Source organism: Thermobia domestica, chromosome 1 (assembly GCF_964235325.1).
Source record: "Thermobia domestica chromosome 1, izTheDome1.hap1.1, whole genome shotgun sequence".
Classification (NCBI taxonomy): Eukaryota; Metazoa; Arthropoda; class Insecta; order Zygentoma; family Lepismatidae; genus Thermobia; species Thermobia domestica.
The window spans coordinates 67,213,671-67,357,849 of record NC_137454.1 but is presented as its reverse complement, the minus strand read 5'-3'; the positions used below and the strand labels follow the sequence as shown (position 1 = coordinate 67,357,849).

The following is a 144,179-nucleotide window of genomic DNA, read 5'->3' as shown; positions in this document are numbered from 1 at the left end:
GGAACGAAGCCCCCAACGAGGCCTGGGTGCAAAATTCCAGGAAACGACCTATATTCAACTTTGTCACTGCGTACATGGGGATCACAAGTCTAATAACCTAATACTTGTTAACACACTCATCCCAGCTCAATTCAAAAGCAGCATTGCATCTAGAAAGCGGTTTTCCTCAAACATTTTCATGCGATATTTTTCCCAAAAGTGCAAATATGTGCAGGTTTTCTCTTTGCATACAGTAAAAACAATGTTTCCGCTACGACATATTAAAAAAATCATAGACATATTATGCCATATTTTCTACTGAAATGACATTCTATCGTTTGTCCATAGTTTATGTGCTTTCAGTGCCACAGCATTTTCCAAATATTTTATTAAGTAGGGGATTATCGTACGGATATGATAATGATATTAGCATCATTCCAAATATGATTATTGACTACACATGACATCAACATTCTAAATATACAAAACGATACATACATGTCGGTCGTGTCACCATGTTTACCAGCCACTGAATATTTACACGCAATGTAGGAATAGTCGCATTCCAAGTCAATTTCCTATCTTCTGTCACTAAGCAGCGCCTCTCTGACTTCGGGGGATAACCAAATTTATACGTCCCTTGAGTTCATTGTAAGCTGCTATCACTTCTTTTCCTGCACACTATCTTATGTGTACACTATAAAGGTTTCATTAGAACAAATTAAATCAAGTCAATCTTTTACTTCATTTTTCGAGTTTTTGCTAAGAATTGCCTTGTTTGGTCTTATTGTGCGACGGTGAAAATGAAGGTATGAAAGTGAGAAGAGTGAAGAGACACATTCAAATTGCTGTTTGCGCGGGAATATTAAAAATAAAGGTAAACGAGAGGAACAATAACATTTTCGAACTTCAAGCAGTTGTAGAATAGGGGCTTATTCCAACAAGTTCGACTTTTTCAGACACTAATCACTACCAATGATTTATTTTTAAATTCCATTGACATATCAAATGCTTCCAATTTGGAAGAATTTATTGGGGTCATTTTTCATCAACTTTTTGTATCGCCAGCATATTATTTTGTGCATACGTGTCTAGTTGTGTGATGTTTCTATCTATCTACATACATACAAAACATAAGTACACATACTATATATGTACGTGTTAGTGTATTTTAATGTATTAATTAATAATAAGTACCTTAAATTCGGAACTTTGATTCATTAAGAAATTAAGTAATTACTATAATTTCAGACATATGTAGTAGCCAAATTATATTTTGAATTTTAAGTACAAACATTGAACATATTCTTCACCTCCATCGATCAATATTTAGAAATTCACAAAGAAGGCTCCTTCTGAATTTCCATTACATTTCACAAAATATTTCTTACCGTAAAAAGATCGAAATTAAAATGCTATTGATGTGGTCACATACAGAATAAAATTTAAAATTTTACAATTATTACTGGAAATTAATACTGTCGCCCATTTCGAACAATTTAAAAGCGCATAGTTTTTAACGTATTGATATTTCATTTCTTATCAACAGTATGGAACGTTGTAAATAACAGTAACTTTCCATAACAGTTCTCCTAGTGAATCTGTATACAACCAAAGGTAGTTCTGTCTAGTTTAAGAAAAAGTCCAAAATAAGACTTGAAAACGGTTCCTATTTGAAAAAGGATACATAATGATCGTTTTTGGTTGTTGCAATGGTCTTTCCAAGAAGATTAATAAAAATTCAGTGTAGCATAACAACAAAAGCTGATTATATATATATATATATATATATATATATATATATATATATATATATATATATATATATTATTGGTAAGGTGAGTGTAGGGGGCGCCGAATTCTACTTCGCCCCGGGCGCCGAAATCTCTAGCTACGGCTCTGTTGTTCTTATTTACTGCTCTTTTGATATGAAATTTGCCACATACATGTCTTTGCCAATTATACACATACTAACATTATAAGAAAAAACAGGCAAATTCGTTATCAAATTATATTCCTACAACAACATATTTAAAGACATGCGACAATAATTTTGGACATGAGTGTACATACATAACACAAGCAATACATACTCTTGTAACACATTCACTGACACCATTATTGTCTAAAAACGGAATTTTGTTCCTCTGATTTTTTATTTATTTACTTATTTATGTTTCTTCTCTTACTTCTCTTAAATTTATCAAAGTGGACTTAATGGGATTTAGCGTAACATGCCTAAATATAAGATAATAATGTGAACCATAATCTTGTCAAATATATGCATATGAAGAAAAGAGTAAAAGAACATTAATACATTTATTAGAATCATTAACATTGAAAATGCGCGCTATTTTGATCAAGGCACACGGCTATAGTCGCAGAAACATATTCTCCGGACATGCCGCATTTATTTTACTGGTCATGTTCCTGATTTCAACTGAAATGGTGTCCTTGAACTCTTGTAATGTACAGAGTTTGTTTATGTACGTGCACTCTGTCCTTCAGCAAAGCTTACACAAAGAAATTCGAGTTTCTTAAGTCGAGGAATCTTTGAGACCACAACTATTTAAAAATTACACGGTTGAGCCTATGCTACTAAAATTCTTGTATTATGCTGTCAGTTGTAGACCACTCGACTTTGTAAGGCCCATGAATCAGTAGCAAATTCATCAGGCCTGTTCTGTAAGAAACATTCTGTATGTGCCTAATACTAATTCTATGATACATTTTTGGCATATTTTATTGTTCAATTGAAATATACACTCGCTATTGGTAGAGCGCTCATCTTTGGTGCATAGGGTCCCTGGTTCGATTTCCGGCTAAGTAAAATTGTGTTGGACAATATTGTGTCCGTGGTTTATCTCTTGTTACTCCCGTTTCATCCTACATTCTCTTTCCCCAATTTCTTCCTTCATCGTTTACTTCCTTAAACATCCGTTTCCCTTACCCAGGCACGTAGCCAAACGGGAGTCCGGGGGGTCCGGATCCCCCTCCTTCGAGACCAGAAATGAAAAAAAAATAAGGAAGGATGAACAAAAAGAAACGAGAAAAAGAATTAGCGTCAAAAATAGAAAAAGCTACAGCAAACTTTTGGTTTTTCTTTCTTATGAGAAGTTTTGTATTACTTGCAATACAAAATGGTGAATGAGCAGGATATGCTGGAGAAGTCAGGGAATTTGAAATTTGTAGAAAATTTACGGAATTCTCAGTATTTCTACTACTAGTCAGGGAAATTTCAAGCTTTCGAAAGCATAGTGTCGTTCTGTAAAAGTGTGGACATTTTTAATTATAATTTTCCGTCATTACTTCTCTGCAGTATCAAACATGTTATTTCAGAAACAGTTTTCCACTGTTCCTTTAACCTGTCATTTGGAACAGACAGTAGTTAAGGGAATAATGAAAACAAAAAAAGTTGTGTGGAAAGTAAGTTCTGTTAACATTTGATTCAACCGAGAAAGGAACGCAGATATTGTAAAATATTTTACAAGAAATTATTGAATATGTACTTTTTTATAATAGTGGATATGTACTTTTATTTTTAATCATAGTTGAGGTCATAATGAAAGGAAAACTGCTATATTTGAATGAACAGAGGAAGGAACGTAAATATTATAAAATCTTTTTTTCAATACTTTTTTTTTATTCTTTTACACGAGATCTCTTCATAGTTTGTTATTAAAATACTTACTAACATACGCTATCCTCATTTTATTGTCCTAACAAACCAATATATGTTGCCAGTAAAGTAGTTTAGACTGATCGAGCTCCTGGAGCTTCAGTATTTCATGTCACCCACCCCCACCCACCCACATTTCAAAATCTTGGCTAAACGAACCAATTTATGTTCCAGTAAAATAGTTAGAATGATCGAGCTCTGGTATGATATCCACAGTATTTCATGTCATGGACATGAAATCCTGGCTACGTGCCTGCCTTACCCTAAAAGGTGTAATGATGGAACGTTAAAATGAAAGGTTTCAGTTCATTTTCATTAAAATCGTTCTGTGACAGTTCATAAGTTTATTGTTATTGTGTATTTATTATTATTATTATTATTATTATTATTATTATTATTATTATTATTATTATTATTATTATTATTATTATTATTATTATTATTATTAGTAGTAGTAGTAGTAGTAGTAGTAGTAGTAGTAGTAGTAGTAGTAGTAGAAATTGGATCGATCTGGGACATAAGTGAACAACTCACGAGCCCCTGGAAATTGAGCATCGTGAACCGTCAACCCACGGTCTTTTACGACCTCCAATTTAGGGGTGTATTTGTTCCCTTTTATGACCACTTTTTAATGGGTGTATTCGTTCTCTTTTATGATCACATTTTAAGGGGTGAACTCGTTCCCTTTTATGAGCACTTTTTCAACCCTTATTTTAACATAGCAGATAACACATAAGATTACGAACACATAGAAGAGCAGATAACACATAAGAGTACGTAACATAACAAGGGTGTATTCGTTCTCTTTTATGAGCATATATTTCAACCCCTATTTTAACATAACAGAAATTACACTGAGACTACGAACACATAGAAGAGCACATAAGACTACGAACACATAGAAGAGCAGAAGATTACGTAACATAGCAAGGGTGTATTTGTTCTCTTTTATGATCACTTTTTCAACCCCTATTGGAACATAGCAGATAATACATAAGACTACGTAACATAGCAGGGGTGAACTCGTTCCCTTATATGAGCACTTTTTTCCACCCCTATTGGAACATAGCAGATAATACATACGAGTACGTAACATAGCAGGGTGAACTCGTTCCCTTTTATGACCTCCATTTTAGGGGTGAACTCGTTCTCTTTTATGAGCATATTTTTCAACCCCTATTTTAACATAACAGAAATGACATAAGAATACGTAACATAGCGCATCAGACAGAGACTACGAAACATAGCAGGGGTGTACTCATTCCAACCCCTATTTTAACATAACAGAAACAGCAGACAATGAGCAAAGATTACAATCGAACACCCACGGTCTACAGATAGTCATTTTAGAGGGTGTATTAATTCATTCTCTTTGATGACCATTTTTTCCACCCCTAATTGAAATTACATAGCAGAGCAGATAATATATAAGATTCTTTTTTTATGAGCACTTTTAGGGGTGTATTCGTTTTCTTTTATGATCACTTTTTCAACCCCTATTTTAATGTAACATAGCAGTTGGCCTATTTGAACTCGTTCCCTTTTTCAACTTCTATTTGAACTTAGCAGAGAATACATAAGGTTGTATTCGTTCCACCCCTATTTCAACATAGCGCATCAGACAGAGACTACGAAACATAGCAGGGGTGTACTCATTCCAACCCTTATTTTAACATAACAGAAATAGCAGACAATGAGCAAAGATTACAATCGAACACCCACGGTCTACAGATAGTCATTTTAGAGGGTGTATTAATTCATTCTCTTTGATGACCATTTTTCCCATCCCTAATTGAAATTACATAGCAGAGCAGATAATATATAAGATTCTTTTTTATGAGCACTTTTAGGGGTGTATTCGTTTTCTTTTATGATCACTTTTTCAACCCCTATTTTAACATAGCAGAAATTACAAACACACAGCAGATACATAAGACTCGTTCCACCCCTATTTGAACATAGCACAGCTAATAAAAGAGTATGGCTCATTTTTCAACCCTAATTTTATCATAACAGAAATCACACAGAGACTACAAAACATAGCGAAGATTAAACATAGTCCATTTTAGGGGGTGTACTCGTTCTCTTTTATCAGTACATTTTAGAGGGTGAACTCGTTCCCTTTTATGATCACTTTTTCAACCCCTATTTTAACATAGCAGATAATACATAAGATTACGTACTTTTTCCACCCCTTATTTTACCATAGCAGAGAATACATGGAGACTACGAACACATAGTAGAGCAGATAATCTTTAAGAGGTGGACTCGTATGATCACTTCCATCCCTATTTTTACCATGGCAAATAATACATAAAGCAGGGGTGTACTCGTTCCAACCCCTATTTTAACACAGACAATGAGCACATTATAGCAAAGATTACTGAACCGTCCACCCACGGTCTACAGATAGTCATTTTAAGGGGTGTATTCATTCTCTTTGATGATCACTTTTTCTACCCTTATTTGAACATAGCAAATTCATTCCACCCCTAATTGAACATAGTCCATTTTTAAGGGTGTATTTATTCTCTTTTATGAGTATCGTTTCCAACCCCTATTCGAACACAGCAACAAACTAGAGAATAATGGGGATGTACTTGTTCCCTTTTCTAACCCCTATTTCCCACAGAGCCTACGGACATAGGAGATTACATAGCAAAGAATTCTTTTTACCTGAGTCTTATAGTTTATGTGGGATACGCCCTCTCTATGACAATTTTAACCGATTTGGATGAAACTCGGTATATGGGAGTTTTCGGACATGCTGATTACGAATATCATATTTATTTCCACCTGGGTCTTATAGTTTATGCGGGATACGCCCTTTGTATGACACTTAAAACCCAAGCACTCGTAAACAAAGCAACATATTGAGGTGGTGTTTCCACATTTAGTAATTGGTCATCAGGTACTACAAGTTCCAATAATAATGACCATCGAGGTCAAAGGTTAAAATACTTAAAACCTAATAACTCGAAAATGGATCCACATACTGAAGTGCTGTTTCCACATTTAGCAATAGGTCGTCAGGTACTACATGTCCCAAAATTAGTGGTCATCGAGGTCAAAGGTTAATATACTTAAAACCTAATAACTCGAAAACGGAACCACATATTGAGATGTTTCCATATTTAGTAATTGGTTATCAACTACTACAATATTTTTACCTGGGTCTTATAGTTTATGTGGGATACGCCCTTTGTATGACACTTAAAACCCAAGCACTCGTAAATGAAGCAACATATTGAGGTGGTGTTTCCACATTTAGCAATAGGTCATCAGGTACTACAAGTTCCAAAATAATGACCATCGAGGTCAAAGGTCAAAATAGTTAAAACCTAATAGTTTGTAAACGGAGCCACATATTGAGATGGTGTTTCCAAATTTAGTAATTGATCATCAACTACTACAAGTTTCAAAATAATGACCATCGAGGTCAAAGGTCAAAATACTTAAAACCTAATAACTCGAAAACGGAGCCACATATTGAGATGGTGTTTCCAAATTTAGTAATTGGTCATCAACTACTACAAGTTCCAAAATAATGACCTTCCAGGTCAAAGGCCAAATATTTAAACGCAAATAACTCTTAAACAGAGTAACGTATTGAGGTGCTGTTTCCAAATCTAGTAATACGTCATCAACTATTACATGTTCCAAAAGTACTGACTATCGAGGTCAAAGATCAAATATTTAAGCTTTAATAACTTTAAACAAATCCTGTGGGACCTATTCAGTTTTGTACCAAGCAGAGAGAAGTGAAGAATGAATAAATATGATTGGTTTACTTCGAGAAAGAAAGCAAAGATATGCCATTTTAACTATTTAAACAAACGAAAGGACCTATTCAATTTTGTACCAACGAGAAATGCCATTTTGTACTACTCAAATATACAAAAAAAACCGAAAAAATTATTTGAACTAACTCAGACTTTTATACCATTTTGTACTACTCCAATAAACGAAGGAATACCAGAAAAAAAAGAAGTAAAGAATGAATGAAATTTAGCTGGATTATTTTCTTTTGTACTAACTGGAAAAGAGAAGAAGAGCTACTTTAACTAGCTCATTATGTACTGTTTAAACAAACGAAAATTGAGCATTATGTAACTTTTGAACTTACTGAAATGTTCTATTTTTGTATCAATCAGAAAAACCCGAATAAGGATCATTTTAACAAGTTCATAATTCCTGTAACGAAAGAATAATTTCGATGTTCTACTTTTTATACCAACGAGAAAAAAATGAACTAGCTGAATATACGAAATAATAAATTTAAGTGACCTATTCAATTTTGTACCAATAAGAAATGGCATTTTAACTGGCTCAGAAAAAGACGAAGAAGGACTATTTTATATAATTTTACTACTCAAATAAACAATGGAGTATTTAGTTTTGTACCACCGAGAAAAAAAGAAATTGCACCATTTTGGAGTATTCAAATAAACAAAGGACTTATAATTTGTGTCAACTCTAAAATCAATTAAACGAAGTAATGCATTTGAGTGAGCTATTTAATTTGAAAAACCGAAGTTGAGTATTTTATACCATTTTGTATTATTTCAACAAACAAAGGAATAAGCAAAAAAGGATCATTTTATATCATTTTAAACTAGTCTAATAAACGAAGGCATAAATATGAGTGAGCTATTTAATTTTGTAGCTGAGTATTTTCACGAAAGAACAAAATCGTACTAATCAGAAAAAGCGAAGACCCATGAGAATTTTTATACCTTTTTGTACTATTTAAACAAACGATGGGATAAATTTGAGTCACCTGTTTTTGTACTAGCCAGAAAAATCGAAGAGGTCCAATTTAGCTAACTCAGAATTTATATACCTTTATACTAGCCCAATGAACGAAAGAACAAATTTGGGTGTTCTACTTTTTGATACCAAACAAAGAAGAACAATTTTAACTTGCTGAGTATTTTATACCATTTTGTACTACTCAAATAAACGAAAGAATAAAATTGTACCAACCAGAAAAAGCGAAAAAAGACCTTTTTAACTAGCGCAGAATTTCTGTACCGTTTTGAGCTATTCAAATGGACTAACAAGAAAGAAAGCAAAGATATGCCATATTAACTAGCTGTGAATTATGTCATGTTGTATTATTTAAACAAAACGAAGGGCTAAATTTGAGAAAGCGAACATGGATCATTTTACTCAAATTTGGGTGGAGTATTTATCTTTGTGTGAACCAAAAAAAATGAAGAAGGTCCATTTTAACTAGTTCAATATTTCTGTACAAACACAAGACTATATAACATAGCAGGGGTGTACTCATTCCAACCCTTTAACATAACAGAACATCTTTTAACATAACAGAAATAGCTGACAATGAGCAAAGATAGTCATTTTAAAGGGTGTATTCATTCATTCCCTTTTATGAGCACTTTTTTCAACCCTTATTTTAACATAGTAGATAACACATAAAACTACGTAACATAGCAGGGGTGCACTCGCTCTCTTTTATGAGCACTTTTTAGGGGTGTACTCGTTCTCTTTTATAATTACTTTTTCAACCCCTATTTGAACATTTTAACAAAGCAGAAATTTATGAACACATTCTCCACCCCTATTTTAACGTAGCACTGATTTCGTTCCCAACCCCTAATTTAATATAGCAGAAATGACATAAGCATGTCCCTAAACTACTAACCATCGTGAACAAAGGTCAAACTCAAAAACGAAACAACATATCGAGGTGCTGTTTCCACATTTAGTAATTGGTCATCAAATACTACAAGTTCCAAAATAATAAGCATTGAGGTCAAAGGTCAAAGTACTTATAACCTAATAACTCGAAAATGGATCCACATATTGAGGTGCTGTTTCCACATATAGTAATTGGTCATCAACTACTACAAGTTTCAAAAATAGTGGCCATCGAGGTCAAAGGTCAAAATACTTAAAACCTAATAACTCGAAAACGGGGCCAAATATCGAAGTGGTGTTTCCACATTTAGCAAGAGGTCATCAACTAGTACAAGTTCCAAAATAATGACCATCGAGGTCAAAGGTCAAAATACTTAAAACCTAATAACTCGAAAATGGATCCACATATTGAGGTGTTGTTTCCACATTTAGTAATTGGTCATCAAATACTACAAGTTCCAAAATAATGATCATCGAGGTCAAGGGTCAAAGTACTTAAAACCTAATAACTCGAAAATGAATCCACATATTGAGGTGCTGTTTCCACATATAGTAATTGGTAATCAACTACTACAAGTTTCAAAAATAGTGGCCATCGAAGTCAAAGGTCAAAATACTTAAAACCTAATAACTCGAAAATGGATCCACATATTGAGGTGTTGTTTCCACATTTAATAATTGGTCATCAACTACTACAAGTTTCGAAACAATGATCTTCAAGGTCAAAGGTCAAAATACTTAAAACCTAATAACTCTTAAACGGAGCAACGTATTGAAGTGCTATTTCCAAATCTAGCAATAGATCAACTACTACAAGTTCCAAAAAATAATGGTCATCGAGGTCAAAGGTCAATCTCGTAAATGAAACCACATATTGAGATAACGTTTCTTGATTTAGTAAATTTGTGTGATCTATTCAATTTTGTACAAAGCAGAAAAAAAGTGAAGAAGGAATAAATTTGAGTGGCTTATTTACTTTTGTATTAATGAGAAAGAAATCAAAGGAACAATTTTAACTAGCGCAGAATTTCTGTACCTTTTTGGGCTTTTCAAATGGACTAATAAGAAAGAAAGTAAAGATATGTCATATTAACTAACTGAGAATTATATGTCATCTTGTATTATTTAAGCAAAACGAAGGGCTAAATTTGAGAAAGCGAACATGGACCATTTTACTCAAATTTGGATGGAGTATTTATCTTTGTATGAATCAAAAAAAATGAAGAAGGTTCAATATTTCTATACAATTTTGTACTACTCAAATAAACGAAATTTTATTTTTGTACCGATCACAAGAAAATCAAAGAAGGGTCATTTTATACCTTTTTGTGCTATTCAAATAATAGAGGGAACAACTTTCAGTGGTCTATTTTATTTTTGTACCAATCAGAAGAAAAGCAAAGATATGCCATTTTAACTATTTAAACAAACGAAAGATGAATTTGAATGACCTATTCAATTTTATACCAACGAGAAATGCCATTTTGTACTACTCAAATAAACAAAAAACCGAAGAAGGTTCATTTTAACTAACTCAGACTTTTATACCATTTTGTACTACTCCAATAAACGAAGGAATAGAATATTTAGAAAAAGAAGTGAAGATTAGGTGGATTATTTTCTTTTGTACAAACTGGAAAAGAGAAGAAGAGCCACTTTAACTAGCTTAGAATTTATGTAACTTTTGAATTACTGAAATGTTATATTTTTGTATCAATCAGAAAAACCTGAAGAAGGATCATTTTAATAAGTTTATAATTTCGATGTTCTACTTTTTATACCAACGAGGAAAAAATGAACTAGCTGAATATACGAAATAATAAATTTAAGTGACCTATTCAATTTTGTGCCAATGAGAAATGGCATTTTAACTGGCTCAGAATCAGATACCTTTTGTACTATTTAAACAAACGAGAAATGACAATTTTAACTAGCTTAGAATTTATGTAACAAAAGAACAAATTTGAATGTTCTGTTTTTGTATCAAACCAGAAAAAAACTAAGAAGGACCATTTTAACAAGTTCATAATTTCTGTACTTTTTCGTGCTATTCAAGTGAAGGAAAGAAATAACTTGTGTTCTCAAAAATGAAAGTTCAATTTAACTAGCTGAGTATTTTATATCATCTTGTAGTATTTAAATACACGAAGAAATAAATTTGAGTGACCTATTCAATTTTGTACCAACAAGAAGTGCCATATTTAACTGGCTCAGAATCTTATACCTTTTGTACTATTTAAACAAACGAAGGGATAAATTTGAGTGGTCTATTTTCTTCTGTACTAACCTTTAAAAAGGCGAAGAAGGGCTATTTTAACTAGCTGAGTTTTTTATCTCATTTTGTACTACTGAAATAAACCGTGGAGTATTTAGTTTTGATAAAATAAGGGTTGGAAAATATGCTCATAACAGAGAATGAGTCCACCCCTAAAATGGACTATGTTTAAATAGAGATGGACTTCGCGATGTTTCATAGTCTCTCTGTGATTTCTGTTATGGTAAAATAAGGGTTGAAAAATGAGCCATGTGCTATGTATTCTCCATGGCCAAGTATGCTGTTATGATTTGTCGTCATTCATCAGTTTTCTTTAGAACGCTAATTGCTATGTAGTCTGTTCTATACAATTAAGTTATAATTGAATTATTACGCAACTCTGGTTTGTTAAATCTCACGTTCAAATATTTTATGAGCATTTCTTAGTGACGGGAGAGTCAATTTAAATTGTTCTCTGGATGACACAAAAAAATATACAAAATGTAACACCACAAAGGTATAAAATTCTAATCTTTTCTTCTGATTGTTACAAAAATGAAATAGACCACCCAAATTTATTAGAGTAATACAAAATAGTATAATGGACCTTCGTGGTTGGTATAAAACTAAAAGGGGCTTTTTCTGCTTGCTATAAAAGTGAATAGGTCACACAAATGTATTCCTTTGTTTGTTTAAATAGTACAACATGGTCAAGAAATTGGGTAGACCAAAAACACAAAAAGGACCATATTTCCATATTTAGTAATTGGTTATCAACTGCTACAAGTTCCAAAATAATGATCATCGAGGTCAAAGGTCAAAATATTTAAGCCTTAATAATTGCTAAATTTGAAAACACCATCTCAATATGTGGCTCCGTTTTCGAGTTATTAGGTTTTAAGTATTTTGACCTTTGACGTCGATGATCATTATTTTGGAACTTGTAGCAGTTGATGACCAATTACTAAATATGGAAACACCATATCAATATGTGGCGCCGTTTACGAGTGATTAGGTTTTAAGTATTTTAACCTTCTTCCATAATTTGTCTGGGTATGATGCGCATTTATTTGTAAATTGCAATTCAATTTTGTAGCAAGAAGAAAAAGGAAAGAACTAACATTTTGTACTAATCAAATAAATGAAGGAATAAATTTGGGTAGAATATTTAGTTTTGTACCAAGCAAAATAAGAAAAAAGCAGTGAAGAACGAATAAAATTTGGATGGACTATTTTCTTATGTACCAACAAAAAAGAGAAACCAAAGGAGGAATAAATTTCGGTGACCTATTCAGTTTTGTACTACTAAAATAAACGAAGGAATAAAATTGAATGTTCTACAGAAGAAAACGGAGAAGGGCCATTTTATTTAATTTTGTAGTACTCAAATATACAAAGGTATAAATCTGTGTAACCCATTCAGTTTTTGTACTAAGCAGAAAATTTGTTGGCTTTTTTTTTTTAACGAGAAATACATTTTTCTTTGAGTTCAAATAGGGGTGGTCTTATGTAATTTCTGCTATGTTCAAATAGGTGTTGGAAACGAGTTCACCCCTGCTATGTTTCGTAGTCTCTGTCTGATGCGCTATGTTCAAATAGGGGTTGAATCTGTTATATATTACGTAGTCTGATGTTCTGCTATGGTAAAATAGGGGTTGGAAAACGAGTCCACCCCTAAAATGGAGGTTGTTATGTGTTACGTAGTCTTATGCTCTGCTATGTGTTGATAGTCTCATGTTCAAATAGGGGTTGGAAACGAGTTCACCCCTGCTATGTTTCGTAGTCTCTGTCTGATGCGCTATGTTCAATTAAGGGTTGAAGTCTGATGTTCTGCTATGTTAAAATAGGGGTTGGAAAACGAGTCCACCCCTAAAATGGAGGTGGTTGTGTGTTACGTAGTCTTATGCTCTGCTATGTGTTCATAGTCTCAGTGTAATTTCTGCTATGTTAAAATAGGGGATGGAAAATAAGCCATGCTCTTTTATTAGCTGTGCTATGTATATCTGTGTGTTCATAGTTTGCTATGTTGGAAAATATGCTCATAAAAGGAAACGAGTCTTATGTGTTACCTGCTCTGCTGTGTGATGTTCGTAGGGGTTGAAAAATATGCTCATAAAAGGGAACGAGTTCACCCCTTAAAAAGTGGTCGTAAAAGAGAACGAATACACCCCTTAAAAAGTGCTCATAAAAGGGAACAAATTCACCCCTAAAATGGAGGTCGTAAAAGACCGTGGGTTCACGGTGTACTGTGCTCAATTTCCCAGGGGCTCGTGAGTTGGCTAATGCTATTCCAGATCGATCCATTTTCTATTATTATTATTATTATTATTATTATTATTATTATTAATAATAATAATAATAATAATAATAATAATAATAATAATAACGACCTCTAGTATGCTGTAAAAACGACCGTGGCCCCGCGTAGCGTAATCGCTAACGCTCTCATCTTTGGTGCGAGCGGTCTCGGGTTCAATTCCCGGTGGGGACACTCGATCGAAAAAGTGTAAAAGGTTCTTCAGGCCAGCCATCCTCAGTGAGGTTTTCCTGATTCACACCAGGCAAATACCGGGATGATACCTAACATACTGTTCCCATGCCCTTTCCTTCCTTCCCTAATCCTTTCTTCCTTCCATTTCCTCGGACAGTGTGATAACTGAGGGACGTCTTTCCTCATACGTGACGGGCTAACTTGGCCATAGATACCCAAACCCCAGAAATGTAATTCCTAGTAAAACCGATCACACACTAGAAGTTTGAATTTTGTCCGGTAGATGGAAACCACTGGAAGATGTGTGCTTCCATCTATTGACCCGATTATAACTTCTACTACCTTTGTTTCAATAGTAAAAAAATGAGATATGAAAAATACCGTTAAAGTCACCGTCACCGGTGAAGATGTTAATGAATTGACTCCCTTAATGAACTCTGCTGAGATTATCGCCCTGGCTATCTATTACAGTAGAACAGAATTCGGAAGTTTACTTTCGTTGAAGAATTATGCTGAGTAACGAACGGACGGACGTCCTAACAAAAGGACATCATAAATAATAATAATTTGTCAGTGGCTACGTGAGTAGGAACCGTTCATCTTGTTGATAGCCACCAAAACCTTACAGAAATATCTGATAATTTTGAAAGTGGATTTCCGTTCACGAATTCCACAATCAGTACCTAATAAATAGGGCCCGGAATTTGAGGAAAAATCCTTTTTTACGAGTGCCCGAAGAAAAGGCTTAACATAATACTGTATATGTTCATTTTGGGTCATTGTAGGCCAGGAAATGGTGGATTATATTTGTCTTTTTTTTTTCCTTTTTCGGTGTTTTTTTTGTTTGTTTATTGTTTTTAAAGTTTTTTAATAGGTCTTAACGTCTTTTTTGGCCCTTTATCTTTCGACAATATATTTACTGGTCATAAACTCTAAACATCACCACCTCTTAAAGTAAGCCCTAGGACGCCCTCGTCAGGGGGAAGGAACAAGAAAATTACAGTTTTGTACTTTTTTTTTTTTTTTTTTTTGAACAGTTGCTATGTTTAGAGCTGAAGGGCGGGAACTTCGCGCAGACCGTAACGGCTGTTTGGAGTAGAGTGGCGTATTTAGAAGGACTATTGAGCTGAAGACCTCCGCGAATTATTTTTTAAATCATTTTCTTTCATAGTTTCATCTTCATGGGTGGCATGATTATTATATTGTACGTACAACATAAATTTTTTAGCTTTCTAAAAGAATCTTTTCCTCTCATTTCTCGAAGACTACACATGAAAATTTTCAATCATGTAAATCAGTTTGTTGAATTCGGTAGGATCTATCGATCGGTATAAATATATCCTCTTTAGAAACATTTTTCTTTTCGTTAAACACTGTTAACATTGTACAATTATTCTGTCAATGTGAGTTTGAAAGTTTTATTAAGAGAAGAAAAAGGCTGAAGGGAATTGCAACTGACGATGTTCTCAATACAATACAACCTAATACGTAATACAAGATAGTGTGGTAACAATAAAAATCAGTTATTTCTTTTTTATTCTTATTATTACTTCTAAATTTCATATTAGGAATAAAATATTTAACGTGCGTACCAAATTATGATGATGATGTACTTAATTTACTAATGTACATTGTTTTTCTTCAAATTTTGAAACAAATGGTAAAATTACAAACGAAATTCTGTTTTATTTTTTTTTCGCGACTTGGTAAAAAATAGTATTATGAAAATATGCAACCGGCCATTGATATTTGAAACACGGGTTGCATAACACAATATACGATCAGATGTTCTGGGGAATACGCGACAAAACGTACTAGCGACAAAACGTACCACCGACAAAACATACCACTTACCCTGAGGGATGCTTGTGAAGGGTTTTCTAAAAACACTTTAAATAATGACAAGCGACAAAACGTACCACTTGACTGCAGGGCTACTTGCGAAGAGTCTTCCAAACAGCCATCAAATAATGACAGGCGACAAAATGTACCACTTGATAGGACAGCATATAAGTATATATATATATCGACCAAAATAAGGTTAAAAGTTGAACAGATTGGTGGTGAGAAAAGTACCGATGCAAGACCAAGACTAAGACTAAGGCTAAGACTAAGACCATGCCTGCAAGATTCTCGCAACACCAAGACCATACCTGCAAGATTCTCACCAGACCAGCAAGAATCTTGCATATGCAATATTTGAATATTTGCTGATTTCCATCACACTTTATCCAGGCTTTGGACCAGGGATGGATAGGTATTATTAGAGGGGCGCGGGCGCTTTCTCCCACAAGGGCCACCAGCATCTCCATGTCACAAATCAAGTTGCACAGTTTTCTTTCTACAGTAAGTCAATAGTATTAACAATTGACAATTAAAACCTGATATTCTTTCATCAGTATATTATTCTGAATTGTTCAAAATATTATATGAAGTTCAAGGAGAACGTATACTATATTACAAAACTAGCAGATGTTTTAGTATACTAGCTTTTGATGCTACTGTATCTATCGCTTTTGCATTCGAAATATTTTTTAATAAATCTTTTTCAATAGACATCAACATAAATGTTTTCAAATGTTCCTGAGACATGGTACTCGTTAGCCTATTTTTAATGTATTTCAGTTTATTTCAGTTTTGAAAAAATTCTTTTACATGTTACTTGAGTTACGGGCAAAGTCAATAAAAAATTGTATGCTGGAAACCTGGGTAAGTATTAATGCAAAATTTACAATTCTGCAAATTTAAAAAGCAGCACATTGGACAATTTTGCAACACGTTTTGTATTCGCTTTCCTTGTAAACAAATGTATTTTCTTCTAATTCTGAATCACTTGCACCATCAGAACAGTCATTTTTTCTCGGTTGTGTTCGTCATCAAAACTGACTTTCAAGGATATCCACGTCCTTCAAAAGTCCAAGAGAATACACTTATAGTATCCTTGGTGACTTCTTTACTGAAGTTTTTCAGAAAATATGTAAGTTTATCGAAAGGCACGTCTGGAAGTTCTGTTACTTGGTTGAAGTGTCTAGGGTCCAAATAATCCATAAAGTACATTGCTTCTTGAATCTTGAAGAAATACTCGAAACTACCATGTCCAATATTGTGTTGAATTCTTCGATGCAGTACTTGGTCATTGGATAGAAGCAGCTTCATCTTCATATTCACAGGAAAATCTGAATATGAGGAAAATCTTTGTCCATCTCTGAAGGCGAATTGTCGACAGGTCAATAGAAAAAAAAGAAGAAGAAATCACGTTTTAAGTCTTCATATTTGTTATTGGCCCATTCTGCAAAGCTTAATGCTGCATTCTTAACGGATTCAAAATCATCTCTCTACTCTTTCACTTGGAACAGAGTAGTCTACACCACCCGATAGGACTACACTGCAACCACCCGATAGGACTACACTGCAACCACCCTCTATTTGGAGATAGTTTGACAGAGAGGTCGTCACTTGAAATATCTTAAGGAACATTTGTGCTGTCCGAGTTGTTTTGAACTTGAGAAGATCTTTTATATATCCTTTCGCTTTACACCTAGCTTTTGGTTCTATATTTTCTGTAGAAGCAATTTTCTTAATTATTATGGTCAACTCTATATACAAAGCACTTTCTGGGTTCGAAAAATGACCAGCCTTTGTTAACATTTGATCTTCCAAATGTCCATTCGCTGATAAGACTCACGCATAAATATCGCACAGTCATTCAGCAGAACAATGACACAGAATCAATGTAATTTTTTGTCAGATCACATATGACATGATTGAGTATATGAGCGTAACACCACACGTGTAACTGAGTTTCTTAGTGGTTAAGCGGTTAGCGTATGCGCCTTTGTCGTGGGAGACCTGGGTTCGATTCCTGGCGGGAGCTCATGTACTTCGGATTTCCCGTAAATCAGTATGTCCCGTCTCATATAGCCTCGCTGCTAAAAGGGCCGTTAAACTCAAAATTAACTGAATCATACGTGTAACTGATCATAGGTGAATTGAAAAAATCCGAATATTGTCCTTGCATGTTACTTGAGCTATCGGTTGAATTTCCAATACACTTCTTAATATCAAGGTTCAACTTCTGCAGAATTTCCAGCAGTAAACCGCAAGGACACTGGCCTGTGGTAGATATGCATTTTACAATGACAACAATACTTTGTTTAACAACCATTTTAACAACATACCGTAAAACAACAGAGCACCGGCCTGAAATTACTATATCTTGAGTAGTGTCTTCAAAATGTTGAGCTTGAGAGACTTCTTTTGAAATATCTTCTCTGATAAGTGTGTTGGTAGCATTCAAAACTAAATTCACCGTGTTTAGTAAAAGTTATGTGACCACTATCCTGCTTACTTCCTCTTATATGACTCTTCTCGGTGACCTTATCTAAATTACTTTTAAGCGGAAGATCAAATTTGCTTAAGAAAGGAATAATATGCAAAAAGTTTCCATGATCTATAGCTGTGTGCTTCAGTTTATAGGCTGCTACATTTCCTCTGTAAATGAGCCCTCTTTTACCAATGAGTTTCTGCACTTTGACAACTCGATACATTACCTGTCTGTTCTTCTCAACATTATACCCGTTGTTTTACCTGTTCATGAGGAAGTAGTTTCTTAACATGATGTTCTCTTTTGTTAGATATGTAAGCATCCACATTGGTCTAATGTATTTTGGAAGACTCGTGTTCTCTTACTCGCTGATAAACGTGTTTAATGTTACGTTTGTCACGTACAGAACCTTTAAGAGAAGTTTGTTCGATCTGGAGAATAATCTGTGAACACGCTGTAAAAAAAAAAAAAAAAAAATAATAAAAATAAATACTTGAAGTGGTACGTTTTGTCGCAGATTAAATATCCGAAATGTTTTAATTAGTCCAAGACAGGTTGTAATGTATATAAGTGGTACGTTTTGTCGCGGATTAAATATCAGAAATACTTTAATTAATCCATGATTGGTTGTCATTTATGACAGGTCGTCAGAAGTGGTACGTTTTGTCGTGAAAATTCAAGTGGTACGTTTTGTCGCTGGTACGTTTTGTCGGGACACCGTTCTGGGAAGGTAGGTTTTGGCTTACTACTTTCAATGATGCTCTCATTCACTAGTATCCCTGGCTCGCACTCAATCGAGTTCTGGCTGGCCATCTTCAATGAAGCTCGCACTCATTGCGTCTTGCGTTCAATAATCTCATTACGCTCGCACTCACTAAGAGCTTAGACTCGTTAGCCTTATTGGAGCTCGTACTCGCCTCCGGTACTGGCTCATTATTCACTTACAGGGCTTGCTGAGTTCGAAGTCGATTCAACCCCGAGAGTAGGCCCTCAAGTTCTGATCACTTCCGGATTAATTTGTTCTCCTTCCCCAATCCTTTCTTCCTTCTCTTTCCTCGGATAGTGCGATTGCCGAGGGACGTCATCCCTCAAACGTGACGGGCCAACATGGCCCATGATGCCTAAAGCTCAGAAATCTAATTTCTAATCCAAATCCCTATTCACATTCTTCGACAGAATTCAAGAGTTTGCACTGAATGTTGATACGAATTCGCTATTTTCACTCGACATTTGATTTCTTCTTGGACATGATTTTGGTCTGTTAATCTTAATCCTACATATTTGAAAGTATTCCTAATATTTTAACGTATCAAAAATTTGCAGTATTATTCTATGTTTGCGACGAATTTCCATATACAGCAGACTATCTGTTAACCGACCACCACCTGGTCGGATAACGAAGAAGTTAGTTAAAACGAAAATCACTACAGTATTTCGTAACTTCTAAGTTGTGCAACACCTCTATAATGGGTAAAAAAAAAAAAAAAAAAAAAAAAAAAAAAAAAAAAAGACTTACAGTATTATAGCTCAATAAATTTAAGTTAGCTAAGCTTCGATTAGCGTTGGACTGAAACTTTCACGGACCCACGGCTACCGTCTGTCATCTGGGAACCCCAGAAGATAGTGTACAGCATCTTCTCATTGGATGCCACCTGACGAAATTTTTAAAAGAGTTTTGAATCTGTGTTTCCACTGCATCGACTGCCATTTTGTTTCTGAGTTGAATAATGGAATCTGTGATTCATCTATTGTCAGCACAATTCCCCCCAAAATTGCGTCCCTCTCTTCTGAAGAGTGTAAAGTTTGCAACATTTGATCGAATCCTTGCATACTTGGCTTCTGAAATGCCCATATCCTTTTATTTTTCTTTCTTTCTTCAGTGAAGCAGGCAACGACGTAACTACGCTAGTTGTTACCTCCCCCTGACCAACCAAGCCAAAACGCTCCCCGAATATTTGCCCAATTTTGCGCCCTCCCAATCCGGCGCCCGGGACACAAGCCGTGTTTGTCCCCCTAGTTACGTTACTGGAAACAGGTCTTCAATTTCTATTCAAATGTGCTATGTTTCTCATGAAAAGTCTTTCTTACTATTACTACAGTTGGTTTACGAATTCTGTTCTTTGCAGTTTGCTGTACTGGTGAAGTTTGACCTTACGATAGTCACATAATCTTGAACTTGTTCAAAGAATATACAACATTCAATAACACCCCTTTTCTATAATAAGCTTTATTTAATTTCGCTTCTTCCACTTGGGTATCGTCATATTAATTTCCTGTGAAGTTTTTCTTTCTTTCTTTCTTTCTTTCTTTCTTTCTTTTCTTTCTTTTTTTCTTTCTTTTTTTTTTTTTTTGAAACATAAATTCTTGATCCTCATCTTTTCAGTGATCGTAGTTTGAAGGAAATTTCCCTAATCTAGGGACGTTTCGCAGCTAAATTTAGCAAAAACGGACATATATAAATTGCAAATGAATTGAAGGTTTGCATGAAAGAATGATAAAATACACAGACTGAGGTTTTTAAATCGCTAAAATAAATCAGTAAGATGAGTATACTACAGAAAAATAAAAAATAACATATTTCTATTGCAAGGTGCAGCAATTCCTTAGTTTCTTGCTGCTAAATAATAATAATAAAAAAAGATATAATTTTGGTAATACTGTTTTGCAAAGTTTACATTAGCTAACACCTGAAGTAGCATTATGAAAAAGTGCTGCAAGGTCACCAACATTTTTCCACAAATGAGAGATGTACAGAGAGTTATCCCGAAAAACAATCATGATGTACAATAATACAGACGATCAGTGGAGAGCACTAACTTACGCAGTGCTTCCTAAAGATCTACGATCTAAGGAAGTGGCAGGCCCGTATCCAGGGGGGTTAGGGGGCCGAATCCCCCCTAAAACTTTCACAGTAGGCTTGCAAATGAACTACAATATGGTTGGATCGCCCCCCCTCACTTCAGCCGGGCCCTTACATTTTAGTGCTGGCTACCGGCCTGGCAAGTGGACGAATTTTTTATTTTTTTTTATCAAAAATGCTAAAGACTCCCATGGAAATCACGAATTTTTAGGATTGGAAAAGGTTATACCTAGGTATTAAATATGTTAGCTTTTGTCACATACTAGTGCTGATTGTGAGCGTGTATTTTCAAAAATGAACTTCATAAAAACACCATTAAGAAACAAATTGCAGTCAAGTACAACAAGTGATATAATGCTCGCTGCCCAGTGTGCACAGAACTGTGTCCAATTTTAACCCAATTAATTAATGATCGAGACAATGAAATAGTCAAACATACTGTATATGGCGAGACAAATTAGGGTAAAAAGATGATAAGGATAATGACACCAATTTGGAGTTCGAAACTGAAGATTACTATATTTATTATATGTTATTGCTATTATTTATAGTATTGTTTGTTTGTACAATTATTACGTTCATAACGAATATACGATAATTTTTTGTAATATACGATAATTTTAAAGACAAAATCGATAATTTTGTTCTCAGATGTTGGAAACAGTGGTGTGGTCAAAGCAGCAAAATCGCACCCATTGTTTGCAGGTGTATTTGTATTGTACGTATTTTTTTGTAAAGAGAAAAGTGAAGAAAAAAAAAAGAAAAATTAGAAGCAAAAACAAAAACAAATTTTCTTTATTATAGCTCACATAATTACTATCTTAGAAATGGTACACTAAACAAACTATACGTCATTCAACGAACCTTCTGATCCTGATGTAAACATTGCAGAATTGTATTACTCCGCCAGTCATCGGATGATTGGCTATCGGTCAGCGCTTCTTTCGACAAGCACGTGCTTGTACTACTGTCGATGTTCTACTTATTCCCCGCATGTGGCCATATTGTTAACTGTGATTCGCGCTAAAGTTGGGTCAAAACCACTTTCAGTGCATGCGTATTCTCTTTTATTGCATTAATTCAGTTTAGTTCTTAGATAAAGTGTTGTTTCTGTTGTCTAATTCTAAGGAATTCTGGTAATGAGCCTTATAAGCAAGGACCATTTTCTTCTGTCGCATGGGTGTTCTAGGGCTCTCTAACCAATAAAATCAAAGAACCACCACGTGTATTTGTTTACATGAGGTACTGAACGTTCCTTGAATAAACTTTAGGGAAGATTTGATAATAAAAGGGAAAAAAATGTGGCATTAGCATCTTTTCAGCTTCAATAACTCAACTAAAATATTTTCCACTTTATCTCCTTCTCCATACCCGAAGTTTCCCATTCGCATTTTTTTTTTAATTGCCTATCTGTTTTTGAACTATGTAATTTATTTCATAGAAGTTTTTAGACTTCCTTTTTAAAACAGTATTTTAATTCCAGAATTATGACTATTATTATTCAGATAAAATTTTGAGAAAAATGAAAAGAGGATGCTCCCCCTTAGGCTCACGGAGGAAGTTTGACTGGAGTACAATGTTTCGATTACAAACCCGAGTAGTAGTTTGAAATTTTCCGAAGTAATAGGTTCCATGTTTTTAGTATCGTGATTCACGTTCTTACTTATTGTAATTTTTTCCCCCATTTTTTAACTTGCAGGTACTCCATTTATCGGTATTATTAAATCTTTTTAATATGAGTTTCATTAACAAATATATTTTTGTATTTATGGTTCTCTTGGATGGGGTGGGGATACGGCAAATTCCTTTCCCCTGCTTATTAACTACATATATGTAGATTGTTATTACGCTTATTTCACTTCATTCTCAGTCAACATCGTGGGGGCACTGGAAAAATCTAAATTGTTGAACTGTTGTCCAATTCAGTAGTGATTTCAGAATATTTTAACTAGGTGGAGGACTAACTTTCAAAATGTTCATGTTCAAAATGTTCACTTTCAAACTTTCAAAAATACCGAGCGAAGTAGCTCAAGTGGTAGAGTGTTGGCTTCGCATTCGGGAGGTCGTGGGTTCGAATCCCGCTGCCGACCATCCTGACTGAGGTTTATCCAGGGTTTCCCTCAGTTCTACCAGGCAAATGCCGGGATGGTACCTACTAAACAGGCCCCGGCCGATACCTTCCCAAATCCTTTCCATTTGCTGTATCTGGTGATTGTTAAATAAAAAAAATGTAGGGGTTGAAAAAAGAACTGTAAATATACCGTTAACATGCATTGAGCATCAACGGAGATGTTTTCTCCCCCTGGATAAGCCCCTGAAATTATCATTGGTACAACTTTTCATAGTGAGGGAGCTTAACACAAACAAGTGCAACAATTCTGCATGTTTGGCTACCTGCATGGAACTTAGTTTGTTCGTTGCTAGGCTTGCCAGATTTAAAAAATGAAAATCTGGGATGCTACTAAATTTACGAGAATCTTTCAAATACTTAAAATGAAAGGAAGTGCTATATACTAATTTACTTTGTTCCATTAGATATTGTTGTTCAAGTAGTACGCAATCAGATTTTTAGTCATTTCAGTATACCTTCTCCTCCGTAGTTAAGTAAATGTAAACAGATGATTTACCCCCTCCCCGATGGTAAACAATTTTTTAAAATTTCTCAGGATCTGTTATATTTCGTGGCTTTCAGAGTCTATTTTAGCTCATTTAAGATATGATGTTTCTTTTCACACGTTTTGTCTGTTCCAGTTGTATATTATATATATATATATATATTAAGAAGGAAATGTATTGGCAATATATTCTGGCGGCGTTTGTTATCTTCAAAGAACTTCTTTCGTTGAATTTTACTTTATTTCTGTTATTTTTAACAAACTAATAACTTAATAACTCGCATGTATATTTACGTCAGCATGACCTTTTTTTTTTTCGACTTTTGAATTGCCATACTCAGAAGTTAAAAGAATAACTATATACATAATCTTGTGAAAAAAGCAAACTATAATATTTCCTTCCTTTATTCTTCCCTGAAATCCGGGACATTTAAGCGTCCCGAGCAATATTTTTGGGACGCAGATCTCGATTCCGTGACGGTCCCAAATTTTCCCGGACGAATGGCAACTCTATTATTGCCCAAGACATAGTAAATTTTAAAATGCTGGGATTTGATATGTTTGGATTAATTTTAATGTTTTCGAATTTATTGATTTGAAAAAGAAATAATTAATAACAGGTTAAATGAATATCAAAAGGTTTAATTTGGAATAACATCGCAAAAAATGTTATTTTGTATCAATGAAATGAAACTTCTTTCCATTTTCGTGCCTGCTTTATAAATCTGCTTTCTCGTATGAGCAAGGTACTAGCTGTTCTGAATTGAACGTTTCTATTGATAAGATGAAATGCTTTCTCCAAAGTTCACACAACCATTTCCTGCCTACCTGGTCAACAGAGTTATCATCTGAAACCGGAAGGTGGAGTAGCTGTTCTTTCTTATTAACAACCTGGAGGAACTTACTAAACGATTTCGGTACTTGTGTAGTTAACAATTTCAATATTGTAAGTAGGGGCGGATCCAGGGGGGGGGGGGCGATCGCACCGATCGGCCCCCAGAAGAGGAAACTTTCTTATTTTATATATATAAATAAAACCCATCCAAAAGTTTGAAGCCCTTAAAAGTAGTAGTATGACAACCCACTGCCCCCCCAGAAGTCGGTCCTGGATCCGCCCCTGATTGTGAGGCATTCAGATGAGGATGGTGCATTTCGTATTTTCTTCCCCTTATTGAAACTGTTCTTTAAACGGTCAAGCTTATGCTTGTTATACTTGGGTCAACATAATTTATGATACTGTGCACCAGGACCACTTAATGTCTCTGCAAGTCCGCATCCATCATCAATCCATGATAAATCAATTGATGTGAGCAAACAAACCACTTCTTGTACTTCTTAAAAGACAGAGCCCAGTGTTTTGAAGATGCAGTTAACATATACCTATAATGTCTCCGTAGCTGGGAGAGACGTTTCTGATGAAGTATCATTAATCAGTTGTAATTCTCCTAATTAAGATATGAAATAGTGTAAGATCTATCTATCTATCTAAATTGAAAAAGGAAGAGGACAGGATAGAGAGTAGAAGAAAGAAATAATTATCATCAAAAGGAAATATTTAAAATTTTTCTCAACACTTATTTCGAAATCAACATAGTAGAAAACATTAAATTTGATCCCAAATCATCAACATCCAAATGTTTTTATTTTAGCTGTCACCTTGGGCGCTATTTTGACCTACGTCATTCCAGTTGGTATCTGGAAACCGAACAACCATTCATTTGGAATATGTTCAAAAATGGAAATGAAATGAAACATTTAGTTTAACATCCAACGTTAAATGTCCTTTAGGTTAAATGAGATTGCTGATTATTGGAAGTGAATTGTGGAATAATCGATTGAAATAGAAAATGAGAGGAAACGGAAGAACCCAGAGAAAACTTACTGACATCAACCAGGCACGTAGCCAGGATTTCGTAATAGGGGGGTCCGTGACGAAATACTGAGGTTATCACACCAGGGACTGGATCATTCTAAACTATTTTACTGTTAAAATATTTTGGTTCCTTTAGCCAGGATTTCGTAACTGGGGGGAGGGAGTGACATGAAATATTGTGGTTACCAACAAGAAGCTCGATCAATCTAAACTATTTTACTGGCAACGTACCCATACTGGTTTGTTAGGACAATAAAATGAGGATATGTTAGCAGGTATTTTAGTAACAAACTATGAAGAAATCTCAGGTAAAAGAATATAAAAAAAGTATTGCAAAAGATATAGTCTTCCGTGGTCATTCGAACTCGGTTCTTCTTGTCTTTTCTTCTTCTTTTTCTTATCTTCGTTTAATGCCGTCAAGGAAAGATCCTTGGTCAAGGATAGCAACGAGATCTCTTTCGACAGTATGGATTAGTGCCGCGAAAAGCGAAATTAAAAATTTCTTTAACAAATGTAACTGGAATCTATGTTGCCAGGCTCATACGTATTATTAGTGATTATTGGTATTTCTTAAGCTCTACCTGAAAGTCTATCTGATCGTACCGGTTTATCGATCGTCATTTGTAATTCATACGATTAGCATGGAGCCAGATGGAATTCGGAATGCTCCATTACAATAATATCCATTTTTAACTTGACTCCCACCTTCTTTACCCCACACAAAGCTGCTCACAAGAAAGAGTAACCAAACGCTTGCTGTAGCTTTATATTTTAAACGCTAATTCTTCTCTTTTCGTTTCTTTTGGCTTCATCTTCCCTTAATTTTTTCATTTCTGGTCTCGAAGGGGGGGGGGGTCCGGATCAACCCCTTGGCTACGTGCCTGCATGATCCCAGCATAAACTAACATGTGCCGAAATGTAATAAGAGTGTTCTCACATCAGTGACAATCACCTTGGTCCCGATATCGCATACTAGAGGGGGCAAGGAGTAGGTGCTTCCCGGTGGTATCCGGTCTTTCTGATTGCCCCTCCCAGATGTGTATTTCAAGATAGACCAAGCAACGGCGCCGATTTTCCAAACTTTATGTGGCTGCATATTAACGGCGGGGCTTGTAAGCTAATATTTTTTCAGGGAAATCTCAATATTTGATTGATTTATTTTTAGTTAACATCTTTTATGAACACTGTCATAAGAGCTGTGCTGTGATAAAGTAAAATGTACCGGTTCTATTTAAGGATAAGTTGGGGTTACCCTAGCTCAGTTGGTAACACGATCTAACACGATTGACTTAAACGCAAGAGAAACGGGTTTAAACCAGGGTCCAAAGTCTCAATATTTGATTGATTTATTTTTAGTTAACATCTTTTATGAACACTGTCATAAGAGCTGTGCTGTGATAAAGTAAAATGTACCGGTTCTATTTAAGGATAAGTTGGGGTTACCCTAGCTCAGTTGGTAACACGATCTAACACGACTGACTTAAACGCAAGAGAAACGGGTTTAAACCAGGGTCCAAACTAAAAATCTTGTGGGTGCCGGAGCACCCACAAGATTATTTGTGTGGGTGCCGGAGCACCCACGTAGTCGGCGCTCATGAGACCAAGTAATTAATATAAAAATGTTATTTTCAATATATACAAAAATAACTGCTCTTCAAACATTTCTCTCCTCTTCCAAGAAATTATAGCTGGCATCAATCCAACGAATAACAACAATAATTGGTGGATTCGCTTGGTAGATGATAAAATCCAATCAGGGGCGAATCCAGGACTGACTGGGGGGCGGTGGGTTGTAATACTGCTAATTAGAGCTACTTTTGATGTGAGCTCCAAACTCTGAGATGGGTTTTATTTATATATAAAATAAGAAAGTTTTCTCTTCTGAGGAAGGGGGGGGGGATAATCGCCCCCTGGATCCAATAGTGATTTTTTGTTTCTGTAATAGCATGTCCTCAGGTATTTTAAGCAATAGTATTTTAATTGTGTTTAAAACATCATTATTATTATTATTATTATTATTATTATTATTATTATTATTATTATTATTATTATTATTATTATTATTATTATTATTATTATTATTATTATTATTATTTAAATATCCTCCCAATACAAATGTTAAAAAATAAAGTAATAGGACATCTTTTAATTTTTAATTTTACTTCTTTTTTTAAAAAAAGAAGAAAATCTGACCCCTATGCCTACTCACTTACGTATACATTGCTCAAATTTGTTCAAAGTACGTATTTCGTATCCATATAGACGGTAACTTGTTCTTTCGAAATTGAAATTTGTAATGCGTGCTCTTTCTTGTGTTCCAGCGAAATTTATGTCAATTAAGCAGAATCAATGATGTTGCCAGTGGGAGTATCGTGCCAGGGAGACCCACGATAACCAAGCTGCTCATCTGGCGTGTTGTCACGAATTTTCCCCTTAGTATATGGTTTGCTTGTACCTGGTTCATGGTAGCACCGATTAAGTAGATTTTATTGAACGAGATGTGAAGCGATGCAAGGCACCGAAATTTCTCACCACTTTACTGCTTCCCAAGTCTCAGATAGAAACAGAAGTTGAAACTACGTGTAGCCTGTAACTGTGGTGCTGAGTATTCTGTGACTATCGTGTAAATAAATCGTCACTTGCACAGCGTTTATTTGAACACATTATTCTTTTGAAAATGGCAGATACCAAGCAGGAACTAAAGAATGCAGACGATCAACAGAATTATCCAGTAGGTAACAATACTGATCCCAAGAATATACAGGAATTAACCCAATACGTAAGTAGTAGTAGTATTTTGCGCATACTGGTTCCAAGTATATAGACTGTGTTCACTATTATGACGTTATGTAGAATCATAGCATGACACTTATGAGACGATAATGTGCCTGTTAGTTTTTACTCTGGAGTTGATAAAGATAGTGTAAACCAGTATGGATGAGTGAACATCAAAATGTAACAAGACTTTTATTTTCGTATTAGAAATGAAAAAGAACAAACGGTTAGTTTCCGGTGCTGGTTAAAAATTACGTGCAGGTATACTTTCGGCACGGCATTACTTCTGTATCACCTGACCACACCAAGATTAAAAAAAAAAAAAGACTATTATTTAGTTTCTCCCTCAACATACTAGGTTGTGACTGTGGCTCACTTGGTAGTGATACTGTTCGAAATACAGTGTGGACTTATCAAACTAAATGCATAAAACACAAACCAGTTTGTACTAGGTGGCCACTAAAAAGCACGAATGCTATCTAACCGAGTCAGAGCAGGAGCGTCCCGGTGGGTATACCCATAAACAAGGATAGGGGAAAAACACTTTAATGTCATAAAATGCATGGCTTATGTGTTGCCTAGCTTTGGGGAAGATACTAAATGCCATCCGAAAAAGTACCAAAATGTACTAAATTAATTTAGATTAGATTATGTTTGGTTGGATTTTCCTCTTCTTTTCTGTAGTTTCCATTCGTTTCTACATTTACGACAAACTAGTGCCTTTCACACAATTTCAACAGATGACACTCCTTAATTTTGTACAACTTCATGAAACTCAAACGGAATATGTTACAGTCTTATCACTTATGCATCATTTCCACACTGCCTTTCCGATAAATCATAAGTGTACTTCGCCAGATAGTCCGCCTCCACATATAGTACTGCTTACAACATAAGAAACAACTAACAACGGGTATTTTCTTAACTTCAGCTATTCCCCTGGCCTGACTTTTACTCACTTTTCCTTACAAACCAAAATAAATTCTCCATTTCATCTCGTAAATTTTCTAAAATTAGTGTGGAGATACAACAGTTACCCTTCGGCACCCACTCGAAATAATTGTTGAAAAATTATAATTCTTTCACTAATTTCCTTATTGTCTCCTAAATGATTTGCACTGGGTGACATGAAAATATTACTTGGCATAGGTAAAATTCAATGGGGCCATCAAATTGTTGAAAATATACGATTCTTTTACGATTTACGTATAAATACGGCGTCCGGATGTATGGCACAAAACTACAGTGCTAAAAACCAGGGTTGGCAAGAACCATGGTTTTATTGAAAAACACAAAAAAACAGTTTTTTTTATTTAAACTTTTTTTTTTTTTTTTTTTTTTTAAGATTTGCTGTATGTATTTATATCATATATGGACAGAAATAAGTTTGTTTCGCCTTGGTGTTATTTTGCAACAACCGGGTTATGCTGAAAGGGATTACATAAGCTTAAAACGGAATTCAATCCGTTTCTCGGCTTATATCCGAAAGAAATTGTCCTCCATTTGAACTCGAAACCGGGACTAATTGGCCACAAATGCAATACGTCTGCCAACTCACTCATGAAGGATTCTGATAAAAATACATTGTACTTATCTTTATATACTTGTTAATATAGTTGTCTAATTGTCAAGAGTCATTACAAAAGGACAAAAAGATAAACTATTGCACAAGTGAAACCATTATACAGAATTACATATGGACAGTTTAAAAATATTGCAGAATACAGAAGAACTAATTCAGTCCAAGTTAGTTCACTGTGACTTTTATTAGTCCAAGTTAAAGAAATAATACGAATTATTTGAGTTCACTTTGGCTCTGACCTATTTATATATAAATAGATACCAAAGATACTTCTGATTTCAATAAATGCCTCTCGTCGTGTTTTTATGACCCCCACCCCCAAAACGGCATTTCAGTGTATTTTATCAATAGTAAACTAAACATTATTAAAACAAAACAATATTTAGAATTTTTCTTTGATTGCAGTTGCACAACAATAATAACAAGCTATAAGAAAAAATCACAAAAGGAACATTCATAAATTTATATATATATAAAGTTGTTTTTGTAGTATAATCTCTTTGAGTAATGAATGGAGAATTTAGGTCTGAATATAATACAAATATTATACGGGATTGAAACGTGATAACCCACAAATGTGTGTTCATCAAGATTTTACGAACTTTTTTTTTTTTTTTTTTTTTTTTAAACAGCTGATTGAAACCACCTTGGTTTGAACCAGCCAACCCTGCTACAAACAGACGCGTAAGCGAGGGTTGTGAAAACAAGTAGGTTTTGCCAATGATACAAGATTCAATAGCACTTGTCATGGTTTCATATTAGTTGCGCTTCACATGTATAGCGGCATTTATTCCGTGGTCGTCCGCCTAAATTTCGATACGAAAATTTAAGTCATCAATTTTAAGGACCGCTTTAAAAGGTTATAACACAGTAGGGTAGGGTAGAGTACTGTAAGGTAGGGATAAGTAGGGTCGGGTTAGGGATATTTATACCCCTTTTGTTAAAATTAATAAGAGTGTAATTTCTCGTCTCTGCGTAAGAATACCAAATACATCGTCTATGTACACCTTCTACCATGTTCACAATACAAATGATCGTCAATTTCCAACAGTCAAGCATGTGGTAACCTTGCGGGAAGTAGTTCCCTCCGCTTGCCAAATAGTTCTGTTTTTTAATCGCTTATATAAAAATTAAATATAACTTCCGCTTTCTTTTCATATTATCAAGCATACAAATGAGCAAATTATCCATTTCTTCCCGCAGAATTTTCAAAATTTTGCTAAAAACACGCGACCAACTGAGAACTTAACCGAATACAGCTTTTATGCACTGTGGAGAAGTATCTAATAGCCGTCTTTCATATGTATGTGCTCACTTATTTTATCCGTCGTAAAGTACTTGTAATTATTTTACGCTAGTAACTCTGCACTTGTAAACATAAAATACAGGTGTATTACTTTGTATTTAATTCTATCACCTGCAGAAATTTGTTCTTTAGAAATAAGTCTTTTCATGAAAAATACTGAATTTTACCTGTAAATCTTGAAAAAATGTGTGCGAAAAGTAAACAAGCATCAAAAATGGTTGACAGAAATTTGGAAATGTTTGTGAAATTTATTTATTTACAAAGACAGATGGGTATCAATCAAAGCAGTTATCTCGTTACATGGTAGTCGTGGTAATTCTATAATTATACAGCAATTACAATGTAAATAAGAGAACTTCAGTCATGAAGTCAGACAAGGGAAACTGACTACCCGGTGATTTTTATTTTGTATCTGAGCTAATCTACTACTGTACTCATTTTCTATTAGTATAAGGGTAAACTTTACAGCACCTACTCCACTTAGTATCCTTACGAGTCAAGAAAATTGACAGTATTTTCAACCAGACTTTCTTCCGGAGCATTTTGTACGAGAGGACAAATCAAAGACCTTTGTGCCGTGAAGTAGGTCCAGCATTTTAAGCCTTAGTTACCTTAGGATAGGTTCTGTTCGGTTCGGTTAGGGGTCAGTATTCCTGGACCTACTCTGTGGCACTTAACTCTAAAATCAAAACGGAAAGGAGCTGCACTGGGACACTGTTTTGGTATGTTGGTAATAGCAATTTAATTTTTCTTAGTTTTGGGATGGAGTTGGAGAAAGAAGCACTATGAGACGGACTGATTTTCCGCCTCAGTTAATTATATATTATTGTTCTCTGTACGGAAGAATGCATAAATATTTCAGTAACTTTTACACCGAAATTTCCGAAGCTTGTAAATTCCATTGCAAATATTGCGATTTGCGTTATTCAGAATGTGCGAAAGCACCCGGCACGAGACTAGCTTGCGTTAGTCAGAACTTGCGAAAGCGCACCCGGCGCGAGGCTAGCTGATCAAGGAGGACGTAACAATATGAGTATTTGTTGAGATATTACTAGCGAAAATATGCATAATTAGTGATAAATAGATTTAACGTGAAGAAGCAGCAAATGGAGTAAAAGGAATTACAAGCCATACTGAGTTTATTGTGTGCTGAAGGAACGGAGTTACTTATATAATTACAACAATATCGTAAAATATAGAAAGCCGTGTAACATCGACATGTAGACACACGTGTTTAGAAATTGCTGAAGTGATGTATCAGTGGGAGTTCGTGGCTTGTTTTACATTTTCCATCTCTTCTGCTTCATATGCAGGTAAAGTTTAGTTACTAAGTATATTCATATATATCCAAGATGTTTTGGAAGAAACTCATTTTATCTGCATGACCAGTGGGACGAACTGCATGGAAACACATTTCTAATTATATTTGAGATACTGTGATTTTCATAGAAGTATAAACAAGGAAATTCATCATCTAATATTCAGAAAGTGATAGTTTATAGTGCATATCATCATGTGGAACCTCTTGAACCAAAAGCCAGCTCTCAGGGGCTTGTGATTAAAAATTGTAAGGTCCGGGTACTGCTGATTTTTTTTTTCATATTAATCCAACGACTTCTTATTGGTGTATTGAGATAATCTATTGCATGAATCACTGTAATTTAACAAGGGATCTATTTACATGTGAGCAGTCTCGTGGCAAAATATTACAATGAGTGCTTAATTATAAACGTGTTTTCCCGCAGTGAGCTCCCACAACTTCGATAATCTTCATTCCTAATAGCTTAAACGTCTGTCCTCAACCATTAAAAATTTAACAACCAAAAGTATTTGGAAGAAATTTATGTATGTTTCTTGGTTGTGTATTGTAAGAATTTCTATATGTTTATTGCTACTTATTGCTATTATTAGTATCTAATACAGTGTATAATTTGCTTCGAAATATTCACGCTTTTATGCTAACAACGTTCTTTTGATTTGATGTTTATCGTCACTATTCCATAAACAAAGTGGGTTATGTTATTGGAGATGATATCGAAGAGTAGTTTTTATCAGATAATTTGTCAGGTTCATTCTACGTATTTCAGTGCATTTTAATCAGAATTGGCTTCAAAAAAAAGAACATACATCTCGATACTCTCTGGTCAAAAATAGGAAAGTAAGCGTTTACCATCAGTTTGGCTAAACTACCTACTCAGATTTGAGAAGTTATTACGAAATATTTCTATCACACCTGATAATTTGTTAAAGTGCACCATCAGAATACAGTGGAGTCCGTCAAGGTTATGGGCATAAATAGATGTTAATACAGTGGAGTTCCGTCTACACAGGTTACATTTCAGATGTATGAGAGGTGAGTGACGGTTGCTGAGTAAATTGCACGTACCACCAGTGAATATTTGGGTGACGGTTGCTGAATAAATCGCACGTCCCGCTGTCAGAGTAATACTGACTTGTTTTGTATTTTAAAAGTGTAATCCCGTTCGTAGTGGTTCGGAACTAATTTTTGATAGTATTACTATTTATTGTAAGTCACGACGGCTGCGCTGATACATTAATAGTAAAGCAAAGAAGTAAATGTTATCACTCTTACTGCTAATTGTGTAATTAGAGCAAATTTGTATGTGTATTGTTTCACGCTCTTATCAGAGAAACAAAGGTGTGTAAGGAAAATCATTAATATGTCCAAATTTGATAATTGAATGATGTAAAGCAGTATACTTGGCCAGTGTTATTATGTACGTCATCCTTGTCTTGTGTCCCTGAGAGTGGGTTAGTGCGTCGTCTTTCTGAAGTTGGCTAGAGCTGCATATTATTCCCCAGGTGTCAAATTTAGTCATTCATCACCTTGGATATAACAGACTTATCAGGTACAATTACGTGGAAGAAGATTAAAGGAAACTCGAAGTCTGGAAACTGAGTTGATGTTCATGGACTGTTTTTTTCTTTAATGGTTAAAAATTGACTTTTTCTTCGTTTTATTTTCCTGTTTCTCCAGACATAACCCTGTCTTATCGAAGATTTGTGAATAATAAACATATTCCAATTGATATATATATATGTTTCCAAAAATACCGATAGAATAGATAGACTGCCAACAGACTATCGAGGAATTATGTAGTAAGGTAAGATTGATTACATTTCTTATGATATTGTTTATTATAAGTTAGTAATTTCATTTGGTTGCACCAGAATGCAAGAGCCTTAAAAGGTTATCCAAGTCAAACAATTTGTAGAACGTAAGACAGTAAGTTACAACTATTTTCAACCATGAGAATAAATCGTAGTTACTAGGAAATTCCACGATTAAAGAAAGTCTTCCTTTATGCGCATACCCACATTTGTGAACATGGCTGCTCCCTACGGACGCACCTCGGAGCTATATCCCCCTACTTTATTTTACCCTGTGGCAGGTTAGGTGCAATACTAGCTTGTAGTGTCTAGGATAGAGTTTTGGATTCCTTGACATTATGATGGATAAGCTGCTTGTACAGATCAAAGAAAGTTTTGAACAAGACTTCAGATTTACACGTGTAAAAGAACATTGTTCAAAACAATTGAGCAACGTGAAAGCGGAATTCCGTACTGATTTAGTTGAGATTAGTGTGAGAATAACTACAGTATTGACCTTTCCGAGCTTTCTAAAACACTTAGATTTAATAACCATTTAGATTGGATTGGATTTGGAAGGACCTTGGATTTAATGACATGCCATTTAATTTTGTAGTCGGCAAATTTTCATTAAGTACTTTGCCCCTTGTACATCGAATGTAGGTTAGGTTAGGTTAACGTTAAGAAGAGTAGTGCTGCTTAGGTATAATCCGCTGTACTCCGTTTTTATTATTTTTATTATTATTATGGTCTTCATGTGGTATACGGATAGCAGAATGGCACACAAGGGAAATTTCTCGAACTGTGTCCAGAAATTATGGATCAGTACCACGAGGTAGTGAGTGCCATATGATGTTTATGCTATGGCATCGAAGACTTATTTTTAAAGAAGGTAATGTGTGAAAACAGGGAACCAAGAGAAGAACGTGATAGCAGTGACAATTTTTCTACCAACTGGACATACTGCCCATATCTGCATCAAACTTTCTTCACAAACCTAGCTGGTATTCCTGTGTAGTAAAGGAAGGGTGCAAGTTTACAACAGGATGTTATAAAAATGATAATTTTACGGTTAAAATGAGTGAGTGGTTATGAAAGAGGACTGTGTAGGATATGAATTTCCACTGGGGGAACATTTCTCCATGATCTAGGAAACCAGTATTTTGTGTTTACAAGTGTCAAAAACCATTACAAGTGCCATTCTACGGTTGAAAAGAATGAGTGCATATGAAGGACTGTGTAACACATTAATTTCTACCGGCGGAGTGTTTCTGCACAGTGTAGGGGACGTGTATTTTATGTTGACAAGTACGTTGTCTTTATGCAATAGAAAGTATTTTCTCAGTATCTGTTAATGCGCATATACGCTCTGTCGCTGACTAGCGTACTACATATGGATACACCCACACGCAGTCTCTGCTGCTGTGCTTCTGCCCTCACTCAGTGAGATAGAATTCTCGCTTTCGCTGACCATCTAGCACATTGGTGTTTTCTGCAAAGTCGTTTTTCTGGTATTATTTAAACACAAACAAACAATTTGCTGAGTAAAACAATATATTCACATAAAAAACTACATACGTGTTACAGTTTCACCAACTAACACTTTGGCTTCATCAGACACTATGAGATACATGAGAAATGTGCAATCTTGTTTGTATATAAGACTGCACATTTCTCATGTATCTCATAGTGTCTGATGAAACCAAAGTGTTAGTTGGAGAAACTGTAACACGTATGTAGCTTTTTATGTGAATATATTGTTTTGCTCAGCAAATAGTTTGTTTGTGTTTAAGTATATACAAAGCAAAGCTTCTACTTATGGAAAATATGGCATTATGTTTGGACACGCAATTATCCTTGTAATTTGGGGAAGTCGTCCTAAAACGAATCTGCTCCCATGAATGCAATTCCTGCCCTGAGAAACAGTTTCTAAGGCCCTACGAGTGAATTTCGTAGTGAAATCTTTATATAAAAGAAGAAATACTGACTGGCTGATGAACGCCCAGGCCAAACCGCTTAAATTAGAAACTTGAAATTTTGACAGCGTTTATGAATTGTAACTTAAAATGCCACTAAGAAAAGATTTTTGGAATTTCGGCGGGAAAGGAAGTGATAATTAATATATACTAGCAGACACAGTTAGATACTTTTTTTCCTGGAAATTGCAAAGTCCTCAAAACTCTCACTTCTGTTCTTGGAGACATTTGTTAGAGATTTATGATGCCTGTTATCTGAAAACCAACGTTGTCACATTCCTCTGTTGTCCCTTTCTTTTATCTTCCATTCATTGCTTTTTTCAAAAATGCTGAATTTTGTTCAGTTTATGAAAGGTTACGGAAGTACGGCAACATTGAAGAGAATGACAGCGCACGTGCTGCTTAAGATGAGCCCTGAGTTGTGTGGGGGAAATGGGTAGTGGTTGGGGCAAGAGATCTCTAAGTTTGTCTCCAACAGTAGTAAAGTATCCATATCTCGAAATTTTAGAGACCTGCAATTTGATATATGGATTTCCCATTTAAAATAATTAGATATGTGTTTCACTGCTGTTAAGGAAAGTAACAATAGTGGGGGTGAAATTGTTAAAATAAGATAGTCGTATCTCGAAATGCTTTAAGGTTAGACGCGGTGGCTCAGTGGTAGAGCGTTGACCTCTGGTGCATGAGGTTCCTGGTTCGATCCCAGATTGTGCGAAGTGAACTTTGTAATGGACAAACACCATGTGCTTGGGTTTGTTTCCTCGGAGTTCTCCCACTTTCTTCATTACACCATTTTCTTCATTTCCCATCATCGTCTCCTTTAGCTTAGCCGGCATAACTGTGAGACGTAAAACTTAAAGATTTGATTTCATGTGTTATTTAGGCTTTTCGTTTAATAATGAAAGACGTGTTTCATCGTTTTTTCCATATTTCCCCTACAAGGGAAGAATTAAGTCAGTAGAAAAAAGCAAAGGGTTGTGGAATGCAATTGTTGAAATAAGATGGTCATATCTCGAAATCCTTTAACCCTTTCGAGACAGGGCCATTTTTGGCGTTTTTATAGACTTCAAGTTAATGAATTATAACTCAAAGACTATTTATTTTAAAGATGTGACTGTATATTCACATTGCACTGTGCACTTGATTTCGTGAGTCAGACATTATTACATTTATCTTAAAATGTGTACAATACTGTACATATTTTATTTTCTATAATAAATTATTAAAATGTGTGGTACAAAACATAAGAAAGAAATGTTTATTAAGTACTGACCTGTACCAAGAGGTCAGAAGAAATGAATAAGTGCTGTTTTTGGAATAAAAATTGTATTTTTAATGATAAGGGTGATTCAGGAAGTATTTAATGAATGCTTTTTTTTGTTGTTGTTTGTTTGTTTTGTTATTTGATGTGCCCATTAGGCCGGATAGTTGATACTCTATTGTATTAATATAAAGTTATTTCAGATTTCATAAAAATAGGCATTTATAGGCACTAGCTATACATTGAAGTAGGAAGAATAGGCCAAATAAAATTTACTGTAGGCATTCTGTGACACCCTAAAACAAATTTTTGTCCTTTATAATATATCTAACATAAAGGAACGATACGATTGGGCGGCAAAAGAAGAACAGTATTATTTCCAATAAGGATATGGAATCTGTGACAGTATAACAGAGTTTTCAGTGACCAGTTAAGAACGAACACCGAAGCAGCTCATCGTGGTCTGCTTTGCGCCCAAACGGCCGCGCCTAAACCTCTGCCCCCAAACGTTCTGATCCGTGTTCGACTGGCGTAAGTTGAATTGCGTTCGTACGTATAGGTACGAATTTATAAACATAAATTTCGGAAAATTTCAAATTTTATACCCGAAAATAGGGATATTTTAGTTTCCCTAGTTCGCAACACGTAATGGTTAACGTACTAACATAATGAGCCGGTGATTCAGGTTCGATTTCCAGCCCAGTCGCGCATTTTCTTTCTACCAAATTCAATGTAGTTTTTCCTGTAGCAAAAGTTTGGTGTTTAAAAAAGTCAGTGTTGTTGTTGGTTTTTACTTGCAATTGATAATAAGAGTGAAGAAAGTGTTATAATCACAAGGAAAGAAAGAAAGAAAAACGTAGAGGCCCTATCATTCAACTTCACATCGTACACCTTTCAACAAGAGGTAGGAAGGGATGCCATATTCTTCTCCCGTGAAAAAAAAAAGAAAAGAAAAGAAAAGAAAAGCATTTTATTAGTAACCAAAGATCCAAAATTACTGCTTTCTCAAGAACCATGCTAAAAATTTTCTTCATATTTCATAGATAAATGTTATAATAATAGATATACAGTACATCAGGATTCAATTAAGAAAATGAGAGCGAGGAATTTAGTATAATGTTTGTAAGTGTCTGATGTGTAATATTTGTTAATGTAAAGTGTAATGTTTGTTAGTGTCTGATGAAGACAACGTTAAGTTGTCGAAACCGTTACACTATAATTTAGTTTTTAATAAACAAGCGTATATACTCTGGTCAGAAGTGTTTATTATTTCTTTCGTGAGTTCCAGAGTCGTGATGGCTAGAGTTGAATGTTTGTAACCTTGGCATCTTTGTAATGAATGTCCCTTACAATTTAAACAAAACTACAGGGTGTGAGAGTAGTTCATAAATTAGTAGATTGCGATACTAGCGCCAAACTATTTGATGGATGGTTTTAACTGCGTAGTCATTGATTCCATAGTAAATGCTATTGATAGCAGCTGCATAGGCTGATGGAAAGTTTTTTTTTTAATTAGATATAAACAAACTTCTTTTTGTTAGAGATCGCATTTTTAAGCAAATTTATAATAAATAATATTTTGCGTACCATAGTATTGCATAATTTTTATTTTTCTTGACAATGTTTGAGCTCATTAAGCTTTATCTGTCATTGGGTCAGTTTCCAAGTGTAGAATTCAACGGGAAGCTTACATCTTCTGTAGGTGAAAAGTATTCCCCAAGATATCCTTAAATTTGCTGTGCATCTGAGGAAAATCACTTAATTATATCAACAAGTGAGTTTCATTTTACAGTATAAAACTACACTAGACTTCCAAACTATGGGAATTCAATACTCGAAGTTAGTACTTCTATAACTACTGGTCGCAGTAGATTAATGAGATCAAAGATAGAACCTATTCCTCGGACGCTGAATCCATATAAAAAAACATTATTCACTGTGCCTTGCTGTTTATGTTCTATGGCGATTAATTTAAACCAAATTTCGGATTGAATAGAGGATTAAGGAATGAGACAGAACCTACTCCTGGGAAGCTGAATCGATTGCAAAAGAAACTGCATTTCGATATCTCGGGCCGTTTTTACTGTACGAAAATTTGTAGTGAAACTGGAGCCACACCCGGTTTTATAGAGTATTGTGGGTTGTATGTACTCTTGAGACCCTGCATCGATTGCAGAAAACCGCTTGCCGCTATGTTACAATTTTTGTTCTATGACGATAAATGTTGAAACAGGAAGTCGTTAATTTGAACCTTTTCCGGTTTGAATAGAGGGTTAACGGAGAAGGCGGAATTTATTCTTGGGAAGCTGAATCTATTACACACACACACACACACACACACACACACAAAAAAAAAGCATTTCAATATCTCTTTGCTCTATGGAAATGAGTATTGAAACAGGAAGTAGTAGTAAATTTCAGTCACTTGTTGAAACATTGAATCGATTGCAGAAAATCACTTGCCGCTATATATTACAATTTCTGTTCTGTGACGAGAAGTATTGAAACAGGAAATCGTTAATTTGAACAGAGAGTAACCAACGATGGAATCTATTCTTGGGACGCTGAATCGACTGCAAAAAAATCGCATCTCAATATGTCTTACCGTTTTTGCTCTGATAGCTGTTGACAGACTATCGGACGGACAAAGCGGATTAAAAATCTATAAGACTCCCTACAGTTATGCATAGTTTGGAAGTCTAAAAATATTTAAAATATTAAGTGAAAAGTATGTAGCTCGCTGTAAACATCAAAAGTTAGTCACCGCCTGTTCAATTTTACACCTGAAAACTGATTAAATGAAAGTTGAAGTCTTGTCCACTGAAATATCGTGACGGAAAAAAAAAAAAAAAAAAAAAACGTGATACATAAGATGAACAAACTATTCCTTATTACAAAACGTTTTCTTCACAATAACTCAGGATGGTATGACGATTAACAGCTAAAATGAAAGTTGTGCATTAATGATTAAAGGTTTACCTGAAAGCTCTTCCCGCTTATCTAGTGGCTACCACGCGCACTTTCTGTGGTCCCGGTGAGAACATTAAAATTCGAACGCATTACGGTAGTTCGGATTCCACCTGAAGGTGTAGATTGACATCTCATATGGCCTCGGAACTGAAAAGGGACACTAAACTTCAACAGACAAAACAAAACTTTTGAAGACTTATAAGCTATGATTAATTTCAAAGCTGTTCTTGTAGTTGCACCATATATTATAAGATGTAGCTTAACTACATTTAGAAGACGCCTGTTTCATGACAATTACGATGCGACCAAAAGAGTAACCAAGATGTCGAAATTAATAATCACTTACAAGTAATTCTTAAGGCATTTCATGTTGGGTCTTTAATCACTAGTGTAAATGTGCCTATTGCAAACTATAAGTTATGTGTGCTGATTATTTATATGAAGATACTATGTGCGTTTTTATTTCTTCTTTTTTTCCAGGTACAAAGCTTACTTCAGCAGATGCAAGACAAGTTCCAGACAATGTCAGATCAGATCATAACAAGAAATATCCTTTTTTTATACAAGTCGTACTACTCGATAGAGAGTATTGCGTCAGAATGATACTATTCTTTTAGTACTTAATGTTTGGTTAGTCGAAGGTTATTTTATTAACAATTAGCATCCAGTAAACTGTAAAAACAAAATACAAAAACAGTAGGACTAAAAAATATAGGCATTCAAATACATATCCATATAGTCGTCGTACGCATTCGAACCTTTGTCACGAGACACGTTTTTCAGTATCGTTACCTCAAAGATAGTTCTCGCCAATGTGATAAATCAGTCTCTACTATGGGTACACAGTACTGAAATGCACATCAACTAAACGCAGTTGATTGCCCACTTCGCAGTAATTAAAGTTTCTGAAAAACCCTTGTTCCCGAAAGTTTATTGTAAATTCAGGGAGATTTTACTCAAAATAATAATGCCAGAAATTCCAAGAGTGAAAAATGTTCGAGTGGACAGCGAATGAAAGTCAGGATCTCCGGCTTATCATGCTGTTGCATTCACAAGCATGCTGCTGGCTAAATAAATATTTTCTCTTTAGGTCTGTGTTCAGCTATTGTCTATATTATAGAACACATGTGACGGTTGAACCAGAGTCACGGAAGGAATTAATCCACTCTTTGTCACACCAAGTCCTCTGTAGGTGCAAGTATTTTTGCTTTCTTTCTTTTTTTGAAATTAACGACGATTTTAACGTTTAATTTTACAGATTTCTTCTAATCTTTTTAAATGTCTCTCACTCTGTGGAAATTAAATTTTGTATTATGTGTTTTTAATATTTGAAAATGATGAAACTTAATTTAAATTTAAGTAATAATGACCTTATAAAACAAGGAACATTAAGTAGACTCAAAGAAGAAAACAGTAAAATCAAACCATTAAAGTTCCCATTCTCTTTAAGAAACTGACAAAAATAATTTTATATACAAATCAGTGCCCTGAAAACGAAGGTACAACTAGTCTTATAATTTTCCAAAGTGAAAATGTTCGACTGGACCGAGAACCGAATCCGGATCTCCGAGGTGTTTTTCTAATTAGAAAGCACACTTACCGCACTGCGTGGTAAATCAAAAACCTGAGTTTGATTCCCGTTTCAATCGAACATTTTTCACTTCTGAAATTTCATTAAATTCGCATCTGTGACAGAAAGTAAATTTTTCCTGTATTTTCTATATAATGTGGTGAGAGTTCCATTAAACTTTACCACAGTAGGGTTTATATACGCCCTCATTTTATACTGGTTTGTCCCTTATTACGAGATTGTATCCTGGCGTCCCGACAAAATTCTTCAGGACGCAGAATTGCCCCATAATTTGTGTTTAACATTTCCATTCTTAAATTTAATGGGTGTAATTGCCAAGAAATTGATAGCTCTCGTCATAAACATGTCATATCAATTGGCTTGGCAATACTGTTACGTTGCGGGAATAATGCCACTGGCAAACGCGGTATTAACTAAGCACTGCTTACTTGATATGACACTGATCTGCTATGAAGCGAAATTAATTGTACTATTTTGTATGCCTTCAAAATGCTGAAGAAAAAATGTGTTCTGACAGAAAAGCTAAGAACTGAATACCCTCTTATTATACCGTGTAATGGAAAATCGTATTTTTTCCTCGTATTTCCCCCGCCCCCTAAAATATATGAACTATATCCAACAGTGCTGTTATTGGTCGATAGAAAGTTCAGTGGATTCAAGCACTGAAGGAGCACTAAAAGATAGGTCGCGTATATGTGTTAAAGAAAACAATGTTAGCATAGATATAAGAAGTTTAGGATGCTTCGAAACGAATTTGAGAAAACTATTCCAATTGAGCTTATTAAGAGTATGAGGGAAAGAAGAAGAAAGACTTGGTTTCGAATCTGTAATGAAATATACGATAATGAGAAGTAACCAAGATATTTCTTGAGAGAGAACAATGATAACATTAATTGAAATTTAACTGAAAATTTGTACTCAGATTACAGAACCTTGATTTCATATCGCAGGCAACAAAGTAATGGATCAAACGCTAAACAGAAGGTAGTATGGACGAACAAATAAGGAAATTGAGGGGGAACAATTTGGATTTAGGATGGGTACAGGTGAAAGGATTGTCCCACGATTATGTCCTTTATGCTAAAGAAACAGAATGAGTAATGGCATATGAGAGGTATTATTTATTTAATAAGAGTAACCGGTGAAAGATGTATAGATAACGGCGACTGTTTGTAGTTCTTATTAATCTGTGAACTAGAGAATAATGATAATACTGACGAAAGTTGAGTTGGGATGAAAGAATCGAAGATATAAGCAACTTATATTTGAACCAGTAAGTATAGGGTTGCCAAATTTAATAAACGAAAGACCAGGACACTAATCTCAGGCTATATATAAGGTCAGGGTTCCTACTCATTTGGTCAGAATCAATTAATTACCTATTTTCCCCAGGTCACTAATCACAGTTTTCCAGTTCATTCTATACACATTTAACACAAATGAAGCACTACAAGGGATGTATAAAGAATGTGAAAAGGTAACATAGGGAGAGCTGCCTGGTGTCCTTTACTCCGAACTCCAATTTGGTTTTGTTTAACAGGTCCTAAATATTATATAAATTACGACATATTTATGATTGAAGAGATACTTTTCTTTCTAAGTCAGAAACACAATTCTAAAAGAAATACAAATTTAGCAAGGAAAGAAGTACATTTACGGTAAATACAGAAAGATAAACAAAAAATAAATCTCTTTAACCGCTTAACTTAATATCACGAATTATCTCGGGATTTTTATTTTGCCTATAAATTATGATAACGAGAACATTTGTGCAGAGCAAAAAAGACTGACTGTAAATTTAAACAACAAATTCTTACGTTGCTTGCATTCGGCTAAGTACATAGGTGTCCGCTAGATGTTGCCAACTTTCATTTCAGCAGTTTTAGCTAGTAATTTTCGGTTCAGGCAATTAATTATTCACATAATGACCTTAGTAAAATAATACATGCACATTGTATCAAAAATTAGCTTTACTGCTTTTTTTTTCTTCGAAATAATGGTATTTGCTTGCATATTACAAATTTTTGCAATATAAATTGAATGAAATGTTTAATTATACTGCTCTTGTTTTTCACGCTTTGTAGAGAACATTAATAGTAGCCTATATTCCATTGGGTATTACAGCCTTCTATACAGAAATAAATATTTAAACACTGTTGGGCTTTTGTATAATATTCTAGTATAATTTGGTAATACTTATTGTAGAACGTACATTTTCGGGATTTTAATAATTTTTTTGTGGGAAGTTTCATCCTCAATTTTCATGAGCCTAAATTTCAATAACTTGAACAAACTGTATACAACATGTTGTAAATATTCGTTTTATTTTTATTTACACTAATGTCTTCAAAACGTAACACCAACAATAAAATACCTATTTTTATATCTTGAACGAGTATACTCGTGGTTTTAAAATTGTCAGTTTTCAAATGCCTATTTTGAGCCTCAATTTTGTGTAATTTTAATAGTATCTATTTTCACTCACTTTTACATTCAATGTAGAACAAAAGTAACAAATAAAAAAATAAATTTGGAACGTTTTTTGCGAAAAAAAAATTATAAGTTAAGCGGTTAAAGTCTTAAGGTTCTCCAAAAGTCCGACAGATAAAAAACCCAGTATCAAAATTAAACAAGAGATATACCTTTAGGTGTTTAAACTGCCACTTCTTGTGCTAGACTGTTGTAAGTTGTTACGAAATTTAACCTGAAAATTACTGAAGATCTGATTTCACTCTACACCTAAAATTGTTCGTAAGATGACGGCAGACAGGACGAAATAGACAATTTAAATTTGGTTAACATGCAGCGACTGAGAGCAGTACCACCATTGTTGATTAAAATTTCAACAATAAAGCAGTTCTGCGCTGGCGATTGAAGTATAAAATGACTAGTACAAGCCCACCATCGAAAAAAAAAAGTTTTCCATTGAAAGTGATATTCAAGAAATTACTGCCATAACATATGCCCTCTTTGAATATTTTTAAATCTTTTTTTTTTTCTCTCTCTCTCCTCTGAAAGCTAAACAACCCATAGGACGAAAGAACGGATGCGATTTTCAAACTCCTTGTTTGTTTAGTAAAATTAATTAGCTACATAAATCTTCCGAAAACGTTCCGTTTTTTAGGTGAGACATACTAGTTCTTCCAGGTTGATTTTTTTCAATCTGAAGTAGGAAAACCGGGACAAACAGGCGTCCCGAAAGCCTTTTTTTCGGGACAGTTAATTCTTTCACTACAAACCGGGACGTCTGGCTGACCTAGTTAATGAGTGAGAAAAAAAAATAACATGGAAACGCAATTAGGAGTAAACTTGACAGTCATGTTGCCTCTTACCAACTGGGGAAGGAATTTTAAACGGCGAGTCTCCATATGATTAATGGAGTAACTATCCAATATGGCGTGTTTAGTCTACGACCCATTCTACATTAGTTAGACTAACACCCATGTTCTTTTTACGTTAAACTTGCTAAAGTGATAGATCAATAGCAACTAGAAACTATATTAACCCTCCTCGCGTCCACAATTCATTTAAGTCCAGTTCCGCAGGTGTTATGTTAATAGAAGTGCGAAAGCATAAATTTTACTCTTTACATGGTAAAGCTTATCCTATGTTAGTTTTATTATTACTGCCCCCAGCAGTAATTCGCTGTTCGTTTCTTTATACTTAACCGAAACATAGTAAGCATAACAAATCCTGTTTTTGTACTGCATGGTATTACTGGTAATTTGTATAAGGATGTCGTTAGTTTTTTTTTTTTTTTAAAAAAAGAAAGAAAACAAAACTTTTAATACATAAACACACCATATGATAATTAAAAACATGTATAGAGATACGAAATTAATACTACCCGTGCATAATACGCGTACTGCCCACCCCCATTGATATGTTGACAAAAAGCACTATACACACCAAAATATGTTAAATAGTAAATCATGTGTAGTTATTGTTTTTGCTTTCCTTAACAAACTTACTAGATGAAATGGGCAACAGAATAGACGATTTGGAGAAAAATATCGCCGATTTGATGACTCAAGCTGGTGTGGAAGGCCCCGACAAGTAAAAGAAAGAAACAACTGCTTTCATATTTCGAAGATCACACCTCACAGTCTCGTACGGAGCTACAGGAGTTGTGCTGGTGAATTTTTTATTGTATGTGAACTTTGTTCCAGTAGAAGGCACAGTTCTTGCATCTTTACCAGCAGACCACGTGAATAGGACGACTATTTTTGTACCAGTTTTTATGTTAATCAGAAATGATGTGTTCAGCCGACGAAAGACATTGGCATTGAAAGAAACGAAAATATCAACCTCAATTGTTTTTAGTCCTGTATTGAATGGAATCAGACTATACATTTACACAGGCATATAATCTTATTTAAGTATGTTAACAAAAGCAGTTGGTAATTTGTATATTATTCCATTGTATATAATAGTGTGATTTGGTTCCTTTAGATGTTACATTGTATGGTATAGCTAGTAATATTCTATTGTTTAATTTTTATGTGAAATTTGATATTCGACAATCTTGTAATTAATACCAATATTATTATTGCGTTGATACTTGTAATTGCACAAAGTTTACTGTGAATGTTGTAATAAAAACATGATTACTTTCTACTGTTCCAATCAAGCTTTTTCATTTTTCTAGTTTTTCTTTCTAAAAAAACATTTTTAATCTATACTTATGTCACGAAAGGGTAAGTACATTACTTTATGCTGTGATTTAGACCGTAACTCGTTTACATCAAGTAACTTATTCCACTGAACTAAGTTCTCTTTAATAGCGTGGTACATAGGTATGCTTGATGGTATAAAGATATGCTTGCTATATGGTGTGATCAACTGAAACCCGTTTCAGACAGTATCTGCAAAAGTGGTAATGTATTTAAGTACCTTTTATACATAAAGTACAGGCATCATGAGTGCGTCAAAAAAAGTCACCTTAAGCATTCAAACGTTTGTCCCATTCTGTGACCAATCTACGAATGTCGTCCGTGTAAAATGTGGAAGGTTGGCGGCCGTTACCTCGTTATCTAAATGAAACTTCCGACCTTTCAACTCGTTTAAAAGAACAAAGATATGAAAGCGAAAGGTTAGGGCTGTACGAAAATTTTCCAATTGAATCTTCAGAACAAGTTCTAAACATCATGTGCAACATGGGAACGGGCATTCTTTTGCAACATAATTACCCCAGAAGTCAATAAATCAGGTGTTGCGTGTTTAGTGGATGTGCGAAGATGAGTCACAGTCGCACAGTAGCGTTCGGTATTGATGGTTTCTCCTCGTTCTTTGAAGTCAAGCATTATTAGTCTATGACACTCGAAGAAGAGTGTTACTATGACTTTCCTACCATTTGGAGCGTGGATATGAGATGTTTCCATTGCATATATGAAGGTTTTGAATTTTGTTCAAAATGGTAGCACCAGTATTCATCCATAGCAACAATGCGCAACAAGATATCTCTCCAATGGTAGCGGTACTAATGTTCAAGGGAACATATCATACGCTCCAATTTTTGTCTCCGTCAACATCTGGAATCCACTGCGCGCTCATGTTGTGGCCCACCACATCTTTCATAATCTTATGAGCAGTATCATAACTCAAGTTGAATTGCTTCGCTATGGATCGAATTCCCAAGCGTACATTCGCACGCCTTTGTACAACTGTCTTCAGTGGCAATCACATGGACTTGACCAGGACGGAAATAATCACTTGTTCCTGTACGTTATTCAAACATTGTTGACTAATCGACCACCGTTTCCCATATGCAAAACGTCCTTTACAACAGAAGGTTGATCTTATTTGGATGGGTTATAGATGAGGAACAATCTTATAACAGCTAGTCTTGCAACGACAAAAAGCATGGAACCATTACTGTACATGAACAAGGACATATGCCATAATATACCACTAAAACTACATATTTCTTTCATAATACCATATTGAACGATGACCAGGTTTCAGATAATCAACTTTCATGTATACTATACAGGGTTTTCATAAAGTCTGGACGGATTTAATTTGCTTATAATTTTCATAAAAATGCTTATAATGAAATCAAATAAAGTGCAAACGGTAGCGGAAGGATTAAATTTTTAGTTGGCAACACTGTTAGATAAGCGGCAACTCTGAACACGTTGAGAGAGGGAGAGGGAGGGCAAGGGTCAGTTTCTTACCGGGAAGGTTAACCGACACAACTGTCGCGTTTGGAGCACGGAAAACCCAAAGGAATTTGAGACACATGAGAGAGATAGCCCTAAAGTGAACGTTTAGTGCGCTGTGTCCTATGATCATCTGATTGCATCGTTCTTTTTTGAAGAGGAGACCGTGAATGTGTGGGAAGATGGCTCGATACGCGAATGTGTGGACGTAAATGGCGCCCAATTGGAGGTGTGGCGGTGAATGAACTGAGCTGGTGCAGATTACAGGTAAAAATTTAATTCTTCCGCTACCGTTTGCACTTGATTTGATTTCAATATGAGCATTTTTATGTAAATTATAAGCGAATTAAATCCGTCCATACTTTATGAAAACCCTGTATATGAAAAAGTTATTGAAAGCGATTTATCAAACAACAGATTAGATTATTGAAATACCAAAGAAAGGCTATAACATCAGCCTACTCGTTGTTTTCCCTGCAATATTAGCATTTAAAACATTTCTTATTCTTATCGTGGAATTGAATCTCAGAGATGTAATTTACACTGTTAGAAGACGATTTTTGTAACTACAATAAGCTCATCTCTTAGAAAACACTTGCGTTCTGCTTTTGTCCGATATTTTTTCCTTATGTGACTATCGCGTCCTCTTACAAGGTAAGAAATGAATCTAGCTTTTAGAAGTCTGTAATTGTTTTTGTATTTACTGGCAAAAAATATAGAATTTGTCGGTTTCACTACGTATTTAAGGTATTAAAATTCCTTTATAGAAGGCAATCAAAAATGTTCTTGACGTTCGTGATCGTCAGAAACAGATAGATATACAGAACATGATACTCAACGCTGGTCTCGATGTAATCTCCATCATAACCCTTTGCCAACGTTCCAGCGCAATGCCTTTAAGATAAAACTCGGAAGAACGCAAAGAAATCCGTGAGTGCGTGTCGCAGATGACTCATTGTTGAAAGATTTCCCACGGAGGTGTTTATCTAGGGAATAGAATAGGTGGAAATTTGCTGGTGCTAGGTCCAGTGAGTATGTGGATAGGACAGTTTCTCAGCCAAATCGCTCAATGGCATTCTTGGTTGTCTTTATCACGTCCGGTCTCGCATTGTCGTGAAGGTACAGCATACCCCTGTGATTAACGAACGCTGGCTCCTGCTGCGAGTACAAATCCGCAGTGATGTCGTGGCCTGATGGTAGAAGCTCGTAATATACTAGTTGGCGACTAGTCCACCAGGCACAAAAGATGATCTTGTGTGAGTGCAGATTTAGTCTTGCGCTATGAGGCATAGAGTCGATTGGAAGTGTCATACTGGATCTATTTATCATCACTCGACCATATATGGGTGCGTTGCGGTACCAAGTTGCTGTCACTCGCTGTTCCTTGGTTGCCGACAATGTATAGGGTACTCAGTTGGTAACCTTGTACACCTTCACTATGCGGTGCAGCTGAAATATGTTCTTTTGGAAACGTGGAAGTGTTCTGCAAGTTTTCGAACTTTTGACTGCTGTCCTCCTCTATGGCTGCCTGTGAGGCCTCATTCAGTATCTGTGGTCATACATTGCAGGGTTCATTACAAAGTCTCAGCTCTCCCGACATAACTTCTTGGACCAATATCTGACCGTGCGTTCATTCACGGTCCTTTCCAAATGCTTGACGTGTTCGACGATTTAATGCAGTTGCTAATAGGGCCATCTTAAAGTCATACAGTAAACAATGGCGAACGAGCTGCTTCGATACCTCCATTTTTCTTCGACACTGGATGCTGTGATTGCCTTGTGTGTGGAACGTGCTTGTATTGGAGCAGGTCGATAATCACACTAACCTATCGCTTTTCCTTCGCGTAAGCCACTTATTCCCTTTCTGTGAGCACTTCAAACAGGACGTCAAAAATGGCAGGAACTTCTTTGGTTACCTTGTAGATATTACCTTTCTTTTGAATATTTGAAAATCTCATACATGGCAATGCAGATTTTTTTTATTTATTATTATTATTTTTAAAAAAAATAATTTTCGAGTTATAGAATTGTAACGTATAGTATTTATCGACACCAAATTGATAGACTATGAAATCGTAATTTTTGATAATTTAATCTTTCCCGTACATTTTGTTTTTGTTTTAAACTGTCATATCTGAAAGATACATGATGTAAATTTTATGCATAAATAGATCAAAAAGTTTCCTGGTTACCCAACTCCTTCCTTTTGTGTAACGGATGTGCCTTAGCTTATTTGATCTCAGTATTCGTCTTCAATTAAAAAAATCAATTCCCCCCTCCCCCACAAAAAAAAAAAAAAAAAAAAAAGGAACCCCATCTTCAAAATTTAGCGGCATTCGTTCAGTTGCGATACATTTTGTTTAGAACATAGTTATTGACGCTTTACTCTGTCGAACAAAAACTTTTAAAATGTATTTTAAGGATACGAAATATTTCATATTCGCGCCACTATGAGAAAACCAAAAATGAAACGAACTGAATATAAAATCTGACGCGTTAACATTTTTCTAAAATAAAAGCTTTCCCTTTCCCTAACGTGTCAATAAAGGCATTGCTATGTGTTATTTTTAATATGCTTATACAGGGATATGATTGAAATATACATATTCATTATGAGGCATTATAGTCAGTGGATGGGTTCAGTGATTTTGTCACTTCCACTCTTCCCGAATACAAGGATCTAAAACACATTTTCGATTCCAAACAATATATTGCTAATGTATTGTTTCATTTTATTTTCATATAAATTAGTTTCCCTTCTTTGCGTATTTTTGATCTATTTGCTCCTTAAAGACTCCTTTTTCAGAAACTTAAAACAAAAATTGCAATCATATTTTTCATTATAATATATCAATGCAAAGTATAACCATTGCAAGTTCCACATGCAGCTCATGACTTTGGATCCAAGTGGAAAAAATGAATAACAAATACTGGTAGAAATATATCATACTTAACGTGTCCATTTGCATAAAACTTATTACAAAAGTCACTGCTCAGACCAAGAATTTGGAAAATAATAACTATTTAACTTGTTTTATCATTAGTTCCGTGGATACAACTCCAGGCAGGACCTAAAAGTGCATATACTTCCATTAATAAATGTACGTACTTTCAACAATTACTTAAGAAATAGCTCCCAAGCCTTTTTGGAAGTAAATACTCACCAGTTAGAAACGAAACGTAAAACCCGCATGAAATTTATACTGATACTATTTACTTTAGTATGGGAAAGATGAAAACTACAAACTGGAGTTGTTTTAATACACCTTTATTGCATAAATACAGGTATTTACAACTTTATTTTGTTCAGAGGATGCAATATTATCATAACTATATACATCAATATACAGTAGTACATTCAGTTTGTAAATTATATTTTAACAGTCTCTTTACAGAGACGTGCAAGGTATCTAGAAAATGTTACTTTTTTTCTTTCTTTTTCTTTTCTTTTTCTTTTTTTGCAAATACTGTACATCTGTATAAACGTACATCTTTTTCTGTTGATATGTTTTACAGTGAAATACTAAGGCAATCAATCATTCTTTAAAATACCTGAATTTGATTGTCACGTTGTGGTCTCACCTGTTTGTTTAACATTAAGGACTTCAGCTTATGCGAAAAAAATTTGTTTCCATTTCTTTCTAACTGGATGACTCCTCTTCGTAATCCTCTACGTTTATACTTTCTTCAGAATCTTCTATGCCTTTCTTTAGAGAATCCTACAAAAATACATTTATCATCATCCACTCAGTACGTACAAAGGAATTTTCAATCTTACTACAATGTTTATCTAATATCCTATGAACCCAGTTTCTGAGCGACAGGAGTCTTTTGTCACTTAACGACAGAAGGATTTACACTGATTTTGAAAGTCAAGGAGATTAAAATGAGTCAATGAAAGTCAGGAAAATGCTGCAAAATATACCGAGAGTTTGCTGTAATTCACAGAATCGTTCGGATTCTTTTTTTTAGTTGCCCACAGAATATAGAAAAAAGGATGATAAATATCTGTAGAAATAATGAAGTTTAAGTGGCGAAAGGTGTTAATACTTCAAGGTTTGATAGAACAAATTAAATTCAAAATTAAATGCTACAGTATAATATTAAAAGTAAGGTTTGTTGATTGTAGGTAATCACAGAGATAGACCAAATTATGATATATGTATATTTATTTATGTTTATACAGTGGCCCTGCGTAGCGTAGTCGCTAACGCTTTTGCCGGGTTCGATTCTCGGCGGGAACATGGTCGAAAAACGTTAAAAGCATTTTCTGGCCAGTCATCTTGAGAGATTTTCCTCATTCACACCAGGTAAATGCCGGAATGGTATCTCACATAATGGTTCCAGTTCCTTCCTTTCTTCTCCATTCATTTCTTCCTCTTCAGTTTCCTGGATAGTGTGATCGAGGGACGTTATTCTTCATATGTGACGGAGTAACATGGACATAGATGCCGAAAGCCCAGAAATCTAATCCTAATTTATGTTTATGAGTGTATTCAGAATGGCGAGGTATTAAAGATATCTTTAGTTTGATACTAGTGTTTTTGTTGTATTCCAAACAGGAAGTTTGACTCACAATGAGTATTTACCGTTAGAAAATAAAATTCAAAAATAAAAATGAAAGCGTTGGACGACTACGGGAATGATGGAAGCTGATTAATATTCCCTTCCGCCCTAAGCTTAGCCATTTTCACGGATAAGGAAAAGTTTACTTAGTCATGGGAAGTTCGGGAAATCAATACCAGAATTTCAGTATGAAACCTGAACACAAATCTAACTAGTACTTCGGGACTGTATGCATCATTCAACCTCCTTTCCTTCGTTTAACCTTAGCTTGGATTCGTGAGTTCTCTTATAGCTATGTACTTAGCGTATGTGCCTTTATTGTGGAAAACCCGGTTTGGCTTTCCTCAGGAGTTCATGTGGTTTAGATATCACGTTAAGTTATAGGGCTACGTCTTATATAGCCTTGCTGCTTAAAGGAGTGCCAAACTCAAAACTAACCAATCGTGAGCAATGTGTTATGATGCTTTAGGAAAAAGAAAGGAAAAAAAAAGCGGTAGCAGTGTGTCACAGTGTACACCACGTAAAGGAGTTTGTTTTGTTTTTTGGTAAAGCAAACTCTTTAATATGCTAATATACGAGGGATGACCGAAAAAAAGGGAACAAAGCATGAAACTTCTGTTATTCACTAACTTAACGAAAATTTATTTGTAGATGTCTGTCTTGGTCTGTCATGCAGGTTTAAGACTTCGGATTCTGATCATGTATACCCCAGAAGCGAACATTAAAAATGATGACTCGTCTGGAAAACTGGTGAAGAGTAGACGTGAGGTCAGTGGTCCAGTTCCTGAGAGCCAAAAACACTACACTTGCTTACATTCATAGGCAGATTTTAGAGGTGTATGGGGAAGAGTAAATTTCAAAGCAACATAGAGGGAAATTGTGTCGTGCCTTCAAAGAAAGACGGACTAATATTGTTAATGACAACCCTGGACACAGCTGTAGACCCAGTACTTCAACCACTGACGTTACGCTTGGAACGACTAAAGCACCCCTTCTACAGCCCCGACCTAGTCCCAGTGACTTTGACCTTTTCCCTGTTCTAAAGCAAAAAATGGCTCGCCACCATTATCTGGCATGTAATTAGGTCAAAACCGTTGTTTATAGTGGCTACGAGAACTTGACGCGGATTTCTCTGTAAATGGTATAGAAAACTTTATATGCCGTTGTAATAAGCGGTTGAACAAAAACGAATTACATGGAGGACTATTGTTGAGTGCCCTCTATCATCAGGTGTGTTGATCTTCCAGCTATGGCTCACCCCATAGTTATATAAGCCATAATAAGCTTTGTAACATTGTTTTCCGATCATCCCTCGTAACATTTTACCTCAAACTAAATGAAGTAAGTTACTTTAAGATGAATGAATTTGAAAAAAGTCAAGTCAAGTAGAAAGACACTTAGTTTCCTTTTAGCGTTCTATTCCACGGTAAGATTAGTATTTTACAACTTAAGCATTAGACTAACCCACTAATCTCAAAAGCACACTACGGGTAGGCGGTCAAGCAAGGATTATATAATTACTCTTTCAAGAGCACATGAAGAACCGATTTTTGATTAACCATATCTTGAGACCAACTAGATGGATCACCACCATCATCGAACTCGACCCCTAACGTTTTATACTTTACGTCCTGGTCAAAATTGATGGTGATTCACCAAGTAGTTCTTTAGATTTTGTCTCACACGGACAATCAGAGTAAATATATAAAGTGAACCAAAATTCGTTAATAAAATTAAGTTGACCATGTTTCAAAAAGTGAGCGAGAAACAAGCACGTTCAATTCAGGTAAAGTCCACTATCTCGCACTTTTTAAATTTTTTTATAGCTTCATTTGCTTCCTTGGAGCTCAAATATTGCAACCATTGGCTCTCTGAACCAAATTAATTTCATATATGGATGATCTGTAATAGTGACAACATTATCATTATTAGAATGCTATCACAAGAGTACATAAGTTCCTCGGACAAAAAATTAGTCACCCCTTGGTACTTACATTAATACCGTGTAGCGCCGCCCCTGGCCTGGATGCGGTCGGGAAGGGAGCCCACAAGGGAATGCAAGGCCGTCACATTCAGTTGAACTCACTCACGGAGGATAATATCACGCAATTCCACCAAACGTCGGGGATGCTGATGTCGACGTCTCACTCGCTGTTCCAACTGGTCTCACAGATGCTTAATTGGGTTGAGGTCCGGCGATTTTGCGGGCCATTCGAGGTGTGGTAGGGTACCTGAGTGTTCCTCACACCAGTCACATACGGGTTCAGCTCTGTGAACCCTGCTATTGTCGTCTTGAAAAATAGGTCTCTATAACAAAGTCATCGCAAAGAAAGTGACTGAAGGGCAACACCTGCTCGTCCAGGATGTTAAAATAAACGTGCTTGTTCATGTTCGTGAATACCTCAATGAGTGGGCCCACCCCATAGTACGAAAAACATCTCCAGAACATGACAGACCCACCCCCAGCCTGCACCTGACCTTCCACACACTGCAAGTGAAATGCTTCATGTGGCCGTCGGTGGACACGACGCCGGACGTCATTCGAATACGGGCAAAACCGTGATTCGTCAGACCATATGACACGGTGCCAGTCTGCTACGTCCATGTTTGATGATTATTGGCCCACTGCAAACGAGCAACTTTATGTGTATTTGTGAGCAGTGGCCTTTTGCGAGGTACCCGACTCCACATGTTCATTGCATGCAGTTCCTGTCGCAATGTTCTCTCGCTGAAGGTTGGACTGGGCCTGCATTCATGGACTGCAGTAATTCCTGGCGGGTTTGGAAGCGATTTCGATTCACAAGCCTGGAAAGCCGTCTTCGGGCCCGATCTGTGAGGATCTTTTTCTGACCACAGTTCTGGCGTCATGTTTCATGCCCATGTGTGTGTTACACCACTGCTTGTAGATACGTTGAACAGTCCGCAGCGAAACACCAATAACTCGGGTAACTTCCATCACTGTGTGGTCATGGGCACGGCCAAACACGATTGCCCCTTCTTGCCACTCCGTCACGTTCGCGCTCTTCTCCATCTTGCCGCACACACACCGCTTCGATCGGTTCTGTGTCACTCCACAGTAATGCCCTCTGATCACCTCGAGGCAGGGTATGCACGTTTGGCCATGTGATTCGACAAATACGCCATCTGTACCTGTTTGCCGACGCAGCCTTGCTCTCGCGCGGGGGTGACTAATTTTTTGTCCGGGGTGCTTACATCCCTGCTTGGTGGTCTAAAGGTTAGCGCGCGTGCTTGTGGTGCACACGGTCCCAGATTCGATTCCCAATGGAAGAGCATCAAACGTATTAGTGGTTCAGATTCTACTTGGAACTGTAGCATACAAAAACATATTAAATATAACAATCAAATATAAGAGTAAACTTTTATTATGCACGCTACAAAACTTATTGCATTGCGAGTCTTAGAATATAATATTGGGCTTCAATATGTCTGAAGATAAATGCCGGCCCATAACTGGGAGGAGGGGAGGGGGGAACACGGGATGCTTCCTACTTATACATTCTGTGAACCTACTTATCTCCCTAAATGTAGTCATCAAGTTCTAAGAGAAGGGAAGAATATGAACAGCAAACAACGTTTCTGTTTTGAAGCTGAATGTCATTCTTTATGATACTTTTTTTTTTTTTTTTTTTTCATAATGGCTCTGAATGAAACAGGAAGCTACTCTCATAGTGTATTAATTCAGAAATGATCAATAAAGCTTTGGACAGGTTGGTTGGTTGATTAACAACTCTTTTCAGAATCAAAGATTGGGACGTGGATCTACAGCTTAACATGAGATCCGAAACACACGAATTCCCACCGGAAATCTAACTGATCCTCTTGTGTCACAGGCACGTATGTTAACCATATAGCCAAAGAAAGTTCTTAAATTGCTTCGACCAAATACGATAGTAATCTCAAAAGCAAGGTCCCCCTATTTTCAATAATGTGTACATCACTTTAAAGCTTGTACATTTAACTTTTTCTACATAATCACCATCTGTCGCCATTTTTGTCGGCGCTGTGGTAATTTTTATATCCTTATACCATCTCGCCGCCATGCGTTTGAAGAAGCGATGGATCTCATCTTTTACCCCGTCGTTGTTTCTGAAGTGTGTTTAACCCAAGTGTATTTTCAACTTAGGAAACACGGTGGGATTCACTTGGGTGTCAAGTCTAGGCTATAAGTGGGTGGGTGATGTCCTATTCAAACTATTCCAGGTCTTATGCCTCTTTCTTCGCCGTGAATTTCAGTACTACCTGTTGCAAACTTCCTATATCACTTGCGGATGTTTTTGACATCCATGCACGACTCGTCACACACTTTCGTCAATTGACGATGAATTTCAATCGCTTTCACGCTTTTTGCGTTGAGAAACCGAATAACTGTGCGAACTTCGATTACAGGGAAGTGCTCTCCTCAGTAGATCAAAGCCGCAGCAATCTAAGGGTAATTCCACAAGGATGTTCTGAAACGAAAAGTGTCATGATCCTAGCAGCTGCTTCCATTCGCTGGCAGCAAATATATAAGTTTAAAGGTATGTGATAAAGACAGTGTCTTGGTACACGCAGACCTGGTTTAGGGCACTTTCATACATACAAGGCAGGTTTTTTTATATATAAATAAGTGATAAGCATTTATTGCTGATGGTGCTTAGATAACTGTCAACTTGCTGCTATAACTTATTCCTCACCCTCATTAAACCCTCTTAGGAAATCATCTTTGCAATGTGACAGATAAATTCAAGGCAATGTTTTCCATCGTTCGCAGTGTCCGTAATTGCATCTTAGTTCGACAGATATATTTATACTTCAACAGATGAATTTCCAGTTGCTACTTAACTCATACAGCTAGTTATATTATTATTCTACGAGAAGAACCTCAGTTAGGTTATGTTCCTGGCTTTTCAGCTTTTCAAACACTTTCCAAAAACTTAATTATATGTCACGCAGCGTGCAGTTCTCAATTCCCTGAAATTAAACTAATTCCCTGAAACTATCAAACGTGCAAAGAAAGCCTGGGGGAGTAGTTGTCTTGAAAAGCTATTAGAAGCAACTTTTTGACATAGGTGAAAAGATTGATAAGCTAATTGCAGGAAGATGGCGATTTTTGTACTTATCTTCTTAATAGAAGACAATTCTGTTATGCATCCATTATTTTTGCAGTGTATTAATTTGTGAAACGTGATATACCCTTTCCAAAACCGGTTTACTTTTGGAGCTGTCATAACTAACTAACTAAACTAACTCACTCTATGGCCTATGGGACTAGGAGGTTCAATGCCGCGTTCACAAAAACTGTCCACCAGCTTGTATCCTTAGCCAACTGGATCCAGTTTCTACTTTGTATTCCAATCTCTGCGAGATCCACTTTAATATTGTTCTCCCATCTGCGCCTAGGTCTTCCTAATGGTCGTTTTCCGATTGGACTTTCAGTTACGACTTTGAAAGCGTTTCTACTTCCTTCCACCCTGGCTACATGACCTGCCCACCTGAGCCTCCTAGACTTGATGACCCTAACAATGCTTGATAATTTGGAGCTGCCATACTTACAAATTTCACTAATGCAAACAGTGGAAAGGCCAACTGCCTTGACAATTCTGTGAGAAGAATTGAATTTAATCACACGTTTTTAAATGATATAGTAGCCTATAAAATGAAAAGGGAACATAATTTCTTTATGCGATCAAAAGGAGGTATTCAGGAAAGGGAGCAGAGTGTTTCGTTTTGTTATTATGCACGAAGAAAGAAGAATAACACTTTAAAATATAAAGAAAATAAATACATTACCACAGATTCACTTTTAAGTCTTCGTGGTGAAGGGGTGTCTGGAATTCCAGGAGACAAAGGAGTTTCAGAGGTACTTTGAAAGAAATTCGCAAGTGATGCTAAAGAAGTGCTACCCCTGAACGATGTTCGCTTCACAGTTTCCAATCGTGCTATTGATTCAGGAACTTTCAGGATATTGCGAAAATCCTGAAAAAAAAAAAAAAAAAATAATAATAATAATACAATAATAAAAATAAATAAATAAAGGAAACAAATAAGCATACTGACAGGATCTGTAACAAGATTACCATCTGCATGCACTGTATATTTTACTAATACTACAATAATACTTGTCATTTACAGGGTAAGGAATGAAAATCTTAACCGTCTTCGAGTTGTAACAGACTATTTTATTATTACGTTTCTTCTGAGATTCTGAACAACGGTCGGTGCAAAAAGGATGAGCAAAATATCCCAACATATGTTACATGATTTTATTTATTGATTAATTTTACATCCTACGATTTGCTCTCTAGGCTAAAGGAGACAATAACATGTCATGCTGATGAAATGATTGATGAGTGTAAAACACAATATCCGTGTCCTGAACGAGATTCGATCCAGATGTTATTGCAACTTTAATAACTTAGGCCACTCGATCAAGCTATTGTGCTGCCAAAATGTCGAGCCGTGGCAAAATTGCGAACTAAAGCTCACACCCTCACACACTCTCGTGCTGAGCCAATAAGGGTTCAGCTGTTGCTAAGCGAGAGAAAGCGAGTGGAATTCCTTCAGCCGATAGCAGCACTTGCAACGGAGAATAGGGAACAAGTCAACGTGGTATATGTATAGTCGGCGTGTTATATGAACTGGATTTTAGGGCGTATTGTATGATCGTGATGTGAACCTCTGAAAGTTAAACATGTCAAATATAGTACTAGACTGCAGCAAATGGACGATTGCCGGATATTCTTTACAAGGAATGAAACATGTTCTTGTCTTTCAGATTACCATGTAAAAGTCCCAAAGAAAATCACTTATTAAAAGTCTACTACAGAAAGTTAGTGTCACCATATGCGTTTATATATAAAGTCAGATGGACAATAGATTATTAATGCACTACGTGAAAGTGCTTACGTACAATGTCAGTAATTATTGTATCCAGCATAATTAGTTGATGTAATTCAATGAGTTTGCACTTCCTCACTTCGGAGTGGAAATATGCCACTAAGCAGAGGTATATATGTAATCTGTGCTAATCTACTTTAAAAATTAAGTAATGTCTCACCAGATCAACACACGTTCGGCAATTTCGGATTAGAACCTACCCTCATCAATACAATATAAAATACTTCGGAAACTTTGGTACAGAGGAGCTTTACAAAAGTAGTTGAAGAGAGAAGTCCATATGGAATTAAGAGAAATACCTGGGGAAAAAAGAGTCCAGATTGTAAGCACCTTCGTTTTACTTATTCCCATCGTGATCGAGCAATACGTTAATACGAGGAAGTTATGGTAGATTGATTTTAAACTCAGATCCGCGTCTGGAAATGTATTTGAAGAGTTCTCTTGTTCTGGGTTCGATGTTTGTTATTATTGTCGTTTCTTCAACTTAAAGTAAAGAGTAGCACTAAAATGTGGTGTGTTGTTTCATACTATTAAGCTTGCCTTCTTTTACTAGAATCAACAGTATTTTGATCTTAGGATGTTCGAAGAATACTATACGCTCTGTATAAAGGTACTCTATTTACAACTAGTAGTTGATTCAATTTTTTGAAATCCATCCTTCGTACAGCTCTAATATTACCCTTTACCTACAAGTTATCCCTTTCGCTAGTAGAGTTAATATTCCTTACACCAGAGGGATATTAACTGATGTGCACGAGAGAATACCTGGGTAGTATATCTATTATTACCGTGTTATTTGTCAATTACTGAATTCGCCAAATTTTCGGACAACCCTGTGTTTATCAGCGGGGAGACTGGGTGAGTGTTTTTCTTTTTTAGAATGAGATAAAGGATATAGTTACACTTGTTTTGTAAACAACACAAGAGGGAAGGATTACTCGTTAAAAAATATATATCTAGAGAAAGATATGTATTTTTAAAAAGTAATTTACTATTAGTCAGTTACAACGAACAACATTTTGTGCTTATGAAGAGAAGATGCAGATGCAAGAATAATTTCATGAAAGACTAGTGCACCTACGAAAAGTAAACACACTTACCTCTTTCGGATAATAAACGGAATGTAGTTCCACAGACAGTGTTAGTTTTCTGAAAGAATTTGTGCTGAGGGAGGCAAGACTTTTTTTTTTCCGCAACGTACTCAACTGGATAATTCTGGGGTCAGTAATTAAAAAAAAAAAAAAAATCTCGTTTAAAAAATCACGTATCTGTTATGGTTTCATTTTACAAATGTACACACTGACTGTCCGAAGATTTTGATGAATTATATAACTAACAAGGGACTTACGTAAGTGGAACAGTTTTTATTTATTTATTTATTTATTTTTGTCTCTTAAGTGCTCCAGAAAAATGATACCTTACTAAATTGCAATAATTTCAAACAGTAAACAGACGTTCTTTTTCCACGAAGTTTTGAAGATACGCTGTTTTTCTATATTTTGATGAAACAATCAGATCTTTTTAATTTATTGAAACAATAAACACATGTAAGAATGAGGAATAAAATTTCTTTCATCTTGTACTCACTCGTATTATTTGAAATTTACCTTATCGACACGAACTAGAACAAATTAAACACAGCAACACTCTAGAAAAAGATAAAGTACGACTGGAGATTGTATTATATAAACAACGACAATGAGAGAAGAAGTGAAGATACTCTTACAGAAGTGAGAATTGTACTCTTACAGAATTGAGAAAATAGTGTAAAAAGAAAGAAAAATATTATTTTATATAAAAATAATGTAAAATCACTGTTAATTAATTTTCCTTTGAATAAAGGAATCTCAAAGATAAGACAGAAGGAAAAGTGATGGCTACTATTTTCAGTGAGGAACAGGTAAACATTTCTGAAGTGGGGAAAAATATTGGAAAATAAATAAAACAGCATATTGGCGTAATCTTGTAGCAGAAAATAAGGTTTTCGAAACTAAGTTTAGAGTTTCAATCTATGCTAACGGTAAGGACGTGAATTATCACTACATTCATTAAACACTCACATGTAAGAGACAATGAAATGTTCTTTCACAGTTACCGAGAAAGGCATAAAAGTAATTTGTTCTACACATTTACTGATGCCACAGCGTAGTAACAGATAGTAAAAGATCTAAGTACGCACAGAAGTGAAGAAAATAAGTGTAACAACAAGAACAGTTCAAATAAAGCAAACACTATATAGAAAGACACGAATATTAACTTCCCAAATCATTTGGATGGAAATAAACACTACCACGTTCAGCGATTTTTACATATACGATAGGAACCATATCTATTAACAGCAAATAAACGTTTTCATAATTTAGAAACTTCCAAAAGTCACAAAATTAGCAAAATGTTTCGAAGCATCCCCCACCTTCTTGTCGTATTAGAAGAAAAACTTACATAAAACACATAATATGTGAGAGAAACAAAGAATTTCAAACATATATTTTATATTGCAGGAAGTTTTTCTTCAGACGTCTCCAAATATTTTGCTGAGTTTGTGGCTTGGATATTTTTCAGGTACGAACATTTTTATTTACTTCATCATGTTCTTTATTTTGAGTGTTGCGCTCTACGAAAAATCAGAGATACGCATATGAAGAAGGCTGAGATGATGTGTTAGTACAATGTTGCATGAATACCAAGCAATGAAGAGGAGACAACGAAATCTTAATAGATAAATGAAGGAAGGCAGATTCTGACAGCTATACAAAATCGATGACTGTCCATCTAATACAACATTTTGAATTGATTAATGTTGTTTTGAAAGGTAAGTAGGACAAGGAAGATCCTATCAATCTGTAAAATTTCTGTCTCATATATGTGGGAGAGAATTCATCACCATATTGCTTACTAACGAAAAGTTATAGAGAGAAAAATATTAATTTATATATAATTTTGAAAGAATATAATAATTATTTATATGTTTCTGGGCATTATCGATGACCTTAAGCCTATCAAGTATGAGAAATTACGTCCCTTGGCGAGCACACTATTCGGGGAAGGAAGCGGCCTGGAATCTGTATGATTGGTACCAACCGGTATTTGCCTGGTGTGAATGAGGAAAATCTAGCGACACCCCACTCAGGATGACTAGCCTGAACAAGCTGTTACACCTTTCCGACCCAGTGCCTCCACTAGGAATTGAACCCGTAGCCGATCGCACCAAAGGCGAGAGTGTTAACGACTACGCTACGCGAGACCATGAAAGTACGTAATATCATGCAATGCATTTTAATGACGAAATGGAACCCCATGCAAATGAATTATGGTCCATAAGAAGTTAAATACCGAAAACCAATTATTTCGTAATTGGCAATTATGATATATTAAGTAGCAAATAGAAATAAAGGACATAGACATCTGAGGGAAAAAAAAATCCCTTGTTGTTAAAACTGAACAGTAACAATCGGTAAGGAATTAAGATTTAGTTACTACTCAAAATTTCAACAAACTATGAGAAGACCTAGCAACACAACAACTAAAGGAAGATTTCCGTGAATCTAGCCCACTGAAACATGACGGAAGATGAGTTGCATGTGAATTAGCCAAATCTGCTGAAGAAGGTGCCAGGGAACACAGAAACAGTATTTCATGTAGTATTTATTAACTTCCCGTTTCTTTGAACTTCTCGTACCACCTCTTGATACTTGTTTCTACTGGGGGTGTTTTCCGATACGTAGTTTGGAACTTTCTCCGCACTGAAACGCAAGATTTTAATTCCGCAAACCACAAAACACAATGTGCCTTTTCTTCAATAGACGCCATCTTAAGTCACGTGATTACCAGCGCAAACGTCATCAAGCATTGTGTCCAGAACAAAACTTTAAACTTCCCTTCTTCCAACCCCCAAAAATTAAACGTAACGGTTTCCAAATTATAAAGTTTTACTTTTCTGCAGGACTTTATAGACTTCCTGTACACACGAAAAACGTAACGTGCACAAGCCCAGCGTACACGATCAACTGTGAAATGAGGTTGACAATGGCAGTTGCGCAGAACAAACAAGTACAGTAGTTGTTGTCTTCAGCGCCCCTGTCAGCGCGTCAGCTCAGTGGAGAAGTCAAGGTTAGCCAACCGGAGCGTTAATGCAATCTACCGAAAATGTCTCCGCGAGCTACTACTTTGGTCGACGGTTTGGCGATCACTGCACTAGACAATGTAATTAGATACAAACTAAATATGTTCACTAGACAATAGTTTAGTGAAGAAATTTAACACGATATAATTGAATGTGTTGTACAGAATTCAGCTTACCTGAAGATCATCAGTTTCATTAATCTGCAACACATTCGTGTACGCTCTCGTGTAAAGTTCTACAGCTTTTGCATGATAGCTTAACTCAATGGTAATGTAATCTGACAAAATGGATTTCAGATCCTGTAATTTCTTGGATTCAAAGTTGTCCATTTGTTCCTCCATCGCCTTAACGCTGCGAGACAGATCAGTTGTTGCTTTTTGCAACTCAGCTTCAGCCATTGTCTAAAAATTTCTTTTAAGGAAATTCTTATATGAAATTGGACAAGTAAGGTATCCGACTATTCATATATATATATATAAAACTTCATAAAACGCAGAATGTTCTGGTAGAACAAGTCGGATTTCTTTACTTTTGCATGGTATCAGCTTGAGATAACCGATGTTATGTTGTGCAGACTGACTTATTAATTACAATATTCAGAAGACTTAGCATTAATTCTTATTTTCTTTTACATTACTTTCCTCACAAAGGGATATGTTTATTTTTGAAAGGGCTTACAAAAATTCACGTTACAACTGTTTTTGATCTTCTGTGATGTACATTTAGATATTAACCACAGTTTGAACATATTAATTATTTAATTTACAATATGTCACCACCGGATACATTTCAAAATGTTCAGAAGTAAATGTTCGTTGCTCATATTTCTTCATTCAAAAAGCACTTACAAAAATTCAAGTTACCTTTAATCTTGGGTAGGCACTTTGAATATGATCAATAGAGACCGGATGTTAGGCAAAATGCCTATTCTTTAATATTAAAGATATGCTCAAAAATAACGTTTTAAAGTTTATATGGGTGGTTATAGTTTTGATTTAAGCCAATTTTATTTTGCCTATTTTGCCTATTTCGACCTTTACTGCCTAAATAATTGCTTTAGTGCCTAATATTGCCTATTCTACGCATTTTCTTCAAAATAAGCCTTTATTGGGAAAATATATAATTTACGTAACATAATACACACATATTTACTTATATTATGTGTTTGTAAATACAAGCTCGTGGTACATTACAATATATATATATATATATATATATATATATATATATATATATATATATATATATATATATATATAGAGAGAGAGAGAGAGAGAGAGAGAGAGAGAGAGGATGAACTTCAAAGATGTTCACATACTTCGGGAGGTGATTCGTGACATGAAAAGAAGATAAAAGTCCTCCTGAATTTCACGAATCATCATCTGAAGTATGTGCGCACCTTTATGTCCCGTTCCAATTGTCAGGATTCAATTTCGATTAAAATTTGGCACCCCTGTCACTCGAACACGACGCAGAATTCGACAACATGCAACAGCACTTTTTGTCTTCTTTTTATGCCAAGAATCACCTCCCAAAGTATGTGCACATCTTTCAGATTCACCCAGTACGTGCAATGCATAATATGCCTCGCTTTTGTATATACAGTAAAAGAAGATATTATTTAACAAACAAGTATGTTTCTATATTCTTTGAACATTATCTATGATTTGAATCTATTTTTTAATGGTATTGAGTATTTATCTTCATTATTTCGAGTTACATTTTAGTGCCTATTTTACTGCCTATTTTTTAAATTTTAAGTGCCTATTTGCCTGCCTATTTTCCAGGTTTTTAGTGCCTAAACATCCGGTCTCTAATGATCAATTATTTAACTTATGTTACTACGTACATTTCTCCAAAATATAATTACGCATCTGATTTTTTCCAAGTCCCTTAATTTGTCAGTTTGGCAACAACGTATTCGAAATAATAGGAGGAAAGTCATAAGAAAAAAAATGAGACTTTTGAACACAGCTCATAGTTCGCTGTTTCAAATACTCAGCTTCTCTTTTGTTACTTAACGTAATGATACTTTTAGAACAAAATTGTACCTTGGCAAATGCTGGAAACTTGCTTGTAGGTAAGGCACACGTGATTTTCGACCATAACAATAGTTAAAAGAAAGAAAAAAAAAAGAAAAGAAGAAAAAATGTTCGTTATTTAATTCATACAACTGAAGGAAAGCTTTGTAGTTGTTTCAATAACCATGTGTGTTAAGTTATTCCTTCTTGTAGGGATTCAATACTTATGAACTTGGTTCGAATCTCACTGGTTAATAGTATTCATTTAGTCTATATTTTGTAACTTTTCAGTTATTCTTGCTACACAATTTTATAGTATATGTATTACACGGGGGTGATTGACAATTTTGTAACCTATCCAAAAATAGGAACTCGAACAGGCGTAAAACCTATTCTCTCTCTCTCTCTCTCTCTCTCTCTCTCTCTCTCTATATATATATATATATATATATATATATATATATATATCGATGTGATCCCTCCTTAGTGCAAATCACTTCTTACATTGATTTTCGTAAACCTGAAAGTAAATCCGGAGTTCTAGTGTTTTATCAGCCATAATAACTCTCACATCACTACTAGAACGTAGCTCATTATCATCATCATTATTATTAAGCTAGGGAACAGAAAAAGGTTTGAGGGTACTAAATTTGGTGAGAAATTTTATTTCTTCGCAGTTTGTTGTTGCATCTATGAACTTCATGTTGTCTTGGTGCATTAGAATTATTTTAGACAGCTTTCCACGGCAATCTCACAAACAAACAAACAAACAAACAAACAAACAAAACAAACAAAAACAATAGTTCTCAATAGTATATTCCAGTTACGTATCACCATTTGCTAGAGAGTATATCATAAGAATGCCCTCAGAGTTTAACAAAACACCGGCCATTATATTACCCTGAACCATCTCACATGAGCATTTTGAAAGTGAAGATGAGGCGTGTTTTCTATTGCTTTCAAACCTGTTTCATCTGAGGTTAAAAGATATGTCAAACAAGATTAACAGAATTTTCAAGATCTCATTAACGTACTAAAAAGCGAAAATATACGCTTCCTTATCCAACATGCAAGAGCTGTCTTTCAGTTTCTTGAATACTACGAAAAAGACTTTTTGCATTACATTTATGTTCAAACCGGGGTCCCTTGCCTTTTCAATCACCATTTGTTAGGAGAGGAGACTAAAGAAGTTATAGTTAGGAGAATAAGGAACGGTAACACGTTCACCATTTGGATTGTGTAGTTATTAATATATATTTTTGTTTATAAGTGAAATACCAACATACGTACCATATTAAAATACAGTAAACCACTCTTAACACGAACTCGCTCAAACCGAACACTCGGTTAATTTTGGTCCCGGCAGCGATGTATGTTATCTTATAGGAAGTTTTATCGGTTAACACGAATTTCGGTTAGCACGAACTACGAACTCATTTTTAGTCCGCTGCGTCATTAGAGGTTTTCATTTAATACGAACTTTCTTTTTTCTCTCCAGTTCATTTTTTTTTTTTTCAGATTTTATTCCGGATCAATTTTTGCATTACAGTATTTATGCAGAAGAAAATTGTAGTAAATAAGAGAGAAACAAGAAACTCGTATTCTTTTCTTTTCTTATGAGATGTCAATTCTTTCCTCCCTCAAACGCTGAACACTACAGCTGCTTGGTAGACGAGCTGGTGACAGCACAACGCAAAACAACTCCTCTACCCGCTTCTGTGGTTGAAAACTGGTAACAGCAGTCATAAATACGAACCTTTCCATTATCAGTGGAGTTGCTAATTTTATAACTTGGCTTGTATTTTCTGCCTGAAAATTTCAAGAATTGGAGTTCTTTGTTTCCACCACTTGACTTTTCGGGTGTGAATAATATTGACGTTTCCCCCCTAAATTTTACCTCTGAAGTTAGGTTGTGGACATTCGAACACTTTTTGAGCGAATAGGGTAACAACTAACAAGAGAAGTTTTGTATTCAGACGTGAATTTCTATTTTTTAAAAGTCAGCTAGTTCGAGAGGAATCATGGCCAAGAGGAAGCACACAAGCATAGATCTGCAAACGAAACTAAAAATCTTAGAGGAAGTAGACCGTTGTGTGTTGAAGAAAAGTGTAATTGCCGAAAAGTTTGGACTTCCCAAATCTACCTTATATATACCATAATTAAAGATCGTGAAAAAATTTCTAATGCTGCTGCATCGGGTTCCGGAAAAAAAAAAATCTAAGCGACTTCAAAGTGCTAATATGGAAATGTCGAAACTTTACTTCTAGAATGGTTCAATCATACGCTCGCTTCCAATTTACCTTTACGTAGACCTATAATTCAATCGAAAGCAAACGAGATTGTAAAAAGTTTAGACGTTCAAGATTTCAGTTGTTCCGCTGGTTGTCTCTACCGGTTTCATAAGAAACACTCAATTTCATCCTTACTGATTCGTGATGAAGCAAATAAAGTTTATGAAGAAGGAGCAAATAACTGGTTACGTGAATTTGACAAAGTGAGAGAAAAGTATGCCTCGTGTGATGTGTACAATATGGACGAAACTGGACTTTTTTATAATCTTTTTCCAAGTCGTATCCTCGGAATAAAAGACTGCAATTGCCATGGTGGAGGACGCAGCAAACAACGTTTGACTTTGTCTTTGTATGTAATGCAAACGGCAGTGATAAACACCGTCCTTGAGTGATTGGTAAGTCCGAGAAACCATGTTATTTTAAGAACATAAACATTGATGCTTTACCTTGCATCTACTCTCACCATAAGAAAACTTGGATCGACAGCTCATCATTTCGTAAGTGTGGCTTCTTCGTTTTAACAATCGATTGGTAGCTCAGAATAGGCATGTTATTCTGACATTAGGCTGATGTACACCTCATAACATACGTGATCTGAAATTAATCAATGTAAAGGTTCATCCCCCCCCCCCCAAATGCAACAAATAATCTTCAATCTTTAGATCAATGCATCATTTCTTTTATGAAGAGGTCTTATCACAAACGACTTGTGAGAGCTGCTAGAAATGAAATGAAATGAAATCTTTGAGTTTTACGTCCCACGGTTTTGCCGGCTAGACTAAAGGAGACGGTGATGACGAGATAATGAATGAAATGGTGGAATGAAGAAAGTGGGAGGAAATGGGAGAACCCCGAGAAAAATAGTACAGTACAGTTACAGTATTATTGTAATGTATTTTTCTCAAGTAGATTTTCTGTGCTGTTGCAAACTCATGCTATAAAGAAGATTCATGTATGCGGCGGTAACATAAACTTCCTTTTTAATCTTCCAAAATAAGAGTATGTAGTACGTATGTATGGTCTGTTACTGTAGTCTGCACGCGTATGTATACAAAAAATCTGTATTCCAGAAATAAAACTTGGGTTGTTCGGTTAACACGATATATATATATATATATATATATATATATATATATATATATATATATATATATATATATTTTTTTTTTTTTTTACCACTAAGCCTTGGTTTTCCGGTCCCTTGGAATTCGTGTTAACGAGGGTTTACTGTATATATATATGAATGGATAGGGCGAACATAATGTTAAGCGTCACTTCCACTGAAACTTGGAATGGGTTGGCATCGAACCACAGAACAGTATGTAGGTGGTTTTATTTCAGAACTGAACCCGCAAGGGAACCTTGTATCATTGTAATGAATTGCATGGGAATTCAGAATCTTCTTTTATAGTTTACTCGGAAGTTAGGAAATGTGACATACCATTGTTTCCCTATAGTCATTATGTATGTACATAATAAAATGCATGCAAGTATGAAAGGATACAATTTGTTGCCTATTGCGAGGGTTGCGTTCTTTTATTTTTTCCAGAGTTTTCCTACGAGTAAGTTCCTTGTCCTTCACGGTGGATATGTTCTTGAGTTCATCTTTGGTAATTCTGAAAACACTTTCATACTGAGACAGCCGGTCAACCACTTTAGACTCCAATCGGCGCACGTGGGCATCTCTAGATTTATTGCAGACAAGAAATAATAAATTCTTAATAATAAGACAAGAATTTTTTTAATCAACAGGATACAAAATAAATAAATAATAAATATACATAAAAGACAAAACACATATTACCTTACATTCTTGTAATAAATTATAACATATATTGTTTCAAAGCTTCTCTCGCCTCTTCTTTAGCGTGATTTTTTTCCGCTACGCCACTAAACCTGTGGCTCGAATAAAATACTTCCCAAAACTAAAGTCTATGTAAGTTCATTCCACATTTAGTGATGGTCAAAACTGTTAAAAAGCCGTTCGTCTTGAAAAACTGTTACCAGGCTGAAGTGTGTTTCAGAAATGTTTGATGCACTACAAATATGTTTAGATTACACTAGTAATGATGAAGCGTCTAAATTACAGAAAGCTCTTTGTCAAACAAAATAGTGTTGAATATTTTAAGAAATAATGTAAAACTTGTATCATTAACCTCACTCACCTCTTCCTGTAAATATTTCTCTCAACTTTGATACGGTTTTTCAGGAACATTTTTAGCAATTTAAAGCAACATAACTTGGAAATATGGAATAAAACTTACAAAGATTTTAATTTTAAAAGATATCTTATTTAAGTCACGTGATTTCCCACAAAGAAAGAAAATATCGCATCAATATGTTACACGTTTAGCAGCATAGCCAAAGAAGTTACAGAGGAAGAAGCGAGACAAGGCTTGAAATAGTATGTGTTATAATTGCGACACCTCGTATTTTCTCTAACATTAATTGTACACCAATTTCAGCTTAACACCATTATAGTACATATTTGGTAAGGTAAGAGGGATGTACATATGAGTTAACTGATTACTATATGTCTCTATAGAATAAATGTTCTCATCTATTCACCGTTATTTATTTCCAATTTATATTTCAACATCATCTGACACCTGTCATGAAAGTCAGGGAGAAATCAGGGAAATAGATTTCTCCAGATCAGTAGGAACCCTGTTTAAATATTAAATGTGCGTCCTATAACATCCATTAATAAATAAAAAGAACGTTCCTAGTGTTGCTGCCACCTGGTTTTACCCTCTTCTGTGGAACTTGTCTCTTAGCATATGTCCCCCTTCAGGACAATTTAGTATGAAATAAAGGCGTTAGAATTTTCTTTACCTCCACTAGATCACAACTTTCCTTTTTCCTTGAAAGCAGCAAATTGCAGTTTCTTCATCAAAAGCAATACCTTTCGCGAACTGACTTTCAACTGATAATATGGCAAGCCTGCACGCCTTTGATTGTTTCATTCATCAACAGTTATTACGTCCAAGTTCTAAAAAAGCTTTTCTCACATGTAGCCGTGAGTACATCAATTAGAATCCGTAAGTTACCCCTTTGGAATTATTTTTAACTCATTTCTTACCAACAAATACTAACACTTCTTTTTATAGATCGTATTATTTTGGTATTCAACTACACATAATTATTTAGTTTACAGCCAAAGTTATGTGATGGAAAAGCATTCTTTTTAACAAATGGACTAAACGGGCAACAAATTGGGACTTACCCATAAATATCTTTAAAAAACTCCTCACCTACCATACTCAGTCATCTTGTTTCTACAATACAAGTAAGGAGATATTTCTCAATGTAATCCTTATAGCAGCTTAAGTTATTTTGTAAGGCACTGAGAATGGAGGCAGAAAGAATTTGAAATTGTATGTAAATTTCCCATAAACAAAGGCTTAACACAAGTCTTTCTATAGTTATTCAATATTCTTCTTATTGTATCAATAATTAATAAAACTAAACTCTTGAACGTTACGGTCTACGGAGGGCTATAAATGATAATAATAAGGTTTTTTTTTTTAAACATTATTTTCATGTAAGTAGGTTTTCCTTCCTTCCTTATCTTTTGATTTATTTGCTCTTTAAAGTCCCCTCTTTCAGAAACTTATACACAAACTGCAATCCTTTCTTTTATTGTAATATTTATAAGTGAAGCAATGAAAAACATAACCATTGTAGGATCCAGCGGGAACAAATGAATAACAAATACTGGCGGAAATACGTCGAGCTTAACCTGTTCATCATTAAGTGATATGATATCAGTATAATACTTGGTTTCCATTTCACTTAAACAATGAGATTTTGTTTTCATATCCTATCAAATCGCAAATTCTTTCCTCCCATCTGTCAAAATAAAAATCCAGCCTATTTAGTTGTGTTTTAAATATTTTCTGAAGTTCAATGAAACAATTAGGCATTACATTCGATCAACCCTTATGATTTTTCCAGGTTAATCAGACTTCCCGAAAGTTTGGTACTAAATATATACAATGACACATAATTTTGTTTATTACTAGATTTTGCACTAATTAAATTGATCTATCACCTGTAAACTCCTCGGTTATTTTACGACCTGATTAGCTATTACATTTAAACTTGATTGCTGTCTAGTTTCCTGCGTCATTACTTAACGAGAATATAATATAATCTTATTTGATTTCTTCTTCTTCTTCTTTTGAGTTAGAGTATAAAAATAGAAGATATACTTTCTGCCCCGTTATCACTGTAATATTCTACGACGGGAGCAGGGAGTCATAATTTATGAAAAAAAAAAAAAAAGTATCTCATGAACTCATCAAACTAGAAACAGGAAACTGGGCATATAAACTCATAAAAATAAACAGATATGTATTCTTGCGTTTGTTTTAAAGGGGTAGAGTTTTTTTTATATCTCCATTATATATAATGTATCTTCCAGGATAACTCTGGAATGCTTGAAGCAACTTCCCAAACTTGATACACAAATGACTTACAATCTGGAAATAAATACTGCATGGGTAAGACACCCCAAGCACCCTTACGGGAGTGGAGGGGGTTGACATGTAAAAATTGTCGAAAAGAACTGATATTAGTAAGAATGAAATGAAATCTTTCCGTTTTACGTTCCACATTTACGCCGTGTAGTAAAAGGAGACGATGATGATAAGAATGAAATGAAATGGTGAAATGAAGAAAGTAGGAGGAAACGAGAGAATCCCACGCACATAGTGTTTGTCCACTACAAAGTACACTTGGCGTGAGCTGGGATCGAACCAGGAACCCCACTCGCCGACTGATATTAATGTCAAATCTATAGTTTTTGGGTCGTTAAGATGAATAGTGACACTTCCGATGCAGTTTAAGTGCAAGTTCAGTCGCCATCAACATACGGCTGAGGAGGTGACAGATGGAGGTGTAAGGCGGTGACATTACTAATTTTTATAATTACGTTTTCATTAAAATGCATATCCTAAGGAGGGAAGAGAGTTCAAATACTTTGCAGAAACCTATTCAAATACTTTCCAAAACCTATTCTACCTGCGTAAAGAATGGGCATTTTAGTTAGCTTACAATAAAATAAAATTTAATGTAGAACTTGAATAATATTGATATTCCGTAGTATGCTTAAAATCTTACTTCTATCCATCTCGACATACTGAATGTACATTCAGTATATAAATGCATACATATATCTTTCAAAAATATATGGAATATTTCAATAGATATCTCACTAGTTATAGAATATTTATAGTTAAATACTATATTTGGTTAATTGCTACTAATGTTAGGAATTTTAACTCTAAACTTTATTATTATCGTATGTAAAGAAATTTAAATTGTTTTCAATAATAACTTTTTAGAAGTTTGAGAAAGGGCGATATAGATTATTAGACAGAATTCTATGCTACAACAGTAGTAGTATCAACCCATTGTTGACATCATACAGAATTTTTGGGAAATATAGTTTGGTGGGCCTACACCGATATTTAGATTGGTGAAGCATCTGCTGTTTACATTATCAAGTATAAAATTTACCATTCTAAATAAGACTAATGAATAGCAACAAATTAAATATCTGTGAATGGTTGATTGTTACTGCACATCTGAATGCAATATTGAAGTTACGACGAACAATACTTATGATTTATATATGATACGAATCATACCGAAACTTTAAACTGGTGCTGTTCGCTAGCTTGAAAAACCTAATTTTATCATAATTTGTTTACCTGTAATCTCCAATTGCAGCAAGAGTTTCACCTAGCTCAGTAAGACTGCTTTTCAGGGTTTTGTTCACGCATTCAGATTCACCGTAGTCACTGACTACTTTCGCTAGCTCATCACCTTTATCACGAACTCTGAAATACACAAAACGAAGAGAAATCACAAAATGTATGCGTAAGAATATGTAAGTGCATATTGATAAAAGCAACTTTCTTCAGAAAAACAAAACGACAATGTTATTAAAGCAGACAAACGAAACTGATTTAAATTACTTACGCCGATCTTTCTCTTGTTATTATGAAACCGGCGTAGTAAAGATCAAAGATCCAAACGAAAATGAAATACAAAGACGAAGATTGAAGCGGAATTAAATAGTTTCGTTTGCAAAGTAGATCAGAGCTAACTGTAAGGAAAATTCTGTTCTCAGAACACTAGCTTCAAAATGTCATCACTATTTAATTTTGATATCGAGGATGAGGAAAACGTTTTCATCGAAAAACACAGATGATAATGCGCTAAAATCTCTCAAAAGGGAAAATACGAATTAATATTGAAAAACACTAAATATGACGTCTACAATGAAACTAAACTGCAAATATAATTCGTGGCCGACATTAGTGAACATGAAAGATAAAAATAAAAAAACGTCCATAACGAAGAGCGAAATCAAATTACAAATTTCATTCCTATGGGATTTACTTTTATGTGACGTCCACAATGACATTAAAAGTAAAAAATGTATAATTTCGTGTATAATACTGGGATGACATACGAAATTACGTATTTTTTCTTTTCATCAACTGCGGTTTGATTAACGCAGTTGATTCATGTGACTTCATTGATAGATATGAATGCCAAATGATTTTATGATTATGATTATTATTTTATGTTTCTAGAACTTTTAAATGAGAAATATGCGTAAATTGGAACTTGAAAATGTGTTTAACGATTTTCATAAATCTGCCACTTTTAGGTCTGAGAGAGAGCAAGGTCTCAATTTTGGCAAATTCACATCATGTGACTCAAGGACGAGGGCAACGTTATCTTGAGTTGAGTTAGTTTTGAGTTTAACGCCCCTTTCAGCAGTGAGGCTACATGAGACGGGGCATACTGGAATCGAAACCATATGAGCTCCTGCCGAGAATCGAGCCCGGGTCTCCCAGAATGTTATCTTGAATACGATAATGATTAAATAAGGAACATCTACTATTTTCGGGTGGAAGGAAGCGATATAGATAGGTTTCGATGTCACAATTTATTTGTAAAAATTAAATAAAATGAAATCTTTCAGTTTAACGTCCCACGATTATGCCCTTTAGGCTAAGAGAGATGGATGATTAAGGCAAGTGAATGATGATTGAAGAATCAGCGAAATGAGAATGTGGGAGGAAACGGAAGTACTCCGAGAAAACCCACGAACACGATGTTATCCGTCACAAACTTACTTGTCTGGGAATCGAACAAAGGATCTCACGCACCACAGTTAAATACCCTACCAATGAGGACCTTTATAATTTTCTTGTAGATTTCAATTTTATATGTAAAAATAATAAAGTATATAGGAAATGGAAGTTATGTTTTAATTAAGATGTGAAAATAGACATTTTACATACCCTAAAATTACACTTACTATTGAATATGAAAAATAGCTGCAATTTCTAGACACAGTATTTAGTCGACAGAATTCATGTGAAAATTGTATAGAAAATCTTCAGGTTTGAGTTTTACATACATAACAAATTAACTCACTTATTTCAATTAAAATTAACCTCTGGATGAATGCATATCTTAAAATTTACAGAGTGATCTCTCCCTTAATTGAAAATGAAACAAAAATAAAAAGTAAAAATATTTTCGATTTATGAAATATTATTAATTTTTTTTGGTACATCATGAAAAATTTAGAAAACAAGATTATACAAATAATCACATTCAATTGGTTTAAACAAAGTTAGGTATGCTTTGAATTTTAGCTATAAAAAACTTCTAATATTGAAGAACAGTTTACTGATATTGAAAAGGATTTTGTTCATACGTCTACCAATGCAGGAGTCTATGAAGCCATCAACAAGTATCATAATTCACATATGTATGTCAAAGGGGAACGTCAGTATTAGAATTAAAAAAAAAACCTAGTATAGGAGATTCTAAGGATTAGGATTCAACTACTTCTGACTTGTCAGAACATTTAGGGATGTTCAAGTAACTACAAGGATCTAAGATTATCCACCAAACAACGTTCTCAATAGAAAGAAATATTTGTTAAATTGGAGTATAACGTCCCTTCCAGCGGTAAGGCTATATGAGATGTGGAACTACAGTCTGACGTGTGATTCAAACTAAATGAGCTTCCAACCAGAAACCGAACCCGGGTGTCCCACGCAAATGGGGCGTACGTTAACCATATAACATGAATAAGTTCTAAGGAATGTGAATGAACCTTATTACAATTAAAAAAAAAAAAAAAGCCTACCAACTAAATCTGGACAAAAATTAGGATAATATCAATAAGTTTACTCGAAAGTTTAAGTTATTTGGGAGTGTATCGTACGTTACTTTCCTGAGAAACCAAATGCTCGAAGATGTTCCCGTAGGAGCAACTGGATGTGGTGAAATGCGGAGTACAACACTTACTGTTTATATTCTGTGAGTGCTTTCTAGCTAGTAAATGCTCATTCCTGTTCGCTTTTGAAGTTATAATTTTATGTGTTTTAGTTCTTGACTACTTATTTGTGTGCATGCTTTCTAGACAGTGATCAGAGTCTGTTTTCATATGAAGAAGTTAAAACTTCTCTGGACTTAGCTTTGACCATTAGGTATGTGAGACTTTGGTGTTGAAGGAAATGAAGAAAATTTTCACAAGGACAATACACAGACATAATGGAGTCAGCTTGAAATCTTTTGAAATTGATAGTGTTATTATAGTGAAATTACATTTAGAGGTAACAAAAAGAGCTTCCCCTTGACCATATGGTTACCACATGCACCAATACAAAGTTGCATACTAGCGGTCGAAAGTATCTGTAGTACCTGACAAGGAACGGACATGAATTTGTCATCCGGATATCCGAATTAAACCTAGTCCATTCGATAAACATAACAAAGATATGTTCATGCACAAAAAATTAGGTGCCATTGGCAACGGAGTAAGTCCCTGGGGCCCATTAACCCTAAAGAAAATCGTAGACTCGCAGTGAAATAGCTATTGCATCAACATTGTTCATTCAAAAGTCATGGTTTATAGTTCATTCTCTTCGGCATGAAACAAGCTTTTCAGAGGTGCTATGTGTTGGCGCCCATAACGTACTTAAACAGGGAAAATTGGGAGAATGTAGGGAAAAACCCCTCCAATCAACTTTGGCCCTCTATTGAGTAGCCCCGGGTAAAGCCATACAATCCAAATGTAACTCGAAAAAATACTATAGGGAATAACAAATGTGTGTACCAAGTTTTGTATTGATAGACTGAGTAGATATGAAAGGAAAGCGTGTATTGGTATACAAGCTTTTCCCTCATATCTATTCCGTCTATCAATACAAAACTTGGAACTTGATTCACACATTTCTTATCCTCTATAGTATTTTTCGAGATACATTTGGATTGTGTGGCTTTACCCAGGGCTACTCAATAGGGGCCAAAGTTGATTGGAGGGATTTCTGGAGGGAGTTTTCCCGACATTCTCCCAATGTTCCCTGTTCAAGTACGTTATAAGCGCCAACACATAGCACCTCTGGAAAGTTTGTTTCATGCTGAAGAGAATAAGCTATTACTTTGCAATGAACAGCGTTGATGCAATAGCTATTTCACTGCGAGTCTACGATTTTCTTTATACTAACAGGGTTAATGAGCCCCAGGGACTTACTCGGTTGTCCATGCCACCTAATTTTTTGTGTATCAACATATCTGTTATGTTTACATCTGATAGATTTGATTCGGATGTCCGGATCAAACGTTCATGTCCGTTCCTTGTGAGTACCTAAAGCATTTAGTAAACAGTAAGCTTGCTCCTTTTTCTTACATTAATAAGATTAATATTGAAAGCAAAACATTTTACCCTGCAGCTTTCCTGGTATATACAGAAAATGCTGAACAAAGGTCGTCAAATCGTTTCTCAACAGATGCTATTCTATCTTGAAGAAACTTAAATTCTTGATCGCTGAAATAAAAGAAATGAAATTACATATTAACATTTGCAATAACATTAACACTAAGATTAAAATTAATAAAGTTTGCCTTTATTATTATTACTATGATTACAATTATCATTATTGTACATATGGGAAAAGTAGTTGACAGTTTTAAAAATGTAGGAAGGAAATTGAAAATCATCATCACTGCGTTTCCCACTCATCCTTCACAATCTCGGAATCGCGTATGAATGTAAAGCAAAATTACAATAAATCTTCTCCGAGTTTTAGTTTATTTATTTATTTTGTATCTGTGTCTTTTAAGAGAAAATAATTGCTTGTTTTGCATTTAAAATCCGTTTCCAGCTATGAGCATGTAAAACGTGGATGTATGTGACCCGAAAACTATAGTTCACCTGATTTTTTTTTTTTTTTTTACTTAATCTAATTCCAATTTTAATTTGTGCGTTTGGTTAATTTGGACTCTATTTTTTTTTTTTTAAAGGATAAGATTAATTTCGAACTTTATTTCTTTTACGAACATAAACAATTTTTCTCCATTGGGTTTAAACCACTGCTTTTTGAGTTACGACCTTCTTTCCCAAAGTCAGGAACTTCATCATTCGTACGTAAGTGTTTTATTGTTTTAGACAAAGAAATCATTATTTCAGTATAATTTCGTTCTACGGGAATGTGGGTGTTGCACAAGTTTCTTACACCTTTTATACAGACTTAGTTGCAAATGCTTTGATCACCTGACCTTGCAAAACTTATCAAATTGATGCATTTTCTACTTTTTGTCTACTTCCAAGAGCTCGATCCCGACCAACACGTTTACTATGTTGATTCCTTAAAAACAGCGTATTTGTGCGCATTCAATTGTCGAAAGGGGAAAATTTATTCAATTTGGTGAATAGTGTGAATTTCGATTCATCTAACAATCACGTTAGTTGAAAAGTATGCAGTAATTCAACGTTAATTATACAAGTTGTTACAAACAGTGGAGTGGATATAGTGTTGTTGCAGTCAATTATTAAGTTGAAGTACATACTGAATCGTCAATCTGAATGCTTTACTATAAGCCGTTATGCCAAAGCAGGGTTGGCAAAAACCATGGTTTTTATCGAAAAAACCAAAAATCTAGTTTTTTTTTGGTTTAAACCTTTTTCTTTCTTTCTTTTTTTTTTTTTTTTTTTTGTTTAAATAATTTGCTCTATGTATTTATATTACATATGAACGGACACAAATAAGTTTGGTTCGCCTTCATGTTATCATGCAGCAAAGGGGCTGTGCTGGGAGGGGTCACATAAGCTTAAAGTGGAATCCAAACCGCTTCTCGGCTTACATCCGAGAGAAATTGTTCTCCATTTGGACTCGAAACCGGGACTAATTGGTCACAAATGCAATGAGTCTGCCGACTCACTCGCGAACGACTCCTGATAAAAATACGTTGTACTAATCTTGACATACTTGTTAATATAATTGTCAAGAGTCATTTCAGAAGAACAAAAAGATAAACAGTAGCACAAATGAAACCATTATACAGAATTATATATAAATCGGGAAAGTCCCGCTTTAGCCATTGGGAAAATCCTGTTTTTACTTTAAATGCAAAGCAATAACGGAAAAATCGTTATTGCTTGGTATGTAAAATTTTATGGTCAACGTACGCTAATACTGACGTATTAAATTACAAATTTAGTATGTACATATCATTCAATTGAATTAAAACTGAAAGTCCAAATGGAGCTAATGTTGAAAGCTACATAGCCAGTCGATAAATTTTGCCAATTTCTATCAATATATTTAAGCAATCGTAGCTACTTAATAAAACAACAGACGTTCAGCCATACATTTCGATTTCGTTTCGTGTGTTTAGGCGTAACATCTTTATGTAATACCAAGATAAGTAGGAGACTTTCGCTTAAAGTGACACCCAAAAGAAGGTTTATACTTGAATGAAGGGTTGTGGTTCGACCAAGAATTGAACCTAGGATTGGTTAAAAGCTGAATACGAAATAATACTAATGCAGGTGGTATGATATGTGGAAACGTCATCATGAAGTTCATACGATTTAAAGCATTTTTTGTTATTTTTTTTTTGGGGGGGGGGGGGGTAAACCAGTTGTTAAAAAAAAACACCCAACCCTGTGCCAAAGTGTACATTTGCTGCGAAGTGGTTCAATTATAACTTAAAACAAGGATCTAATGTTCTGCGTCTTCATACTTTTCTTTACTAAGCAACTAGTGCAATAAAATGTCGAACAACGATTTCATACGATTCCTGTTCTATTCGACTCTTGGAGTTCATACATGAGGCGCATTAGCCAGCTTTGGAATAAAAGAAACAGTCACCGAATTCTTCGTGACGGTACAGTAGAGAACAATTCAGCTTTAAAGTTGTCGTTACTGTGGTTGGATTATAACGTCTAAACCGCAAGTAAATGTTAGTTGCCAGAATTAGAGTTGCCGATGATTTTTTTTTTTTTTTTTTAATGAGTTAATTGACTGAAGAGCTTGGACTGAAATACCTTAATGCAATTATAATTCTTTCTTCAATTGTGTTTCTTAGTACATGCCTACTTTCAGAATTGGATTAAAATAGGCATTTATCAGGACAGTATCAGCAGAATAGGAGAAGTTAGGATTTAGATTTCTGGGCTTTCGGCAACTATGGCCATGTTGAGCTTTCGGCATCTATAGCTATGTTAGCACATCACGTACGAGGAATGACGTCCCTTGGCGATTACACTATCCGGGGAAATGGAAAGAAGGAAGCGGCCTGGCACCTTATATGTTAGGTACCACCACGGCATTTGTCTGGTATGAATGAGGAAAACCCAGAAAAACATCATTCAGAATGGCTGGCCTGAAAAAGCTTTTTACACTTTTTCGACTGAGTGCCACCACCGGGAATCAAACACGGGACCGCTCCCTTCTAAAAGTTTATTTACATCATACTGTAGTAGGATGCTGTTTGGAAACATAAGGTAAGGATTCATTGTTTTTGTTATTTCTGAATAGTGCGGGGAATTCGCAATAATTAACAGTTTGAAGGTATTAAATTTGCGCAGTAATACAACATGGATGAATATGCACCTAATGAAGAGCAAAGAAAGGCTGAAAACTATTTGTGATTAACAGTTCCCAAGAATTAACGACGGAAATTAATTAGGACTAATTCCGGGTAAGGTATGCTAAAATAACAACAAATAAATAGTAATTTAATGTTGAAAACGCATTTATGTGGGTTTAATCAGCGACCGCCATCTGCGAAGGATTAGAAGCATTTTTTTTTTTTTTTTTTTTTTAATAAACATATCTTTGCATACAGTGTGTTAAATTTTACCTGTAAATTTTAGAAAATGTGGTGTACCTAAACTCAACTTGCACATTTCTTTTAACTTGAAAAAAATTAACGAAAGACGAACTATTAACAAGTTACTACGTATCTTGAAGTATGTAGCCACTCAACAACAAAACCCTCTGAAAAAGAGGAGGAGCAAATGAAACAGGAGACATCGATGACAAGGTAAAAAAAAAAAAAAGACAATATAGAGTACAGTAAATAGTTAAGACGTTGAGAAGTCCCCAATAGAGGGTGGTCCGGAAGTGGGCGTACCCCTCTTTAGTTTCAAGAGCATAGTGTTAGTTATGCAAGGTGTCTACTAAAATTCAAAAATGAAATTTCCTGACTTTTTTGGGACCTCTTCTTTCCCAAACCATAAAATTTAGTAACATTTTCAAAAGATTAAATTTGGGTGCGAATTGAGACGAGTTTTCATGCATGTGATTTGGTAGCGTCTAAAGCCGATCATAGACATTTTTGGTGGTGAATTTCGACGTTAAAAAAAAAAAAAAAAAAAAAAAAAAATCCAGTCTACACTTATATTTGTAATATTTGTACAGATGAAAAAAAAAATCGTGACCCAAAAGTTAAATTTCTTGACTTTTATGACCGTTTTCTGATTTCGTGACTTATTCATGACTTTCTTGACCGATAGACACACTGTTATGGTAGAATTTCTTCCTTTGCCTGGGCTCCAAGAAGTCCAGATTTGACGACACCACACAATGCTCTCTGGGGTTTCATACAGCAACAAGTAAGAAATACTCGATATCACACGACGCAGGAATTACGAGCAGCTGTAGAACACACCTTCACCCTCGGGACTCTGAAATATTTCCGTAAAACATCTGCGAGAATTTGGAGCAGAATTCACCTGTGTTACGACATGGATGGTGATCATAGCGATGTTTATGACTCTTAAGACAAGGTAACTGTTTACAGACATTCTACCATAACTTACACTATACTGTTGAAACTAAAAGCGGGGGGGGGGGGAGGGGGTAAGAGTACGCCCACTTCCGGACCACCCTGTACAAACTAAATAACAAAATAACGTAACACACCAACGTCACCGAAATACATTAGCAACAATCCACCTCGGGATACCCATTAACGAATTAGAGCCCTGTTCTTTTAGATTAAAAAAGATCGCAATTTTGTACCTATTATTACTGTCCACGCACATTCTAAACTCTTTGAAAAACTAGAAAAAACTTTACTCTGCTAATACAATAAATACACCGTACGTACTACTATTCCGGATTAAAAGCTCTTATTCTTATGTCCCGGGAGTTTACATTTTGTCTCGGCTATTAATAGTATCTAGTATTCGGGAAAGTTCTAGAATGTTGGCCCGCACATATGCTATAGGTGGAAGTGTATTAGAGGCTAGTTTAGTCTTTTCTTTACCAAAGCTTAAGAGGCCTAATCACTGCAAAATTAAAATACCGTTAATTTTACAGTAACTATGTGATGTATTCAAATAGATAAAACATAATTGAGATGTGGAACAAGTGCGCGTTAGACAATATCATTTTGCATGAGCTACTGTTATCACGAGTCACCTAGTAGCTTTCCGTTCGCAGCCATTTAGAAACGGGAAAATAAATGCCGACTTCCTAAATGGCTGGAATTCGAAAGCAGATAAGTGAGTCATGATAACGGTATCTCACGTAAAATAATATTGTTTAGCGAGCTCTTGTTCCACTTTTCTATTATCTTTTATCTATTTGAAGGTATCACATAATTACTGTAAAATTAGTTGTATTTTAATTTCGCTGTGACAGGGTCTCTCAATACTCAGTTCATATAGTAATACCGAGCAAGCGATTGCGAATGAAAGCGAGTTAGTAGCCAGGTTGATACATTCTTTGTTAGGACTCAATGGCATGCGGGCTACTGTTCCAAAATCTTTCCTCCTCATTTCCTTATGTCCCATAGTTCGTCAATAGGTGCAGAATTACCGTACTATACGGATCCACATATTTGTAAAATTTACAGAACAAATTTGTAATATTTTAATAGACCAGTGTGCAAATATTCTAAATATGTTGAGTTCTTACCTCTGAACTGTATATCTACGTAGAAATACATTAATGAAAGTCTCATCTTTTAAATGTGGATTAGCTCGCAAGATAGTCATTAACCAGTAAACAAAGTGAAGTATGTGAAGTCAGTGGGCTAAACAATGACCCGCAACTATAGAAAGTCTGATAGTTAAAGGATCTATATAATTGTGAAATTTACGTTGGTAATGTGCTGTGAAACACAAATAAGCAAGCTATGAAACATCGGGATTTTACGTCTTTCTATAACGTAGAAATATATAATCGAACATGTAAGGTAAGTATTTGTATGTCTAAACAATGTGTTGCGCTTTAATCGTTTATGTGTATACCCACCTTCGCTGACGCGCCTGCTTCCTACGGACCCATCCCTTCGCTATCCCTCGGGCCCCCTATCCAGACTTGGAGATAACATTCGTGCGTAACATTGGCCACCTAGGACAAGTTGGTTAAGTGTTCTTTATACAACAGTTATCGTGTATATACTGAAGCCTCCTAAATCTGTACAGAGGAATACAAGTTCACCCTCCAAAATGATTGTTTAAGATACAGAGAGCCGATTTACTCAGAAACAAGTGTACATGCGGTGCTGGTCAAGTTTAGGCACATCACATTTTGAAAAATTTACAGGTAAAATTCAATTTTCTGCATCAAATTGACATATTTATAAAGAATATATGCCACAGGCGATAGAATTGGATTACTGCTGTATCGCCGGCCACACGAAAATCGAAATAAAAGTGAATATTATTTAGTTTCTCCTTCAAAATACTAGATTGTGATCCTGGCTCGCTTGATAGTGATTATTGTTTGAAAATCGGTGTGGACTATGCCATAAAAACTAGTGCATAAAACACGAACCAACTTGTGCTAGTTGGCCACTAAAAGTACAAATGCTATCTAACCAAGTCAGGGCAGAAGCGCACCAGAGGACCAAGCAGTAGCGAGGTGGTGCGTCCGTAGGGAGGAGGCACGTCAGCGGCGGTGAGTATTGCATAAACGAGGATAGTAGAAAAACATTTTTATATGTCATAAAATGCATAGCTTACGGAGAGACACCATACCGTCCAAAAAAGTATCAAAATGTACTAAACTAGGTCCGATTAGATTACGTTAGATGTTCCTCTTCATTTCTGTACTTCAATTCGCTTCTACACTCGCGACAAACCACTCGCCTGCTTAGTAGACGTGCTTTTCACACAATTTGAACAATTGATACTTCTTATTTTTGTACAACTCCATAAAACTCAAACGTGACAATCTTGCTATTTACGTACCATTTTCACACGTTTCCCATAAATCGTAACAAGTATACCTCTCCGCCTTCACATATAGTGCACATCACACATAGTACAACATCAGAAACAACAATATTTTCTGAACTTCAAGTATCCTTTCATTTACTCTTCCTCACAAACCAAAATAAATTTATCCAATTCATCTGGCAAATTTCCTAAAATTGAGCCGGCGATAAGTACTCGGGTTAAGTTCCAAAGTTGGTTGTCCGTTTCTGGCAACATTTTGAAAATTTACCGGAAAAAATGGATAATTCGCTCGTTTGTGTGCATGATAATATATAAGGAGATGCACAGAATTAAATACAAATTAATAGAGCTGTATTTTAGGTTTATAAGTGTAGGGTTACTAGTGTATAATCATTAAAAGTGCTTTACAATGGATAAAATAGGCGAGTGCATAATAATAATAATAATAATAAATTTTATTGCAGAAACATCTGAGAACATCAGATTTATTACAATCGTCAGAAATAGAAGTTGAAAATTTTAGAGTTACATATATAACATACCATAATATACCATAATATAAACAAAGATCACTACATAACAGACGCGAATATTTCAACTATCAATTTTGAGTTCAAAAAATTCTTCAACACTATATAGCCTATACAATTATTAATAAGTAATTTGGCAAGTCTTTACTTTGACTCCAACTGTGACTTTAATCGGTTCTTATAGGTTTAGTAACATTGTGGCCCTTGTACTTATAGTATAATTCTTAACTTCGTATAGTAACATTGTGGCCCTTGTACTTATAGTATAATTCTTAACATCGTATAGTAACATTGTGGCCCTTGTACTTATAGTATAATTCTTAACAGAAGTCACAGTTGGAGTCAAAGTAAAAATTTGCCAGTAATTTCTGTACTTCTTTTTTAAAAGCCAGAAATGGAAGTTCTCTTAGAAATATAGGTAGAAAATTATAAAATTTAACTGACATATAGTAAAAGGTCTTTTGTGTCTTACTATATTCACATCTAAATAATCCTAAACAGTTTCTGTTTCTAGTTTGATAAGTATGAGAGTACCCTAACTCATTGTAAATATGATTGTTTTCCTTAATGTAAAGCAAACATTGGTATATGAAAATTGCAGGTACTGTCATAATTCCTAATTTAACGAAACTTGACCTACAATGTGCACGACTAGGGAGACCGAGCATTAATCTTACACATATCTTTTGTATTTTCAATAGGCTTTTAATGGAGGACTGATGACCCCAAAGTATCGTTCCATAACTTAAATGACTGTGAATTTGCGCATAATAAACAGTTTTAAGTTAAGTACCTTTAAACTTACGCACAACCTCAATCTACGAATTAGATAAACTCCTTTACTAGCTCTAGATTCTACCTTAAGGATATGGTCGTCCCAGTTCAAATGATTATCAATTAAAAACCCCAAAAAAGGAGCGGAATATTTTTTAAGTTCTGCATTCGAATTTTTGTTATTGTAGGTAAGCACCAAGTCTTTGATCTTATCAGAGTTAATACAAAGCAAGTTGGAAGTACACCATTCTTTAATAATATCTGAGGTGATGTTAATTATAGACTGAACTGAGTCTTTTTGTCGTGAGTTAACACAAATATTGAGATCATCAGCAAATAAATAACTATTAACGAAGGGTGAAGCTAAGGTATTAGATACTATTTTCCACCAGCAGTGCATTTCTTCACAGTGTACAGAAGCTGCATTTTATGTTTACAAATGGAGCGGTGAAACCACAAGTGCTATTGAAATTCGTATTGCATTGTCAAAACCTACTTGTTTCATACCCTTGCATACGCGTATGCCCAGCGTCCAGACACTCAGATACACCCCCACACTATCACACGGGCTCAACAGCTTTGGCCGTTCTTACTCGGTTAGATAGCACCGAGTTTTTAGTAGCCACCTAGCACAGGTTGCTTTGGTTTCTGCACTGTAGTTTTTATGCCATACATTCGGACGCTGTATTTATACGTAAATTGTAAAAAAGAATTATAATTTCCCACAGTAACTCCTGGTGGCCCATTCAATTTTATCTATGGGGTAATGTCGTGTTGGTATCTTGGGAGAACATTAAGAAGGAAATCAATGAAAGAATTACAATTTGTCAACTGTTTCGTTCGCGCCAAGAGCTTTGTGGTGGACAAACACCGTGTGGGTGGGTTTTCTCCGCGGTTCTTCCACTTTTTTTATTCTATCATTTTATTCACTTCTCATCATCATTGTTTTGTTTAACCCATCCGGCATAAACGTGAGATGTAAAACTTTTAAGATTTAATCTAAATTCAATTTTTCGACAAGTTTCGAAAGGTGCGCAAAACTTGACCTGCACGATATAGGCAACATATTTATGTATAGATATGTATATACCGATTTTTACAGAATTTTACTATTACATGAATATATGATGTTGAATATTATGTACTAACCAGGAGACGTTTTGTTGTCTGCTAACTGCTTTCATTGCGGTTTTATTCTGATTTTTATATTGACAAATATTGATTTAAGGCACGCGCGTTCACATTTCAATTCTTCTTCTGGTGTTGCTCAGTGATGCCAGCCAGGACAATCAGAAAATCCAATTTTTCTAGACATAAGATTCGACTATACTCTACAATTTTCCATGTTTCTTTTTTAAACCCTTAAAGGGCGATTCTCAGCGTGACGCACGGGACATTCGTACACAAAAACTGCTTTTTTAAACAAAAATGTATTTTCAAATAAAGTAAAAAGCATGTCAAAATTAGGGGGAAAATTATTAGTGTATAGTTAAATAAAATGAAACACACAAAACAATTGCAGATTTGAGTTATAAGCCAAAATTAAGCGTTACGCACGGGACTCAGACAAAAAGCTCATTTGACAATCTCAATTTCATTGGATATTCTCTGCGATTTATGGCAGCATTTTCATTGTATATGCCATCACTTATGTTTTACATTCATTCTCCTTACTGTGCATTATATTTGAAAATTGGAAAATAGAATTTAATTAGCTTCACATTATGTTTTCTTTCTCGACTCACCGTTACGCACGGGACAGAAAAATAACCATGCAATTGTTTGGCTGTTCTAAGACTGTTATTATGCAATATCCTTACTAAAGAGATTGATATTTTAAGACTAACATTTGGACAGTAACAAGCACAAAAAATTTGCATCCATAATTTAATTTAAATGCATTAAATTACATTCCAAAGTATCGAAGTCGAATTTTGCTAGACAACTCGCTTAGTGTTATTACCATGTCTTTAGGGTATTTGTCTGAGTGCTAATTGGTGGCGTTCAAACCACATAATGTTGTACAACCAGTGTTGCCACACTTGGTACAATTGTACCAGATTCAGCCCTTCTTGTCATTCATCGGCCCGTTGGTACCACGCTGGCATTTTTAGCCCCTTTTGTGAAAAAGTTGGTACAATTCTATCCAATTCAGCACCATTTAACAAATATTGTCACATTTTCAAAAGTTCACGTTACTCATATTGTGTTGGACTCTTAAGAAATGCTGGTGATCATTCATTCTGTGACGTTGCACCACATAACGCTACAAACACAGATCAACATACCCTAACGGTACAAACTTTATGTGGAAAATTCATAATTCGAACTATACCGGGAAACAAATGACGCCAGACGGGCGCATCTGCGCCGCGCAGGAAGGAGACGAGAAAGAATCAGTGTGGTGGATATTTTAGCTTGAAATCTTTTTTTTTTTTTTTTTAAGTACACACACATTGAATCAAATGTTGCATATTCTGATGAATACCACCGGGTGTTTAAGTAAGTCTATAATTTATGTGTCGTTGAAAAGATTCTGCATCAAAACAATAATAGCACCAGTGCCGTACCATGGAAAATCAGCGCCTGGGCGAAAAGTACGACGGCGCCCCCGGACATATGACTGAGGTCGATAGACCAACCGCAAAGCGCCACTATGGTTGGCGCGAAACGTAATACAATGTTTAAAAGTAAACCCCGGTCTTCCTTGATTTTGAGCACTTTATCTTAGTTTTTCCTTCAATTATATATATATATTTTCTTTCCGAATTTTGCGGCCTCTTACTCCGACGCCAGCCTTCCCCCCCCCCAACGGCATGGTATAGCACGAAAAAATACATTGACGTAGTTGCTGGCTAAGTTGCTTACTAGTGACGCCATATTAACGAATATAAAAATACTCAAACATTTCTGTGTTTTAGATATCTATATCGACGCGCTGTAACGAACTTTATGTATAGGCCTAAAGTTAGATCAGGGATGATAATACGTGGGGAAAAATATTTTACTTTTTGACAAAAAATGAATTCAGCCCTTTTTGTTTCAATTTGGTACTATTTTTCAGCCCACTCCAGAGCTAGGACTGTGGCAACACTGTGTACAACTGTTGAGCTGCTTGATCCTCTGTGCTACCTACCAAACGTTGAGTCGTTTGAACGCTGTCATTGTCAGGTGAAATGCGAGAAAGTGAATTGAAGGGAAACAGTTGGTTTTTGATTATTTGGTATGATTGTTTGTTACTTCACTACAGTGAAGATTTGCTTTAGTGTGAGTTTTTAAGTAAATAATATGGATGCACAGGCAAGTAAATCTGTTCCAAGTAATATTGTCAGTGATGAACTGAATCGATCAACAAAAAGCAATGAGTGGAGCTGAAAGGGCTGGAAAATATAGGCTTAAACATAGCAACAAGGTGAGACTGAAAAATGAAGTGAGGATGCAGCGTTATAGGCAAGTTAAAAGATTAACTCTTTTCCTCTCACGTCCCTTTTGCGAAACTCATTCTGCATTGTTTCGTTGTTGGCCATTTAGAAGAGGAAAACACTCTAAAATGTGAAGAAGAACAAGGTAATTCAAGTTAGATTGGTTCAAGGAAAACGAAAAGAGTGCCAGTGTACAAAATGATATATTCACCAAGTGATAAGAGCGACATTAATTCAGAATACAACTTTGAAGACGATGTTCATAATGATATTCCAACCCTTCAACTGTCGGGCTCAGAATGGACAATATTAGAGCACGTGTATTTCTCCTAGTGAAATTTGATTGTGGTTCTTCCAGAAATAGCATTAAATATCGGTATGTATGTGTGTCTGAAAGTGGTGTAGAAGAAGATGGAGACATTCGAGTAACAAATCTGAAATGCATGAACAATAGTTGTACCAAGTTTTGTTTCGAAGAAAAGAACACATTTTATGTCTCATTCGATCAAGTTTTAAATATACTTCAAGCACCTAATTTTCTGATAAAGGGTGAAAGAATATGGTAAAAAGTTGCGAATCCATTTGTTCCCTACAAAACTGTCAAACCAACCTAGATACCTACCTTTCTAATGAAAAGAAAAAAATGCGATTTATCATAATAATTTGTTTTTAAGCCTCGTGGTAAATGTTTCTATGTAACTTAACGTAAACGTTTTTGGTAGTTATGTTTAGTTATATTTGATTTAGTTTCTCTCAGCAAATTCATGTTTCTTTGAGTTAATATAAAAGTTTATTCTTCATTGTTTAATCTCAATAACAATAAACATGTGTTGAAATCTTAATAACTTAATTTTATTCACTTTCTTGGATAAATCTGTAAATGTCCCGTGCGTAACGTTACGCACGGGACAACATTTCTATACCTCATAATATACATAAGGAGGATAATAAACAAATTTAATAAGTACCACTAACAGGCTAATAATAATTCTACTTTGAAGCAAAAGTTTCAATACTGTATCCTCTGCAATTACAAAGGAAAGACGAAAAATACATGTTTTCCGTTACGCACGGGACAGCGAAACATGACATGAGAAAAATACGATTTTTGCCTGCCAGAATAAAACACTAATTAAAACAAAACTGTCAAATGTTTGCCAAAGGTCCACTTTATATTTTTTGCTATTGTTCATATAAATTACAGATTTAGAATTTAGTTTGAAAATTATTTGAAAATTGGGATATGTGACCAGTATTGAGCATGGTGTAGAACAGATAAAGTTTATGTGGTCAAAACCTAGTAAATGTATTTTACAAAAAGATTTTAAATGTCTCGGTATATAGTTACACTATTTCTTAATAGAAAAACATAAACATCATAGTTTTAAATTAATTTTGAAAATTTAGTGACAATGGACCACTTGCCAGAGAATCGCCCTAAATTCCTGGAAAATACTACTGATGCAAAATACCACTGTGATCTGGACCTAATAAATAAATAAATAAAACTGGACGGTAAAATTTTCTTCAAGGTAGAAGAGAAGGTGAATAGTTAATATTAAACTAGGCCTACATTACTTTTGTTGCAATCTTCAATCAATCTATCTATTTATATAAAAATGTATGTATGTGTGAACGTTCTGATCTCAGGATTTTATTCTCAGATACTTTGAATCTGCATGTTTCGCAACCATACAGGACACAGGCATGATTTAAAAAAAATTTTTTTAAGTTTCAAATTCCTCGACAAAAGATTTTGAACATAATAATAGTACGAATTTCCTGCTTTAAGTCGATTTTTAATTTCTTTGTGGATATGCTTTTGGTCTGTTAATAGTGATCCTAGATATTGAAAAGAATTGTTTAAAATTTAACGCATCTATAATTTGCAGTATTACGATCCCGACGATTTCCATGTATTTAATTTTCTCTGCATTTACTTTTACATTCATGTCCATGCAAGTGTTAATAAGGATGTGTATGAATGTATATTCCAGCGTAACACTTGAAAACCTGATGCAATTTCAACCAAACTTGGAAGAAACATGACTTACGATATGAAACAAATACTGTGGGAATAAGACATCGCAAAGCTGGGAGCTGAAGGGAAGTCATGGAAGAATAATCCGAAACGAGCCATATTAGTGTTCAATCCTAGTTTCCGGGGTCCGTGAAATGGATAGTGACGCATCCAATGCCCTTAAAGCGCAAGTTCAACTCCATTTGCAAGAAAGGGAAGGAGTTAAAAGTAAAATGTCAAAAATGACTTACCGTACATAAGATATATACCTTTGAAAATTTTGGAAGGTCCATTGTATACTCAGGGCTAGCCTTAGGTAGTGCGGGGCCCGATTGGGAACATTTTGTGGGGCCCCAGGTTTACAACTAACTTGCACCAATGCCAAGGTATGTAGAACCAAACCAACACAATATATGTACATACATACATACATAATACACACACACACACACACACACACACACACACATATATATATATATATATATATATATATATATATATATATGCAGTGGCGGGTCCAGGATATGATCAAGAGTAGGACTAAACCATAGGTTGCAGCTTTATCCAGTGTAAAGCAGGATTAAAGCCTATTTTATTCAGTGTATAACTGAGCGTGAAGGAAGGCTACAGCTCCTATAGCCCCCTGGATCCGAGCATATATATATACAGGGTGCGGCACGTAAAACCGGCCCGTCGTAATATTCTGGTATATTGTGTTTTTGGCAACACTTAAATAATCTACCTTCCTACCAAGAGATGGCGTGTCGAGGTCGGGTCGACTTACGTGACCTGCAGCAGTCACGTGCAGCCGCAGCCAGTGAAACTTGTCGAAACCAGTTGAGAAAAATGCCTCGTTGTGTTAAGCCGGGTGAGTGTCAGTGTGTGATAATGCCGTATTCGATACCCGAGCGTGTTGCCATTGTTGAAGGGTTCATTCTCACTGGATCTTTTGTGAAAACAAAAAATTTGTTTCGGGAGAAATTTCCAGGACGTTCTGTGCCAGCAAAAAGCACAATTCAGGAATTGATTGAAAAATGGCTGCGTACAGGATCGGTTCAAAATGCTCCCAGGAACAGACGACTATCTGTCGGCACACCTGAATTAAAGATGCAGGTGGAGCAGATAATGACAAGAAGTCCTCGAAAGTCAACCAGGAGATTGAGTCAACAGGTTCATGCGAGTAAGAGAAGTTGCAGACGTGTTTTAAGGGGACTGATATTAAAACCGTACCGGATAAGTGTTGTGCAAGAACTGAAGGAGCCTGACCTGCAGAAGAGGGTGCATTTCTGTTCATGGCTGTTGAGCAATGTTGCCAGTGGTTTCTTGGATCCACTAATGCTCATCATGAGTGACGAGGCGTGGTTCCACCTGTCTGGGTACGTAAATTCCCAAAACAACCGGTATTGGTCGACAGAAAATCCACACGCAATCCACCAGGTACCCTTGCATGATGAGAAGATTGGTGTTTGGTGTGCCATTTCCGCCACACGCGTTATTGGGCCCATATTCTTTGAGACGACAGTGAACAGTGACGTGTATATGGGAATCCTGGAGGAGATTTATACACACTTGACCGAAGAGGAGCGTCAGTTATGTTACTTTCAGCAGGACGGTGCAACATGCCACACATCAGCTGCATCATTGTCCCTTGTGCATGAGATGTTTACACCAGAGAGGACAATCAGCAAAGGCTTGTGGCCTCCTCGGTCACCAGACTTGTCCACGTGTGACTTTTACTTATGGGGACTGTTAAAGGGAAGAGTATACGAAACAAATCCACATACAATTGAAGAACTCAAGACCAGGATCCAGGATGTCACCAATAGCATTACAACACAAGAACTGACAAGGGTATATATGAATCTCCTCAATCGTGCTCACATGTGTGTTGAAGTGGGCGGAGGACACTTTCAGCACCTGCTGTGAAGGCTGCGGTGAAGGTGAGTAGTCATATTCAATACATTACATTTCATTTTATGTGTTCACTTTACGGGCCGGTTTTATGTGCCGCACCCTGTATATATATATATTTGCCCTCTCTCTGCTGGTCTACTGATTATACCCATTTGCCTTTATAACATTTTTCCATCTTGCAAAATGTTCTCATGAAAACGCTCACCCTGTTCATTACTTACTTTTTCAAAGAGCAAATAATTTTTCAAAGAAATAACTCAAATGGAAATACAGTGAATGAATTTAAAATACATATTTCACCCTTGCAATTTTTCAAGAAGGTTCTGTACCAATATTTCAGTTTTCTCTCCTTACAAGTAAACCTATCGATGTCGAAATCTAGTTTCTTGACCAAACTTTGCAAAGAAGTGTAGAATATCAAGAAACGAGCGTAAGCAAAATTTAAAGTGCTTCCGTCCATAAAGACGGCCGCAGTGGCCAAAAGCCTGATTTATCAGAATAAGCCATAACAATATTATCAAGTTTGAAAATTTCATTTTACTTGTAAAACGGATAAAGGGATGAAAAACAAAAGCTCACTAACCGACAACGGGAGAAAGTAGAAATCTTCTTGGGGGTACGCTTATCATGGCCGCCATCTTCAAGTCGGCCATCTTGTACCTCGCTTGATTTTTTTAAAATAGGAAGAGGGTCATGTAATATATGTAATTGAGCTAAGATATTACCAAAATACAATGGTGAAGTCTATGTTTCCATAACTTATATTTGTACGACGTAATGCACGTTGATATGAATTCGTTGGTTCAATGGTTTTTTAGCAGCTGTATCCTTTTGAAAAGAATTCAAGTCAGGAAAACCTAATGTACGCCAGTGAGAACATCGTAGGGAGCTACTTATGAAAGGCATAATCGGCTTGAAATCGTTATCGACTGCAGACAAAATGAAATGATAACGAGACGATCACAAACTTTAAGGAACTGATGGAAGATGGATGACATATTTTCCATTTGATTATTTGAGTTTGAAAACAAATCTTCATAAGCAGCCACCTATTCAGTACGCACTAGTATACATTCAGTTTTCCTGACTTGATTAAAAAAATACATCCACAGGATTTTTCGCAGGAGAGGACAAAATTTGTCCTATATCCTGCCAAACCTTTTCCAGTATGTTGCGGTTATTATCAGCAGTGGCTGCTGTGATGCGGACACGCAGAACATCCAATGTTGTTAGAAGTACTGGTACGAAAACATGCTCCTTTACAAAACCCCACATGAAGAAATCGCATGGAGCCAAGTCATGTGTACATCTAATCACAGATTTGTATGCATAATAATGAAGCACACAGAAGATCTTCCTTCCATTCGAAGGCATTTTCCTTAACTGCTTGCTGCTGACTCCTAGCGGTAGAAATTGGAAATACTGCGTGAAAACTAAACTTTGAAAGTTAACCGTTTGAAACGCATGTCTCACAATAGCATATGTTTCTTAGATTCCACAATAACTTTCTGAAATCAGGTTTATCATTTTGACTTGCCTTGTATAATTATTAGCAGGTTGCGTAATATATTGACACCTCTTATTATTTCATGTCATTGAGAGCTTCCAGAGACTAGATTATGAGTTTGTATTTTGTTTCTAAAGAATTTTGCAATGTGTTGTAAATGGTGTAAGTTGATCAATATGTAAGTTAATAATATACATATTTGATGTGTAAACGTATTTAGATATCTATTAGGTCCATAAATTACCATATAGCATATATTCAACCCCAAAACTGGCGATATTTTGTAGCTGAAAGAGAGAGCTAGATATATAAAGGACCCCATTACTTTCATTTCATAAACATTTTCCTGTACATCACTTGCAACCCTCTTTAAAATATCCCCCCCCCCTGCGTTGTATGTATCAGCGTTGTCAGGTGTAAAGAATGTTGTCTCTTGCCACTTTGAAGAGTTCCAATGAGACTGGTTATTTTGGTAGTTATTGGTGCACCCTCCTCAAATACACCTGGATTCGACCCTGTAAACGGATTATCTTGTCTGACTTTAATCCTCGATTGGTAAAACTGAGCACAAGAACAATAAATTTATTTTGTATTGGAATAATCAGTGTCTAAATAAAAAAAAAAGACATTTTAACAAAAAAACAGCTTTTAATTGACAAAAAGAATCATATGTACAGTATAATGCCATTCAAAAATCATGTCGCAAATACATACAAAACCTATCTTGGATTGTGTAGTCAAAATCACCCTTAAAACCAGCAATAAAAATCTTACTATTATTGTATATGTGTATTCTTTACACTTTGTTAGGTTAACAACTTCATCATCATCTTCTAGATATGTCATTTGATGGTTCAGCTAACTATATTATAAGCTGTCATGGAATACAGTAAAACTCTTGCAGTTAACCACTCTTGGAAGTTATATATCTCCTTATCATTATACATACATTAGTAATAATATACATTATTTTTTTTTAAAAAAAAAAAAAAAAAAAGCTATGCATACTTAAGCTTAGTGGTGACTCACAAGAAAAGTCATATTCTTACAGATTACCATTTTATTGCCACAAGACGAACGAATTTTCCTGGTTTTCTAAATTTGTTCTCAAGCATTAGGGTATTAGGAAAATTTCTTTCCCTTAGCTTGTAGCAAAATAAATTGCAATTCTTATCAATATGACTTTCATTGAGAGCCTCCACTTCTTAAGAGGACCCATCACGGCGAAATTAAAATACCGCTAATTTTACAGTAATTATGTGATATCTTTAAATAAATAAAAGATAATCGACATGTGGAACAAGAGCGCGCTACACAATATTATTTTACATCAGATACCGTTATTGCCACTCACTTATCTGCTTTCGATATCCAGCCATTTAGAAAATCGGCATTTATTTTCGCGTTTATAAATGGCTGCAAACGGAAAGGTACTATAGGTGACCCGTGTTAACGGTACCTCATGCAAGATAATATTGTCTACTGCGCTCTTGTTCCACATTTCGATTATCTTTAATCTATTTGAAGACATCACATAATTACTGTAAATCAGCGGCATTTTAATCTCGCAGTGATTAGACCTCTTAAGCTGCATTGTCGAAAACTTCTGTAATACAATAGTTTTCATTGGAACTGTTGAGTCCAACTTAGAAAGAGTTTTACTGTATCTATTAGTTTAAAAATCACAAACTCTCATAATTTTGGACATGCAGTTAGCACAATACAATACAAGTATTTTTATTTAAAGAAACAATCATACTTAATTTGGGTTACAAAAAAAATTTCAATCAAACATATTTGATTATTGTACAATGCTTGTATGATTTCTATACATAAAGAAAATATATTCCTCATTTTGTAAGGCAGTTTTTGTTTATACACATTTCATTTCTTTTCTTTTTCCCTTTCTATCAATATTGTATTCCTTCTAGTGGTGTATTCATACTAATCAGTAATGTACGGTAGGTTATCGAATTAGTGTGGGGGGATAAAAGATAATACTGAAAGTGCAACGATAATATTTATGTATATTTAGTTACAGGCAACAAGGACAATAGTCCGGTACATTATGATAACAAATCTTGTGGCTAGACTTGTTTCAACTTGTTTTATCTATGCTGTTAAAGATATAATAAGTGAGGAAGCCATAGTTGATTGAAGTGTGTTTTTAATTTCTGCGAAATGAATGGTAAGTATTAAGGAAATATAAAGTTTAAAAGGAATAAAAAAATAGTTTAATTTATTGAAATAAATATCGTGGCAAGTTTTGGTGATTATTATAGTAATTTAAACGAACGTGAACCGCAATATTAGTTATATATGTGTGTGTTACAAAAGGATGTATTTTCTCTTGTGAAAATATTATTTTAAGTGCTGTAATTCGAATGAATTGTTCAAACAATAACTAGACTAACGCTATTTATTTGAATTTTTGAAGAATTTATTGTTTGATGATTCGAATACGAAACTACTCTATTCAAGACACACTGCAAATAACTTGCCTACTAAGGAAAATATTGTTCTGTCTTGATGAAAAGATTAAAGTACCATATGATAACTTTTCACTAAATTCTAAATTTTAGCATATTCTATGGCATGGCATTGTTCTACGGCTCAATAAGTAAGTATTATGAAAAATCAAACAAATATATGTGCATAGATAATAAGAAAATGTGTAAATAGATGTATTCTTGAAGAGTAAAATGCATTCCAATCTTTAAGGCCTTACACAGAAGAAATTGTAGTAAAAGAATAAACTTGGTATAAAGAGCTTTAAAATGACTTAAAATGCCACCTCAGTCACTCTAAACTGAAATTCTAAATAACATTTTGCCGCCAATTTTATTCTCTCAGTACAATCTTTGCAAAATTTAATTATAATACTAGACATTGAAAGTGATCATGCTAGGACAATGTTAAATTGAAATCTATGACTAAAACTATGATACACTTCCTCAAAACTATCTATTTTCTATTATTGTTAATAAGTAAAGTTAAATTTTAAGAATTTTGTTTTTGTTTCCTAAGTGTTTCTAATAGTAATCAACATTTCCATTACCAATGTCTCTTGAAGGTTTAAGTGGTTTAAGCAATACATTTAATTTATTTCTCTTAATATTAACTTATTTTATACAGATTTTAATTTATTTTATTGTCAACCCGTACTGCATTAGATGATTAATCAAATCCTGTATGATCCTGATTTGTTTTCTACACTCATGTTAAAGCCACCTGTCTTTCTTAACAGAAACTCTATATTGTTATTGTTAGATAGAATTAAATTGTCATAAATCTGGAAGTGCAGTGTGTCTTTCGTTTGTTTCAAGTTCATCTCATGTATCTTATGGACACATATTTCTATGGACGTAAAGTAGAAAACTTCTACTGAAGGAATAGCATAGATGTGAGTCGATGAACATACTTGAAAAGGTTTAAGTTTTCCGCACTATTGCTTGTACGATTTTTATACATAAAGAAAATTCCTCACTTTGTAAGGCAGTTTTTTGTTCATACACATCTCATTTCATTCTTTTCCCTTTCTATCAATATTGTACTCCTAATTAACCTTATACCTATTAACTAATTTGCTATTAAATAGTAAGCTATAGGCTGTTTCTAGACTATTTTTATAGACCAGAAATTTGGGTACACAATTTGTGATGTCATTATTTCTAGGCACACAAATGTATACATTATATGAAAGGTCTTGAAACTAACTATTAGACATGTAACAACATTTAACAGATCATGTCTGGCTTCCTTTTTAAAATTTTGATCTAAAATGCCCTTGAATTACTCACTAAAATTTAAAAAAATACATAATTGGGGAAGAGGGTGGCATTCTGCAAGGCAGCCACGTCAGTTAACCCACTTATTGGAATGTTGCCAAATCTATAATGGGGAAATTTTACTTTTACAGACATGCTGTATGTCGTTAGTGATATGAGAACTTAGTGAACATGTAATGTTCGCTCACCGGAGGTTTGGTGATAATGTGTCGCGTTCTGTTTTGACTCACACCAAACGTCAATTCGACTTCCGTGTAATACATCGAAAAAAAGAACTCTTTTTCTCAAGTATATGAAACTTTACAGCTTTCGAAATGGTATATATTTAATTTACTGTTTGTGCCTTATCCTAATTTAGTGTGTGGTTTCCCAAAATACTGAATTACATCAACATGACACGGAAATAGTACAATTTAGATAAATTAAATTGATATAGAGGGACTGTGATGTGATTACATCGTACAATACTCAAGTAGATAAATAACAGTTCTCAGGGTACAGATCAGTGGCGTATTTACGATTTTGTTTCGGGAGGGGCTTTGCTAACTTTCGGGGGGGGCTTTGCCTGGAAATGTGAAAATTCTGCAAGATGTTTAATTTACTTTACTACACTAAGTAAGATTTCGGGGGGGGGGGCTTAAGCCCGGAAGCCAGCCCCTAAATACGCCACTGGTACAGATAATAACACGGTTGATTCGAAGTTTATGTTCGTTTCAACACTGAGGCTTATAAGACATAGATCCACAACTTTACGGGAATTCTGAACCGCATGAACTCAACAAAAATCGAACGCAGGTCTCCCGCGTCAGTGGTGCGCATGCAAACCACATACAAGTAATATACCTATATATTCCATTAGAATTGTCAGTGTTATTATTTCATCGATCTTCCTTTGGACTTGTGTTTTTTGTTAGTTGTTTGTACTTGAGCAATCAATATTTCCCAACCTTTCACAATAGAATGTTTTGTTGTTAGAAATGCTTTGATATTCGTATGTTCTTTCACGCTCTTGTGGTTGCTCAATTTGATCTATATAGCAACAAATTATCCAGTCGCATTTTATCCTGGAACTAATTGTAAAAACTCACTTTTCGTACGGTAGAATATGTTTATGGAAAGTATTCGAATCTCTTCCCTCGTTAGGATACGCATGGAGATGAATTTGGGCTTAAACGGTATTGAGGGTGTCACTATTCATCTCAGCGACCACAAAACTAATGGATTGGATACCAATATCGGTCGTTTCCGGTTATTTTTAGTATCATCTCTTTTGTTCCCACTCCCATACCGATGGAGGCTGCAATTCCACATAAACAACATCAAGAGTTCCATTATTTATCCCTGCAACCCCCGAAAGCTATGAACTGGACATTAATATAGGTCATTTCTCATTATTTTTAGATGTCTTCCCCCCCCCCATCTCATCCTTACCTTTACGCTGCAAACCTAAGTTACACCAGGGTAAATTTATGTACCAAAAATTATCGGCGGTGTAGCAGTCTAAGAGAAATTAGCTGTTGAAGATCGTTACTTTTTTTTTTATTTATATAGATTTTAAATGTATTTTTCCTCGAATTTTCTGATTACCCATGTCAATAAGCTCATTAAACCATTTGTGGTAGCATATGATTGCTGATGCCGAATTATATCGATGAAGTAAGTAATTTCGTCACTTCCAGTGAGAAGAAAAATGCAAGGTTCGAAAAGTTTCATACTTGGTAAGCAAACATTGTGAATGGTGGTTAAAAAAGAAAAACTAAAAGAAACACAAACTAGTACGCATATGATTTATATCTTGTTTTCATAAACTATTTATTTTTTTGAAGTGTCTTGTTTCGGAAACTGGGGGAAAAAGTGTTTTATCTCTTTTGTTTACAGATTGTAATGTTTATAGATTAAAGCAAACCGTATCCACTGTAAGTTCTCTATGTAGCACATTTCTTTGGAACCTATCGAAAGAAGTGTTGTCAGAGATGATGGCGGATAAGCATGTACGCTGGAATTATTTTGAGCGGTTCGAAACTTTTCGGGGGTCCAGATTAAATATGAAGATAAATTATATTAAAATTTGTAAAATTACCCCTAAAATTAGACTAAGTTTACAAAAAAAGTTAGGATTTCGGGTTGTTCCAGGACCCAACCCCTGTGTTCATCCCTGGTGACGGAACCAGTTAGCTTTTATCCACCTTTTGTGACACCATTGATACTGATCGTCAACAAACACTTGATTTTTATAGTAACTAAAATAGATTATATAAACTGTAGCAAATTGCGTAGTAAAGTTATAATTCTATTTGTTTGTATCGAATTACACGTTATATCTATTTATTAACTATACGAATGAGTTCACCACAGTTGCCATATACCTCCACTATAAATAACCTTTGTACAGATCGTCTAGGATATATCCTTGTATAACAGGACAGGAATATACCTTGGTAGATTGTGAAATACAGGACACGTCCCAGGATACACAGGACGGCTAATAACCCTGTACAGGCTGTCAGATAAATTTTCTTACATCTCATAAACTATTCGTTTTTCTCAGTACAAGGAAATGGCTTTTCCCAGTGCTGCCTGTATAAACATCCGGCACCTGTTATAGTTAGTCTATGATTATCATGTTGTTTGTAAAGTGTATCTGTACCTATGTATACACTAGAATATAAAGTACGTATATTAGTTTCATAATACTATTTCACATACATATATAGCAAAAGTTCATATATTATTTCTTCTGTATTATACTTGTACACAATATTACAATGATATTGCATGTGTAGAATCTATCTTGAACAAAATTTAAAGGCTGCGAAAAATAAATGTTTACAAATAATAAATGTGTCATACAAATATAATTTTCTTCTAATTTTTTCAGCTTTTGTCCGTAAGAATACGGCAACTTATGCTTAGATATGTTATGTTGATTGTAACTTGTATAAATCAACAGTAAAGTTTTTTTTTTTTCATTAGCAAAGTTACCAACTGTTCTTAAAATTGTAGTTTAGCATAATAATCTCAATATTATATACATGTTTATCTATAAAATTATCATAAAAATATTGAGCTTTACCAAGGCATCTCAAATTTACTGCGATCAATTACAGCGTAGGGGCCAAAACGTTGGCAGTTGATTAGCCTACCTTTTACTTCTGTTGGACCTGCTATATGTCCTTCTAAGGTTACAAAAGCAATTCAATTTAACTTAAATACAATGGTTCCCAACTTTTTTTTTTTTTGATTGGCTACACATTTTACTGTGAACGCACACCTCATCTCAATGCACTTGTTTGTTATAATAATAATAATAATAATAATAATAATAATAATAATAATAATAATAATAATAATAATAATAATAATAATAATAATAATAATAATAATAATGTAATACTTATAAGTTTCTATGAAGTATTGACTCTGTGTAATACTGAGCACTGCTGCTGCTTCTGTTTGCGTTGGTTATTAGAATCTGTCTCAAAATTGATTTTACCAAATTATTATAAATGCTTCATGATTTTTAAGTTTCCTGATACACTCTATGGGACTGTGCGACACACCAGTTGGAAACCATTGCTTGAATAAGTCTTCGAAAATGATGTATATTACTTAATGATAATTTAGAGCTGATGTGAAATTTACTAAAAAGATAAATGAGATGCATTAATTCATTTGGACAATATATATATGGACGTTGACACACACACACACACACATTTCACACACTCGATAATAGCAAATACATTTTCCATAAAATATAAGCCTATACTGCTTAGTAACACACATATTCTACCTGTCTATCAGATGGCTACATAATGAATTTATTGCTGTGCATTTGTTTAAAATATGACCAGTCATTCCAATTTGCAAAGCTTTGTATTCTTATCCATATCTAACAACTGGAAACGTTCTTTGATCAAATAACATATAACCTGTTTTCATTCAAAATTATAACATCTCAAACGAGAGGTGAATGGCCAGATTTCTGTCAATTGAGATTGTTCATATTTATTTCAAGATAACGATTGTATTTATTTTAAACTACGAAGATTTATTTCTTTAAAATATGCGTATTTACGTGCCAGCAGCGAGTCGATATAAACAAGATCTACAGAATTTGAAGTAGCATCTCAACAGCTGTAGAACATCAAAACTCACTTAAAAAAAAAAAAAAAAAATCAGATCTCAATTTAATCAAAGTCTTTTCATATACAACTTTGCTGCTTATAAAGCACATAAATACAAATAGACTTTTTTAAACTATCATATTTTGCAGAAGATTTTAATAATACTTCCAGAAGATTTACTTAAACGATTGTAAAGTTACCAAACAAGTCAGGAACATTATGTGATAGTCAAGATTTGTATGGATGTCGCTGCTGTAGCATTTGCGTAAAAAAATGTATTTTATTTCATTATTAGTAACAAATCGTTGAATCTCTCTGCTAAGGGCATGTGTTAAGATGTTCTACGATATATTATTACACTGTAAATTTTTTCAGTAAGTTTGCAGCAAATCATTTAAGTGTTTTACAGTTTCACAATTATTAAGCTATAGTGATGTTGCTAATTTAGACATCTTATGGCTAAACATAGCCATTTTCGTATGCTGATTAATTAGAAAAAGTGTGGCCTAGCTATTATCTATAATCTTAGCCAATTCTACATCCATAATTACCAATTCCTAGACATTGTTCTTAGTAGTAGTTGAATATCTTTTCAGTTTAAAATTTCTTTTTTGGAAAAATGTTTATTGCAGCTAAGTGTAGGTTCCTTCCAATCCTTCTGCTTGCAGTAGCACATACATTTTCACATCAGAGTAAGTTAGATGTCTTACTTGTATCATCCTTACCTGTGTCACGATCTCAAGGGAAATCGAGGTTAAGGAACATTTTGTTTTTTTTCTGTAGGGAATTTGTATATGATTTCTTTCGAGTAGTACTCTTAGCTTCGGCTTTGTATTTTTAGAGTTGTACTACACTAGTAATACAACCAAAATATAGCCAGCATTTCCGCAAGAATTGGAAGCGAATAAAAAAAAAATCAAGATATTTTTAGTACTTCCAGTCAGTGAGGAATCAAAACGTTTGATTTGAGAATATCTCATAGGATATTATAGTATATTTTAAGTTAGTTCACTAAAGTTATGAAATGTCTTGCTTACTTTATCGATAAACTATATTAGTTAGAAAGCTTTAATTTTAGGTAAGAATAGTCATTTCGTTACTTTCTGTGCGTCATTTAGTTACTTTCTGAAAGTTTCTATTGGCAACACTGAAATAATATGTAACACAAGGAGTATGGCTCATATCACACAGTTATTACTTTAACGCCAACCATCATTACTGAAATATGAACAATACTTCTCATGTTAACTAACTCTGCAATTTAGCGTCAAGACTTTCATTGTGTGAATGTATTTCTTTACAAAAGAAAATAATGTGCGCAGCTAAAATCAGTTTTGTTTTCGGGTAGAAACCACCCACTTCGGCTCAGAACTCTCAATATTTACATTTTTTCATTAAAACCTAAATTCACAACCCTATTATGTACCTTGTGCTTCACTTGAATTTAAGAAAATCGCTATTTCAGTCACTATTACCCACGATTTCTGATTCTTACCAACTTGAATTCTTAAACATTGTACGCCAGTAGGGAAGACATTTTCCAGATTCTTCACGTCCACTTTACCATCAATAAAAGGGGCCAATGTGACGAATCCTTTGCAAATAATACGTGCCGGACTCTCAAATGACAAGAATACATCACTTGCTTGTAGTTCACCATCTGTTAGTCTATCTGGAGGTTTTCTTTTGGTATCTCCAGTCTCTATAGCAACTCTTTTAAGTATAAGAGCATGTGGGAATACGATATCGAAAGTATCTCCTGGTTTTGCAATTCCCCAAAACATACCAGGAGCTGGACTATAAGCATATTCTGGACGATATTGGCGATATGTGTCCATACTAGTAACTAGATCAGCTGAAGGGTTTATCACATGGAACTTTCTTGGAGGAACTACGTTGAAACTTTTATCTTTAAGATTTTGGGTCTTGTTTGGGAGAGTAGAATGCAAACCTTTATGTTGGAACAAACTAGGGATTCTTCGTGTTGGCTTACCAGAATCAGGAACTAAAAGCCGAATAAAGTGTTGAATAAGTAAATCTACAGGTTGTTCTTTATAAAACATTTTGAGCAATTCTATAAGCCGTGGAAGTTCTTCGTTACGAAACGTTTGTCCAATGGCTAACAATCCAGAAAACTGTAGCACTACCCAAGAATTGTTAGCATTGAGAGAAATAAACTGACGAATCGCAGTGAGGTAGTGATCAGCACAAATTACGTCATCTTCTAGCACCATATAATACTCAGAAATGTTTTGGCTGTAGGACATCAGGTACGCAAAATCTAGCACTTGCTTTGCGCGCCATCGAACGCGCTCTGGAGGGTCGTCAAATGTTCTCCTGGAGTAGCGGAAATCTAGATCAGGATAAATGCACAATGGCGCTTGAATCACTTGAAGAAATCCTGATTGCAAAGCCTTCTTGTACATATTTTGGATACGTTGTTTTCGTTGTTCTCTAGAAAAGAACATAAAAAGAAATATTGTTACAAATCGACAGTCATGTTAGAAAGTCAGTACAATCTCCTCTACTTCTATGAAGACACAACTCTCGTATTTTGGTACAAATGAGTGGTTTAGAGAAATAACCTGATATTAGTAGGTCTAACTGGCATTGCACTAACAAAGATCAATTTATTTTCCAATTTCCAGATTGTTGATACAAGAAAACAGGAGGGGATGGGTATGAAATTTTCCCATGACTACAAGAGAGAACATGAAAGAAAATGAAGATTCATAATATTTATTCTGTTAATTCTACATTTGCAATGTAATAATTTATAGAAGTTTGTAAAGTTAAAAGAGTGCTTTATTAATTAAAACTTATTATAAAAAGTGAACACAAGGAGTCGTGCAGCTTGACCTAAATCTGGTCTCGGGTTCGATTCCCGGTGAGGGCACTCGGTCGAAATAGTATAAAAATAGCTTTCTTTAGGCCAGCCATCCTGAATGAGGTTTTCCTGGGTTTCCCACATTCACACCAGTCAAATGCTGGGGTGGGATCTAACTTATAGGTCTCAGACCGCTTCCTTCCTTCCTTCCCTTTCCCCAGATAGTTTGCTCGCCGAGGGACGTCATCCCTCATACGTAAAAGCTAACATGGCCATAGATACCGAAAGCCCAGAAATCTAATTCCTAATCCTAATGAATCTTTTAAGTTCTGAAAGGTTCAGATAGGGATTTTAACCCACAAATCCCCAATGTATTACAGGTGTCACATTGATTTCCTGTTGACCTTATACAGTTAGTTTCAAACGTTTTACACAAATACTCATTGCACGTTATAAGCCACACATAAACCTTTGTAGCAAGCTTTGTTTCGTTCCTTTTCTTCAGGTTTTAGCAATTTTATTCAACTTTTTTGTCAGTAGCTACATGTGGCTCATGGAGTTCTCGAGCGCCTTTCAGCTTCCGGATATATTTTATTTATTTCTATGATAAGTAAGTATTTAACTCCCTAATAATTTATTTTTCCTGTATCTAAAAGGATCGATAATTACTCTGGTAAAATAGTAATTGTTCATGTACTAAGTTAAAGTTGTAAACTACATCTGTTTCTCGCTGAGTCGCAGGTGTCACATTGGGTTTCCAATTCATTCAAAAACATTTTTTGGACATTTCTGTTCTCTAAGACCCTCATTTAATGAACCATGAAAGTTTTGTTCAAAAATTCCTACTTGAACAATGTTTGGGTTTTTGTGGCTTAAAGTTGAAATATGTCCAAAATGTCCAAAAGTGGACTCCATTCCCTTAACATTGAACGTGCAAAAAAAAAAAAAAAAAAAAAAAAAAAAAAAAAAAGTGGTCCACAATTCGACCCATTCTGGCTATGTTCACGCATAAATGTGAACATAGCCCTTCTATAATAAATGCAGGGGTGTCGCGAAAGTTTGATACGTACGTTGGTGTGCCCCAAAGGAGAAAAAGCTTTAAATAATAATGATAATAATAATAATAATAATAATAATAATAATAATAATAATAATAATAATAATAATAAATAAATAAATAAATAAATAAATAAATAATCCTTACCTTATTTTTGGATCCATATCTGCAAGGAAGACAACCACAGTCACTCCTTCTCTTTCAACTTCTGTTGACTTTACTAACAAAGAAGCTAGCGTTTGCTCCAAATACCTTTCCTGTCTATCCACACTTGCAATTCCTATTGTCAAGAATCCTCTGATTCTTCTTCTGTAACCAAGGACCAACGATGTTGAAGGGTTTGGAAGCCAAGGTTGGTGCCACGGTTCCTGGTCGCAGAGTTCATCCTGCGATGAAGGCACAGAAATGGGGGGCTGTTTCTCAATACCAGTTGTGTCGAATTCTGAAACGCAAGAGTCAGTAATTTAAGTCTAAAAGATTGCATTCCGGTATTTAAGGGCAATGTACGTTCTTTTTAATTGGTATGGAATTGATTACTACTTTTAGCACGAAAATTATGTGAGAAATGGACCGATAGCTAAACAGAAAATCAGAATCTCCCTCCTGCAATCGAATACGACCTACCGTATTAATAACCTTTATACAGTGGAATCTCTTTAATTCGAAGTCCAAGGGGACACGAAAAAAATTCGGATTAACCAAAAACACTCATTTTTAAGTAAAATCAAAAAATAACTGTACTGTATATGAAAAACTAATTAACATGCAATGCACCTTATCTTTAAAGCACCACATTTTCGTAAGGAATTAGAATACGCGCCACAATTCGACATTGTTCATAATGCACGTCAATAGATCACAAACGAATATGCTTACCATTTTGACATTGCTTTTAGTTTAGCTAAAAAGAATTGCACAAAATGTCTCGTACAAGTCATTTGCTAGTAGAGGACAGGGTTTAAGGTCGTTCACACTTCCACAGAAGGGATGGACATTTCCTGGTTATTGAGAAGGAGGAGAGATGCATACCAACCACCTTCTGAATGATTCTCTACAGCTGGAGGGAGTCCAGCGGAGGTGGTATCAACAAAGAAAGCTTTCCCTTTCCCGCGGTCGCCTCTGGATAAGGTAACAGATAAACAAAAACCAGCATTGTACTATTTGCAATATGTCGAACACTGCACATTTTTCCACTGTAAATACTTCGAATTATCCAAACAGGAGGTTTAAAAGTTCGATTTACCCGTAATTTTTTACCATTGTTTTAAATGCAGCTTTCAAGTGATATAAACTTTTGTTCGAATTATTTAATAATTCGATTTATCCAATTTCGAATTAAAAAGAGTCCGCTGTATATTGAAAAAGAATAACTAATAAATATAAGGTGAAAGCTGATTGAACTCGCACTAGAGTCGTTCTACTGGAACGTGTTTGACCAAATATATCGTATAGCCTGCATCTTGACCCGAGCAATTTTCATGTTTTCTAATATCCCGAGAAATTGCATGTCTGGTAAGCATTTTGACAGGCCCGTAGTTACGGGGGGGCTAGGGCGGGCTGAGCCCCCCCTAAATTTTTTGCAGCCCCCCTAACTAAAATCATAGTTCGAATTAACGGGGGATGCCGGGGAAATTCCCCTTCGGTAAAAGTTTATGTCCGGCTCGTATCACAGAAGTAACAAATTTTCGCCTTCTACATTTACAGCAACAATACATAAGCATCCCCCTCTCGTTCGAAAGTTTAATTCGAACACTGACTGAAATGTTAGAAGAAATTGTATTTCCAAATGTATTCAAATTTACTTTTATTATCCTCATTTAAAGTATTGGCCTATTTATGCGCTACGCTTCTTTGAATTGCTAATATTTATTTGAGGGTGAGTCTGTTATATATATATATATATATATATATATATATATATATATATATATATATATATATATATATATATATATATAATGCTCCATGTGCAAACGACCTTCGCTGCAGGAGAAAAATAATTTATGGTTATTCTATCCGCAAACATGTATTTGTGTTCAAAAACAACATACTTTTACCTTAATCTGCGGACGAAGAGTTTACTTCTTCCTGTTCTTTTTGAAATTTGCAACTGAAAACATCCTTTTGCTGTGAGTCATTGGCTTTCGGTTAATATGCGAGAGATTGAAAAGACAGCATCCCTCAACAAGGGGTCACAACTATTTCGCTCTAAATCACACAGGTGTATGGGTTTGTTTTGTGTATATTGGACATGGAGAGAGAGGGGAGTGGGGGATTTTGACTACGTTTTATGTCACGTGATAACGGAGTAAGAAAAGTTTCCTTTTCTGAATTGTATTTACTCTTGTTGTGTTGTGAGTTGAACATGGTTGTAATTGAAAGTTGGTCGATGCTGGTTTCTGAAGATGCACCGAAGTTCACTTGAAGAATGAGAATTGTAGTGTAGCAGCAACTTGACTATTTGTTAAATAACTTAGAATAATATATCTTTAAACTAAAGATAAGTTCAATTCACTTAATCTTTATCGGGGGTAAATAATTAGATAGTTATATTAAAATAATTTAATAATTGTTGCCAATTTTTGGTGCCAGAATCAAATGTTCAAGCAGATCATTAGACGAAAGCCTAATCATACAAAGTTACTATTTTGTAAATGAATACCTTGCAATCTTCTGGTATGTAAACAAAAAATGCAGCGGACTAAACGGAGGTAGTAGTTGCACTTATAGGAAAAACAGAATGTTCAATTAAAAATTGAACTTTATTAGATGATAATATGTATAATGCTTTATAAATTTGAAATTTCACCTTTGACTTAAAACAGGGTGCGTTGGGGAGTTTAGCGTCTCTCTTCAGCAGGGAGGCTATAAAGAAACGGGACCTATAGCTTAAAGTAACATCCAAATCACTATCGGTTTGAATCCGAGGACTCCCAGTACGGTTTGAACCCGAAACCAGACGCCCCAAAGGCGAGCGCTGTACCCATGAGGCTACGGGGTAGCCCACAAAAGTAACAATTTGTTAATGTAGTTTCATTTTGAAGAAGAGATATCTTCAATAGAAATAAGTAAATAGCTCTTTAAATAATTAGTTCTTAACTTAAACATTTTAGTACCTACGGGAGCAACTGATCTCGAATTCTTATTTGTACAATGTAAAGAAGAATTTCATGTATACTTTGATATGAATTGTACTATACAAAGAAAATTTAATGAACTGTTACTTCTCTTATCAATTTCGTTTCGAGAAAGAAGGTAACTGCGCTAGAACAGGGAACTTTTTTGGAGTTATTTCTTATTTGAATGTTTGAGTACCAAAACATAACAGATTATTTTTACTTAAACATGACTTTAGAAGCAATCGTCCTAAATGATTGTCGATAGCATGTTCCAAGGAGTCTAGAGCAGTGGTTCTCAAACTGGAGTCCGCGGACCCCAGGGGTCCGCGTGACCTGGCTACGGGGTCCACGAGTCTAAAAATTGAAATGTGTTGTGATAAAATGGAACTCACAGCTGTTATGCAAAAAGTATTTTTTCAGTTACTAAAAAGAAAGCAATTAGAAATTATACGTTTCTAAATTTGAATATTTTCTTTACTAAATTTCTGCCCTGAAGCCTTTATATAGAACTACCTCAGGTGAGAGGAATTCCTTCTTTGTTAGGGCATTTTTTCAAAAGGAGTCGTACATTAACTGCACCGTGCCGATCTTGTTTTGCTGAGTTTCAAGGACATCACCAGAAACCTCGATCTGGACACAATTGTTTTAAGATTGGCAGCATCCAAAACAAGGAGACTTATACTGTGATAGTGTTGGTAGTGATTGTTCAAATGTACAACTTGTTTCTATTATAGTGTGCCAACATGAGGAGTGTATATATGCGTGTTGTGTTTGTGTTTCCTAATCTTATGAAATTTAAAAAAATTTGTAGATAGCAAAAACCCATAAACATATCATTATTTCTTTCGAACATCACCATAAAAAAAAAAAAAAAAAAAAAAAAGATCAAAAAATGTTTAAAAGTACAAGTGTAAAATAAAGCGCGTGATATTTAAAGAAATATAAAGTTTCATATGTAAGGAGATGTAAATAATAATACAGGTAAAATGTTAATTTCACTTTTCCAATATGCATATATTTGTTTAGGCCACATGTATTTCAAAATATTGGTTTAAGATTCTGAGACCCTTCTCTGTAGAATCTCTTTGAAGATAGTATTAAATCTCATTACTCTCTAGATGTTTTCAAGTTTCACAAATATTTTTTCAGTCATCAAAAATTAAAAACGTATTTCCTGTACTAATTCTTTGGAAATTTTAATGATTGGTTCGTTCGGCCAACTATTTTTTTAACAATTTTTTTTTTTATTTCCTTGAAGATGAGAAAACGGAAGAAATATTTTGTTGCCATAACAAATAAAATAAAAAGGAGACACATAGTATTCTAGCTTTCAGGTACAGTTGTACTAACGCTATTGGGGAAAATTTTAATAATAATTCCTTCACGCTGTAGTTTTAGTTTTAAGAGCATAAGAAATTATTCATCATCACACACAGAGACAGACATTTTATATATATATATATATATATATATATATATATATATATATATATATATATATATATATATTAAATATATATATATTGTATAATGTCTGTGTCTCTCTCTGTGTGTGCCCACCCTAATTTACATTTAGCCCCCCCTAAATTTGGAGGCTGGCTACGGGCCTGCATTTTGATAATGATAAACAATTGCAGACAACTGTCATACTCAAGTTTTACTCTCAGGAATACAAACGTTGATCCCACAGAGTATGACAAGTGTCTGAATTCCTGGGGTGAATATGTTGGAAAGTAATCACATCTGCTTAAGGTTGCCAACTCTGAAAGACAAAATTACCGGCGCTCACTCATAATGTTGAAAACAGATGGAGAATAGTTGTACAGGGTGTCCAATATATAATGGAACCCAGAGTTTGGGATGGTAGAACTTTTGAACATGAAGCGATACACAAATAATGGTTATACCAAAATGAAGTCTTGTTCATGCATATATTTTTAAAATAGATAGCAACGATTGAAGTACACTAGGAACCACACAGTGTTGCCAGATATAACTGAAGATGTATTTTTTTTTTTTTTTTGGAAAGCACGTATATTGACTCATAACTCATACGTATGGGTGTTCTGTCGTTAATTTTCAGTTTGGTTAGTTGGAGTAGCTTGGAAACTATGGAGCAGAAAAAAGAATTTTTCATTTCCCCCGATAACTATTCGGATGAGGCCTCCGTAAGGGACAAGTAGAGAAATCGTAGTTTTCGTAAATTAACACTGAATTGGCAACTCTGCTGTTGTTTCAGTACATCAAAAGGTGTGTTAAGGATCTGTCTACATTATGCAATTCCTGAAAACAATGAAAAAGAAACTTTGAAATTATAATGATAAAACGTTTACTTACATGCACCCGGCAACACTGCTAATATCACGAAATGAGTTATTAGCTGCTGGAAGTGCCCCCTGTTTTGATTCAAACCCTGGTTCACATGTTTCACCATGTTGGCAGTAACTTTACGAAGAGTAGAAGTGTTAATGTTCTCAATAGCACTGTAGATGTTCGTTTCCAGGTCTTGTATAGTTCAAGAATTGTTCTTGTATACCTCTTGCTTTAAATAACCCCATACAAATGAATTGCAGTGTTGCCGGATGTATGTAAGTAAACGTTTTATCATGATAATTTCAAAGTTTGTTTTTCGTTGTTTTCAGGAATTGCATAATGTAGTCAGATCTTTAACACACCTTTTATGCACTGAAACATCAGCAGGGTTGCCAATTCAGAGTGTTAATTTATGAAAACTACGATTTCCCTACTTGTCCCTTACAGAGGCCCCATCCGATTAGTTATCGGTGGAAATGAAAAATTCTTTTTTCTGCTCCATTAGCGTACGCGCCTTTGGCGTGGGAGACCCGGGTTCGATTCCCGGCAGGAGCTCATGTGGTTCGGATTCCACGTTAATCAGTAGGTCCACGTCTCATATAGCCTCGCTGCTGAACGGGACGCTAAACTAAAATCAACTCAACTCAACTCAACCGGCCAGTTGGTAACCCTGCTGCATATATGACAATAAATGTTTCAAGGTCACTGTGTCGTCCTCGTAATATAGGAAACTTTCAGTTAATTATAATAAATACATACTAAAAGCAAAGGATTTTGTTACTAAGACAATGCTAATATACGTAAAATACCAATTAGCAACACCTTACTTAGGCTCTGTACGTATAAATTAGTAATGTGAACAAAAAATGTAAAGTATGCCAGAGAATATTAGGAATATTAAAGAATATACCAATATATAGATGAATATTGACGTATTGTTGAATATTACTTAAATGTAACTCTTTTTTCCCTGAGGTTGAGATTCTATAGGAGTTCACTATGGATTACTCCTTCCATGATTTCTGGGCTATATAAAATATATTAACCATGAATATGTAAACTGTAGATCGTGACTTAATGCCTAAAAAAAAAAAAAAAAAAAAAAAAAAAAAAACCCTGATGATAAACTATAGAGGAAGTTCGGGTATTATGGAATAGTCGGATAATATGGAATACCTCATTATCTCGCCTGTGATGTGTTGCTTCCAAGCGGAGAGGAAAGGAACTACTACCTCACGTCCCCATGATGCTCTACAGTCAGTCTCCTTGTGACTGTGACATTCGTTGTGTTGGTAGACGTGAAAATCTGATTTCTTATTCGTGAAAACTTTTACAGGTAAGTGTTTTACAACCTGTATTTTCCTATTGAAATGTAATAGAACAACAATTCTTTGTCAATTATGACATTGGATATACAGAGTGGTATTTTGATAAGCGCCATTATCCTATACGCCTTCGAATGTGTTTAAGAGCTCTTTCGTTTCCAAGGTGGCTTGGAAGGCAATATGGAATACCCGCAAGAAAAGCATGGTATTCCGTATTCCGTATGGTATTCCGATTACAAAAATATCTATCGGTATTGGGCGATGAAAATACATTTACGATGATAACAATGCTAAGTGTATTTTTTGTTACAGCAAATTTTCTGATGGTACAAGGGGTGAGCTTGGGGCCAGCGTTCATCATGTTTAATGTGAGCTCACAATGTCTGTGACGTCCTGAAGCAGACTATTATATTTGTGACTTTTGCAAGTAATCACATTCAGTTATGGCTTGTCATTCAGAATTTTCATATATTGTCACTGTATTCATTGTATGTTCAACAGAAAACTCAGTTCTTTTCTATATAGCATTTGTATTCCATCTTACCCGACTATTTCATATTACCCTCCAAAGTAGTTTCTTTACAAATTACAAACTTTGCCCACCCCTGTAACGAAACTTTTTTATTAAGACACGCATAAATAAAGCCAAATATGTAAGGCGTATACTTGTTTTCCTTTTCGTTTCAATGTGCAATTATTAACTGAGTTACAAGCGAAACAAAAATTGTATTCCATAATACCCGAACTTCCTCTACTGAGAAAACCAAAAGGAAAACGGAACACAATATGGTACGAAGTTGTAGACTTAAACATACACTAAAGGATACTAAAATGGACACTGAAATACAAATATATATCATATACAGACAACTCTATAGTATATGAATACACTTTGATACAGGAAACTATAAAACAAGCACATTTAATTTATTATTTTAATATAATAAACTCTTATTTACTACAAATGTGGCATTTCTCCTATCTTGACATACAGAGCAAGTCAAAATGATGGACCCGATTTCAGAAATTTATTGTGTGAAATCTAATATACAAATGTTATTGTGAGACATATACTAAGAAAGGTAAACTGTCGAAGTTTTCTTCAAACATATTGCACGTGTTCTATGTGAGCACTTCACGTAACGCGGCACACATCACACCGATAGTCTATCTCCTATCAAATCTTTTGTAGGGTCTTACGGTCAATATCAGCAAATCATTTCATGCTCGCTGCTTACTCTTAGAAAGTAGGAACAATGCGTGGAAACTAAACTTAGAATAAATTTCTGAAATTGGTCCCTGATTTCGACTTACCCTCCCTGTATATTATACTTAGAACTATACTAATGTGAACCATATTAATCAGAATTTTTGGATAACACGAACTAAATCTCAGTGGATGAAGATCATAGAATTCGTTTCTTTTTTGAGTTTAGTGTAGGCCTATACGTGCAAATCAGCCAATAAGATCATTTGGGGTGTTCAGAGCACAAGAGATTAGTCCAATTACCAAAGCTGGGAGAAAAAGAAAGTTTGTACGATAGGCTAAAATACATGGGAAATTAAACATTTTTAAAACATTATTAGAACTATTTACAGTATCTGAACATTAATCTTTTAACGCTCTCGTTTATAGTCGCGGACTCGCTTCGCCAAGGATATAATAAAAAGAGGATCTTCTTATATAACAAAATCTTGAAGCCATGCGTCACAGTTTCACCAACCGTCTCTGACCACTCCGCCCAATAAGATCGCAACACTGGCGCAAATCCCGGGGAGGATGAGGGGGGCATGTCCCTTCCTTCGTGGAACTGGGGGGGACTGTCCCCCCAAAATCCGTTTTGAATTTTTTTTTTTTTTGGTAGAAATGTGATGATTTGTGTCCGATTGCCACAAAGGAAAGTGAGATTAAATTGATGTCCTCCCCAGAACAAGCCTCAAATCTGCCCCCCGCCTCCCGCTGTTGAAGACAACTCTGGTCCCCTTATCCTCCACAGTATTCTTTTTCAACTTTATAAATATTTTGAACATCGCATATATATATATATATGTATGGGAACGGTCTTACCCGCCCCCCCCCTAAAGTTGGAGACAGATTTGCGCCGCTGCATCACAATGTTTTGAACCAACATTCACAGCAGAAACGAGAGTAGCTAATCAGACGTGCCGATGCTTTTTTTTTTTTTTTTTTGTTGCTTCATTGAGTTAATAGGATGACGATACACATGGGCAAATCCTCTATTTTATAACATCCTTGCGCTTCGCGGTGGAAGCACTACGTCGAAACAGTGTCAAAGCTTTTTCAGGTCACATATCCTTCGTGAGGTTTTCATCATTCAAACTAGGCAAATGCCGAGGTGGTACCTAACATATAGGTCCCAGGCTGCTTCCTTCCTTCTCTTACCCCGGATATAGTGTAATCACCGAGGGATGCCATCTCTCATACATGATAGGCTAACATTGCCATAGAAATCGAAAGCCCGAAATCTAATTCCTAATACTAATGAATATTTTAAGCTCTGAAAGTATAATAGCTTCAGATAGAGTTCTTAAAGATGAAATAAGTCCAAATGACCAAAAATGGACTTGATTTTCTTGTACAATCAACGGGCCATTAAAAAAAGGAAAGGAGACTAGCAACTCGACCCGTTTTGACTATGTTCACGTATAACTTCGACATAAGTCCAGAAAATTTGACCAATTTCTGTTTTGCTTGAAACAGTGTACTACGCCGGTGGTTCCATATAAAAAGATGAAATCCTTCAGTTTTACTACCCACAATTATGCCGGTTAGGCTAAAGGAGACGGTTATGATGAAATATGGATGAAATGGTGGAATGAAGAAAGTGGAAGGAAACGGGAGATCCCAGAGAAAACCCACGCACACGGTATTTGTGCACCATAAAGTTCACTTGGCGTGAGCGGGATTCGAATCAGGGACCCCACGCACCAGAAGTGAACGCTCTACCACTGAGCCACCGCGCCCGCTGGTTCCATACAAATTTGAGTTGATACGTGGGCCCACTGATTAACGTGGAATCTGAACCACATGAGGTCCCGCCGGGAATCGAACCCAGGCCTTCCACGCAAAAGGGCACGTTCGCTAACCGCTTAGCCACGAATGAGCTCCCATATAAATCTCATCAGGATATGATTGTAATCTTCGAAGCTAGATAGGAATCATCTCAACGGGTGGTGTAAAGTCTGTTAATATTTGAAAAAGAGAGTTCATATAATTATTATCATGCTAATTATTGAGTTCTATTCGAATGGAAAAAATTAAATTCAATATGTATTGCACATATCCGCGCTTATTAAAAAAAAAAAACATTAAATAAAGTACGGTACATGTACAGCACAGTAGCTCCCTGTATCAATAACATTATTGTATAATACAAGAATAGAATACTCAAAATACATTCAAGAAATTCAAAGAAGTCTTTCAGTTTAACGCCTTACGATTATACCCTTTAGACTAAGGGAGACGATGATTAAGGGAAGTGAATGGTGATGGAAGAATTGGTGGAATGAGAAAGTGGGAGGAAACGGAAATAGCCCGAGAGCTCCTTTGCGGCTAAGCGGTTAGCGTACGCGCCTTTGGCATGGGAGACCCGGGTTCGATTCCCGGCAGGAGCTCATGTGGTTCCGGTTCCACGTTTCTCACCAGGTCCACGTCTCATATAGCCTCGCTGTTGAACGGAACGTTAAACTCAAATCAACTCAACTCAACAAGAAATACCCCGAGAAAACCCATGGACACGATGTTGTGCACCACAAACCTACTTGGCCGGGGATGGAACCAGGGATCCCATGTAACAGAGGTAAGCACCCTACCACTGACCCACTGGTACTTCAAGAAATTCAAAGAAGTGAAAAGTTTCCTATATCTTTTAACATTACAGCTTACATAGCTAACTTTAGAAAAATCGTGACCGTAACTTTTTAAAAATAATCTTCCTCTCCTTAATTACTTTATCACCTCTTCCCCTCGTTAACGTATTTAAGCAAAGGCTTTGTGAGGATGTCTTTAATTTTTAAAAGGACTAATGAAATAATTTGCGATAATAGATAGTATACAGTGTGTCCGAAAAATAACACGTCTTTTTAATAAGAACAGTAATTTTGAATACTCTAAATATTTATTAAATTGAACAGGTACTAGTCCCGATCAGTTTAAATTGATGTAATTTCAGTATACTTTTCTGAATTTAGGCAACATTAAGGAGTGCCTAAATCAAAACTATGGTCTTTAGGACAAAGTATGGAGTGCACATGTTTAACTGACAAACTACCCTCATACATAGAAATTAGACGCAAATATCCGTTTCTTAAAGCAAACTCTTCTGTAAAAATAAGAGTAATTATAATTTTTTATGTGACGTAATTACTCTGAACAAAATCAAAGAATTATATACATCAAAATGATGTTAAACGATGCTATTTTAATGCACTAAGTATAATCGGGCGCATTATTTAATACATTTTGGAGCATGGGCGTTTGCAGAATTTTTCGCAGGATGGGGCGAAGTTCTCATTTTTTAAAAACAAAATACGTTATTTTGACAAATAAAGTTCGAGACAGAGGAAAGGTAAAAACATGGAAAAGGTTCGCCCAGGGTCTGAAGTTCGCCCAGGTTTGCATAGTACTAGCCGGTATCCAAAGCATAGTTGAAGGAAAAATACAATACTTGTGTATTTCACTGACCACACATTATCACGAAATAAATAGTTTTAGAACAGAATTGGGAAACGTAAAAAAAATAAAGAAAATATTGGACAATTAAATCTAGAAAATGTTTTTCTTGACCGGGAATTTAACTCAAATTATTAGTTTACTTGAATTTCAGGGAATGACAACAACCGTACCTTATCTGCCTCGATAACAATCATGGTTTGGAGTAATGTACTGAAAGAATATATTATAAATGCTTACCGGCTTGAAGAATTTCTTCATTGTGTGTTACAATTTTGACGTAACCGCTTCGAGTGGAGTAGAGCCAATAGAAATTAAGTCCTAGAACAGCTAGCGCCACAGTGGCCACAACGAAGAAGGAGCCATTATGAGCGCGCTTCATTCCTCCGTGATGTCATAGATCGTCATATAGGTTTCGATTCATTTCATTTTATCGTATTTCCATTATCCTAAGTAAACAAAGAGAAAAAGGAATATATAATGAGTTATGATAGAGTTATATTCAGTGTTTGAACTATTTAACTACAACATAATATAGAATGTTCTATTTTAGATTTGTTTTTAAAAGGTCACATGATTTGGCATTGGTTAACTTTTGTCTAATATAGGGCTATGCCTTATTTTTAATTATATTTTCTTCCAAAGCATTTTATTTTCTCCTAATAAAGAGGAAATTTATTGGTATATATAATGTCATAGGGCACATCACATGGTGTTGTTGTGCTGACCCCCAGGGCCGTCCTTGAAGGGGGTCCAGGGGCTAACTTTAAATTTTCATATAGGAACATGTATTGAATCATACCTCATTCGGTAGTCCTTGAAAAACGAAACACTTTTATAGGAAACAATTTTCGATTTGGGTCACCGTTGTTTCCTACAAAAGTTGTTTCGCTATTCAAGGACTACCGAATGAGGTATGATTCAATACATGTTCCCATTTAAAAATTTGGAGTTGGCCCCTGGTCCCCTTTAACGGAGGGCCCTGGGGGTCACCACAACTCCATGTAATGTGCCCTACGACATTTTGCTATCTCAGTTTTTGTTTCATCTTTTTATTCTCAGCTGTTTTTGATTTATAAACACTGGACGTTTTATCTGAAACACTCTGTATATATATAAATGACTAGATTTACAATACAGACAGTCTGCGACTTACGTAAATAGATCGTTGAGTTGAATTGATTTTGAGTTTAACGTCCCGTTCAGCAGCAAGGCTATATGAGACGTGGACCTACTGATTAACGTGGAATCCGAACCACATGAGATTCCACTAGGAATCGAACCCGGGTCTCCCAGAAAATAGATCGTTTCAGGGCTCTTCGGGTAAGTCGATTTTTTAAACCATAACCTTAAGGTTTGTATCAAGCACATGAAAAAATACGAAAATAGGTAGAAAAGAGTTACTGTTTAATGCAGAAAGTTAATTTTATCTTATATTTTTACAACACCGATGGTAAAATAATAATAATAATAATAATAATAATAATAATAATAATAATAATAATAATAATAATAATAATAATAATAATAGTTCAACAATAATTCATGACCTAATTAGTTATTGCGTAACTCAACAGATCGATCTCAAAATAGAATTTAGAAACTTAATGCTACTTCTTACGTATCATATTTCAGATGGAAATTCCGTTGTTAATTTTGTTTATATTCTATCGATTTTTTTTAACGTTAAGTATGAATTTACGTATGTGGAATTTCGGTAGCTCCGTATACCAGTGCCAACGGATGAAGAACATTTATTTGCTATTAGGGAGATAGGCAAGACCAAAAGATTAGAAGTTTACTCTTTCACTCTATGTATAAATAATTTTAGAACTGATTGGTGAAAGACTTTCGCTAATTAATACTTATTTACGTAGGCGTTCAAGTTGTTGTTACAGAAGATTGTCCATTAAGAGGCGCTGCGATAGGAAAATTTTCAGAAGGTAAATGTATTATAATAATTGCGAGGAGTCGTGAAGTTTGACTTAGATTTACCAATTTCACCACTCAATGGAACGCGAGGGTGTGCCCCGGTCGTGAATCCCCACTCACAATATTTTGCCCATGTCGTGTCACGTGCTATTCTGAGGACATCTCCTGAGGATCCAGTGTTGTCGAATTGCTGCTTAGTTTCGTTTTGTTATTGTCGCTGTCGTTATTTTACACTTTTAATATTATTATTGTTAACGTTTAATTAGAACAATTGTTAGTGTTCATGTTATAAGCTCTTTAAGTGATGTTTTCTTTCGCTCGTTTATCATATCCTCTAAATTTGGCAACGTTGTTGGCAAGGGCACCCATGTTGTGGTTTCCAAAGGGGGGAGTATAAGCGACATTTCAAATGTAGTTTCAAGTTTTGCTGTAACTATTCTAAAAATTCAATTAAGTTTTCGATATTCCGAAGTACAATTTCTTCAAGGGGGAGGTGAGCGCCTCACATTGCCCTCCCTAATGGGCGCCCTTGGATATATCTATCATAATCTGGGTTATGGCTACCTCCCCCAGTTTTTACTTTTCCAGATTCACCACTGGAAACTCATAAATTAGAGTTGCAATCTATGTTTCCTGAACTTTGCATTGCTCTCAGAATTTTCATTACCCTGCTAGTGACTTTGTTTCAGGTGCGAGTGGATTTAGTAGTGACTGAGATCAAAGAGCTGAACTTTAAACTCGTTTTTTCTTTTTCTTTTTTTTTTTCACGACACAAGTATGTTTTAAAATAGTTTCATCAGATCCAATGTCGTCAAGTTGGTATACTTAATGTATACTTAAGTGTACACGTGTTTTGTATACTTAATGTGCTTTTTCAGCAGCGAGATCATATGAGACCTCTCTCTTCCAAAAGGCAAGAACACTTACCACTTATTTAAAAGGAATCAAAAATAGAAGTGCTTGGCAATCCTAAGGTGTTACGTGAGGTGTTACATGTCAATCGTCACGATAATGACATCTGATAAACCCCCAATAAAAATAAAGTGACAAACAACACCCTTCCAAATTATACGCCACCTACCGGTAAAAATCGTAGCCTGTCGGATCAGTGATGCCAATTTAGTTCCTTTTTTTGGGGGGGGGGGTAAATCTAGCCTATTTGGAGGGGCATTTACCCATACAAATCTACGAAATGGTTATAGCCTTAAATATAGCTTATTTTATGAAACTCTTTTGCCATTTTTCGCTTTTTCATTAGCCGTTAAATTAATTCTAAAGATACTTTTACTTTGAAAACAAAGTGTAATTTTTTTAAAAAATTAGCCTATTTGTCATTATTTATTAATTGATTTCTCTAGATAGAGGGTGTGTTTTATTACGCAACAAACACTTGTCTTTCATTCTTCTTCTTCTCTCTCCCCATCCACAGATTTACAACTACTTAACAATACTTATCGACTCAGAAAGAATTTTAATGTCGCTCCCGTAACGGCCCCGTTTGCTATTTTTATTACTTTTTATTATACTTTTTATTATTAATTTTAGCATTCCATTGCAAAAAATAAAAGTTTTCTAATACAAATTTAGTAAACTGTTCGGTTCTTCAAGCCATAGAGATTGTGTTCGTTTATTAAATGAAACATATATGATATATAATTAACTTGAAAATTCTCAGTCTCAATGCAATCAGGATGATCCATGTGAGTATACTTAGAAATAAGAAGTGTCTGTAAGGACTATGGCCTGCCGAAAGAAGTATTACTGAAAACTGGGACAATGGCAGTCGACACAAACACAACCAATCCACAATCCAAGGATGGTGCATCCCGTTCGGCTAGCTGCTACGTCACCAATGACTTATTTCAATTAAATTGCTAATATGGCCAGGAGCGGATTAAGGCTTTTGGGGTCCTGAAGCCGACTATTTCAAGGGGGCCCTATGTTACTTATAATTCCAGCTCATAAATTTTCTTTGCTGTCTTCCACAGCTTCATAGGCTTATCGAGAACTGCTGTAATATTTTAATGTGCTCCAAGTTTACAATAATTAGTTTAATTACATTCATTATTAACAGTTAAATGCTCATATACTGCAGTGTAACACACAAATAGTAGCCAAATGGTCATCAGTCCCTGTAAAATTACTAATAGCGTAAAGGAGATTTGGAAAATCTCCTAGATTTGCTCTAAGTAATGACAGAGATATTTGAAAGGAATCGTCACCACAAGCTGATAATTTAGTTTGTAATAGAGGCCCAAAGTAGCTCACTCCATCACAAAATACCAAGGTAAATATCGTGAAGACGCTGGTGGAAAAAGACTTTAACTCTAGCGACACCGCGAGCGTAGCTAGCGGGAAAAAAATATTATGCGTCTGAAGCCAATAATATAATAAGTTGATTGCTATATTTTAGTTTTAAAGAGAGAATATGGCTGTTGACTTTCACAAATCAGATGAGTTGTTGATGGACTTTATTGTAATTTAAAGTCGTGAATGGTGCTTGTTAGTCTTCAGCGAATAAAATTCAACATTTCAAATTTTACTAACAAGCGACATGTTTCGGTTCGAACGCGAGGATCGACATAAAAGTTGGTAGACATGTACAGGATTAAGTACTGAACACTGTATGGTAAGTCGTTCCCGTGTAAAACTCGTTTTCCGCCGACAGCGCCACCTATCCTTCGAAACACTAGCAGTTAAATTCCTCGTTATAGATGCTGAGTGAAGATCAGTCAGGTGGGTCAGTGTGTGGTAGTAAGCTCGAATTAGTATTAGGTGTGTAGTCAGTGTGGAAAAAATGGGGCGGGCTGCTGGCATTAACCCCTTCATGTAGTTGAACTGTTAAAAGACAAACTAAGGCGCAGATTTAAGAATCAAACATCAGTTGGAGCAGAAGATGAGTCATTTGCGACATTTTGATGCAACTTAATTATCAATGAGTACGAAAATGAATTAGAAATGATACACATATCGACACTCGTCAGAGATGATAAAGAAAATAGCACGGCACAGCAAGATATCTATGATAGCAGCTCAGAGCGCGAAGAAGATAGCAGTCCAAAGCGGGAACCGGGAATCGGGAAATGAAACTTCAAACATTGAAATGTGAAATCATCAGATTATTTGATGAAGGTCGTACTCGTTCGTGAAATAATATCTGCTTGTTTCTAAAGATTTTCAATGAAAGTCAGCTACGTTTTGAAGTCCGATAAGCCAACTTCTTTTGCCCTTTCGAAAGCCCAACACTGCAAATACCAGTAATGCACTGATGTTCCATGCTCTCGTGCCTCGTCAAATAATCTGATGACTTCACACTTCATTGTTTGGAGTTTCATTTCCCCTTTCTCTTTAAATGAAGCGGAGTTCGTAGACAGCGCGTGCCCATAATCCAAAATAGGTTTGCAGTTATTTAAAGAAATAATTTTCTTGTGTCGTGCCAGAAGCTTCCTGTACGAGTTGTATTCTCCTTATGATAATCTTTGTATATACTCTGGACTTCCTTGTGCGTAAACTGTGATAAAATGTCTATTTTTTAATTTTTTTTTCAGTTTTCATGCTGAAGATACGTCGTATTCGTTTTGACTAATGCCTTGTTCCCGCTCTGGACTGCTGTCTTGTTCCCGCTCTAGACTGCTGTCTTGTTCCCGCTCTAGACTGCTATCATAGATATCTTGCTGTGCCGTGCTATTTTCTTTATCATCTCTGACGAGTGTCGATATGTGTATCATTTCTAATTCATTTTCGCACTCATTGATAATTAAATTGCATCAAAATGTCGCAAATGACTCATCTTCTGCTCCAATTGATGTTTGATTCTTAAATCTGCGCCTCAGTTTGTCTTTTAACAGTTCAACTACATAAAGGGGGTTAGTGCCAGCAGCCCGCCCCATTTTTCCTACACTGACTACACACCTAACACTAATTCGAGGTTACTACCACATACTGACCACCTGACTGATCTTCACTCAGCACCTATAACGAGGAATTTAACTGCTAGTGTTTCGAAGGATAGGTGGCGCTGTCGGCGGAAAACGAGTTTTACACGGGAACGACTTATCATACAGTGTTCAGTACTTAATCCTGTACATGTCTACCAACTTTTATGTCGATCCTCGCGTTCGAACCGAAACATGTCCCTTGTAAGTTATAACTCACTTATGATTCTACACACGAAAAAAGGTTTTAAAATCTACAATGCGGTTTATAGGTAAGCAGTTCAAAATCTAGCCATTTTTTGCGTTAAAAAGCTTATTTCTGAAGGTCATCTAGCCTATTTTCTTCAGAGGTTGTTGGCAACACTGTGTCGGATACACTTTGTGTCGAAAAAGATCTCTGAAAGAGCTATCGAGTGTGACTGTTTGTGAGTCAATTCAAAACCTATTTTAATTAATAAATGCTAACGTCTGATCTAAAAAGCCACTAATAACAGCAGTAGATACCGATGTGCTCACCACATAGCAAGTACGTTAGGGACTATTCGCATAAACCATCAAGCATCAACATTTTAACTCCAGCAAAATACGCTTCATTGTACGTATTTTGAATAAGTACAACGTACACGTATACATAATCGCCTGCAATTCTGTCGGCGGCAAAGTGTCAAAAAGTCACGCTTACCATTATTATATAGAAGAAAATTTTATTTTCGTAAGTGAGCATGTACTAAGTAGAAAGAAAATCAATGTTGTCGAATCCGACGATACACAATAATATAAAGTTGGATTTTTACAGATATTCGACCCTGGCACAATTGATAATGGCTTTTATAGAAAAAAATATGTTGTGTGGGTTTTGCTCGTTGTGGCTTTTGTCCATAATGATTTTCTATTCGTCGTTATTCCCCGAAATCTATGGGTCTAAGTCTAAGGTTGAAGAAACTCGTTGGCTCTAAATCAAAAACAAAAATAAGAAAACATGGCAAAAATATGAAAAAGTTAGTTTTGAAATTGCTTTCCCATCATCTTCAACTGAATCAAAACGACACACCATAATCGAATAAAAATGGTATATATTGTTTAAATAATGTGTTAGTTATGTTTAAATAATAATAGGGATAATAATAGGTTAGCTTTGATAATTGAGGGAGCCAAAAAATATAGAGAAGACAAGTATTTCCGCCTGTTCTTAATTCACGAGAATGTTCAAGAAAATTTAAAGTAAAAACAAGTGTTTCTATATGTTGTTTTTCTTTTCCATAAAATACAGAGCTTTATTTACGTATAATTATAGGATTCAGTTTGTAAGACGAATGATGTTGCAGATAGAAAGAACTAGTTAACATGAATGTCAGCTTTCTGCAATTATGTGGGAGACTATACGTTAAGCTTTGGACTCAGAAGTGACAATCTTTTGTATACATAAGAAAAAAAAATACAACTTACATTCAGGAATAAGGTTCTCTCTCAGTACCAGTAATGTCGTTTCTTCCCATTGCTTTTGTCGGATGTTGCGAAATGCTTTCCTCTGGATTGATGGTTGTTCACTGTTCGAGCCAGAGATAGGATCCGAATGTGTTTTAGTCTCTTGCGCACCTTTCTATATTGAACAATTTACACTAATTTGAGCCCTGAGGTTCTCTAGAATTACCTTGTTTTTTTTTTCTTTCCTAATGACTCAAGCGAGTACGTGATTACATTCAGGTCTTTGCCTGAAAACTAATTAACTATTAATATACTTAAACTGTTTACCTAAAATTCATTTTTTGTCAGTTAGATATCCATCACGAAACCTACGAAATACACTTTTTTTTTTTAAAGAACAATTCCCATGTTCTAGACAATACAAAATAATGTTGTGTACTTGAATGTCGCTTTCACATTGGAATAAAATTTATTAATGTTTTATACGGGGTGGCGCACGAAAAACCGGTCCGGCACGCCACGAGCATATACAAAAATACTACAAAGAACAAAGCTTTGGTTAGTGAAATGCACTTACTTTACTTAGTTACTTACTTATTTTATTTACTGAAGTGATCTTCTGATCTTGTGATCTTGTCTTTTACAGTAGATGCTGAAAATGACCACCTTGTGTTTCAATGCATTTTTGTGCGGGCACTAACATGTTATTATGCACTTTGCGAACTCTGCCGCATCAATTGTCAAAATCTCATTACGAATATTGTCCTTCAAGTCTTTTTAGATTATTTGCGTACACTTTTCCCTTTAGATTACCCCACAGATAAAAGTCAGAAGTGGTCAGGTCCGGCGAACGCGGCGGCCACAATCCTTTGCTGACAGTCCTTTCTTGTGTGAATATTTCATGAATTCGTGGTAGTGACTCGCGTGAAGTGTGACAGGTCGCCCCATCTTGTTGAAAGAAGGCATAAGAACGTTCATGGGGCGTCAACTTCACGTAAAATTCCTCAAATATTCGCATATACACATCACTGTTTATTTTTGTTTCAAAAAAAAAAAAAGGGATCCACAATCCGACTTGCTGACAGTACACCAGACTCCTATTTTCTGATTGTTAAGAGGTTCTTCATGAATCTTATGGGGATTGGTTGTTGACCAGTATCTGCTGTTTTGGATGTTTACATGTCCTGTCAGGTGGAACCAGCTTCATCACTCATAAAATGTAGCATTGAGTTCAACATTTCATTATACTGTAAAGCATTTCAAGTAACCATGTGCAGTAATTCACACGTTTTTGCTTATCTCCCTTCTTCAGTTCTTGGATCGTACATGTCACTTTGTACGGTTTCATCCGTAGATCTTTTAAGACATGTTGACAAGACCTACGCGAAATGTTCACTTTTTGCGATACTTTCCGTGTCGATTTCTTTGGACTCTGGATCATTCGTGTTTGAATATCCACGATCACAGCAGGTGTACGAACAGACGGAGCTCGATTCTCTTTTGGGTTCCACACTGCATCTGTAGTACGCCACTTCTTCACAAAATCCTGTAAACTGGTCTTTGCCGGTACGGAAACGTCAGGAATTTCTTTCCGAAATTGTTCTTCGTTTCCTTGAATGAACCGGTAGACACGTACGCCTCCACTATTGTGATTCTTTCTTGTAGAGAATACATCTCGCTGAGATTTACTTCATACATCTTAACAAAATCTTCACGGCTTTCGTACTGAAAAGTGAAACACTACACAAACGTTGTCGCAACAATAAACGTTAAAAAAAAGTCGCAACAATGGATGATAATGCGTAGTCTGTGCCTGTCTTTGGCTGATTTTTCGTGCGCCACCCGGTATAAAATATGATTTATTTCTCTGTGTCCGTATACCTTCATTGCAATATATACGTATATATTTCAGATAAAGAACTATATATGTCAGATAAAGAGCTATATTATATTCGAGATGAGAGATCTATTGTTATTGCTTATATATACGAGTACACTATGGTTTATTCCTTGTTGGTTGGATTGTATTCCTCCGTACCTGCTTTGCCAATTTAGGAAGCATGAAGTTAACAGCTAATTCCATGCATTGCATATACGTACGATTGATGATAAAGGGAGAATTGCTACCCGTTGCGTTTGACATTTATAGGCCTATATATATTTTAATCAATTGGATAATATTGGAAAATGTGAAAATGTACTTACACCAGGGGATCTTGTTAAATCTGGTATATTACTCGTAACATGGTTACAAATGATCATTATTAGACATAATTTCTTTTGAAATACCATGTTGTTTTCTATGATAGCAAATGTTTTTAGTGCTGAGAGTCATAACGCAATTTGAGAAGAGTTTAAAGAATAAAATAAATAAATAAATAAATAAATAAAATAAAATAAAATAAAATAAAATAAAATAAAATAAAATAAATAAATAAATAAAATTTATGAATTCATGTAGAGAAAATTTTAAATGGAAACTATTGTTTTTATTCTTTTACAAAATCCATTTATTCGTATTGGATTCTGCCGAGGGAGACTTGGTGGCTCAGCGATAGAGCGCTTACCTCTGGTGCGTGGGACCCTGATTCGATCCCCGGTCAAGTAAGTTTGTGGTGGACAACATCGTGTTCTTACGTTTTCTCAGAGTACACCTGCTTCCTCTCACTTTATCATTCCATCAATTGTTCCATCGTCATTTACTTGCTGTAATCATCGTCTCTCTTATCTTAAAGGACATAATCATGGGAAGTTAAACTGTACGATCATATTTATATGATTCTGTTCATATGAGGTACTGGAAAACCTACGAATTCCAGATTGGTATAGTTTTTAATTTACAATACAAGATTCGTAATAATAAAGAGAACAAAAGTACTCTTGCAATGCTACGTCTGTGCCTACTATTGTGTTATGTGGAAGAATTGTATTTAGTATTCAAACGTAAATACTATACTTCAAAATAAGTTTTTAACATAAAAAGTAAACCTTATTAGGGGGCGCGGTGGCTCAGTGGTAGAGCGTTCACCTCCGGTGCTTGGGGTCCCTGGTTCGATCCCAGCTCGCGCCGTGTGGACTTTGTGGTGAACAAACACCGTGCTCGTGAGTTTTCTCGGGGTTTTCCCGTTTCCTCCCCCTTTCTGCATTTCACCATTTTCGCTCATCTCTCATCATCACCGTCTCCTTTAGCCTAACCGGCATAATCGTGGGACGTAAAACTTAAAGATTTCATTTCATTTCATTTCACAAACCTGATTTAAAACAAACAAGCCGGTTGGGACCAAATAAACCACGATTTTTAAAATTTTTATTACAAAAACCTTTTTTTTTTTTTGTTTCACAACTCTGCCCGCAAGATTCGTGAAATTTATCTTCTTGTCTAGAATTTAAAAAGGTATTTCTCGTCTCACCTCTCGTCTCTTTTCTAGTTAGGATTAGACGAAAAATGTCTCGTTTCGTAGGCAATACTAACGGTTAACAAAAGGCAATCATTATGAGAATAATTCGTGGAATGAGAATGCGAGAGGAAACGAAAGAACCATGAGAAAACCCAGGGATAAGCAGCTGTCTACCACAAACTCATATAGCATGGGGTTGAACCAATGATCTTTCGTAGAAGTAAGTGCCAGCTCAAATTTAGGGGGGGGCGGTAGAATTTACGGGGGCCCGACCCAATCATATTATACTTCATCACCATATTATAGTTCACTTGCAAGCCTACGTGAAACTTTTAAAGGGGCAGGCAAAGTTTAGGGGGGCCCGGCACCCCTTGCCCCCCGTGAATACGGGCTTGGTAAGTGCTCGGACACAACAGCGTCTTTCAGATTTTTTCTGGAGAGGAAGGGGCACGATTCCCCACCGACATAATATTTTCACGTTTTGCATTGGTGTATAATTAGTTAAAACATATACGTAGGTACATTTCTCAAACTCAAAGGGGGGAACCACCCCTCCTTCCCCTCCTCAAGTGATGCCCCTGCTCTGCCTATGAGCCACCGTTCCTCCGTGTTTGCCTTTGGATCATGAATCTTTTTTTTTTTTCAGAAAGTATTACACACAAAACTTTTTATAACTGTAAAAGATACAGCATACGGCCAAAAACCAGTGGTGGATATAAAAGGTACAAACTGAGGAGGAAGAAACCAGAACCCAAACTATAATAAGCATAGGCTATCATGAGTTTACAATTTTTGATAGGTCCTGCAGAAGTTGCAGAGAGAACTTAACTCTCTCCCGATAGATATTATGGCAAGGTTGGACGTTAACATTGTAGACTTCAAGTATTGTTTTACACATTGCATAACAGGAGAACTGCAACTGAAACTAAATCCAATGCTTAAAGAAAATCCAATAAAGAATAAAAGGCAATGCTTACTTTAAACTTTCAAAAAATATAAATAATATCTTGAATTATTTCTGTCGCTCAAAAACTGCGGGGCTAGGCTCCCCAGTCCCAGGCTACATCCGCCACTGCCAAAAACCACGAAACCTGGTAGACGGGACGGAAGAAATTGAATGTGCTTGTCCGTAGGCCGATTTCTGAATAATTTTTGGGGGCAGGTGACCCGTTTGGATATATAAGTTTTGTTGTGGCCCCACGTGGCGTAGTCTCTAACGCTCTCGCGAGCGGTCCCGGGTTCGATTCCCGGTGGGGACACTCGGTCGAAAAAGTGTAACAATTTTTTCCTTCTAGCCATCTTGGGTGAGGTTTCTCCTCGGTTTCACTCATCACACCAGGCAAATGCCGAGATGGTTCCTAAGTCAATGGTCCCAGGCCATTTCCTTCCTTCCCCAATTCTTTCTCCCTTTCCTTTCATCGGATGGTGTGCTTGCCGAGAGATGTCATCCTTCATATATGTGACGGGCTAAATGGCCATAGATGCCAACAGCCTAGAAATGTAAATCCCTAATTCCTAATTAGTTTCGTTGTCAGATATCGAAACAAAAATATCTAGTTTCTAAAAAGTCAAAACAAACTTTGTGTGTGGGGTGGGGGTGGAAGGGGGGGGGGTCTTTGGTCCTTCGGAATCGGCACCAGTAGTGTCTGTGCTATTATTTCATTACCACATATGGTGTGTGTATGCCATATATATCTCTTTCCTGCACCACTTCGTTGTCCAGAATCCTTTGATGTTGGCTGACCATCGTTTCGAATATTTACGTGCGTTAAGATTCACAAAAGAAAAACAAATTGTATTTGCATTAGGCTATCAAATTTATATTCTACATCCAAATAATGGATGAATTAATTTGAGACACCCTATATAGGCCTATAACACGCTATAGTTGATTGATTTTTGAGTTTAGCGTCCCTTTCAGCAGCGAGGCTATATGAGATGTGGCCGTACTGATTAACGTAGAATCCGAACCACATGAGGTCCTACCGGGAAGCAAACTCTTGTCTCCCACACAAAAGGCGCGTACGCTAACAGCGCGAATGAGTTGATAACAATCTGTATATAATAATAATAGTAATTATTAAAATCGAACACCGTGATGAATGTGTAAACTATAGAATTTGATTTATAAAGCTTATTTAATGATTTGCCGAATTAGAAAATAATAAAAAAAAAAAGTTTTCAGTGATACCATTAGCTAAATAAAATATTTATACATAGGAAACGTTTCATAAAGACACATGGTAATGTAATAAATTATTTGAGGCAATTGAAAATATATCAATAGATGAGCTTTGGTGTATTTAACTGTATATTAATTTACGCGATACAAAAGTTTTATTTGCTTGATTGAATGCATTTCAATTACACACCTTTCCGACCGAAATCTCTGTGATTCACTTTAGGAACCGCATTACTGCGGTTGAAATCAGATCTGTTTTACCCAGCAAGGTAAATCAATGGATTCACAAAATGCAAACTACGAAAAATCTATGATGTAGCACCCAGAAGGGCTTCAGGTGATCTTTTAGCAATACAATCATTATATAGCAAGTCTCATCATTTTTACTACCTGTATTAACTGGAGTCTGGTACTTTTGAGTTTAACCGCCTTAAAACTCTGCACCTCACCGGGAATCGAATGCGGGACCATGCTCACTAAGTTTACGGACACAGAAATACAATTGACGCATATGGTACATAAAAATCCTCGTTTTGTGCACTTTGTACTTTGTGTACACCTTCGTGTCATTTAAAATGCAGTTTAAAATTGCTGTAAAAGATGAAAAGGTTATCCTAACGAACTTATTGTTAGCGTAAGTATACTTTCCACTATAGACTTCTTTCCTTATTTCTACGACATTCGAAACAGTTTACATATTTTTGTTTACAATTTTGACCAAGGTATCAAGATTAATTTATGTATACACATGAGTTTCAAATCTCAAAACAAAATTAGAAAAATCTTAAGCGTTTGGTTATTAATCCATTTGAGTATGGTCTGAGTAACATTTTAAAATACTATCTTTAAAAAAAAGAAAAGAAAGAAAAAAAGAAAAATAAAGAAAGAAAGAAACATGTGCGTACTCACTGTGCTTTTTCTCTGTTGGCTACTGTGATCCATGGCACGAGTAATCTTCTTCACCCCATGTGTTTGTATGTGTGGTTCATTCTGTCGCTCTCGCCCCATGTGCTGCTGTTCGACGAAGATCAATGCATATTTAGAAGAGTCCATGTCTGGAAGGGGGAATTCTAACATGCGTAAAGGTATCCCCGCCGTAAGCAGCACCAGCTTGATCAATGCGCATGAGTGATGCGGTGATGGTAGTCAGGGTGCGAAATCCCGGGGGGGACGGGAGGGATTTTCCCCCACCAAAAATTTTACACTTGCTTTTCCCCCTCACCAAAATCTGTAAGGGGGGTACACCTTAATAGGAAAATATAAGTAGGTCTATAAAGAAAATCTTCAGACAAACAATAATTTTAAATGCATGCTGTTTTTAAAAAACGTAGTTTATTTGTAAAAGGATCAGGTGTTTAACTTTTTCGGTTGTTCGGTTGTTGACGAGATGAAGACCTTTATTCTCTAGCGTACCAGTTGCATGCAAAATTGGAATTTCTCAAACAAACAGATTGTTTTTCAATTTCAGTGGACGAACCTACAAACAGGTTTACGGATAAGCACTTGCTGTTATATGAATATATGTGGACGAAGAAAATAAATCTTGTTGTCGTTTTTATAAATTAGTGCCTGTAGAAAATGCCGATGCAAAATCCCTTAAAGAGAAAATTATTCAAGCATTTTCCGAAGATGGCATAGATATTTTTAATCTTAAAGAAAAACTGGTTGGATTTAGTTCGGACGGGGATGCAGTGTTTACTGGGAGAAACGAAGGTGTTGCTGCTCAAATTAGAAGAAATGTCAACCCGTGCCTAATTAGCATACACTGCATGGCACATCGAATTGATCTTGTTTCTGAAAGAGTTTTTGGTGTTGTGAATGCTGTTCACAACTTTGCATGTTTGTTAGGCGAACTTTACAAGGTGTTCAGTAAGTCATCTGCAGCTGCAACACTTAAAAGTATATATTTATAATAATATATTCTTGCTAATAATACAATATAGATACATATTATTATTTAGACTTACAAAGGTGACCGTATATCTGAACGACCAAACTGAAAAACTACGTACGTAGCGAAGAAACGAGAATTTCTTAAATAATAATAAAAACTATACTCTGACTCTACAGCTCATGAGGATCTATGGCTTGCCAGGTGGAGCGCTTGAAGTTAGTAGTTCTAATGCTTGGTTAGGACATCGGTTCTCAGGGACTATTATTTCTGACATATATCTCTACTGCTATTTTCGCGAGTGTAATCTTCAATATAATGGTAAACACAAGGGTACTGTGCTCCCACTAGAGTCTAACCCTGGACCATACGCACCGAAGTGTATACTAAATGCAGTAGATAAGTTACCAATTTTGGTTAAATGAATAAATAACATTAAAGTATTTTTATATAACAATTACAACTAGTTTGAACATTTATTATTATTATTATTATTATTATTATTATTATTATTAATAATAATAATAATAATAATAATAATAATAATCCATTAATATTTCAATTTTTGGAGACTCCACGAAGCATTAGTGTGGATCGCTGAACTTCTTCCCCCCCACCATTTTCAAGTGATTTCGCACCCTGATGGTAGTACACATAAGAATCGCACTAATATACTTTATTAGTATTGTATGATGCTAATAAGTTTGTTTCACAAGGTGACGTAAGGGTGTTGTTTGGCATTTATTGTGTGTGTGTGTTTTAAAATCTTTTCAGAATTTCGTTGACCACCGTTCGAAAAGGAATCTGGCTGTCCAGCGAATAACTTTTTAATGATACGTGGTCAGCTCATTGAATTCTCTCTGTTGCCACTATCTATGGCTTTCTGGAACGCTCAAATATTAAGTTCGGTACCTCTTAAGTCAGTTTGAATAAAAAGCTGAGAAAAAGGTTCATAAAATACGAAAACTCGATTTAGGGATCGTTCAAAAATGTTCTGGTCTTTGATCCAGAATCTAATTATTGGCCAAGATCGTAATCTTTTGGTGCATTTTTTTTTGTGTGTGTGTGTGGGGGGGGTATTCCTAAAATTCTTTTGAATGTTTTCTATTCGCACCAACAGGTAGTATTATATTTTGATGCATATGCTAATGAGAAAGAGCTTAAAAAAGGTAACGAATATAGGATATAAACTAATTTCCTGAAATCTTCTGTATGGTTAAAGATAGAGCTTCTGCGAAGTAAATTTTCATGAACATGAGTAGTATTGTGACACATTGTCTGGAGGTGCCAGTATGTCTGGAGAAGTTTTTTAATCCTTGGGACAGGTATATACGGGCTTACAATACTTTTTATATGGTTAGAGGGACTTTTTACCTGTTTGTGACCCGATAATGACATAATTTACCTATAATTCACCTTATTTTCATTAAATAAACACAATTCATTTTTTATTACTCTACAAAAACCCCAATTCGTTTTTTATCAGCCCACAGAAAGCCCTATTCATTTTACCAGTCCATAAAAAACTCCTATTTGTTTTTTATCAGTCCACAGGAACACCTATTCATTTTTTATTAGCCCACAGAAAGCCCTGTTCATTTTTTATTAGTTTTGTTTATTTTTTATTAGTCCTTAGAAGGCCCTGTTTATTTTTACCAGCCCTGTTTATTTTTTACCAGCCTTGTTTATTTTTTATCAGTCAACAGAAAGTCCTGTTTATTTTTTAACACTGGTTTATGTTTATACGCATTTGAAAGCTTTATTTATTTTTTATTAACCAATAGGAAGTTTTATTTATTTTTTAACAGTGCTTAGAAGCACTGATTGTTTTTTATTTAATTTATCACGTATGTGTGACCTTTGCGCTGGCGCCATTACCGTCGCGCCACCCGCTTTGTATATTTGCCGCCCGGCAGCCACGGACGCTAATGTATTTTCCTTTATAGATAACGACACACTATGTATGTTTATTTAACACTTTAACTTAAGTAAGAAGACAAAGTTCACTTACCTTTGATAACACCTCCGCTGCTGCCTATTTTCTAGTTGCGGTTGGTGGTTCATTGATGTTGACAATTTTCTTTATGACGTAGAAGAACTTGTTGCGCGAACCGAAAGCAAACATATATTGCGATACCGCCGTTGTATTTTCGGTTTTAGGTATATTTATAACCTCGGTTGACTATTTGATTCAGGCTATTTTTGAATTTAATAAAATAATAATTAATTGGGTGAATATATAAATTTGATATTGTAATTTTATGAAAAACATAATTATTGTGCACTTATGTATTGAAGAATATTTTAAAAAAGTACGAGAAACTATATATTATAGGAATATGGATATTGTTATGGCGCTTACACGTACTCTATCCGAAACTAACTATGTTTATAAGCTAACGTTGTATGTTGGTATTTTTATGTTGTCTTTTTTCGGAAACATGGCTTATTTGACACTGATTGCAGGTACAGCATTTGATTGTAGGATATTTATTGCACCTTGCAAGTCAGAACCATGTTCTTTATAGACAACTTTTTTGTTATTGTTAATACAGCTGGAATTGGAGTTTATTATTATTATTATTATTATTGTAAGTAAATAGAATTGGAACTTGGGCTCTTTGAATTACTACTCCGTTATGTCAGGATATATATGACTGGAAGAGAGTTAATTTTGTATCTTTCAGGAAATTATTATAAGCACATGATTGGGTTTTTTAGTATATGAAATTGGATATAGAAATAACAGTACATAACATGTAGATGCGATCATTTTTATTGCATACCCCTATTATTATTTAAATATGAAATTGCACGTTACAATTATTTGATATGCTATTATTATTTTGTTACTAATTGCGGAGACCATCTGATTTTAGTTTACTTTTGGATTGTGATATTTAGATTTTAATGTTTAGTGTATGTATCCTACTAGTTATGTAATCGGTACCAACGAACAATCAATTTGAAAATGCGTAGAAGTCTTGTTTGCCAACCTAATTTTGTGCTGTTTAGATTTTCATATTACATATATATAAGAATAGACATTCCATACATAGGTTGAAACTGAAATTGCATTTTAGATATTTTGGAGGGTGAATTTTAAGGATACCCATTTTTTGTTTTGTTAGATACTTATTTTTATTTAGGGTGCTGTATTTTTATTTACAATATTAATGCATAGACATTCAAGATATAAGACCCGAATTTAATAATTTTATTACTAATTTAATGCAGCTTGTATTCAAAATAATGGTGAGATTATGGATTGTCAAGTTAAGGGTGAATTTTACTAATTAAACTATATTTACTACGTATGGCACTAATTTTACTAGAACCTGCAATGGTTTTAAGCTGTTTTACTTGCATGAAATTAGCATTAGCGGTTTGATTTATATTGGAGTTATTTGAATTATGCTTTGAAATTAGAATTTTTCTTTATAACGGGACACTATAGTTGAATTTACTTAGAAAGCTTGTTACAGCGTTTGAATGGTATATACGTTTATTGCATGATGGTTATTGTTTTTGTAGGTGAAATGAATATTTGTTTACTGAATGAAGATTTGATTACAGAAATATTTGATTTTTGATAGTCTTATTAAGAATTGAACTAAAAATTTTTACGCTCCAGAGGTTACAATTGAACACTAAATAATTTAAGTTTATTGTCCTACGATTATGCATGTTAAGGTAACTTGTATTAGAACACTTTGTGGTGACTTTCCCTTTTAAGATGAATGAAATGGTGGAATGAGAATGTAGGAGGAAACGGGGGAACCCGAGAAAATTCCATATGTACGATGTTTGTCCATTACAAACATACATGGTCCAGAATTGAACCAAGAGTATTGACGATACTAACTACGAAGTGTGTTCACTATAAGTAAGAATAGAGGGTATTTCATTGCTGGAAGCGATTTTAATGGGAAATGGTTGATAATTGTAGGGGTAAAAGTTATTCAATTTATGTGATAGATAATGTTGCAGAACTATTTATATATTATGTGGACTTAAGACTTACAATGGATACAGTACCGAGACTATTGATTTAGGCGAAGATTATAGTTGATGCCTTTTATAGGGAGTTTTTTAGCTTAACCTTGCCGAGGAGTGTATTATTATACTTTGAAGTAAATATACTACGAATATTTAATTTTGTACTTACAATTGGGCTTGATTCACAAGCCTTTTGGTTAACACTTGGATGTGCTAGCTGATTATTTATTTTTATGTTGTACAGCAATATTGTAATGTATGTGCTTTATTTGACTTAATTTATATATATTTAAATTACTAAGGGAATTATTATAGGTAAAAATTGTTTTTGTCTTGAAATTTTATGTTAAATGTCTTGGTTGTTTACCGTAAAAATATTTTTTATGGAGTATATGTGAATTTGATTATATCTAAGACTAGAATATATTGTTGTTGACAGAGTATTTGACATAGGTTTAATTGAAGTTGAGAATCCAGAGATTCACAAATTGACATGTGATGCATATACGGCACATTGATATTTAGTATAGTGTAGATATATTTAAATTTACAATGCACGATAACATTAGAATTTGACATGAATTGCATTGTGGTACCCTACAGAAACATCATATGAAGATTTGGCTGATTACACTTTGTATTTTGCTGAACCAGGTCCTTTAGGAGATTAGTTTTGTATAGAGATACAGATGAACTACACGCTATTACTATATGATGGTGAAAAATGATTGATACTTTATTGTTTGGATATTAGATATAAGGCTTAATGGTTTCTAGAAAAGAATTTACGGAAACTTGTGGGCATTAAGATTTTGGAATTTCAGATTGCAAGATAGAACTTTGTTTGATGTTATTTGGTTTATTTATGGATGTTGATTTAAATTTGTTGAATTATAATTACAATATTCAAACTTGAAACCTGTTTAATGTATTATATTTATGTAACATTACCAGAAACAACTACAAATTAGTTTGTTATATTACATTAGGCCATATTAGAAACTATTTATCAGTATTGGTAACTATATTTGAAATAAGATTGAAGACAAAAAGAACTATGCTTGAATTTAGCGATGAATAATATTTACTTATTATACTGATTAGAACTTTAATTGTGTCCACTGATTTACTACTTTATTGTTCACATATTGCATACACTTTAGGATAAACTGGTTTTTACGACTATTTGTAGATATTACAGTAGGATTAGAATTTATTTTATATTGAAATATGACAGAAAATTAAGTATGAACTATTGATAAATAATACTAACTACTGTTTACTAGGAACACAAGTTCAGACTATACTTTGTAGGTTTGAAATTACTAGTCTTTTAAGAAGTAGATGGTTACAATGTTTTAAGAGCAAGGACAATTGATTTGTACAATAGTGACAGCTATTATACAGGATTGGAGATACTCTATTTATATAACTTTAATTTATTAATATTGTAATTAGCAGATAGAAGTACCTTATTTATAAATATTGATGATAACGACTCTTTTAATGGTATGTTTATTAATGTCATTTAGATTTGTTTAACTGGAATCAACTAAAGTAACAGTTTTAACTATGACCAATATTATGATCCACTGGAGAATTTTTTGAGTTGATATTAGTGAAAATGTACGGTAGAGACTTATTATATCCTTGGAATTATAGTTTTTTTAAACTAAGAAATGCTTTGATTATGAATTATTATGATCTTGAGAAATATATTGATATGTATTGCTTTAATAATAAGCATTAATTGATTTAGAATATTAGGATTGACAGATGATTCCTGGAATATTGTTATTTATTTATTTATTTAGATACAAAACACCACACCTAGTGACAAGTATCATCCTCTTGAACTACTAAACACATTGTTAACAGATTGCCACATAGTACTTTATAAAATAAATGCATTGTAATTACATGTAATGCTAACAGAAGAGTGCACTATCGACATTTAATTAATAGGTAGCCAGGTTACCACAAATAGTGACAATTATTGTTTTGTTTAAAGCCATTTAAATATAATTGACAGATGGGTATGTTTTGCTTTTATAATAAGATATATTTGGTTTACATTTATGGAGACACTTTTGTTTTTGGCATTAGTCACTTATTTTAGATATGAGGCAGCGCAACTAGCGGCAGCTATTATTTTATTTGAAGTATTAAATACGTGAATGTTAGCGTGATTTGCTCTTTTGTCATAAGATGTATTTGCTTTACATTAAAGTTGGATATTTTGATTATTACAATACCGAAATATATATATGTTAGATAGAAGGCAATACAACTAGCGACATCTATTAACTTATTTGAATTATTAGAATATATGAATGCCAGATTGATTTGTTTTCTTTTCATTATAAGATATAACAGGTTTACATTTAAAGATTGATATTTGATTAGTATAATACCAAGATTACTCATGTTAGATAGGAGGTAGCACAACTAGCGACATCTGTTGACTTCTCTGAATTATTAATCGCATGAATGTCAGATTGAATTGTTTTACTTCAAATATTCATTTATTGAACCATAAATATTTTTAAAATACCTGTACAGTAACAAGGTATATTGACGTTAAATGCCTGTACAGTAACAAGGTATATTGACGTTAAATACGACTCAGTATACGTCATTACCATGTACTACATTGTATTTAAATTATTAGATTTGAATGACAGACTAGGACGTATGCTGTTATACTAAAAGACTAATTATTTGAATATTTATTCATTCAATCAATAAATACTAATGGATAGGCATTATATTTTCTTTTACATAACTTTATATTTTATTTATTTTGCTGCTTATATTAACTTGTTATTGTAAACATTTTCTTTGTTAAAGAAATTTGATAAGATAAATATAATTGTATAAACACAGGTAAATTGAAATTATATATTTATCGCCTATATATTGAATAAATACTGGTTTGATTTACGAGTTGATGATGAAAGTTGAACAAACACACTGTGAGTTTTATATTTGTATATCAGTAAGCATAACATTAAGGATAACTTTCTATGAATATAGACTAATTCTTGTACTGAAGAACACTGTATTCTTATTGAACAGAAATTTTTCAAATACATGAAGTTTAAAGAATCATAAGGAATATTTACAAGTAAATGGTAAAAAACTAAAACGATGAGACCTGACTTTATGATGTGGAGATATATCAGGAGAATATGATGGATAAGAAAATAGCAATTTTTACTTATGAAGACTATTTATTTTTGTTTAATAGTGACATCAAGTATTTTTTATTTCAGATTGTTTATAGACACAAACTATACACTATTTTCACTACTGATGAATTACATGATAATTTAATTGTATTATAGATTATGACATTTTTAGTATTAAGTGCTTTGAAAGTTTGAAATCCTCCCAAAACAATGTTTGTGAATAGATGAATGTTATGTCCATTTATAAATGTTTTAATAAACGTACTAATCAGGGATCAACACATTGTAGGATTTGTTCATAATTTCAGCACATACAAAGAATAATTTAGTTATCAGTAACTATAAGCGCTTGTTTATCTTAGGTGACAGTTTTGAGACTATATTGACTTTAACAATTGCATATTATTGTTTTCATTATAATGATTTCTTTATTTTCTGCAAGATATGTTTTATGTTACGTTTGTTGATCCTATTTCTTCAGTATAGTGACAAATGTTTCAGTTGTATTATGATATTTGAATGAAAATGATACCAACCAATTTGTTTTATTATTAGATGTTCATTTTGCGGAAGAGTATGAAGGATATGAGGCTGTAATGAAGGAGAAGATGGATTGATTGTGTCGGCTGGATGTCTATATGAATAGGTGGGACTTGTGGTGTGAAGATGTTTAGAAGGAAATTAGCAAAAGTATCAGCTTTGGAGGAGTTTGTCTATATAGGTAAGACATTATTTAAAATGAAAATTTTGAGTTTTACGTCACACGATTATGCCGGTTAGGCTAAAGGAGACAGTGATGATGAGTAATGAATGAAATGGTGGAATGAAGAAAGTGGGAGGAAACGGGGGGAACCCCGAGAAAACCCACACACACGGTGTTTGTACACCACAAAGTTCACCTGGCGGGGAAGACATCATTTAGTAGTAGATATGGTGTTTTACTATGTTTCCGCAAAGAGCATTGAAATGTTTCCACTATTTGTTAGGATGAGTGACGTCAGAGAGTATTACAGATTTTAACCCGACATGGTAGCTTGTAACCACAGATGTAATTTTTGACCATCTTCTGAAGTTGTCGGTGATGAAGAGTGATTTTGGATTTTTTGTACATTAATAGTCACGATAAAACTGTCGAGAGTGAGTGATAAATGTGAGATATTTTGGTGGCAATGTTGATCAATAAGGCGTTGATGTACTTATTGGTATGTAAAGTGAATTAGCTTTTTGGATTGAAGGTGTGATGGTATGAATGTCATGATACAGTTTGTCCTTTGATGTACGAGGTTGCAATGGCTCTACTGCTGTCGATAGATATGTTTTGTATTGTTCACAGTTGAATTTGTCAAAATGGATGCTAGTTCTTCGAAATTCTGTAGATTGAGTTGTATGATGAGTACTAAGTTGTAATTTGATTGAAAGAGGCTCACTTCCTAACGGATTGAGAACATCAATTTGGATTTGTGAAACGTGATTAGCAGAAGTAATGACAATAGGTGGTATGCTTTGTGATGCAGGCCTAGTGGGTTTGGAAGATCATGAATGATACCAGGTATGTAAGTTATGACAAAGATTTGAAAGGTAGATTTGTCTATTTTTGATTTGTTGTGCATGTTGAATTTATCCATAATTATGAATTTTTTTATAATTATCGGAAATGTGTTGCACGATTACAGTAGGTAGTGGTTTTACAGGTCTGATATAAACTGTAGCAACGATTATAGTTATATTACGGAAGTATAAAGTAATGATGAGATATTCAGGAAGATCTGGCAGCCTACAAAAGTGCCGACATGATGGAATACGTGGAGAAAATTCCACATCTGTTTATTTATTTGTGCGTCTCCTAGGAAGGTGTTAGCCTGTAGAATTAATGTATATCCAGAAAAATGACAAATGATGGAGGGAGTGAGAAAGGTTTTGGCAAGGATAAATATTACAGCTTTTTTCTTTCACTAACAGCGCTGCGAATAAAGCTTTATTTTGATGAATGGATCCAATATTGAGAAATATAAAGACTATATCTATGATCACTAGGTTAGACAGTAGTTTCCAAAGGTACTGTATGAAAATATATATTTTGACCAGAATAAGTAGTATGAAATGTAACATGGAATATTTCTTTTGCTGCGTGGGTGATTTGTTTTAAGACATGTGAACGATGAATTGATTGAATATTTTGAAGAGTAAGCGTTAGAAAGGCAACAATATTGCGTACTGTTATTAAAGAGTCCAGTGATTGTAGAACGTTTGCAGAATAGTTGTATATACGTAGTGACACCACTTATTCAGGGTGAACTTTGGTATGGACGGATTTGCCTTAACACTTGTAACTATATGTCGGGTATTGTTCATGGCAAGTGTAACAATTTTGGGGTTGTAGATTGGGATATGAATGACTGGAGTGATCACTAGATCAATAGCTGCAGACAGAAGTATTTGGCAATATTGTGGTAGAGTGTTGATTATATGTATAGCATTTTTTCGCATTGAAGTGTTAGGGGTGTTGGTGACCGTGAAAATTTAACTTTGTTTTTGTTATAAATGTATGCCTCACTAGTTAGAAGAGAATCATTAGTGGTTTGAGAAGGTGTTAGTACTTGAACAATGTACGTGTGACATGTAACATTTTTAATTCGTATAACCTTCAGGAGTATGTGTCCTTCGTAGGTAAGTTCCCCCTGAATTTCTTTATTGGTATAAGGATCATCACCACGATTCATCACGGAAAGGAGAGGAGGACGGCGAGGTGGTGGTATTTGCTTGCCTTGAGATGCATTGTGGTTAGCAAATTTAACATTTTTGTCGAAGGTATCTATATGTACTTTGTTTTATTGCGCTGATCATGTTTGCCTTTTTTCTGTTTTGAAAATAAAGCCGTTCCTAGTTTGACTATTTCTTTGAGTGACGCACGACGAAGGTACTTGTACAGTTGTAGAGCAACTTCTTTCTCAGTCGAGAAACGTGAATCGAAACGGGTCAACAGAATCGACTACATTGACTGAGATAATGTTTGACGTAAAGTTGGAGTCGCAGTAGAATTTGTTTCCATGTTCATACTGTTGTTTACTATATCTGGTGTAGCGTGTGCTTTCTTTGCAGCTGGTGAGAATTGCAAGCGGTTAGAATAAGCTTGCATGATTGAAGAGCGGGAAGCCACAGACATAACAGAGCTTCTGGTACGACCAGATATGGTTTGTGACTACACTTGCATTTTTTCCACTTTAGTGGAGCAGCCAGGAAGTTTACGCTAATTATTGCTACCTAGTAAGGTTACGATTGATACTTTGATACATTTTGACAGTTTATACTTGGGAGTTGGCATCAAGAAAGATATGGTAGGCAATTTTTATTAGCGATAGATGCACCATATTATAATTAAAAAATAAATGAAATATGGAGAGTTTAATTGACACGTTAATGTGTTTTAGGTTCTGATAAGAACTATTTGATTTATAATGTCACAGAACAATATTTGATTAGTATATTATTGTTATTCATATGCAATAGATACAGCATATCGTATCTACTATCAATAATTATATTATTTGAAATATGACAAGCACACATGATAGTTGCTAATTTAACTTCTAAAATAAGGTATGGTTTATGAATTTTTTGTGGATTAATGAAAAAATGAAATGAAATCTTTGAGTTTTACGTCCCACGGTTATGCCGGTTAGGATAAAGGAGACGATGATGATGAGTAATGAATGAAAAAGGTGGAATGAAGAATGTGGGAGGAAACGGGAGAACCCCGAGAAAACCCACACACACGATGATTGTCCACAACAAAGTTCTTGTGGATTTGATTACTACAGAACCGTTATGTATCAACATTAAATATGAGCCATCATAAAAATTGACAAATATTATAATATTCGAAATTTTTTTGTCTGCATGATTGTCAGACTGAAATGT

The 144,179-nt window shown here is 35.0% G+C and overlaps 3 protein-coding genes across 6 annotated transcripts; 1 reads left to right on the top strand and 2 right to left on the bottom strand.

The window, feature by feature from the left end:
- The first annotated feature begins 28,192 nt into the window (after positions 1 to 28,192).
- LOC145685715 (uncharacterized) lies at positions 28,193 to 46,937 on the top strand. 2 transcript variants are annotated; one of them, XM_081758181.1, is made up of 3 exons: positions 28,193 to 28,470; positions 41,201 to 41,267; positions 46,283 to 46,937. In XM_081758181.1, the coding sequence occupies exons 1-3, from the start codon at positions 28,417 to 28,419 to the stop codon at positions 46,369 to 46,371; spliced, it is 210 nt and encodes a 69-aa protein (XP_081614307.1). In that variant the 5' UTR covers positions 28,193 to 28,416; the 3' UTR covers positions 46,372 to 46,937. The 2 variants fall into 2 exon arrangements, with proteins under 2 accessions (XP_081614307.1, XP_081614297.1); XM_081758171.1 differs by having other exon boundaries at positions 28,246 to 28,518.
- Positions 46,938 to 51,730: 4,793 nt separating this feature from the next.
- On the bottom strand, positions 51,731 to 87,497 carry Fam92 (CBY1 interacting BAR domain containing protein Fam92). The gene is made up of 7 exons (XM_081758159.1): positions 87,343 to 87,497; positions 78,137 to 78,238; positions 74,088 to 74,216; positions 69,875 to 70,055; positions 64,235 to 64,459; positions 58,829 to 59,014; positions 51,731 to 52,191 (listed from the first exon to the last, which is right to left on the bottom strand). The coding sequence occupies exons 1-7, from the start codon at positions 87,375 to 87,377 to the stop codon at positions 52,114 to 52,116; spliced, it is 936 nt and encodes a 311-aa protein (XP_081614285.1). The 5' UTR covers positions 87,378 to 87,497; the 3' UTR covers positions 51,731 to 52,113.
- An 8,190-nt stretch (positions 87,498 to 95,687) lies between these two features.
- On the bottom strand, positions 95,688 to 132,214 carry LOC145685693 (alpha-1,3-mannosyl-glycoprotein 4-beta-N-acetylglucosaminyltransferase C-like). 3 transcript variants are annotated; one of them, XM_081758138.1, is made up of 4 exons: positions 132,090 to 132,214; positions 118,549 to 118,757; positions 107,006 to 107,300; positions 95,688 to 105,428 (listed from the first exon to the last, which is right to left on the bottom strand). In XM_081758138.1, exons 2-4 carry the CDS (start codon positions 118,688 to 118,690, stop codon positions 104,393 to 104,395), a joined length of 1,473 nt encoding a protein of 490 aa, XP_081614264.1. In that variant the 5' UTR covers positions 118,691 to 118,757; positions 132,090 to 132,214; the 3' UTR covers positions 95,688 to 104,392. The 3 variants fall into 3 exon arrangements, with proteins under 3 accessions (XP_081614264.1, XP_081614273.1, XP_081614254.1); XM_081758147.1 differs by having other exon boundaries at positions 132,086 to 132,188; XM_081758128.1 differs by lacking the exon at positions 132,090 to 132,214 and adding an exon at positions 125,622 to 125,753.
- Between the last annotated feature and the right edge of the window lie 11,965 nt (positions 132,215 to 144,179).

Coding starts and splice junctions, on each gene's coding strand:
- LOC145685715 (XM_081758171.1), top strand. CDS start 28,417: ATGGCAGATACCAAGCAGGAACTAAAGAATGCAGACGATCAACAGAAT. Junction 28,519..41,200: donor TACAGGAATTAACCCAATAC/GTAAGTAGTAGT, acceptor CTTTTTTTCCAG/GTACAAAGCTTACTTCAGCA. Junction 41,268..46,282: donor AGATCAGATCATAACAAGAA/ATATCCTTTTTT, acceptor TAACAAACTTAC/TAGATGAAATGGGCAACAGA.
- Fam92 (XM_081758159.1), bottom strand. CDS start 87,377: ATGAAAGCAGTTAGCAGACAACAAAACGTCTCCTG. Junction 70,056..74,087: donor GCTGCAATTGGAGATTACAG/GTAAACAAATTA, acceptor CAATAAATCTAG/AGATGCCCACGTGCGCCGAT. Junction 59,015..64,234: donor ATGAAACTGATGATCTTCAG/GTAAGCTGAATT, acceptor TTTTTTTTTCAG/GATTTTCGCAATATCCTGAA.
- LOC145685693 (XM_081758138.1), bottom strand. CDS start 118,690: ATGAAGCGCGCTCATAATGGCTCCTTCTTCGTTGTGGCCACTGTGGCG. Junction 107,301..118,548: donor TGAAGAAATTCTTCAAGCCG/GTAAGCATTTAT, acceptor CTTGCGTTTCAG/AATTCGACACAACTGGTATT. Junction 105,429..107,005: donor GATATGGATCCAAAAATAAG/GTAAGGATTATT, acceptor GTTCTTTTCTAG/AGAACAACGAAAACAACGTA.